Below are 144,179 nucleotides of genomic sequence, written 5' to 3'. Positions count from 1 at the left end.
ACTATTTAACATTCCCTGTGGTAGAATCCTCCATTGATATCTCTTAACTGGCTGAGAATTATTATATGTAGGCACCATGAAGGCAAATCTTTCTTGTAAGGGTATTGAGTAAAGACGGTCTTTTCAATCAATAACTATAAGAGGCCATCCTTTAGGTAACAGAGTAGGCAAAGGAATTCAAGATTGTAGAGTGCTCATTGGCTGAATTACATTGTTAATTGCTCTTAGATCTGTTACCATTCTCCACTTACCAGATTTCTTTTTAATAACAAATACAGGAGAATTCCAAGGGCTGGTTGATTCTTCAATATGCTGAGCACTTAACTGCTCTTGTACCAGCTGTTCTAAGGCCTGTAGTTTCTCTGTTAAAGACTATTGCTGAACCCATACAGGTTTGTCAGTTAACCATTTAAAAGGTAGAGCTTTTGGTGTCTTTGAAAGATCAGTGGCTGTTGTGCCCTGTTCTTGTACAATCTGGATCGTTGGTGACTGTTCTTTAATACCGTCTAATATTTTTTTTCTCAGAAACATATGTTAGTTTATGGTTTGTTTCTGAGATTCGAGGAATTTTAATCTGGGTATTCCATTGTTGTAATAAATCACTTCCCCATAAATTCATAGCTATATTAGCCACATATGGCTTTAATTTTCCTCTCCCCCAGGCAAGTGGCTATTTCATAAATTCATGCCACAAACTTTGGGTCGCCTGATGCAACATGAATTGTTAAACAGTCTTATTAATAAAAAACCTAGAGTCAGATATTGGGTGAAAGCTGAAAGATCAGAAGGATAGAACAAGTCCGCCACAAGTTCTTACCACTAGGAAATACTCAGCCCAAGTGAAATACTTCCTGTATACTCACGCTTATGTACCTTTCTGTGCCCTGCTGTCTTAATTCCTCTCTCTGCCCAGCTACATCACTTCCTGATTCTGCTCAGCTCTATCACTTCCTGTCTGTCTGTACAGACTACCAGACCTCTAAGGGTAACTAGTGCTTGGATTAAAGGCATGTGCCACCACGCCTGGCTCTGTTCCCAGTGTGGCTTTGAACTCACAAGGATCCAGACAAATTTCTGCCTCCTGAATGAATGCTGATTAACAGCGTGTGCTACCACCACGTGACCTGTATATTTAATATATCTGATTGGCTTTTTCCTCTAATGCCCAGGCAAGACTTATTTGTTAGAACACAAATAAAATATCACTGAATGGATTCCTGTCAATTGATGAAATCTTAATTTTCCTTTTAAAATCAAATCAGAAATCTTTTCCACATATGTCTTTGATATCTTATGCTGTTTATATGTTAGAAATATCCATTCCAATACAATATCTTCCCTGTGCAACAAAATCCCTGTAGGGAATTGCCTAGAGGGTAATATAAACAGAATGTAGTTAAACTCTGGATTCACATGATCCACATGCGCCTCTCATATTTTTTTTTCACTAGAGCCAATTACTTTTGAGCTGCAGCTGATAATTCTCTCAGATTAAGTTCTTGTCTCCTTCTAGGATATGGGGCACATTTATTAGTTTGTCAAGACTTATCCCAATAGTTTGCCATAAATTGAAATGTCTCATAGCAATCTTTGAAAGTCATTGAGTCCTCAATCAATCGATATCTCCTGTTTTATATCTTTTAGGGTCTAATTTTTTGTAGACCTATTTTATACCCTAAATAATTAATAGATCTCCTTTTTTATTTTTAGGAGTAATTTGTAATCCCCAGCAAGGCAGAACGTTCTTTACTTCTTCAAACATTTTTCCAAATTATCTATTTTGAATCAGCTAAGATATTGTCCATATAATGGTAAATTACAGATTGTGGAAACTGTACACAAATTATTTCCAATGGTTTTAGCTCAAAATACTGGCACAGGAAGGGGTTACTTAACATTACTTGTAGAAGAACCTTCCATTGATATCTCTTAACTGGCTGAGAATTATTTTAAGTAGAAACTGTGAAGGCAAATTTGTCCTTATCCTTTTCTTTTACAGGTATAATGAAGAAACAGTCTTTTAAGTCAATAACTATAATCAGCCATTCTTTAGGTAACAGAGAAGGCAAAGGCATCCCAGGCAATAAAAAGCCCATTGGTGAATTATTTTATTTATGGCTCTAAGATCTGTCAGCATTCTCCATTTTCCATATTTCAGTTTCATAACAAATACAGGACAATTCCAAAGGCTGGTTGAATCTTCAGTATATTGAGCATTTAGCTGCTCCTGAACCAGATGTTCTAAGGCCTATAGTTTCTCTAATGTCATAGGCCACTGCCCAACCCAGACAGTGTCAGTTAGCCATTTTAAGAATAGGGCCTTTGGTACCTCTGAGAGTTCAACAGCTGTGGTACCCTGTTTTTGTATAGCCTGAATGGTCAGTGACTATTTTTTATAATGTCTTAAAATATTATTCCCAGAAACATTAATTGACTTATGGTCTGCTTCTGATATTGGAGGAATATTAATCTAGGTATTCCATTGCTTTAACAGATCACAATCCACCAGATTCACTGCTACATTAGCCACATATGGCCTCAGTCTTCCTCTTTGTCCTTCTGGTTCTATGCATTCAACCAATCTTGTGCTTTATTTTGTCTGAGATAGAGTTCCAATCCCTAGAAACTGAACATCTACCCCCTGAAGAGGCCAATTCAGATGCCATGATTCTGGTATAATTATAATCACATCTGCTCCTATGTCCAGAAAGCTCTCAACTATCATGTTATTTGTACCCTTGGCTTTGGTTTCATTTATGGAAGTTTGCCAAAATATTTATTTTATGGTTTTTCCTGGAATTTTTTAATCCTCTTTCATAGCTTTTCTATCATCCAGTGCAGTATTATTTTGTACATTGGGCACTGGATCATCTAATTGTTCTGAGGAGGATTTTCTTCCACAGTGACTGGGAATGATTGGACCATGTTTGACTTGGGGGCATGTGAGAGGCCCCTCAAGGTGTTTCCCATTGGTAAAGGGTTGCCTTGTTTTTCTCCTATTGATTTGCATTCATTGGTCCAATGTTGGCCTTTACCACATCTTCTGCATAATCCAGAAAGTTGGGGCCTCTAGATGTAACCAACTGTCTTACTAAATAAGAAACACAGAGCCAATTCAGAGAAGAAAGCCAAGAGGTCAGAACTAAGAGCCTTACCCTTCCTGCTTCAGCCAAGAGAGTTCTCCGAAAAAGGGGCCTACTTCCTGTGTGTATGTTTTTAAATAGTCTTTCTGTTCTGCCTTCTCATTGGTTGTAAACCCAAACACGTGACTGCCTCATCACTGCCTGTATGTACAGCCCTCCAGGTCCTCTATGGTATTGAGATTAAAGGCGTATGTCTCCAATGTTGGCTGTATCCTTGAACACACAGAGATCTACCTAGTTCTGTCTACCAAGTGCTGGGATTAAAGGCGTGTGCCACCACCGCCATACTCTTGCTATGGCTCTAATAGCTCTGACCCCTGGGCAACTTTATTTATTACCATACAATTAAAATCACATTTCAGTACAAATAAAATACCACCATAGGGGCCTTCTGTTGGGGTCATTCCTAGAAAAAACAATTTTTCTAGGAGTACTCTATGTACAATTTCTTCTTATATGGCCTGGTTTACCACAATTAAAACATTTGACACGTTGATGTCTCTTTATGCCTTTGGAAATAGCCTCTCCTCTCCAAGCCTCATTACTATAGTTAAGAGATTCAATACTGATTATGTGTTGGATTCATTCTTCTCAGGGTGATGATCTGAACTTTAAAGTCCCAATGCAATTATCTTTTGCATTCTAAATTAGTATTTTCAAAAGCCAAAGATTGAATTAGTACTTGTCTAACTTCTTGATCTGATATCACTCTGTTTAGAACTCCAGTCAATCTTTGCAAAAAGTCAGTAAAGGGTTCTTTTAAGCCTTATATGACCTTAGTATATGGCTCAGATATCTTTCCTGGTTCTAAAATCTTACCCCAAGCATTTAAGGCTGTCGTATAGCATATGGACAAGGTATGCTCACCAAAGGTGGCTTATTTATTAACATCAGCAAAACAGCCCTCACCAAGAATCTGACCTTGAGAAATCTCAAAATCTCTAATCTTACCTTGCTATTCAAGGGCCATAGCTTCTTCTCTCTACCAACTTTTCCATTGTAATTGATGACTATATTCTAATACTGCCCAGATTGACTCCAGTCATTTGCAATTATTCTATTTCTTCACAACCACATATTTAACATCTGCCTCACATATGATGAATGCATACCATAGGTAGCTATTGCTTCCTTAATGACTTTCAAATCTCTCATGTAGCTAAAAGTTTTCCTCTAGTCCCACCTGGCCACAGAGTCTGCAGCTGCTTATAAAATAATCACTCAAAGGCTTATACTAATTAAAACTGCTCAGTCATTAGCTCAGGCTAGATACTGACTAGCTCTTACACTTAAACTCAGCCCATTTCTGTTAATCTATATGATGTTACCACGTGTTCTGTGGCTTTACCTGTGTGCCAGTACATGCTGCTCCCAGGACAATAGGCTGTCATCTCCTGACTTAGCCTTCCTTTTCCCAGAATTCTCCTTGTCTGTTTATCCCACCTATACTTCCTGCCTGGCTACTTGCCAATCAGATTTTTATTTATCAACCAATCAAAGCAATACACTCACAGCATACAAAATACCCCACAGCACTCTCATATGTATAGGCTACCATTTATAATCTGCATATCCTTCAGGATAATTAACATGTGCTTGCTTTTTTGAAAACAGTGACAGGATAAGTCATAGCAGGTGAAGTCACAACCCAAGGCAAGTCATCTCTAATGTTGTATCATAATGAAGAGGTTAATTCCCCTCTGTCTTCTTTTGTCTGTGCATTAATGCTCTTTTTATCAGTTTTTACAACTTCTTCTAAGGCTTGAAATCAATTTGACACTGCTTTTTGTAGGGTCTGAACCTCCTGAACAGTAAATGATTCATTTAAATATGATTTCATTAGATTAATCAGTTTTTTGTTTTCATCATTCACATATGATTATAAAGATTTCATTTTATCCATCAATGTTACTTTGTCATCCTTAGAGATTATCAGTATGGCATGCAAATTGCCTTCCAAAAGTGATGTTCATTACCAATTTTTCATTACCATATCCCACGGAATGGATTTTATCTGCCGTTTTATCAGTACCATTTTCAATGGAATGAATACTTTGGGCTAATTTCTCATTACCACTGTGCAAAGTCTGCATCATTTCAATAAGTTTTTCATTTTTGGCACTGTTATCTAACCATTTTTAAGGATATTATATGAATTGCCAGGCTAATAGCAACTATAGCTAAGAATGTATATATCCCAGGAAGGTCATATATCTCTTCTAAGAGTCCATCATAGCAGAAAGAAAAAGGCTTTTAAATTCCTGAATGGTGATATTTGCCATTGGCGTGGAAGAAATTTACTAATTGTAATATATCTATCTATCTTATTTATCAGTTTAAAGTATGAATTTATTAAGTAATTCACCTCAGACAGAAACCATGAGAGATTGTCCTAGATGTCCTAGGCTCTTAATTAACTAGGCAGGTAAGGGTGCTGACTGTAGTATGTACTGATGATGTTTGGCCAGCAGGTGTCGCAGGTATAGTGCCGAAACAGGTCTTAGAATACTGCTCTGACTTGGCACTCTGAATTGATGAATTCTGAGCAAAACTTAAATGATATACCAAACAGATTTGGCTAGAGAGAGAGAAAGAGACTGAGAGGGGAGAGAGAGAGCTAAAAGCTGGATGTGTGGGTCCCCTGGGGAGTATTGCCACATGCAGGAGATGGAAGCTCTAGCCAGGTAGATCTAAGACTACAGGCACCTGGCTGCCTTTCTCAGAACACAGTGCTCAACCTGCCAACTGCACATGTTTCTGGCAGCAGCTGTGGGCACTGGAGAACACGCCAAGTGAAAACACTTGGCACGGAGTGAACCCAACATCAGGCAGCCAGATGCAGCTTTCAAAACCCTGGGTTTAGGGCAGACAGGTAGAAAACTCTCGCTATGAGCAGGCTCACTGGAGTGGTGGGCTGGCTGCAGAGCACAGGCACACATGTGGCTGAAAGTTTGGGAGCTCAGAAGCCACCTGGGCCAGGATGCTTATAGGCAGCTCAGAGCAGAGTAGAACTGTGCTTCACCACTGGTGAAGTGCTGGCACAAGCAGGACTGACTGTGCACAAAATGGAGCGGTGGTGGCTGGGGCCAGGCAGAGTGGAGCTGCTTGGACCATGGCAGGATCCGCTGGGAGCAGGACCCGCAACTCAATGCACTGGGTGCTGGAGCCTCAGGGTCGAGTGTGAATGAGCCTGCTGCAGCTGATTGCTGCCTGCCAATTGGAGCGGAAAGAAATTCAGATGCTGTGGAACATGGGCACTGCAACCCACTATGAGTGGGGTGGAGAGAAGCTGAGATGGGCTCAGCTCAGGCAGACTGGCTAGACACAGGCCATTAGGTTCAGGTAACATTGAGTGTCACATGTACTGAAAGCCTCAATATTCTGTATATACACATTTATGTAGGAGTTCTAAGGGGAAAACAGACTCACGGATACAAAATGAAGCCAAAGCCATTGCCTCTTCGTCTCCCAGGGAAAGATGGGAAAAGCTCCAGACCAGGTCATCAAACCACGGGCCAGGAAGACTTCCACGTCCACGAGAGAGAAGGAGATCCTCCCCCTTCCCTTTTAAGGGCTCATGTAGGCAAGCAAGAAGCACCACCTCTATAGTGGCAGTTAGCCCAAGGTCATGGGTGGAGCGAATACCCATTACACCCTAAGCCTCTCCTTATCTCTTTCTGTCTTTCTCTACCTGACTTCCTCAGTCTGCCAGTATGTATATGGCTAATCCCAGTCAGCCAATTGCTGATTCCGCCCATTGATTCAAGCTATATCTTTATTGGCACAGTGGAGTGGTAGTGTGACTATTTCTTCTGCAACACTTCCCTAATTGTTTCTTCAGCTATATAGTAATAAAAAGACCATTTCACCCCTTTCCCATAGCAATAGTGAGTTTTACAGAAGCAAAAGCAGCTCTTAATACTTAACAGTCCATTATCCTATTCTTTTTTTATTAAGAAAATGTTTTTATTCATTTTACATACCAATCAACGATCTCCCTCTTCCCTCCTCCCACCCCTCCAGCCTCCCTATCCCAACCCACACCCCATTCCCTTCTTCAGGAAGGTAAGGCTCCCATGGGGAGGTACATTAAGTAGAGGCAGAACCAAGCCCCTTTCCCTGCCTCAAGGCTGTGCAAGGTGTCCTATCATAGGTAGTAGGCTCCAAAAAGCCTATTCATGCACCAGGGATGGATTCTGATCCTACTGCCAGGGGGCCCCTTAAGCAGATCAAGCTGCACAATTGTCTCACTATGCAGAGGGTCTAGTACAGTCCCATACATGCTCCATAGCTGTTGATCTTAATTTCATGAGTTCACACTAGTTTGGTTTGATTGTCTCTCTAGGTTTCCCCATCATGATCTTGATGCCCTTGGTCATAGAATCTCTCTTCTTTCTCTTAAACTGGACGCCTAAAGCTTGGCTTGGTGTTTGGCTGTGGAAGTCTGCATTTGCTTCCATCACTTACTGGAGAAAGGCTCTATGATGACAGGGTATTCACCCTCTGATTACTAGGGTAAGCCAATTCAGGCACCCTCTCCACTATTGCTGGTAGTCTAAGCTGGGGTCATCCTTGTGGATTCCTGGGAATTTCCCTAGAACCAACTTTCTCCCTATCCCCACGATGTCTTCCTCTATCATGGTATCTCTTCTTTGTTCTCCCACTCCACCCTTGTTCCAGCATGACCATCTCATTCCCTTATGATCTCATCCCCCATCCCCTACCTTCCATCGCACACCCCTCACCCCCAGTTTGCTCATGGAGATCTGATCTATTTCCCCTTCCCTGAGTGATTCATGCATCCCTCTTTGGGTCCTCCTTGTTAACTATCTTCTCTGGAGCTGTGGGTTGTAGTCTGGTTATCCTTCGCTTTACAACTAGTATCCACTTATGAGTGATTATATACCGTGTTTGTCCTTCTGAGTCTAGGTTACCTCACTCAGAATGCTATTTTCTAGTTCCATCCATTTGCCTAGAAATTTCATGATGTCATCGTTTTTCATTGCTGAGTAGGATTCCGTTGTGTATATGCACCACATTTTCTTAATCTATTCTTTGGTTGAGGGGCATCTAGGTTGTTTCTAGGTTCTGCTAGAATATAGATGAGCATATGTCCTTGTGATATGATTGAGCATTCCTTGGGTATATGCCCAGTGGTATAGTTGGGTCTTGAGGAAGACGTATTCCCAATTTTCTGAGAAACTGCCATACTGATTTCCAAAGTGGCTGTACCAGTTTGCACTCCCACCAACAGTGGAGGAGTGTTCCCCTTGCTCCACATCCTCTCCAATGTAAGCTGTCTTCAGAGTTTTTGATCTTAGCCATTCCGACAGATGTAAGATAGTATCTCAGAGTCATTTTGATTTGCATTTCTCTGATGACTAAGGATGTTGAGCAATGCCTTAAATGCCTTTCAGCCATTTGAGATTCTTCTGTTGAGAATTCTCTGTTTAGCTCTGTAGCCAAAATTTTAATTTTATTGTTTGGTATTTTGATGTCTAGTTTTATGAATTTTTTATATATTTTGGATATCAGCCCTCTGTCAGATGCGGGGTTGGTGAAGATCATTTCCCATTCTGTAGGCTGTCATTTTGTCCTATTTACTGTGTCCTTTGCCTTACAGAGGCTTCTCAATTTCAGTAGGTCCCATTTTTTAAATTGTTTCTTTCAGTGTCTGTGCTACTGATTTTATATTTAGTAAGTAGTCTCTTGTGCCAATGCATTCAAGACTACTTCCTACTTTTTCTTCTATCAGGTTCAGTGTAGCTGGTTTTATATTGAGGTCTTTGATCTACTTGGACTTGAGTTTTGTGCATGGTGATGGATATGGATCCATTGTCAATCTATAATATATTGAAATCCAGTTATGCCAGCACCATTTGTTGAAAATGCTTTCTTTTTTCCATTGTACAGATTAGGCTTCTTTGTCAAAAATCAGGTGTTCATAGGTGTGTGGGTTAATGTCAGGGTATTCAATTCAATTCCATTGATCTACATGTTGGTTTTTATGCTAATACCCAGCTAGTTTTTTTTACTATAGCTCTGTAGTAGAGCTTGAGGTCAGGGATGGTGATACCCCCAGAGGCAGATTTATTGTACAGGATTTTTTTTTTAGCTATTCTAGGATTTTTCATATGAAGATACGAAGTTGAGTATTGTTCTTTCCAGTTCTGTGAAGAATTGTGTTGGGATTTTGATGGGGATTGCACTGAATTTGCAAATTCCTTTTGCTATGATTGACTATTTGCCATTTTGACTATGTTAATCCTACCTATCCATGAGCATGGGAGATCTTTCCATTTTCTGATATCTTCCTCAATTTCTTTCTTTAGAGACTTAAAGTTCTTGTCATACAGGTCTTTCACTTGCTTAGTTAGAGTTACCCCAGTTATTTTGTATTATTTGTGGCTATTGTGAAGGGTGATATTTCTCTGATTTCTTTCTCAGCCCATTTATCATTTGTATATAGGAGGGCTACTGACTTTTTTGAGTTAATCTTGTATCCTGCCACATTACTGAAGGTGTTTATCAGCTGTAGGAGTTCCCTGGTAGAATTTTTGGGGTCACTTATCTATACTATCATATCATCTGCAAACAGTGAAAGTTTGACTTCTTCCTTTCCAATTTGGATTCCCTTGATCTCCTTTTGTCTTATTGCTCTAGCTAAAACTTCAAGTACTATATTGAATAAATATGGGGAGAGTGGACAGCCTTGTCTTGTTCCTGACTTTAGTGCAATTGCTTTGAGTTTCTCTCCATGTAATTTGATGTTGGCTGTCAACTTGCTGTAAATTATCTTTACTATGTTTAGATATGTTCTTTGTATTCTTGGTCTCTCCAAGACCTTTATCATGAAGGGGTGTTGGATTTTGTGAAAGGCTTTTTCAGCATCCAATGAGATGATCATATGATTTCTTTCTTTTAGTTTGTTTATATGGTGGAATACATTGACAGATTTTCATATGTTAAACCATCCTCGCATCTCCTGGAGGAAGCCTACTTGGTCATGTTGGATAATTTTCTGATGTGTTTTGTATTTGGTTTGCCAATATTCCATTATTCTATTCTTATCTCACCTGTAGGCTACTAAGATCACCCTGGCATTTCAGAGTAAAATGTCAATGACTCTTAAGGGACGTCTGGGTCCATATTAAGTTTCTTTAGTCATCACGGGGGACCTGTATAAATTGTTCCTCAGGTCTATACACTAATGAGTGAGTTAGAGCAGTTCTTTTGTGGGTACGCAAAAACACAGAGCCATCATGTTAGGGCTGGCTGTGACATCCCCATAAACTCCATTGTGTGAATGTACATTTTCTTTATCAATTCTTCTGATGATTGACACATCTAGGTTGTTTCCAGTTTCTGACTATTGCGAGTAGAGCAGCAATTAACATGATTGAGCAAGTGTCTCTGTGGTAGGATGAACTGTCCTTTGTTCAAATATTTTCTGTGCATTTGTCCTGGGATTCCTCTACTTCCTTTACTCCCATTAATTATAGATTTGGTCTTTACACAGTGCCCCAGACTTCCTGGATGTTTTGACCAAGGCTTCTATTTCTTCTACCTTGTCTTCAAAGCCTGAAATACTCTCTTCTTTCTCTTATAGTCTGTTGGTGAGATTTTCCTGTTTGGTTCCTTAATTTTTATTTCCAGATTTCCCTCAGTTTGGGTTTTCTTTATTGATTACATTTCTACTTTCATATTTTGAACAGTTTTCTTTAAATCGTTCCACAGTTTATTTGTGTAATCATAGGATTTATTAAAGAATTTATTCATATCTTTAAGGTGTTTGATTATATTCATACTATCTATTTTGGCATTCTTATCTTATGCTTCAGCTGTATTGCATTTCTATAGCCTATTGTTGTAGGGCTGTTGGATTCTAGTGGAGATATATTGTCCTAGTTGTTACTGGTTGTGTTTTATGCTGGATTCTAGGCATTTGTGTTTGAGATTATTGTAATTATACATTCTGATATCTGGCTCTGTGTTTATTGGGTGGGTGTACCATTCAATTTTTTTTTCAGTCCTCAATGGATCATAGGAGAGTGTGGTGTCTGTGGGTTACCTGGTAGGGAATTTTCTGTGCTCTTGCCATATGTGGTCATAGGAGGTACAGGGTAGAATGCAAGTTATGAGCTGTCTTTTTTTTTTAATTGCTGTGAAGAGACACCATGGCCACAACAACTTTTATAAATAAAAACATTTATTTATGGTGATTCACTCACAGTTTTAGAGGTTCAGTCCATTATCATCAGGGTGAGGAGCATGGTGGCATGCAAGAAGATGTGGTGCTAGAGCTGAGTGTGACTCAGAGGCAACAAGATGTTGACTGATAGACACTGAGGGAAGTCTGAGCAAAAGGGACCTCAAAGTCCACCCCCAAGTGACACACTTCCTCCAACAAGGCTACACCTCCTAATAGTGCCATTCCCTCCAGGGGCTATTTTCTTTCAAACCTCCACAGAGCTAACACTGTGGAATCGGTATAGACTTAAAAAAAAAGGCAGTCTGAGAGGGTCCACAGGAGGGAAGAATCTGGGTGTTCCACTAGGATTTGCACAGCCCTCTGAAAATGGGGAAAGAGAGGAAGGAGATGCAACAGAAGATGGTCTGCTACAAATGTAGGGGTAAGGCCAGAGGATTGGAATTGGAGGAGAGAAGGTATAGTGAGGATTGCCTACCTGATTCCCTGGCTGATGTGTCTGTTGAGTTTCCAGAGAGAGCCTGTGGGAGTTCACAGCTAGAACTAAGGGATGACATGGTGAGTAAGAGCTGTTGGAATATATGATCTGCTGAGTATGGGGGCAGAGAGAAAGAGAAAGCTACAGCAGATGGACTGCTACAAAACTGCGGATAAGACTTAGGCACTGCATTTGGACAGGAGGAGGGAAAGGGAAGATCTACCTGAATCCTGGGATGGCTTGGCCAGTGGCTTCCCAGGGAATGACTAGGAATGACAACAAAGTTTTAAAAAATCATAAACAGGTAGTCTTCTTTAATTAAAATTTAAGATACATGTTTTTAAAAAACTGATTGAAATGGCAGTTCATGATAAAAATGAACTTTTAAAAATACATGTGAGTTAAGTGTGATACTAAAGTAAAAATACTAAAAACTTTTTTTTTAGAAAGTTGATATGAAATCCAAGGGTAAATTTTAAGTGCCCTATTCATCTCTTTCTTTGAGCTTGCTTTTCTCTCTGAGTTATCTTACAGTATTCTTTGACGAGCTTTTTGCTTATAGTAAAGTGTGTATTATAAAAGCCAGTCCCAAATTTCTTTCAGTCTTAAAGCAAATAATCTCAATTTGGACTGAATTGAGACCCCCTATAGCTTAGGAAACTTACTGGACTGTTAAAGATAAACAAATGCAGCTATGTCTGTGTCCCAACAACATTCTTAGATTTTATGTTAGGACTCTCCTTCAAGCATCATGGTGAGTTTTCCTGTCTGTTATTTGACTGCATGATCCTGTTAAACATGGGTTCTGTGTTCCTTTACTTCTGTTTCTCTAACCAGGACCCACTAAATGTTTGAATGCTACTAACATCAAAAATAGATATTTTTTTAGACACATTCATATTCTGCTCCCTGAGTCATATGTAGTAACACATATGGCTTTTCTGGGGAACATCCTCATAAAAACTGATTGTTCCCCCTTCTGTAACCAGTCTTGCAAGGTGAAAGATATTGTAAAGAGATACATCTCTCAATCTGACTATTATAATGTTGAAAAAAATGGGCCCTAAAGATAAGGACATTTCCCCAAGAATCTCATGCTTTGAAAAGATGGGGCCAGAGAGGAAATTTGTCTCTCTGAAACACTTCAAACAACTCTAGAAACTTAGCAAACCATTTTTACAGAATAAAACCCTGCTAATGATGAGTCAACAGTGGCTGTGTGTTGATATCCTTGGTCTCTATTTAAACTTTTTCCTACTTTAGGACCCCAAAGGTAGATTTGATGCTTTTGTTGTATCTTTGTCCCTTCTTCTCAATATGATATTGAGTAAATCTATTTTCCCCCTGCTATCTACTTTCAATTTGTCTCTTTTTTGGCTGATTGTGGAAAGGAGGCCAGACATGACTTGGAATATGTTGTGACCTCTAAGTTCCCTGGTAGAAATCAGTCTGAGATATAATTAAAAGTGATTAAATAGATAAATTATTCATTTGTTTATTTATTTAATAAACTTCCCTCCCTCAGCTATTAACAGTGAAGAAGGGATAATCTTAAATCAATAGGCCAAAATTCACCTCTTGATAAAAAGCCTTTAATCCCAGCCAGTATATGGGAGGCAGAGGCAGGTGGATCTCAGTGAGTTCAAGGACAGCCAAGACTGTTACACAAAGAAACACTGCATTAAAAAATGAAAAAAAAAGAAAGAAAATTTCTTTTTTTTCTAAAGAAGGTGAACCTAATTTCATGTAATTGTGTCATATGTATGTGATAATTATTTTTTATATATCTTTGGTTGTTTCACATTTTGCTTCTATTAAAAATTTTAACATGTCATGGCCACTTCAGTCTTCTTTTAAATTTATTTTTGTTGTTTGCTAAATGTTTTTTGGCATACTCAATTAAAATGAATGTGTGAATTTCAATTTGAATATTGTAATCATATATTAAGACCTGATAAATGCATACTGTTTTATAATTTGGGTACTCTAAATATCTAAACCTATTAAAATGATATCTTTGATGTATTAAATGTTTCATATACCTTTAATTTTATATACATAGATTTTGATAATGATTTCCTTCTGAAACAAATTCTCATATATTTAATGGGTAACATAAAATTTGTAACAAGAATTGTTAAGCGGTCTTATTAATGAAAAACCCAGAGCCAGGTATTGGGGTGAAAGCTGAAAGATCAGAGGGATTAAACAAGTTCTTACCCCTAGGAAATTCTCAGCACAAGAGAGCTACTTTCTGTATATTCACGCCTATATACCTTTCTGTGCCCTGCCATCTTACTTCCTCTCTCTGCCCAGCTATATCACATCCACTTTCCAAACAGCTCTATTACTTCCTGTCTGTCTGTACAGACATCCAGATCTCTATGGTTAACTAATGCTGGGATTACAGGCATGTGCCACCATGTCTGGCTCTGTTCCCACTGTGACCTTGAAATCGCAGAGATCCAGTTGAATCTCTGCCTCTTGAATGCTAGGATTAAAGGCATGTGCTACCACTGCCTAACCTCTATCTTTAATGAAGTGGGTGCCTTGGTCCTTTGATCCCCAAGTAGGCTTTATTTGTAAGGGCACAAATAAAATATGATTTCTTAAAATTTTAAATAAAGAACTCTTAAATGAAAGGGTTTTTGTTATGGTTAGGCCATATATAAATTAATAGACAAATGTTTACTAAAAATATTTTTGCTAAGATTTCTTTTTATAATGAGGATTATAGAAAATAAAATCCCAACAAAATTGATGTTCAAAATCTTTCTTTATTAAAATATATATGATTGATTATGTATATAAAGCATCTGTCTATATGCTTTATTATTTTATTTTTATATAACGTACTTATTGCCAAATTGTCTAATAATAAAGTACTTATATAAACTAAAGTTTTTAATTCTGTCCAGCTTCATTTGGATTCATAGGAAAAACCAGAACTTAAAAAAAAAACCCAAATAATGATAAAAGGCAAAAAGTATACTTAAAAAATATGACCACAAATAGGTAAAACATATAAAAATAACAAATAGAGCCAGGTGGTGGTGGTGCAGGCCTTTGATTTCAGCACTTGGTAGGCAAAGGCAGGTGGTTCTCTTAATTTAAGGGCAGCCTGGTCTACAGCAGGAGTTCCAGGATACCCAGCGCTACACAGAGAAATCCTGTCTCAAAACACTAAAAATAAAATAATTTTTAAAGTGACTAATGTTCCTAAATCTTCTTTTGAAAAAAAACATGAGTTTTTAAATTAAAAATAGTTAAATCTACTTTTTTTTTTTTTTTTTTTTTTTTGGTTTTTCGAGACAGGGTTTCTCTGTGTAGCTTTGCGCCTTTCCTGGAACTCACTTGGTAGCCCAGGCTGGCCTCGAACTCACAGAGATCCGCCTGGCTCTGCCTCCCGAGTGCTGGGATTAAAGGCGTGCGCCACCACTGCCCGGCCTAGTTAAATCTACTTTTAAGGACAAGATATATACAATCATACAATTCTAGTTGAGATGTATCCTCTAGATCTTTGTTTAAATTCTGGTTCTATGACAAGGTGCCTATTGCTTGGGCATATGGATTCATTTTAAGAGATGATTACTCCTGTTGCAAGATATGTTTTCCTATCAGGCAGTTGCCCTCCTTTGAGATACTGAACTCTTTATTCAAAGATTAAGAGGATAACTTATGCTTGTGGTATTGTTTTATTCATATATGAGTTTATATATATACACACACACACATTTTAAGATTTTAAGGATAGTTTCATTTGTCACTGATTTTTAAAAACAGACAAACAATAAACAAACATGTTTTTCAAGATGTTTAGTTTAGGCAAGCCTGTGTAAGATAAAACCCTAATTGTTTTTAAGTTGTCATTTTGAAAACATACTTCAAGGTTTACACAGACATCTTAGAGTTTACAAGTCATTTTACTATGTTACAACATAATAATATATATTTTAAAGAGGGGGTCATCTCTATTTTTAGTTATAAAATAATATAGTCATATACGCCAAACTTTAATCTGCTCTGGATAACTTATCCAGCTTTTGATGCCTCATAAAAACTAATAAAAAAAGAATGCTTTTTCTAACAATAACATCAACAAAAACATCAAGGTACCCATTATAATAACTTAAACTTTTAACAAGTCATTAATTTAAAATTTTAAAACAAGAACTTTTAATGTGATTTACTTATTTTTCTTATTTGACAAAAGTGATAAAGAAAATTACTAGTTCCTATTTCTGCATCTGAAAGAAAACCCAAGTAAACCATTTGATACAATTGAAATTACTATGTTTGGAAGGAAGGTTTTGCTTAACTTAGTAATTAGATTTTGGAAGTATGGGTTTGTTTTTTTCTACCTGAGCGTAACCATGAAAGGTCTGTAGTATATCTAGAATAATTTGTAGCAAAGTTTAAAAGTAAATTATTGTCGTTTTAAAAATAGGTAGCCCAAGCCGGGCGATGGTGGTGCATGCCTTTAATCCCAGCACTCGGGAGGCAGAGCCAGGAGGATCTCTGTGAGTTCGAGGCCAGCCTGGGCTACCAAGTGAGTTCCAGGAAAGGCGCAAAGCTACACAGAGAAACCCTGTCTCGAAAAACCAAAAAAAAAAAAAAAAAAAAAATAGGTAGCCCAAGTAGCTTTTATGTTTATTAATTGATCTTTATAAGACTATGAATCAAAGATAGCTACAATTTCTTTGCTATTTAATTTCTGGGTGTTTGATATAAATCAAACAATTTTCAGTAAAATCTTTACAAATACTTTTGATTTTGAGCCTTAATTCCTTTACGAAAACTTTAGTTGAGAGTATGAAAAATCTAATACTGATTATCTAAATAATATATCTGATTTATATTCTGATTTCTGTAACAGGTGACCCTGACAAAAACAATGTAAGGTAAAAAGAGTTATTTTACAGGAACAAATAGTCTATTATGACAGGGAATGGCAGCAGTCAGAGTAGGTAGAATGCCAGGAACATGAGGCTGAATGGTTATATTGTATCTATATGAAGCAGAGCCAGAGGAGAAAGCCTCAAGGCTCACTCCCAGTCACACATTTTCTCCAGTGAATCTCCATCTACTAAAGGTTTCAGAAACTTGCCAATGAATACGACATGCTGGGGAAACAGTTCAAACCTGTGGGCCTGTCAAGTGACAGTTTGTATTAAAACAACAAAATATGAAATTAATATCTTTGTAAATACTTATTGTATTAAAATTAATATAATCACTAATAAAATTATAATATGTATAATCTATTTCTACCATAAAAATCCAAGTATCCAATTCCAAAACTATTTACCAGTGGGATGATGGTGTTTGCCATGGCCTCAGTCTGATTTTGTAGATCTAGTAAGACATTGGAGACATAGCTGAATTATTAGGATTGTGCACACAGCATTTGTTTCTCTTTAGGAATCATGAATCCTTTAATCTGCTTACTGTTGTGTACAAGAAAGTGTTCCATTATTCTTTACCTCAAGGATCCTTGTGAGTGCTGCATTAGCCAAGTGAAACCAAATGGTGTATGTCTCTTAGAAATAAAGTTATTTTTTAAAACCAGTTACCCTTATTTGACAGCAGTTGTTTTCAATCTTCCTAATGCTTGTGACCCTTTAAAAAAGCTTCTCATATTGTGGTTAACCCCCCAAACATAAATTATTTTATTGCTACTTCATAACTGTAATTTTACTACTGTTATGAATCGTAATGTAAATATCTGATATGCAACGACAAAATGCCAGGTTGAGAAGTTGATTTAAAGCCTTACAGCATTGTTTAGAATTTTTATCAAGTGAAAAAGATTGCCGAGGACCATTGGGGTACAGTGCTCAGCTGTGTGGCAGAACAAATGGTCCAAGGGAGTAGCAATGCCAAGAACCTTGAAGCTGTTTCAGCTCAATGGGGTGGAGGAAAGAAGAAAACAAACGCAGTGGGGAGAAGATTATGTGAACAAATGAATATTGGCAGAGCAGAGAAGACTGTGTATTGTCAGTGGCTTTGGGGACCCTGAGCAAACAAGCAGGTGGTACCATCTTCACTCTGTTTCTTGGCCCAACACACTCAGCAGCTGTCACCATCTGGCTTTTCTTCCTCCAAAGGATAAGGTTCCTCCAGAGGTAAAGTTATTGGTGGTTCGCCCCCAGTGAGTTTTCATGAATTGTTTCCTAGTTTAAAGGTAGACTACCCCAGCAGTTTCTAATTTTTTTTTTTACTATTGTATGTTATCAGTTTACTTTTATCTCCCATGGATATTTATAATTTTTAAATTGATTTAAATAAAGAGTTTATACTGTAATTATTGCTGTGGAATAATCCTTCTGTACACTGTGTTAACACATGTCACTATGATTTGTTTAATAAACAAAGTGACTGGCTAAGAGCTGAACAATATCAATAATTAGGCAGGAAAGCCAAACTGAAGATGATGGGATAAGGAAGGGTAGAGTCAAAGGAGTTGCCAACCAGATGAAAACAAGTTAGATACACAAAATGGGATAGAGGTAAAAGCCACAAGCCTGGGGCAGCACATAGATTACTAGAATTGGGTTAAGTTCTAGGAACTAGATAATAAGAAGCCTTAGTAATTGGCTGAGCATTTATAATTTATATTAAGTCTCCAACTCAGTTATTTAGGAAGTGGCTGTCATTTATTTAGGAGCAGGTATTCAAAAAAGGAAAACTCCATCTTCAAATGGTGTACAACGTGGGGCATAGATCCACATAAGAGTTTAAAAAAAACTTTAAAAAGGTTCTAAACACACAAAAATGGAGCCAAATGCATCTTCCTAGTCTCACAGTCTCATGCCAGACACAGTGCAGAGATTCATCTCCCCACAACTGCCTGCAATATAAAGCCAGTCACCCACCCCCATGAGCAAAGTCATGTGGCAGGTTCCTGCAGTCTCTCACATAGACTGCAATACAGAAAGGCTTCTCCTGTCTGCTGCCTACAGACTTAAGTGACCACTGCAAGCTCTGCCAGTACACTGACAGAAAAGGTTACAGACATGCAGGAAAAACAGATTCAGATGGAAAAAAAACTATAAACAGGTTACAATGTGTTTAAAAATATACATATACTTAAGGACAGAAAAGAAAAAGGGTAGAGAAATTCCTTCAAAAAGGAATAGAGTGATAAAAATTATAATAAGCCACATAAAAATGGGAAATACACAGAGAGTCTGGATCTTAGTCTTGTATGTTATTGTGTTGCCTTAAATATTTTGGCTGCTAAGAGACACTGGATTATAAATAATGCTAGATTTAACCAACCTATATATTTTAAAAATATCTTGAAATCAAAATCTAAGTCAAAATATATGTTTCCTTGGGGGAGACATTATACTTTTACTTCCACAGGAAATGAGAGGCCATGGATTCATTATAGGTCAAGAAAAATAAGGTTTGATCTAGGAAGACCCCCTGAAAAATCTGTCTACAAACATAAAGGAATATAAGTAGAAGTACTACAAGACTTGTGATGTATATTTTACCTGCTCAAACATAAAACACAATATCATCTTTGGCTGACTTGTATACAATGCAAAGTCTATACTTGTATTAATGCAGATATGTATGTTACCTTTAAAAGTTTATGTATTTTCAGAACAAGGGGACCACACACTAACAAAAATAGATAACCATTTTGTGATCTAGTATTTCAAAATGCCTCTGTTACAGTCTCCTCAGAATTCTCCATCCAGAACAGTTTCAAGGCTTCTGGATGAGATGATACAACCTCATATATTACAACCTCATATAATACTCCAGTCAGGGCTTGATCATAATCTTAAATTTTTTCAGGGTCCCCCAAAGACAACAGCACCCACAAAAACAGAAAGCAGGCTAGAGAACTATGTCCACATTCCAAAATGATGGGTTATGGATATTCATTATCATTTAAGGGAGGATTGGTTACAAGTTGTTATTGGTAATAGTCAGAAAAAAAGCTGAACAAAGGAGGTTAGATTCAGGGATTAAATTCTAAAAAGAAAAGGGGGAATATAGAAATGAAAGGATAAAAGGGTATATTATTGAATCTACTTTAATAAAAAAACAACTATTAATCTTAAATATTTTATGTTGGTATGAATTTTAATTTATTGATACAAATCTAAAGTTAATTTTTTAATACTGTATGTACATTTCTACTCTTTTTTAAGGTATTGTGGTTATGCAACTCAATTAAAAATGTAATGTATAATTAAGAAAAACAGATTAATTAGTCATTCAAAGTAAAGATATATTTAGATAGATAGATGGTCTTCAAACACTTCAAAGACCTACAGAATATGGCTTTTAGTATGTTTAATAACCTATGGCTTTTCATGACAGTTAGATATGTCTGGTCTTGGTAGCACCAATCTATTTTAGAAAAGATAATCAGCATCAAAGAAACTCTATATGGAGTTTCTTTTCTTTATGGCAAAAGCTAGCCACATGAGCAAAAAACCTGCCCTTGCCTCAATTGCTGACAATATACTGTCCAAACTTGACCATCAGGATGCAAGGAAAACAAGTGACAAACTTTGTAAATACAAGATAGGACAGTTCTTCAGAATTCCCTGCTTCACAGGAAAGTCATTCATATATGCTAGACCCATAAGCCAGAGTTGGATGCCTCAACCTTACAAAGTAACTTTGGGTTACTCTCCCAGCAGCCTGATGTTCTTGTCATTAGGTAACATTTCATCCTTCTGAGGTCTTTCATGGAGTTAAAAACTAAACTTATAATTTTCCTTAGTTATGATTGAAAGCAAATTAGGTATAAAACTTTAGACTCCCCATGATAAGATAGATAATAGGAAATTTTCTTTAAATTTGTTTAATATAAAGAGACTGGATAGTGTAACTGTGATTTTTACTTGATAACTGTTTTTGTTGTATATACTTTTACTATGTTAAAGTTAAACCTTTCTTTTTAATTAGACAAAATGGTGGGAATGCTGTAGAATAATCCTGTACACTGTGTGAATATATGTCACTATGATTGGTTTAATAAACAAGCTGACTGGCCAATAGCTGAACAGGATAAAGTTAGATGGGGAAGCCAAATTAAGAATGATGTGATGAGGAAGAGCAGATTCAGAGAGTCAACAGCCAGAGAGGCATAATGAGTCAGACATACAAAATGGGATAGAGGTTAAAGGTATGATCCTTGGGGCAGCACATAGATTAATAATAATGGGCTAAGTTGTAATAGCTACTTAGTAACAAGCCTGAGATATTGGCTGAGCATTTATAGTTTATATTTAGTCTCTGAGTCTATTATTTGGGAAGTGGCTTCTGGTTATTTGGGAGCTGGTAGGTGGGACAGGAAAACTTTGCCTACAAATTATAGCATTTCCTCCTTCCCTTTCTTCCCTCCCTACCCTCTCATATACCCCTCCTTACTTTCTTTCAAATTCATGGCCTCTTGATTGCTGTTACTACATCTGACTGCCAAAACAGGAACTGAGCAAGGAAGACAACAAGCAATAGACAAGGTACTGGAGAATCTTAGATAAAGCCAAGCTACTGGGGGCTTGAGATGTACCTTACCTGAGTTGCAGCTTTTTTTCCCCTTCAGAGAAACTTCTATTAGTTTTTGGGAGTAAAGCAACAGTACAAGCAAGCTGAAAATTCTGGCATCTACAAAGATGAGGGATATGTTAAAATAAAGCAAAACAAAATAAAACAAAACATCTTCAAACAAAGATAGTTCAAAGGACACTTGATCCTGGGTTATTGTGTCCCAAAACAGGGGACACAATATTAAAAAACAGTGAAAACTCATTATGAGAGGAAAAACACTGCAAGAACAGAAGTGAAGTGGGTTAGGGAGCTGAGGGAGAAACCCCCAATAGATCTGGTTGCAAGGTTTTATTAGGCCTTTACAATACTGAGTATACCCTTCCGCATGCTCTAGCCATTAAATTAAATCCAGGGAAAGAGGATTTCAGGCTTATTCTGAGTTGATTTCTCTCCTACTTTAATCATGATGATTTAGTTCAGTCCCCCTTCCCCTGTCACAGTAGTAGATACTGTTATGTAAAAGATTTAAAAGGTAAGTAATATATAAGTGAACTTCAAAAAATTAAGGCAAATATATGAGAACCTAAGGAAAATCTGACCATTACATTTACAATGAGAGAAGAAAGAAATTTCACAATTTTCCTACCATTTCTTACAGTGATAAGAAAAGAGAAATATTTCTAAAAAATAGACATAATAGATACTTTGAAATCTCAAGGATAGATGTAAAATCTTTTGAAAATAAAAAAAATGAAAGCATATCTTATGTGTAAAGCTGCATAATCAGTCTAATCTGGCCTTTAATCAGTGTGTCGATGAAAGAAACCATGATAACTGGGAATTTCCAGGAAGATTCTGGACTCATTGAAACACAAAAATAAGATAACCACATATTCCCAATACCAGAAGGGACCTGACTAAGATCATACATTTATCCAAGAAATAATAAAGAGTATAAATCTTTAAGAATAAAATCCACACTATTAAATTAAAAATAAGTCTCTTTCCATCCATTAATTTCAAAATAAGAAAGAAAGAAACTCCTGTCTTTCCAAAAACCACAGTTTTCATCTTAAACGAAATAAAAGATGGCTTATTCTGGAGACATTTTGAGTGACCATGGCCTGGGAACACAGCTTTTGATTACCCCAAATTCCATGTTCTAATGTGAAAGAAGTTTCATGAAGTTTTTATAGTTTTATACAACAAAGAAATCAATAAATCATGGCAAGTTTAAAATACATTGGTAGGTACATTGGAGAAATAGGTACAGAGAGATGGGGGAAGCTTTTCTGTAGGCTGAAGATGTTATTTGATGGCATTCTTAGCTTTTGGGTTGATGGAAGCTAGTGGTTTGTTAATAAATTCTAAAAGGTTTTTGTCTGTTAGTCACAAGACACTAATTCTGACACAGAGGTGGGCAAAGAATTAATACTCTGGAAGGCTAAAGCCAGCCAGAGATACAGTAATTAGCTTCTGGACATGTAACATTCCAATCTATCCACATTACTGAACCTCTAATCAGCAATCTGTCTGAGCAGCTTCTTTTCAGGAATTTTCCTTCTCACTCCCCACACAAAGGAAAACTTCCTTCACTAAATGATTATTACACATTTTTTTAAAACTTATGAATTCTAACAGTGCAATTCTAACACTATACAGAGGAAAGCTGTCTACTATATTTGTTGTTTTGTACATGAGAAATAAATAATGCATTAGATTAAAGTTAAAAAAATCAGATCTGAAGATGTAAGTCAAATATTTGTGCTATAAACACGGGAATTGTAGGAATAAATTAATATATAGACTAAATCTTTTGGAGTATTTCAAAATCAAGGAAAAAGTAATCTAGAGTCCCAAAAAGAAGAAAAACATAAATGTCTGGTTAATCTATGATAGCAATGGTCTTCTGTTCATGTGAATATGACTCACAATCTTAAATTTTGAGAGAGATTCTGACTTCACAATAAAAAAGTAGATGATGATAGCCACATGTTTCTGGACAGGACAGGCATAGACTAGGATATTATGCATTAGCAAAAGCATGAACTTGTATACACATTTAAAATCCATTCTGATGAGGACACAGGAAGATAACAGTGTGGAATATGCAATATCAGAATGAAAATCATCCAGAAGCGAGTACTAAAAAAAGAGGATTAAAGTTCCAGGGAAAGATCAAAGGACATTATTTCAGAAGACACAAATCAAATAACCATCTTACCATATAACCCATGGCCTAGACTGTTCTTTACAAAACCCACATGATAGTAGCTATGGCTTCAGAATTGCAAGGGAGTTCCTGACCTCTTATTGCAAAAGACAAATAGGATGGTCCCTTGTTCCCATTTCCAGGATAAGCCTAGACTATACAATCAACACTTAAAGAGGATGTTGATACATGCTTAAATCCAAAAGCAATCTGTCTTATTCACTGTTCTACTGCTGTGAAGAGACACCATGACCAAAGCAACTCTTTTTTTTTTTTCGAGACAGGGCTTCTCTGTGTAGTTTTGGTGCCTGTCCTGGAGCTCGCTCTGTAGACCAGGCTGGCCTCGAACTCACAGATATTCGCCTGCTTCTGCCTCCCGAATGCTGGGATTAAAGGTGTGCGCCACTACCATGGCCTCAAAGCAACTCTTATAAGAGAAAGCATTTAATTGGGGGCTTGTTTACACTTTCAGAGATTTAGTTTATTATCATCATGACAACATGTAAACGGGTGCTGGAGCAGTAGTTGAAAGATTGCATCCTGATCCATGGACAGAGAAAGAGAGAGAGAGAGAGAGAGAGAGAGAGAGAGAGAGAGAGAGAGAGAGAGAGAGAGAGAGAGAGAGAGAGAGAGAGAGGAAGGGAGGAAGAGGAAGAGGAGGGAGGAAGAGGGAGAGGAGGGAGAAAGAGGGAGAGGAGGGAGGAAGAGGGAGAGGAAGAGGGAGGGAGGAAGAGGGAGAGAGGGAGAGGGGGAGAGAGGGAGAGGGAGAGGGAGAGGGAGAGAGAAAAATCTGACCTTGACTTGGGTTTTTTAAACCTCATAACCAACCCCCAGTGACACATTTCCTCCAACAAGACCATACCTCTTAATCCTTCTTATCATTTCAAATAGTGTCACTCCTTTGTGACTACACATTAAAATACATAAGCCTGGGGGCCATTTTTATTCCAACCACCACATAAACCCAGTAAGAAAAAGACATTTAGTATTACTGTGTCATGCATATTGTGAGGAAACTCTTTTGAAATAGTTAATTTTAGGAGAAAATATGCTCTTACACATTGTAATAATTACTTATCTCTTTCCTCTGGTCAAATACAGAGAAACAATCTGAGGGAGTATGAATTTATTTCACTTCAGATTTCTCATTGTATTACCACTCATCATGAGAAAAGTATAATGGCTAGAGACTTGTCCATGGTTGTGAGGTATAGACAGCAGTTGCTGGTTATGTGGTACTAAATAAGGAGAGATGTAGATCCTAAGTTAGGTTGGCAAACAACCTTTACTGTGGACCCCTAAAGCTTCCTAAAAGGACTTCTAGCTGAGGCAACAATGTTCAAACACATGATTAGTCAAGGGATGTTTCAGATTGAATTATAATGTGCAGATAAGGGAGAGACTGCTGGAAAGTAGATAATTACAATTACCATGAAAAAAGGCAAGAAAAACTTCCAAGAGACATAAAATGAAACATTATGCTACTGCATATTGAAATAAAAATGAAGGAAAAAAAGTATCTGGTAATAATCTAATGAAACTTGCAAAAGTCTTCAACAAAACTAAAATCTTAGAGCATGTTGGAAACCTTTTACCTAAGAATGGTAAATTACCATACAAGGTCTGCATTGGCTTTTAAATTCTGTTTTTTAAGTTCTCCTATAAAACAAAAGATGGTAATAAGGATTGCACTCTCATAGTTAGTAAGCTACAGAATACGGGCATAGAGGACTTGTGTAAGGGCAGGCATACTCTAGGATACAGGAAGTTTCATATGTCTCATGGATATAAATTTAGTCAAAAGCAAGGAAAAAGTATTCTGATTACATAGCATAAACTATATTTAATTTAAAATATAAATAAATTGAGGTAGAAACAATTAACCAGGAGATATGGAACTGGTGAAAACTACACAATCCTATAGGTAATGAATAAAAGAAGTAAGAAATCACCCAAGAAGAAAGTGAAAACTTTCCTCTACCATATCTGTGAAAAAGACAAAAATACAAGATATGCCATAATTGTTATATCTATTAGAACTTTGCAAGTGTTGCTGAGTTTCTGGGAAAAACTGAAACTCTTATTCATTCCTTGTAGTGATAGTTTGAAATGGTGTTGTTGGTGTTGTCACTGGGAAAACTATTTTGGACTCCTCAAAAATATAAAAACCAGATTCACAGCATGATCCAGCCTTTCCATTCCAGTGACCATACCCCATATCCAAAACAAAGACTCATATAGCTTTACACAGTAATATTCTTTTTAATATTATATTAGAAAAATTATTCATCAGCCAAACTACCTATCAAAAAATGAATAGATAAACTAAACTTCTGTATACACAGGAGTCACTATTTCAAATGAAAAAAATAAAGATTTCTATATGCTGGTACATAGAAGAACTTTACAAATAATACATGCCTTCATTATAGAAAATAATCAAATTCAAAGAAAAAAGAGACCAAGTTTATCAGGGGATGTGTAGATGGGCTTATTAAAGAGTATATATGGCATAGAGTGTCTTTTTTGATATTGAAGTGTTTTGGAAAATACATAGTGATGACTATTACACAAGATTGTTGGTTTGTGGACTACCACAGGATTGCACTTTTGAAAATGGTCAAAATGAGCTGGGCATGCTGGCATACACCTGTAGTGCCAAATTCAGGATCCTGAGTCAGGAAGAAAGCTTGAGTCTAGGAGTTCAGGTACACCCAAAGCAACATATGTAAAGTCTGTTTTCCCTTAAGCCCCAAACCCCAAAAGTGAAAATAGTAGATTTGGTTATGTATATGTAGCATAGTATATTTTTAAATAATTCAGTAACTTAAACTGCTTTCATCATATTTGCTGAAATGATTGGGCCAGTTGATGAAAACATTATTTCCTTGGATTGGACCTTGGGATCCATTGGTTCATACTGAAAGCCAATGTCCTTCATTAAGTTTGTTGAAGTGATCGTGCAAGTTGATACAGAAATTTATTTCATTAGATTAGACATTGAGATCTGTGGATTCACAGTGAAAGCCAAGTGTTTCTCTTCTGACCACCCACACACTACACTTAATGTTCTCTCAACTGCTTATATTATATTTTCAATGGATTAGGCATCTAATGAATTCTTTGATGAGACTGATTGTGTTCTCCCATACAAACTGATAAACATACACCTATTTTATAAATACAATGAATTTATTTTCTGTTTAATGATAAAATCTCAGTTAACAAGCATAATGGTAGAATGAGGATTTAATTTTTAATTCAATTCAAACACTAAATGAATGTCACCAATAAAATTGAAGTTCTTTCACAAACTACACCTATATTGAGAAAATACAGCAAAAATATATATACTTTAATATAGCATCACAAAATAAATTGTTAAAACTGTCATCTTAAATTCTCATGGTTTTCAAATTTTATGACATTAATATTCCAAAAGACTCTGTAAAAAACATATTTCAAATAAAAATTTGAAGAAACCTTTAACTTTTCATAGTTCAGTTGTACTTAGTATTTTAAGTTGCCATATTCATTTAATAATGTTAGTGTGTTAGTGTTCTAATTACACTCTACAGAACCTTGCTAATAGAGCTTGAGCCTTGTGTGGCTATGTATTGGGAGATAATTCTGTAGAGGAATATGAAACAGTAAAGTCATTCTCTTCTACGTTTTACATTGTTGACATAGACAGAGTTGCTCTTTGGTGTCAAAATGCTTTGTGCTGAGCCATCATAAATGAAAATTGAACAATATATATAATATCTATCCATAAAATTAGTGTTGATATATCTTTAATGATACCGGCAATAAAACATGAAGCCATAGAATTGGTTTCATGAACTCATTTGTGCTCCTCGGTGGGTACATAATAAAGACCCACAAGACTGCTGCTAACTTTCTAGTGTATCTCCCTGACCACTTTCAAAGAGAAAGCCATTTAAGCAGTGAACTGGCCATGGGTTGGTGCTGTGTAATGGTACAATACTCTTCATTGGCTGTATCAAGATTCATCAAGCTTGCTTTCAACTACTCTGATGTCCTTAAGCTAAACATCACAGGCAGATATGGGGATGAGGCAGGAATGATTATCAATGCCATTACCTAAGGTCTTTCTTAGTTCTTTCTGCAAAGGGCCAACATTTTCTTTAAGTGTGGGATAAAGACTGGATTCAGATTGATTAGCACCACTGGCCACTGCATTGATGGTTGTTATTGTATCCATATTATCATATACAGACAACATAGATGTTTTAACACATTTGTTACTGGGATCAGCTTCATCACTGCTGTGTAGGGATGCATTACTGCAGGGTGAACTGTCATGGTTTCCTTCCCATCCACTACTATTTTCAATCTGTTGTTCTTCTTCTTGCTGGGTGTTTTTCTCCAGGCCCTTTTCAATACTGAGACTGAGTGAATGCTGAGTTTTGTACTTCCTCCTGACTAATGCACCCTCTTCTGAAGCTTCCTACTCATTACAACCAGGATACATTTTGCTGATGAGTGCATCAAATTGGGGGTCTGGATCTAGTGACCGTTTGGAAATTACTTTTCTCCTGCAGATAGGGCATTCCTTTTTGCCACGTCTAAGGGCTGTGATGATGCAATCTTTACAAAACCGATGGAAACAGGTCTTTGTAATCCTTGTGTTCTTCAATGTATCCAAACAAATTGGACACTTGAACTCATTCCACTCATTTCTCCTTGAAGCCACAATTTCCAAGTCAGTTGTATTTGCCTCTTGAGATGTTCCTTGTAATTCATGTAAACTTTGCTGTGACGTTTCACTTTCTGGTTGCATTTCATTTATATGAATTGCCTGAGACATGGTGGTTTCTGGTGTGGCCTAGGGCTTCCCTGGTTTCAGGTTGAGCTGGATTTGGGATTTTGTATCCTTGAATTTTGGTTGCTTTGTCCAATACTGAGCAGTTGCTTACTCAACTAAACTGGAACATTCAAAAGTATGTATGTAAAAGCCTACAAAAATTGAAAATAAAGAAAATATGTTAGCTACATAAGGTGAATAATCAGAGTGATGCAATCCAATGCTTCAACAGTGTATAGATGAAAGATCATGGTAAATTCATCTAAAAAAGCATATATTGCCAAACTAGAGTTACTCAAGAAAAAAATTAGAGAAACATTGCAACAATGAAGAAGAAAAAAATCATTATTTTAAGAAAGAAAATTCTAACTTGACTAATTTTAAAAAAAGAATCTTCAACACCAACCAGAAAAGCAAGGACATCAAGACATGCCAATGCATAAGGGAAAATCTTACAGGGTTCCATTCCCAGACAAAGAACTACAGGGAACTAATGACTGCTGAGACAGGGAAAATTAGCATCTACAATGGCTGTGCTCCCTTGCTTGGTTAGCCAATACAAAGTGGTAAGCCTTGAAATCATGTACAATAAAAAAGGTCATGTTTATATAATTATGTTTCTCTATGTAATGATAACACTCAAAATTTAAAAATACCATTAATTTGAGACAGAGTGGAAAGTTATGGGAGGAGTAAAGGGAGGAAACAGGAAGGAAGTGATGCAATTATATTTTATTTAAAATTTTAAGTAATAAAAGTAAACTACAAACTAAAAAATAACTTTTATACACTGCAAAGCCAACTAAGACATTTTAAATCTGTCATTGTAAAAGTATGCTACTCACTTTTTCTCATTTGTAGGTTCTATATTTTAGTGTAGAAACAGAACCAATTGTACATTGGTATGACATAAAATCCTAAGTTTGCTTGTCTGGGAGATGGAAATTGGAGGGAATAGGGGTAAAGGGTGGGATTAAGGAGAATAATATGGTCAGAGTACACAACATACTTGAAAATCTTTATTGAAGTCACTACTATGTACACATAATACAGATCAATAACAAAGAAAGGCTAAAACATACTTGGAGAAAGGCACAACCACTACACATTGCCATTAGGTGTGCATGAGAAAATGATCACTGTCACTAAGTACTAATTTTAGAAGAAAAGTTATGAAACTGAACTGATGCATTTTTGCAGTCGCTTTCAGACCATCCAGAAGAGACCTTTGTGAAGACTATTCTCATTAGTCATCCTTCGTTTAGCACACACCTAATCATTTATAAACTAGGCTGTGGCTCATGGGGAAAGGGATAGCATAGAAGGCATGATTCCATGAATTTTATCCTTAGCATAACTTATACACAGAAATGTCATTATGCTATAGGCCACATAAAGTCATAACATAGTATATCTATTCATTGAAAATTTTAAAAAATCATTATCATAAATTATTAATCACAAAAAAGTGAGAGAGGAAGGAAAGGGTGTACTAGAAGTGGTCACTTTTTTAAAAAGTTATATACCACAAATTATGAATATTTTCCTATTCTAAAAGGAATGCCTCTAAGTGTATTATCAAAAGTCTTACCAGTGAAAAGATACTTATATTCAAAATTGTGAAGTTTTTCCATGTTTCAGCCATTCTATAAAAGGTGATCAACATATCTCAAAGTATTTTGAGCAAACCAATAGAAAAAGACAGTGTCTGAAAAGATGTTTGGTATGTATTCAGCCTTATGATTTCTGTTAGTGTGGTTCATAGTATCTATTGAATGTTGAATTTCTGAAAGCACAAACTTATCTTACAGGGCATCAGAATGTCCTGAGATGACAACTTGATAGAACCAGATCACTTGCCATGCACAGCTGAAAATGATAATGTGAATCTCCCATTATTTTAAGCTGAGAATGATTTTGCAATTAAATGCAGTGTGCTTGCCATTCAAATGCACAATCTGAAATTTACTAAGATGTAGCTTACCTCTACGAGTTTACAGTCTATAAAGGGCTGATTTTCCAAGTGACTTTCCATTTGTATACTAAGACAGCCCCAATACGCTCAAAACAATTGAGATGTTTAAATCTTCAGAATTTGTATATATTCCCATGAGATAAAGTTACAAGGTGACATAAAATCTCAAGGAGAAAGTACTGTGTACTATTAGGGATGGTTCTAGGTGAAATCAGTTTACAGTTTAAATAACTTGAAGGGACAATGTATTTCCATATTCACATCACTTTAAAAGAATATTAACATTGGGCACTCAACTGTTAGAGGGCTCTAAAAGCACATGTTCCTTGCCCCCTGGTTCACTCTACAAAGTCAAAACAATTGTGACTTTTGAGCCCTGGCCTTTAAATATCTTTTCTTTGAGGGTGAAATCTGAATCAGAACCATGCAGTGTTCTGAATGTTGGAAGTCTGCTTTGAAACATACACTGGAGAGGATAGTGTAGGTGCAGGCCAGTTCAAAGGTTTGCACAAAGGCAAGCCTGATACCAGGTAGTCATATAGAAATACTTAAACAAGAAACTTGCATTAGTATCTTGATGGCTGTCTGCTGATAATACAAATGCCCATATATATTCGAGTTTGCAGATAACTTGTTCCTGTTATACTAGCAATTAAGGTGTCAGGGCATTTTCCAACTTGTGCATAATAACAACAAGATGGTCTAAAGTCTCAAAATGGCCCCAGACACATTATATCATATACAGTATGGTTTTGAGTGCCACCTTGTGGGCCTTTCTAGAGAATTACTGAAAGTACAAGCAGACAAATGACATTTAGTCCAACAAGATTTGGGAAGGAAAAGGAGTCATGTTATTTCATAAATACACCACTTAGCTCACAAATATTGACTAAGCCTTTAAAACCCACAGTGAAGGACACACTGTGCTGCTAATCACTCCTCCAGTCAGGCCATTACCTTATCCCTTTTTATTGAATGATTTGCTCTCCTTATTAAGCAAACTGTTTTAATTATCTCCTGACTGAGTACATCTTTTCAAGAAGTCAAGAACGAAGGAGAAACTTGCACCTGGTAACTTATTTTTGTGCCATGTTTGGGTGAATAGGTATGAGCAAATTGCAGATCTCTGAATCTCTACAAAAGGCAAATGACTTGTGCTTAAATCTAGAGTGTGTACCATCTACTGTAACTTGCCCTCACTTTCTTTTTCTATCAAATTTTCCAGACCTGAGCCTCTTCTGGGTGGAGAGCCTTAAGAGGAACTCCTTAGGTGACAGCCTGCAAAGTCAGTCACTGCCTTCCTGCTGCACTGGCTTCTTGATTGCTCACGTTTAATCTTTTGATTTGTGTTACTCTGGTTCTAACCCCTTTATTTCCTCAATAAGGACCCATATACTATTAATGAGTACTTCAAGTGCTATAGATAGAGAATCCATCAAAGACATTCACACCCTTTTCCTGGGTTTAATGGAGATATAAATGCTTTCCCAAAACGACTGTACCATAGAGCACTGCAGTCTCTTGCCACTGATAAAGTCAGAAGAGACACCACAGACCAGGTTAAGACAATGGAGTCTGGAGTCAAACTAGAGGAGTTAATCTCATTAATCAATATGTCTTTAGTTCTCAAATGCATTACAATGACCACTTTCTTTCCAAACACTACCTTGGAACCTCTGGAGGCAACTTCCACTCAGTCTATCCCTGCTCCTTTAATCTCCTTTAATCCCTCCTTAATCTCTACTGCCACCGGGTTTGTTTACTTCACTTCTTTCTTTGACTGTTGGTGCAAATGTGAGCATGGCTAGATGTCCAGCCATCATGTCAATACCTCTTTTAAAATTGGATGTTGTTTGCTGTGTGAGGAACCTAAGTCGGTAAAATAGAAGCCTTTCCTAGACAAAGTTCAGTATCACAAACAGTCAGACTTACCCATCTTCATGATTAATTCGAACGCTTGTGCACTGCCATGTTCTAACTATCATCTACATCAAGGGACACTTTACCCAAGAGACGTAGGAAGGAAGGAGCAGATGAGTGAACCACTGGGAAACAAATGAGGACTAGTTAGGACTTCTCAGTGTATCCTTCTGTTTCCATTTGACGACCTTGAGAGACAAGATACTGCTGAGCTTAATCAGAAGGACGATTGCCCAGTTGCCCGGGAAACTAAATGTGATACAATTCTCCCTCACTCTTTGATTCCTCTTTATGGTGACCAACAAATTATGCATCTATGATGGACCTTGGGGCTTATTCAGGACCCTGGAGTGTGTATCTATTACATCCCCTGGCCCCCCACCCCATGACATGAAAAGTCACTCCCGGCATCTCCCTTCATTTTCCTGGTATTTTTGGCAATTCTGGTGATTCTAGTCCCAGATGGAAAGAATTTTCTCAATTCCTTTCACCTTCTATAATGCAATGTTTGGTCATTTAGACATTCAAGGTATGTAAAGTCAATTCCCATAAATATTCCACCTGTCAGATTTAGCAAGATGCATTTTTTCTGAAAGTTTTACTCTTTAAGGTACAGGAATGATTCAGAAAAAGAGACAACAGATCACTGGTAGGAACTTGATCTGCAGCAATCCTTCTCATTGGACTGGAACACCCTAATGTCTAGGAAATGAATACACAATAGAGCACTTCTTAATTGTCTTCAGGGAAATCAGGGATGCCTGTTTCCCAGGGTATCCTTACCTGTCTTTCAGGGTAGAAAATCAAATGTCCTTCTCCATCACAGACCTTCATTGGGATATACTCTAAATAATAAGGGACAATTTGACCTTAAAATCCTTAATAGAAGAAATTAATTTACTTTTATAACATGGCTTTGCCAAAAAAAATCTTGAGATTGCCCCAGAAGTCTGATACATGTCACTTTCTTATCTTCAGATTAGTGACTCCTTATGTGCATTGTTCTTGGTAGCCTGCCCAGAGCAGTGAGAGTATGTTTTCAGCAGTCCTCTAAACTCTCACTTTCCCTTCTTATTCTGTCTTTCCAGTCTGTAGTGAGTCTCTTGGTTCTGAGATCTCTGTCAGTGATTTTGTATTCCATTAGTCAGTGAGTATTTTCCTCACAATATCATGACTAATCACCCAGATAATTTGACCTTGTACTGTTTCAGCATTATTCCAGTAGTCTTGCATGAAGAGCTCTTTTTACTAGGATGGATAGCCATCTAAAGGTTGAGGTCCCTTCATGACAAACAGAAGCTCAATTTGTATTGATAACTAATGATATCTACTGAATTGACATATTCATCAGTAGTTGGACCCATAATTGATCTGGCTCAGCCTTAGAGTTATAATCTCAGAAACTTGTTGAAAGATGGGGAGAATACTCAGTGGTTAAGGCACTTGACATTATAAATGTGAGGGAATGATTTCAGATCCCCAGAACTCACACAAATGCTATCTGGAAATAGTGACAAACCTATAATTGCAGCTTCTGAATTGGGAGACAGGGCCACCTCAGAACAAGCTGATTAGCAAGAGTAGCTACATCAGCAATCTCTGCATTTGATTAAGAGACCCTGCCTCAATGAATAAGACTGGAGAGTTATTGCAGGTGATTTTCAGCCTTGGGCCTCTATGTGCATGAGGACTCACACACACGCAAAATATGCATACATACTCACATGCCACAAATACATACAACCATGAATAAAATGTCAAAAGAAAGAGTTATAAAAAACTAGTTGAAAGTTGATTTTCAGACTCTCAACAAGAACAAAATACCCTTATGTTAATTTACAATGACACCTGTATATTGCAGGCACTTCTGGTCAAGGAATGGTAGCCTTTCTTCACATTTTCATCTATAAGAGCATTGTACAATTTGTTCTGTTCTTTTACCACCATCTTATGTGGTCAGAGGCTCCCCTTATATAGACATTTATGTTCCTATCTCAATACCCAAATCTATAAGAACTTAGCATTTATTTTGGGCATAATTAAGGTCCTCAGAAGTACAGGACATTCTGGGGAACTCTTCTTTGTCCCACCTGGCATTATTTATCTGTCAAAAGAGAAAGTGGGACTGCTAGAAGACAACAAACAATGGGAAAACACTATGCCTAGTGAGCCACTTCCTAGGACTGATACTGGGATCAAGAAAATGATCCTGATTTGCTCATACCATTTAGCTCTCTGGAAAGAAGAGCAGATTCTTTGGGTCTAGCTTGCCAGAATTGAACCACTGAGTTTCTTTCTCTCTTTTTCCCTCACTCCTCCTTTCCTCTGTCTGTCTGTGTTCTCTCTTGCCTTGTTCCTCTGAGAAAATGTGGACACTTGTGAGCTTTCCCTGTTCTTCATCATAACAAAAGCTCTTTGTATTCCAAAGTGAAATTACAGTGTTCACATAAGTACTTTGACATCCTAGTATCTTATCTTTTTGTTTTGCCTTTCAAGGTCATTACAAGCCTTCAAATCTTAGCCAGCTACCGAGGATGCAACATTCTACAATTTTAAGACTCATTTGAGACTAAAAGCAATGTAAAATGCCCTTTGAAAATTAAATAGCAATAAACTATTAGATGAGCAGCAAACAAGAAACTTAAGCTTTAAAAAGTGTGAACAGAGAATGCTAATTTGTTATAATTTGCAATAAGAACTTTTAATAAGTTGATACATTTGTTTTTCTTTATCTGTCACATATTATTAAAGAAAGAAATGAAGTAAAATGTAGTTGACAAGTAGAAGAAAGGAAATATAAAGATTAAAATTATATAATGAAGTTTAAAAAGAAAAAAGAATACATTTTGAATAAATAAGAATTTTTGCATGACACAATAAGTTATTTCTCTAAAATAGAGCAGTTTTTTGTCAAATAAAACAGAAATGACAGCAAAATCAGAAAGCATATAAAAATCCCAAACTGTCACAAAATTTTGAGAGAAATATAACATAAAGATAGTATATGTATGATAATTATGTTTTTTAAAATAAATAAAGACTAATTTCAATATGCAAGAAAAATTAGCTCAGTTGGAAGAGCATTGTAGCAGAACTCTTAGAGAGTCTTATTAATAAAACAAACCCAGAGCCAAGTATTGGGGTGAAGCTGGAAGATCAGAGAGACAAAAAAAGCCACAGCTAACCTCACCTGGCCAACTTCTCAGCTGATCTTGTTTCCTCAGTCTGGAAGCCTCTGTGTCCTCATATCCAAATGGCCCTCAGCTGAACTGTGCTGCTAGAAGCCTGAAAGCTTAACCAGTCAAATGCTTAACCAGCCAAATGCTTCTAGTTCCTGGTCCTCACACCTTATATACCTTTCTGCTTTCTGCCATCACTCCCTGGGATTAAAGGCTCGCTTTCTGGGATTAAAGGCGTGTCACCACGCCTGGCCGTTTCCAATGTGGCCTTGAACTCACAGAGATCCAGAGGGATTTCTACCTCTGGAGCACTAAGATTAAAGGTGTGAGTGCCACCATTTTCTAGCCTTTGTATCTAGTGGCTGTTCTGTCTCTGACCCCAGGTAAGTTTATTAGGGTGCACAATATTTTGGGGAACACAATACCACCACAGAGCATTTCCCTAGCATGCCTAGGATTGACTCTAACTGGAGCTTGTCCTGAAAAGAAGGCAGTCATTGGGAGAGATGTTCCCTTTATTTCTAAGGATCAGGAAGACCCTGGCCTATCCCTATAGATGTTACAACTGGTGAGAACACATTAGAGACAATGGGTTCCTCATAAGTCCCTAAGAGTAACCCTTACAGAGTGCCAGATAACTTTAACAACTAAGTGAGGGCATTAATTTTTGAGCTGTTCTCATGTTTTTAAATACCTGTCAGAGAAGTCTAACCCAAATAAAACAATTAACAATATTGGCTTGAGGAAGGTCAATACAGGCGAGGAAGGAAAGTAGGGTAACTAGCAGTAACTATTAAGCCTTAAAATATCATATTATTTTATATTTACATAAACTTACATATAACATACATTTTTTTTTGTTTCTGAGATAGAATATCTCTGTGTAATAGCCCTGGCTGTCCTAGAACTCACTTTGTCAACTAAGCTAGCCTCAAACTCACAGAGATCCACCTGCCTTTGCCTCCTAAATGGTAGAATTAAAGACATAAGTTACCATGCCTGGCCATAATACACATTCTTAGAGGAAAGTATGCTACTTGACCTGAGAATGCTACTTTCAAGGGTTCTATCTCCAGCACAAGAATTACGTTTTCAAATTGTTCATTTGGAGAATCTAAAAGACCCCCCCAAAACATTATAGGCTATTGTTATTGCTAGTTGGTGTCTCCCAAAGATTGAAGATAAGTCCATGTTCCTGGAGACACCATGTACTTTGGATATAGGACTTAGAGGACTGGAGCTGGATCTGACCTGAAAGCCTCCTCCTGGAGGACCAGCTTTCCTAGAATCTGAAGATGCTACATAAACTGCCAAAGTAGAAAAGTAATCAATAGTTCTATCCACTTGTAATACCTGTAAACCACAACAAGGACCAGCAAGATAAAATATTCCTAAAGGTTCAATAGTGGCACTCATATCTTGACAGTAACAAACAGCTCTATACTTGGACTTAATGTCAGCTCAACAGGAAGGAAATTATGCTTGGTACTCAAAACCTAGCCAACTATTTGAGACTAGTGCAGTCATGTATCTTAGAGGAAAACCTACTACCACTACTTTATTAGACTGGCATAACCCCTAACTACATTTTAAATATTTATTCTTAGAAACACAGATGAATGAAGCTCTCACTCCTAACAAAAGAAGCTTCTTTTGTAGTAGATGAAGAATATTACAGAAAATCACAACAGTTCAAAATGCAAAGAATAATTGATCACAGGGTCCCTAGTCCCAACAGATATATCTATAATACAACTAGTGTACCTAAAGTTCAGAGAACATTGCAGAAGAGAAAAAGATAAGACTTTAAGAGCCAGAGAACAAGGAGGTCTTCTGTGAGATATTTTTTTCTCCCTATAAATGACAAGGAAGCTGTACACATGATACCTCAACAATATGGCTGTCTAAATAAGATGTGAACAATTACAATACAAAGGGCATGCTAATGCGGAAGGGAAAAATCTCATAGGGTCTCACTCCTAGATGAAGAACTATGAACAGCTAATGAATGTCGTGAAAAGAAGACTTATTCTTCCCTAGGAGTGAGGCCCCAAATTGGCTATTCAACATTAAGTGGTCAGCCCTGAAATCATATGCATACAAACAACACTAAATGGACTCAGCACATTTTATTTATAAAGTTATGAACACACACATGCATACATACATACACATGCATATATATACATATTATAAAAGAAAAGGAAGCTTCAAATTTGAGGAGTAAGGGGGAGTATGGGGGTGAAGGTAAAGGAAGAGATGACCCAACAAAATCAAAATCTTCAGTAAATGGTACTGGGGAAAACAAGACAAGGATAATTTAAAGACTGGGCAATATTCTCATACTCATATGTTTCTGTCAGAGAACATGATTTTTTAAGAATCTACAAACACAACTGATCATGCAGATGTTCCTAAGTAAAATAAATAATACTATAAAAGTCCTACTAGTGCCTTATCATAATTTCATCTTTATGCCTAATTTTATAAAATAAACATAATTCTATGTATATACACAGATAACTTCAAGGCAAACTATTGGGTTGCTTTAATATCTCATCTTTACCAATAGACAGGTCTGAGGAACAAAAATTCCAATGGGAAAATGTCAGTGATGAAAGGCATCAAACTTCAGATGGATTTGACACACCTTTCTAGACTATTTCACTTAAAAACTGTGGAATATGGGCTGGAGACATGCCTTAGTGGTTTAGAAAATAAATATACTGCTCTTAGAGAAGACCTAAGCTCAGATCTCAGAACCCATGTAGAGCAGCTCACAATTACCTGTAATACCAGTGCCTGGAGATCCAACTCTTGTGGACTTTACAGGTACTTTCATTCACACATGCAACATACACACACACACACACACACACACACACACACACACACACACACACACACAATTAAAAATAAAATAAATCTTTCAGAAATACACAATATTCATTCTTCCTATCACCTCACAATACTTTCTCCAATGTAAATATAGCTTTTAAAAAATTAATTTTATGAATATTACTGCTTTGAATGCATATATGCATGTGTGCCATATGTATGTCTGACATCTGAGAAGGCCAAAAGAAGGCATCAGGTGTGTTGTATTTAAAGTCACTGATGTTTTTCTGCTAACCATGTGAAAGCTGGGAATTGAACCATGGTCTATGTAGACAAATTTCTAAATGGTCTTATTAAATAAGAAACACAGAGCCAAATATAGGAGTGAAAGCCTTAGAGATCAGGGAAATAGTGAGAGACACCAGCTAGCCTTAACTCACCATGCCACTGTAGTTTCCCAAGAGAGCTACTTCCTGTCTACCCAGGCTTTTATTGCCTTGCTGTTCTGCCTTTTCATTGGCTCTTAGCCGAGCTATCTCACTTCCTTGCTGCTGCCTGTTTGTACAGACCTCCAGGTCTCTAGGGTTGGTACTGGGATTAAAGGCACGTATCACCATGCTTGGCTCTGTTCCTTAGTATGGCCTTGAACACACAGAGACTCTGCCCACCATGTGATCAGATTAAGAGCATGTGCTACCACTGCCTGACTTTTGTGTTTACCTTCAAATGACTTGCTATTCCCTTTGATCTCCAGGGAAACTTTATTTATTTAACTTACAAATAAAATATCACCACATATCAGCACAAATAATATATCACCACATTTTCCCTTTTTGTCTAATAAAAATAAAAAGAATTAAAAAGTTATAACTAATATAAGAAAAACTATATACAATAAGTACAATAACTATATACAATATATATAAGCAATAAATGCATCAATAATGTCTAGTCCATTTGCATTTGACAAATTCAGAGAAAATATTCCATTATCTATCCTATTTTGGTGAGTCTAAAATGTACCTAATTTACTTTCTATCTTAACTTGTATTATCAACAAAAAACTATCCTATGATATCTTTCAAACTTATACACTTAACACCTCTTAATGAGTTTCTTTTCTGAAATTTCTTAACAAGGAAAACTGTAACTACAATGATCTAATCTTCAACTCCCTCAGAGACCCAAGAAGGAAATAATATTACCTAGTAAAACAGAAAGTGCAAACAAGCGACTTCCAAAAAAAAAAAAAAAAAACCTGTTAGTTGACAGAAACAGCCAGCTGCCTGGACAGTCATCTGAGGTTGCTCAGCAACATTGGGGCATCATCTTTGGCCCATAGGCCTATTCTTTCAGTCACTTTTCTCTGTTTCCTATAGAATGTCTGGCAGTCTCCTCTGTGAAGCAGGAACGTGAAGGACCATTTTGCCTTGCAAAGTTCAGTTGTCATCGTCTTATGGGTCCTGCATGTCTAGTCAATATAACATTTTGTCAAGCAGTCCAGGCAAGAACAGTTTCTTGCCCAAATGGCTATTTTTGCCAAGAAGAATATCAACTCCACATAGAGTGTCTTCAATGCCCATCTTTCTTTTTGAAATAAATCGGTGCTGCCAGGAGCAAACATGTCTTACTGTCCAGAAAGTCTAAGTTTTTAAAACATTTTAAATGCCATATTCTGTAGGTCTTTGAAGTGTTTGAAGATTATCTACCTAATTGAATTATATCTATGTATACGTAGAAAATGGAACATGACTATAAGTTTGACTATCATAGAAGACTATTAATCTGTATTTCTTAATTATCCATTACAATCTAAATGAGTTCCATAAAGTATCACCACATTTCAGCACAAATAAAATATCACCACAGGTCTAGTGGTGCAGCAGTAAAGATACTTAATTACTGAGCTAGCCCCTCTCTAAGAAAATGACAAACTCACAATCATAGATTTCTCAGATTGAACTCATTGGATCTCAAACAAAACAAAAGCATATGAATATGAAAAAATATACTTGTAGGGAAAGGAAGGAGTTGATAAGGAAAGGAAGGAAACATGGGTATAATAATCAAAGCACATTTTATATATGTATAAAAATGTCAAAGAACTATGGACAATTAAAGAATTCTGAGAGTGCGAGAACTAGTTTTACTCAGGATCCATCCTCTGAGTTGATTATCTATCAATAAGTGCTCATCCCAGAAATCATACATACAAGTAGCACAAGCAACACACATTTGTATAATTGGATAATATTTACACTTATACATTCACACACACAAACACACATATGCACACACGTAAAGGAAAGAGGCCATGGGTAGAGCAGAGAACAAGGGTGTGGTACTTTGAAGTGGGAGGAAGAGGAGAGGGAAGTGGGGTGCTGTGGAATAATCCTTCTGTACACTGTGGGAATATATGTCACTATGTTTAGTTTAATAAACAAGCTTACTGCCCAATAGTTGAACAGGATAAAGTTAGGTGAGGTAAAAGCCACAAGCCTGGAACAGCACATAGATTAATAGAAATGGGTTAAGTTATAAGAACTAGTTAGTAACAAGTCTGAGCTATTGACCAAGCACTTATAATTTATATTAAGTCTCCAAGTCAGTTATATAAGAAGCAGCTGCCGGTTACTTGGAAGCAGGTGGTTGGAACAGGAAAATTCCATCTACAAATGGGTGTAGGTCCACATAAGACCTAAAAAAAACTTTAAAAAGGTTCTAAACACACAAAAATGGAACCAAATGCAGCTTCCCCATCTCATAGTCTCACACTAGCCACAGTGCAGAGATTCATCTCCCCACAACTGCTTGTGAGATAAAGCCAGTCACCCACCCCCATGAGCAAAGTCATGTGGCAGGTTCCTGCAGTCTCTCACATAGGCTGCAATACAGACTTAAGTGACCACTGCAAGCTCTGCCAGTACACTGACAGAAAAGGTTACAGACATGCAGGAAAAACAGATTCAGATGAAAAAAAAACTATAAACAGGTTACAATGTGTTTAAATATATATATACACTTAAGGACAGAAAAGAAAAAGGGTAGAGAAATTCCTTCAAAAAGGAATAGAGTGATAAAAATTATAATAACCTGCTGTGGGATGTTCTGTATGGCAAATGTGTTGCTGATTGGTCAATAAATAAATCACTGATTGATCAGTGGCTAGGCAGGAAGTATAGGCGGGACAAGGAGGAGAATAAAGCTGAGAAGTGGAAGGCTGAGTCAGAGAGACACTGCCAGCCGCCATGATGACAAACAGCATGTGAAGATGCCGGTAAGCCACGAGCCATGTGGCAAGGTATAGATTAATGGAAATGGATTAATTTCAGCTGTAAGAACAGTTAGCAAGAAGCCTGCCACAGCCATACAGTTTGTAACCAATATAAGTCTCTGTGTTTACTTGGTTGGGTCTGAGAGACTGTGGGACTGGCAGGTGAGAGAGATTTGTCGTGACTGTGGGCCAGGCAGGAAAACTCTAGCTACAATAACCCACATAAAATAGGAAATATACAGAGAGTCTGGATTCTGTATGTTATTGTGTTGTCTTTAAATATTTTGTCTATTAAAAGACATTGGATTATAAAAACTGCTAGATGCAACCAACCTATATATTTTAAAAATACCTTGACATCAAAATCTAAGTCAAAATATATGTTTCCAGGTTAAGGAAAATCAGGTTTGATCTAGGAAGACCCCCTGAAAAGTCTGAGTATAAACATAAAGAAATAAACCTAGAAAAACTCTAAGACACATGATGGATATTTTTCCTACTCAAATATAAAACAAATCATCTTTGGTTGAATTATATACAGTGCACATTGTATACTTGTATTATTGCAGATATGATTGTTACCTTTAAAAGTTTATGTATTTTCAGAGCGAGGGGACCAAATGCCAATGAAAATGGATGCCACATATAATTCAGCATTTCAAAATCCTTCTGTTGCAGTCTCCCCAGAATTCTCTATCCAGAACATCCTCACATAATACTCTAGTCAGGACTTGATTATAATCTTAAATATTCTCAGGATCCCCCAATAATAACAGTACCCACAAACAACATGAAGCAGTCTAGAGAACTATACCACATTCCCAAAAGATGGGTTATGGATTTTTATTATCATTTAAGGGGGGTTGGGTTACAAGTTGCTATTGGTAATGGTCAGGAAAAAGCTAAACAAAGGAGATTAGGTTCAGAAATCTCATTCTATAAAGAAAAAAGAATATAGAAATCAGAGGATAAGATGGTAGATTATTGAATCTACTTTAATCCAAAAAGCAACTATTAATCTTAAATATTTTACATTGGCATGGATTTTGATTTATTGATACAAATTTAAAATTAATTTTGATACACTGTATGTGCATTTCTACTCTTGTTCCAGGTATCGTGTTAATGCAGCTCATTAAAATTGTAATGTATAATTAAGAAAAACAGATTAATAGTCATTCAAAACAGTCAAACTTATAGTCATGTTAGGTATGTTTTTGAGGTCATACAAATATATATTTGTATAGATAAATGGTCTTTGAACACTTCAAAGACCTACAGAATATGGCACTTGACATGTTTAATACCCCAAGGCTTTTCATGACAGTGAGACATGTCTAGTCCTGGCAATACCAATCTACTTCAGAAAAGATTGCCAACATTGAAGTAACTCTGAATGAAATTAGTTTTCTTCATGGCAAAAGCTAGCCATGTGGGGGAAGAAACTGCGCTTGCCTCAATTGTTGACAATAGAGTATCCAAACTTGACCAGTATGATGCAAGAAAGGCAACTGCCAAACTTTTCCAAAACAAGACAGGACAGGCATTCAAAATTCTCTGTTTCACATGAAAGTCTGTCAGATATATATTAGGCCCTAATAATAATAATAATAATGTTATAGAGGAACTTTCAGTGCTTGATATCCCCGTGTCTTTCTTGGGGTCCTGTTTTCCAGGTAGTCTCCCTGGTGATGTGAGTAGCAGTCCAGTCATCCTTGTTCCACATATAGTATCCTCCTATGAGTGAGTATATACCATGTTTGTCTTTCTGAGTCTGGGTTGCCTCACTCAGGATGATTTTTTCTAGATCCATCCATTTGCCTGCAAACCTCATGATGTCATTGTTTTTTCTCTGCTGAGTAGTATTCCATTGTGTATATGTACCACATTTTGTTTATCCATTCTTCAGTTGAAGGGCATCTAGGTAGTTTCCAGGTTCTGGCTATTACAAACAATGCTAATATGAACATAGAGGAGCAACACAGGGATCGCCCAATGACAGAGAAATGGATGAGATCTACATGAGCAAACTGGACGTGGGGGGGTATAATGGAGGGCAAGGGTCGAGGGAAAGAGAGCTTGGGGGAGTGGGAGATCCCAGCTGGATCAAGAACAGAGGGGGAGAACAAGGAATAAGAGACCATGATAAATGAAGACCACATAGGAATAGGAAGAAGCAAAGTGCTAGAGAGGCCCACAGAAATCCACAAAGATACCCCCACAATAGACTGCTGGCAATGGTCGAGAGACAGCCCAAACTGACGTACTCTGGTGATGGGATGGCCAAACACCCTAATTGTCGTGCTAGAAACCCCATCCAACGACTGAGGGATCTGGATGCAGAGATCCACGGCCAGGCCCTGGGTGGAGCTCCGGGAGTTCAACTGGCGAGAAAGAAGAGGGATTGTATGAGCAAGAATTGTTGAGACCAAGGTTGGATAAAGCACAGGGACAAATAGCCAAACGAATGGAAACACATGAACTATGAACCAATGGCTGAGGGGTCACCAACTGGATCAGGCCCTCTGAATAAGTGAGACAGTTGATTAACTTGAACTGTTTGGGAGGCATCCAGGCAGTGGGACTAGGACCTGTCCTTAGTGCATGAGCTGGCTGTTTGAAACCTGGGGCCTATGCAGGGACACTAGGCTCAGCCTGGGAGGAGGGGCCTGGACCTGCCTGTACTGAATCCACCAGGTTGAGCTGAATCCCTAGGGGAGTCTTTGCCCTGGAGGAGATGGGAATGGGGGGTTGGCAGGGGTGGGGAGTGGGGTGAGGGGTGAGGACAGGGGAATCTATGGCTGATATGTAAAATTAAATTAAATTATAAAAAATTTTTAAAAAAATTAAAAAAAAGAAAACAGTTTAGAAGATCATGTCTATTTCCACATGTCATGAAAGGTGATAAAATTGGTTGAATAACTGAAGCATGAATAGGAGCCAAGTTTGCACAGCTTTGAGGGAATGAATTTTCAAGAGAAGCAAGAATGAGTGCAAAGTTTCTGCAAGTAAGAAAGAGTGTGCAACATCCAAGAAACTACTTGAAGACAATGTGGGGAAAGCATTATAAAAAGGGATAGAATAAAACTGAAATAATTCAGATTCAAGATTACCTTGTCTTGTAGCAATGAAATGAATTTCAGTGTTGCTCTGTCTTCAGGTGAAAAAGAGTGCAAGCTTTTGATGTTATTTAAATTATCCTTTTAGAAAATGAGAGCTGGCTTCTTTTGGAAGAGCTGCAGAAGGATAAGTGCAGAATCCAGGAGAACAGGTGAGGACTAGATAGCATAGGGAGGCAACTAGAACCAGGGTAATGACATGAGTGAGAAGAGGAGAAATATGAAAACAACTTGGAAGAAGAATGACTGTATATGGGGAATCTCAATGGAGGGTTTGGGGTATATGCACAGTGTTATTTTAGATGGCACTATATTTATTGAGACAGAGATACATATCTTCAGTGAAAGGAACTCAGAGCTCAGATTTGAGCAGCTTCTACCTGAAGTTTTTGTGAGACAATCAAGTGAGCATGCATAAAAGCATGTAGCACAGAAGCCTGCTTGTTCTGGAGATCACAGCTTGGGAAGCCTTCAGTTAGGGCAGAGAGTTAGTTGTCAAGAATCTCAGGCAACCTTAAGAAGATGAGCGGATAGGAAATAGAATAAGGTCCCATGTTTGCAATTGAAGATACTAATGTGTAAGATGAGGAAAGACAAATGCCATGGACTCTGGAATTTCTTTTTCTTTTTCATTTGCATTTCCACCTGACTGCTTCTTTCACAAAAGGAGTAGCAGAGGAGAAGCACACTAGCCTGTCCACAGCGCTAGAGCAGAGCAGATGGATAGAGGGTAGAGGTTCCTCAAGCACTTTGGCAGGTGAAGGCTGCATCTTACATATGCTGCTCAGGACAAGAGCATTCCTCCTCACATTCTTCAGACCCATTCTAAACTGACCTCCTGAAGAAGGTGAGGTTCTGAAAAGAGACTGTCCACTCATACCACATCCCTGGCTGCCCCTTCACTGCTGCACCTCAGGCTTGCTGTGTAAGTATGTATTGGGTGTAGCTAGAGTTTTCCTGGTCCTGCCTGGCCCAAGGTCAGGACAAATCTCTCTCACTTGCCAGTCCCACAGCTGCTCAGGCCCAACCGAGTAAACACACAGAGACTTATATTGCTTACAAACTGTATGGCCGTGGTAGGCTTCTTGTTATCTAGTTCTTCTATCTTAAATTAACCCATTTCTATAAATCTATACCTTGCCACATGGCTCGTGGCTTACCAGTATCTTACATGTTGGTACTCATGGCGGCAGCTGGCAGCATCTCCCTGACTCAGCCTTCTACTTCCCAGCATTCTCCTCTCTGCTTGTCCTGCCTATACTTCCTGCCTGGCTACTGGCCAATCAGCATTTTATTTATACAGAGCGATATCCACAGCACTTGGGTGATATTAATCCCACTTCTTTATTCACAATAGCAACTGAGAAATGGACCTGCCTTATATCCATGCATTTATCTGAAATGGTTTAGATATCTTTTTTAACTTGAGAGTTTTATCTTTTTTGTTCCATGTTTCACTTAAACATTAGAAGTCTTATTCCATATATCTTGCCTCAAAACAAAGTTCTTCAGATATGGATGGCTTCTGTTCTTGACTTACAGTAGTATTCCTCTCCACAAATATATTTTGCATAGAAGATACTTCTACAGCCCATTTTCAGCCTCTTGACTGCTGGGATTATAGGAGTGAGCTATATGGCTGAGTCTTTTTTATTGAAATTTTCAGTGAGAAACTTGGAATATCTTAACTCTCAAATTTTTCTGACTATTTTTTTCCCTGTACAATAAAAAGAATGTTATATTTCTCTGGGGACACTGACATTCTTTATTTTTACATGTGGCTGAAGTATAGTCCAAAGCAGGCATGTCAAAGTTTCTATGGAATCAACTGATTAGACATCTTAGACTATGAAGATGCAATGCATGTAGGATGAGGCCTGAATTTCTTCACTTCCATAAAGTTCTGTGTGATGTCAGGCTGCTGACCTGTACTCTTATACTTTGAGAACAAATGACTGCAGTATCCTTGTAGTCTCTCTAGCCTCACCTGTTTTCACCTTATTGATGTATCCCAGCAATGCATTTAAAAGGTCCAATGCTATTGCTTACCACACATCTATAGCTGGAGAGTTTTCTCTCTGGGACCTGTCAAGCCCTGGCAGTCCGACAGCCCGCTTATAAAATAAACACACAGACACTTATATTATTTAAACCGTTTGGCCTAATGGCTCAGGCTTCTAGCTGTCTAGTTCTTACATCTTAAATTAATCCATTTCTATAAATCTATACCTTGCCACGTGGCTCGTGGCTTACCCGGCATCTTCACATGCTGCTTGTCATGGCGGCAGCTGGCAGTGTCTCCCTCTGCCTTCCTGTTCTCTCAATTCTCTTCTCTTTTAGTCCCGCCTATACTTTCTGACTGGCTACTGGCCAATCAATGTTTTATTGGCCAATCAGAGCAACACATTTGACATACAGACCATCCCACAGCACACATCTTTTGGACATGCCATTTTTTTTTCTGCCCAGAGCACTTCCTTTATCAGCCTGAGTGGTACTTAGTCCTGTAGTTGAGTAGAATTTTAGGTTTCACTTCTATCAGCTCTGTAAGCATGTTTGTGGCCTTGATAGATGCAACTGACATAATCATTTAGGCTACATGACAAAGGAAGGCAAAGGTGAGACAAATGCATATGAGGTACATAATACACAATAGAAAGGAAAAATTCTGTGCTCCTAGTAAAGATTATACAAAGAATGTTGCCTCACTTGTGAAACCTGTCAGTTTGGCAACTGAGTTTTTAAAGTTAGAACAGTGCTGACCAGAAAGTCTCTTGATAACACAAGCACTGTAACTGTATGCATTGTCAAGACAGCCAAATATGATGTTAGAGTGAACAAGATTATTTATAAGGTGATACATTTTCTTCAAAATGTTCTTTTCTTACATTTTCATGCTCTTTTCCCTTCTACCCTCCCTTTCTTCCTTGTATTTCAATTATTTTTTTGGTTCTGGTCAGGACACGCATCTCCTTACATGTTAGGCATGTGATACCAATGAATTAAAATTTTAATCCTAGAAAGTTCTTTTTCTATGTTGATAGAAGGGAGAGTTTTAAAAATCACTCTCTAAATGTCTTCCTCCAACCCTTCCTTTTCTCTCTATTTTTTCTATTTCTATTGATCTTTAATTTTCTTTCATCATTTCCCAAGAAAGGTGTTATAACTCCCTTAAGTGCATCCTTTAATTTTATCTTCATAGTTTATCTGCTCATATCAGTTTGTGTCATGATGGAATTTTTCTCAATCAGTTTACAAGTCTGCTATTCCTTGGCTAAGGTAAACTTTGGTGGTTTGGGAATAATCCTTTATATGTTATTGGCCCAGCCCCTCCTAGTCCATCAGGGAGCTGAGAATATAATTTGATATATGTGACCATGGACAGTCATTTGTGTTCCACAGGTTCTGCTCAGCCCAATTAACCATCCTGATACAGGATAGGGTCGGGGTCAGGTTAGAGAGATAGGGAGCAAATATAAAGCATGTGATGCATGAAAAATTCTAATGTCATTTTTTTGCTACAATGGAAAAACTTTCTCAGTCTTCTTAATTTAAAATGACTTTCCTTTAAAGAAACATTCCAAAGCAACTGAACTTCTGCCATGCCTGCTTCCCTACTGGGACATTTCCATTTCTTTTGTCATGTTGTGGTGGTTATAGATGTTAAACAATTGTTCTGTTTAAAATAGTCCACAATCTTCATTTACTAAGTTGCAAGTTAGTCACTTCTGCTCAACCAATATTTAGTAAGTTCTGTAAGCAGTAAAGGAGGAGAATTTGAGAAAAAAATCAGTTCAGGACAGAAAATGAGACTATTTTCTGTATAAGAAATTAACAGGATTGGAATTGATAAATCATGAAAGAATAGAACTGATTTAAAGGAAGGAAACTACCTCAAGAAAGTGAGTTATAGCATTTAGCTTTTAAAATACCGAAACAACTGTAGCTGGCAGTTTTACAGTGTCTGGAAAATGAACAGCTCAGTGCTCCAGCTGCTGTCACAAGACTTCAATGCCTTTCTCTTCCTGCCCCCTGGTGGACACAGTGCTGAACAGAAAATTCCACAAAGACACCCTAGAAAAAACTGAGGCAAAATCAGGAATGATACGCATTCTATGTATCTAGGAACCTCCATATGCTCTATTTATTATCTTCCTGATAATCCTGTAGACTACATACTGATGTTCTCACTTGAATTCCAGTGTGTGGAAGTAATATATACATCAGACCGCTCCACAGAGAACATGCATTTTCACAGAGAAATGTCCACTTCCAACTATCCAGTTAATCTCCAGCATCCAAAAAGGATTATGGGTCTTTAGTAACTGTTTGTTTATTTTACTTAAAAAAAATTTGTGTTGCACAGTTATTTATTTAGTGCAAGGTGTGTTACAGTGTACATTTGGAGGTTAAAGGATTGTGGGAGGTTGTTTTCCTCCTTCCACCATGTGGAGACTGAACTCAGGTCTTCAGTCTCTGTGGCAAGTCTTTATTCACTGATTCATCTCTTTGGGCCATTAGTTTAGTTTAGTTGTGTGGGAAAAAAAACAACAAATAAACAACAACAACAAAGAAAAAGTACAAAAAGCAAATATATATTCAGAAACAGGTACATACAAACAAACCCATAAAAACAAAAAATTAGAAACCATAATACATGAGCAACAGACCAGTAAGGTACAAAATGTCCAGACAAAGCATCATGAAACAAAAAAAAACCCTCCAAAAATCCATTGAGTTCATTTTGAGTTGGCTATATACTGTTGGGCATGGGGCCTTCCCTTCAATGTGGTTTTTATATCTAGTGAGACTCCATTGGAGAAAACAATGTTTTTCCTTTGTGATTGGAGATAGCTTCTTGGTTAGCATTGAGAGATCATGTCGATTTCTCCCTCTCAGTGCTGGGCCCCCACATAGTTTGGAACTGTACTGCCATTGTCTCAGTGAGTTGATATATGTATCTGTTCTAACATGTCTAGAAGACATTGTTTCCTTTGTGTCTTCCATCCCCCATGACTCTTACAATCTTTCTGCCCCCTCTTTCACAGGGTTCCCTGAACCTGAACCCTGAGAGAAGGGGTTTGGTGGAGAGATTGAGACATTCCATTTAGGACTGGATGTTTCAAGGTCTCTCTCTCTCTCTCTCTCTCTCTCTCTCTCTCTCTCTCTCTCTCTCTCTCTCTCTCTCTCTCCACATTGTCCAATTGTGGGTCTCTGTATTTGTTTGCATCAACTGCTGGTAGAAGCATCTCTGATGATGGCTAAGTATGACACTGAGCTGTGGGTATAGCAGAATATTGTTAGGAGTCAGTATATTTCTACATTTCTTTAGCAGAACAATAGTATTTGCTTTCCCCCAGGTCAATGGCTTTCTGGCCTCAGGTTCTTGGGCAACCAAACAGTGTCAGGCTTTGGTTCTATATGATGGAATGGACCTTAAATCCAATCAGACAGTGGTTGATTACTTTTTAAACTTTTATACTACTGTTGAATCAACGTATCATGTAGGCAGGTCACCATTGAAGATCAAAGAGTTTATAGCTGGTTTGGTGTTTACCTTTCTCCTTTGCTAGTGTGCAGAGTACATTTCAGTACTGTAAAAATTATTCAGTAGTAGTGAAAGCTCTGGTTAGGCACCAGCTCTACCTCTTCATATTCAATGAGATCTGCAGATGTTGTCTTTAGCAATAGGGCCTTACCATCCATTTGCAGAGATTAACCAATAGCCTTGAAAATATCCTGAGTTATTTGGTGGTTTCCATGGGACTCTTTGGCCAACAACTCTGTTGGATGTAACATATTCCTGACATTGGTTGTTTCATTTAGTGGTAAGAGATGTCTAGTTGTGGCTTTCTTTCCCCTTTATTTGGTGACCCCATTTAGATTTCTTTCACACACACACATACACAAACACACACACACACACATATACATATACACACACATACACACACATACATACACATATATAAACTTCTACTGTAGTAGATGTCCATATCACTCCTCAAATAGCCCCTAATGTTAGTTGTCCCTTCATGTGTTCTCTCCCTTCCCTCTCTTCTCTCTCCCTCTCCATTTACCCTCCTGTTCCAGTCTCCCCATCCCTACCCCATCTATCTATTACTATTCATTCTATTTCCCTTTCCTCTGGAAATCTTTCCTTCTTTCATAGTCCCTTATACTATACCTAACCTCTGTGGTTATATGGATTGTAGCGTGCCTATAAAAGGCTTAAAAACTAACACTAATATATAAGTGTATACATATAATATTTTTCTTTTGGGGTCTGTGCTACCTGTCAGGATGATTTTTTTTTCTAGTTCTATCCACTTTTCTGAAATTTTCATGTTTTTTAACACTGAGAAATATTTCATTATGTAATTGTATTACATTTTCTTTATTCATTTGTCTGTTGACAGACATTTAAGCTATTTCCAATTCCTGGCTATTATGAATAGACAAGCCATGAACATGGATGAGTAAGTGTCTCTATAGTAAGATGTAGAGTCCTTTGGGTATATGTTCAAGAGTGGTATAGATAGATATTGAGGTCCAGTCTGATTCCATCTTAAGATTAAGAGCCAGCTAGTTACAAGGTCAAAATAAGTTCATTTCTGTTTTCTGTAAAACTTGGATTTGACAAGGTCTTGACCTATTTTCTGGAATTTGACATGTTCCACACTCTATACTCTAACTTCCACCCTGATAAGATAAGATATTCTGCCAAATAATTTTGAATCATTGGGCCAAGTTCCTTCCTATGTAACATAAATTCCTCTGGAAATCTCTTAAGCCTTGAAAACCCCCTAGTTTTACAGTTTGGGGGCTATGTAAACATCACTGTCTCCTATGGTCACTGCTATTTTCTGAAAGCCTGCTTTAGAGAGATAGTCCTGTATGACAGAAAATAAAACTTGCATAATTTGGGTAATGGTCATTACTCTTGTTTGGTGGGATTAACAGTAGATATATTCCCAGCTTCCTGAGGAACTGCCACATTGATTTCCACATTGCTCTTGAAAGTTCATACTTGCCCTAGCAATAGATGAGTGTTCTACTTGCTTCACATCCTTGCCAGAATGAACTGTCACTTGTGCTGTTCCAATTTTCCATATTCCTATTAGCATCAGTGTTGCCTATGTGTGTTCAAGTCTGTGTTCACACACATATTCATTTTTAATGGGTGTGGTAGTTTAAATGAGAAATGGTCTCTAAAAGTCTCATATATTTTAACACATGGTCCTCAGTTGCTGGCACTGTTTAGGGAGGCTATAGAAATCTTAAGATGTAGAGCCTTCCTGGAGGAAGTAAGTCACTGAAGGTGGGCTTTGAGAGTTTATAGCCTCATTCTGCTTTCAATTCATTCTGTCATCTTTTTGTGCATGGTTGAAGATGTAATCTCTTTCTTTTCTGCTATAGCTTCTTGCTGCCATACCTATCCAAACATTATGGACTTCCCTCTCTGGAACCATAAGCCAAATTAAACTTTCTTCTATAACCTGCTTTTGGAACTAATACTTTACCACAGCAACAGAAATGTAATACAGAAAGTAGAAGATTATAATTTGGTTTTTTAATTTTTTAATTTTTTTCCTTTAAGATTGATATGGCTAAATATCTTAAGATGTGTCATGGTCATTATATTTTCTCAAAACATACCTATACAAACCTATGGATCACTTATTTCATTTTCTTGACAATTTCATATGTGTATATAATGTACTTTGAAAACATTCATTATTCCATTACCCCATTTTATGCTCTCCCATTCACTCTGAAGCCCTTTCCAACATTCCAACAAGCATCCCTCTTTCTTTCATGCTTTTAGCTCTCTCTTTTTTCAGTTTGTTGAGACAGGTTTTCTGTGTGTAACAGGCTTAGTTGTCCTGGAACTCACTTTGTAAACCAAGCTGACTTTGAACTCACAGAGATCTATCTACCTCTTCCTCCCAAGTACTGGGATTAAGTTAGGCATGGGCTACCATGCCTGGCCACCTTTCTCTTTTTAATGACCCATTGGGTTTGATTAGTTTGCTTGCATGGGCATCAGTGTGGGGTTACTTAGTAGAATAGGGCAACTCATCAGTGGCTATTAAACTGAAGAAAAGTTACTCTACTTCCTCAGTTAGCCCTAATTGCCAGTGGAGCAATTGGCAGGTACTGGTAAACTCTCTTGATTTCCTCCTCCATGCATGATAGAATGTGGATAAGCCCATCCTGCAGGCTCTATGCAGGTATATACCAGCTGCTGTGTGTTCAGGAGTACAATTATGTGTATCCAGAAGACAGCATTTCGCAACACTTACTTCAATCTTCATGTTATTACATTTTTTAAAGCTTTCTTTTCCAAAACATTCAGCCTTGGTGGTGCTTGATGTGTGGGTGTGATAAAGATGTTCCATTTAAGAATAGACATTCAGTATCTTGACCTCAGCACTTTGACCAATTATTCGTATTTCTTAGTCATTGCTCATTGCCAAATTAAACTTGTCTGACCAAGGTTGAGATCACCTAGTTTATGGGTGCAAACATAAATATTTAGAAAGCAATGTGACAACATGACCATTGAGCAAAGTAACAATAGCAGGTTCCACTTTGGGGCCTATGACCTCCATAGTTTGTCAATTTTTAATTAGGATTATATGATCAGGCTTGAAATCTATTAAGATGGTGGTCGGTTTTCCCCTCAGAATAGTCTTGCCATTATTATAGCAGATACATCTTGTATGAGAGATAGGTAGCAGATGAAGTCCATCTCTGGATATGACCATTGATGAGTTTTTTCACCTAGTGGCCTGAATAGCATCTTCTAGCACTATAAAAACTAGCTCATAGGGATAATGTTTCTATCCCAGTTCCAGTTTTAATATCTCTATGCCCTGCAAGCAACATTTATGATGTCTTCAGCAATAGGGTCTGGTGGGCACATAAGAGCAATGGGAGTAGCTTTTGTTATTTTGAGCACCTCTAGGACTTCCTCAACCAGAATCTCATAATTAAATGTCCCATACCCAGCACTTGAGTTTTCAAATAATAACCTATTGTTTCTAGGAGCAACATTCCATACATGCAGGGAATCTCCACTCTCACAATCATCAACTGCTTCTTGGTTTTAAGTATTTTTGTAAGTAGCTTGCAAAATTGTGTGTTTTAATGTGGCTTTGTCAGATGGATGCAGGAATGTTTAGAGAAATCTTCATTATTTCTTTAGTAGATGCTCAAAGATGGTAATTAAAAATATTAAACCAAAGTACCTGTTTGTATTGGATAGCCTTTGAAAAAAACATAATGAGCTCATAGTCAGCCTTTTCACAATTGGAAAATATTTCCTCCAGGACAGAATGTCTATTAAAGGAATTCACATACTTGGAATAGCCCTTTCCTCTCCCCTTCTGTAGTTCTATGAATGATAGTACCTAAAAGATTTTTCTCAACTATGTGGAAAAAAGGTACTTCTAAATAACTTAAACTGAATCTGAATCTAAATATCTTAAATCGAGAGAGAGAGAGAGAGAGAGAGAGAGAGAGAGAGAGAGAGAGAGAGAGTTGTGCTACCTTAAATAAACCTCAGGAAATTGTGCCTGCTGGCGGATGATCTAAGACTGATCTATACTTCCCCTAAGTACAAGTTTGAATTTAATACATGAAGGAAATAATATTGGCATGTACTTTTCTTGTATGCTTTGAGAAGATCTTCAAACATAGCCTAATAACTTTTATTGATTGCTATTTTTCTTAAAAAAGTTAATGAATGATAATGTTTTCTGGTACAATAAGAAGCACCTCATAAAGGCGGCCTTACTGTAAGTCACAATGACTTAAATATGAGTTTTAAAATGTTCCTTATTTATCTTCATAGAATGAAAAGTTTCTTTTAATTTTGCCTCAGGTGGGGTTAATCTTGGAAATCTATTTTCTCTAAAAGGAATTTTGATATTTCACTAATTTTGTTTTCATTTCTTTCTAGCTTCTTCATTTAGAATTTGAGATAGATTTTCGACTTTCTTTTTTAACTGCAGCATTTATAACTGTAAAATTCCTTTTCCATTTAATAACTACTTTACCTTCAATAAATTTTATCATTTTATGCTTTCATTCTATTAAATATATTTTATAATACTTAACTTTTTCTTTTATTCAACATTCATTTTGAATTTAATTAACAAATACCCATGTATTACTCTATTCCTGATTACCTTATCATTAATTTCTTGCTTATTTTACTATAAAATGTAGTCAAAATTCTAACCGGTCTTATTAAATAAAAAACACAGAGCCAAATATAGGGGTGAGAGCCACCAACCAACCTTACCTCACCAGCTCTGCACCTTCCAAAAAGCCACAACTTCCTTTCTACCCAGGCTTTTATTGCCTTGCTGTTCTGCCCTCACTTCCTTGTCACTGTCTGTCTGTACAGACCTCCAGGTTTCTATGGTTAGTACTAGGATTAAAGGCATGTATCACCACACTTGGCTCTGTTCCCTAGTATGGCCTTGAACACAGAGAGACCCTGGCTGCCAAGTGATCAGATTAAGGGCATGTGCTACCACTGCCTGACTTTTGTGTTTACTTAAAATGGCTTGCTATTTCCCGTAGAGAACTGCACTATTAGGAGATGTGTCCTTGTTGGAATATTTGTAGCCTTGTTGGAGGAAGTGTGTCACTGAAGGTAGGCTTTGAGGTTTCAAAAGCTTAAGCCAGACCTAGTAGCTCAAGGTCGCTTCCTGCCACCTGTGGATCTATATTTAGAACTCTCAGCTCCTCTCTGTCACCATATTTGCCCCATGCCACCATGGTTACCACCATGCTGATAATGGACGAAGCCTCTGAATGAAAGCCAGTCCCAGAGAAATGCTTTCCATTATTTTAGTTGCTGTTGTCCTGTTGTCTCTTCATAGCAATATAAATCCCTAACTAAGAAACTTGCTATTCAATAATTAGTTAAAATTATTAATGAACTGGAAAAATATATATATATATATATATATATATATATATAATCACACACATTATTTAGCTTTTTTTAATTTTATTTTTCATTATATGTCATTCATTGGTGGCCACAGAGTCTTGATGAGGTCTGAAGCTAGAGTTACAGGCAGGTATTTGTGAACCACCTGACATGAATGAAGGAACTTAACTTGGGTCATATAGAAGAATAGTGCATGCTTTTAACCACCAAGACAATTTTCTATCCTCTAGATTTTTTTTTCTAATGCTGATTCTTACATAGTAAATGAACAAAAATAATTTACTGAAGCTCCATGTAGACTTTCAGGATTTTAACCTATGTAAGACAGACTCACTGTTTTATATTCTGAGCATTTGCTCATGCTATCATTAGGATTGGGACATCTGATATCATTTTCATTTGTTATACTGTTGAAAGATCATGCATTTTAAACTACTTCGACATGAAGTTATCTACTAATTAATTTTGTATGGTAATTTAATTGTTTTCTAAAGTAACTCTTTAATATTACTTTCTTATGTTAAATAAATTTCAATTTAACTTTTTATTAAGTATATTTGGCTATATATGTATGTAAAATAATTTTTACTATTTTTTTATATTCCAGATATTTTATATATCAAATATCTTTTATTTTGGCTGTGCCATTAATAAAGTAAGTTTGGAATCATTACCCACTTCATACTTTTACATTGAGATTCATCTGTTAGATATGGTTGTACCCATTAAATAGATTTTATTTATGTCATATTTATTGTTTTTCAGTTGGAACCGCTGGCTCACCCCTGCATGTTCTGGGAAGCCCCATTCTTGTCTTTCTCTCTCTCCAAACACAACCTGCTCAGAGTCTCCAAACAAAGGGAAGGTACCAAAAAGCCCAGTTTTGCATTCTTGGTGGCTACTGCAGCTTCCCTGCTTGAAGTTACCAGTTGCCCAAGTCCTCACCTAAAGTGTTCAGCTTTTGACCATACTTGGGCATAAACCCAGCTTGTGGCAGATACATTATTACCCTCTTGCTTACATCCTATATAATCTACCTGCCTCAGTTTGAGTAGGCAGCTTCTCTATCCTTGATCTCTGGGACCGAAGAACTCATCTGAGAGTTCCTTTGCTCAAATAAACTTGCTATACTTTCAATTTCACTTAATGTGGCTTACTGCATTGGTGAAGTAACCTATCAATGAGGGGCAGAAAACCTATTATGTTTTCCTTTTCTTCATGATTTACAATGAATAAAATATAGTTCTTTTTAATTTATGGGACTGATAAATTACATTACAGTCAATTCTTTCTGTAAGCAACAATACCCATTATTTCTTCATATTTCCATTTAATTTCTCATCTTGCATGTAGAACTCATAAGTCTAAATATTCTTCTAAAATGCACATTAGTGCTGCAAAATAAGAAAGCTGCTATTGTGGATCTGTTCATAATGCAAAAACACATTAAACTGAATTAACAGTGTTTTCTCCATACTGGCATTTTCTCAATAAAATGAAATAGGAAAATTAAGCAAAAAAGATGTTTTTGAGCATGAGGTTGAGAATTTTAGAATATAACAATAAGTAGTAAAAGCTAAAATTTGGTACACCTAGAATTGTATTGAGAGGCTTCATGAAAGAATATAAGCCATTTCAATAGTTCTCATACTCATATTGTTACCTCATCTGTGATTGAAATAATATTCGAAACACTACTCATTATGTGTGGGAGCCCGTTCTCGGGTTCCTCGTGGCTTTACCCAGCAGGTCCGCATAGAGGATGATTGGACCACGGGCCTGAGTGCAGGTGTCTGAGATGGTCTGCACTTGGCTGTGCTGGGGGAGGAGGTCTTTTGCTCCACCCCTTGGCGTCTCTATAAAAACCCTGGGGCAGAGATAGTCAGGGCCCGTTGGAATAGGTTCCAGGCCCTCTCGAGGCTATCCTTTACTTTCTATCTGTTTATCTCCACGATATTCTCTGCAATAAATCCTTCTATCTAATATTTCCTGCTGCTCGAACTCAAGAAAACTCTGGGGAACTGTGGGGGTGGTTGGGTAAATGCCCCACAGAATGGCGCCATGAACAGGGACTAAAGAAAAAAGAAAAAAGGGACTAAAGAAAAAAAGGGGGGACTAAAGACAAATGAACAGGGACTAAAGACAAAGTAATAGGGACTAAAGATAAAGGAAAATAATAGTTTTATTACAGAGTTTTTGGTGAAAGTGCTGAGTTCAGCCCTGCCAGTGGATAAGGCATGCCGGTGTTATGAAAAATATATATTTTTTATATATATTGAGAGGCAGGGGTTTTATCCTTGAGAGAAAAGGAAAGCGGACTGGAAGGATGTCCGATGCTGCAGCGAAATTCTCTTCTGTCAAAATTTTCTATCTTCTATCCCTTTCTCAATTTCTATCTGTGAAAAATAAGTATAAGGTATAGCGTAGTAATATAGTTTAGGAAAAACTTAGAAATGTAAGATTGTGTAGGAAAAAATAAGTAAGGCAACTAGACAGAAAAACTCTACAATTTTCTAACTTTGGGGGCTATGAATGCAAACTGAGAAAAAATCTTGTTTGGGCTTTTTGGGTAGTAAAAAAGCTCTTGTTTGAGCTTATGGGGAAGAAAAAGTTTCCTATGGAAGCTTTTGACCTGGGGACAGCTGAAATGCTAAGTCCAAGCAGCAGGAGAAAGTGTTTTCTCCCTGAGGCAAAAAATGGGGGTGTAAAAAGCCAAAAAGTTTAAAGTTGGGAAGTTTTGGGAAAAGTTGGTCTTTCTCTCTTTGGGAAAAAACTTTCTCTTAATCTAAAAGCTTTTCTTGGAAAATTTGGGGAAAAAATCTCTCTAAAAAGCTTTAATCTTTCTCAAAAGCTCTCTTAAACTTAAAAACTAAAGCCTTTAACTTTCTCTCTCAGAAGGACAAAAATTAGAATCACCTGAAGATATTAGTATGGGAACCACCTGTGATTAGCTCTAAGGGAAAACAACAAACCTCTTAAGACAGCAAAACCTAAGTTCTGACTTTCAAGCTTTAAAAATCCTCCCTGCAATGCAGGAGCTCTGTCTCTTCAAGCTGGTCAGAGTATCCTGAGGGAAACGCTTGGGAGAGTGTGGGTGAAGAGCTACAGAGCCCAAAAGGGCGGGAAACTTTACCTGAGAAAAGCAAAAAAGCCAAGCTTTTCAGTTACAGCCAAGCTGAGGCATCAAGGGTTTTGTTTCTGAGTGAGCTTTTCAGAATGAAAAGGTGCTCCTAATTGTCCTAATGCAAAGATCCCCTGAAGCAATGCAAACTGTTAGCATCGCATCCTCACTTCTGATCAAAAACCCAGAGGCGACTGGCCAGCGTCTCTGAGTTGGGGTGCATTTCGGGGATACTAGGGTTCCTGCAGTTGCAAACTTCCTGGAGCACAGAGCTGAGGCAGGAAGGTGCAGGACCCAGGGGAAAACTGCTAATGAACAAAAACTAAAGCCGGTGGGAACAGCACAGTTGTCCACTTTCCTACAAGTCCCGGGGTTGATAGGTCCACAACTGCAAAAAGACATCTGAGAAAAGCTTTTCTATCAAAGTAAGGACCTTTCTGGGAAAACAGTAAAGCTGATCTGTGTCTGAAGCAGTTGTGCTGCTGAGTCAGAACGCTGTCTGGGAAAGAGCCCAAGCCAGGGCAGAACAGAAATAGTAAAGCTTTCTTTTCTGTCAGAGAAAGCATCTTTTTGAGAAAAGCTTTGTTTCAACTGACTCCCTGAGATGAGGGAGTGTAGCCCTGAAGGGTGATTGCCTCTGGCATAAGCTCTGTCCTTGAGCCATCCAGACAAGCAAATGCAACCCACTGGGGGACTGGGCCAGGTGAAGGCCTGATGAGGCAAAACACCTGTCCTAATGGGAGTTTAGAAATGGCAAAAACCTCCCTTGTTAGATTTTCAGTCTGTACGCAAACCACACAGACCCCGAAAACAGACAAAAAGCCCCTACCTTCAGGAGCAGGGAAAGCCGCCACTGTAGTGTTGGAAACTGTTTCTGGGGTAGAGGGGACAAACTGAGACCAAACTGGGAACTGTCTGGGAAAAAGACTCTGAAGAAACAGAAGGGACATAATCCTCCCCAGAAAATATGTGACCTGAAAAAGCTGCTAGAATTTGAGGCAGATTCGGGGGGAGGAAGAAAGCCCCTACCTCCAAAAGCAGCTAGCAGAGGAACAGAGCTGCAGACAGATACCTGAAGCTCTGCATCTGGGGAAGGAAGGAACAAGCAAAATGAGACAGATCAGTGGGAGAAAATCTCTCTGAAGGAGCTATGGAAAAGCTGTTGTAAATGATCTTGTTTTTCACTGACTGGCTAAAACACACAAGCCCCAAGGAAAGTTGCTATCAGAAATGCCAGCCTCAATGTCGGCTAACAAGGTAGGTGCAGTTCTGATTTGGGGGCCAGTGTCAAATGAAGGAGAGACACCTGTTGAAGCCAGCTGAGAGACCAGAAACCTCCCAATGTGCCATAGCTGAAAATGTAAAATGCTTGTCCAAATCTCCCGGGCAAGAATTAGTAAGCAAGTCTGGTAAAAGAGAATGAGTTGACTCTCAGACCCAAAAAGAACTATGGGAAATGACTGACATAAAGGAAATGATATAAGGGACTAATATAAGGGACTGATATTATGGACTGATATAAGGGAAATGCATTCTGGGAAAGGTAGTTTTTCCATTAAAGATGGCGACATTGCCCTGAAACACTTGTCAGCTTGAAAATACGTTCATGGTAAACTTAAAATACAGCTTTTAAAAGAATAAGGAGGAAAATCATCTAAGAGTTTAAGTGTCAGTTCCAATGAAAAATTGAAAGGATACGCAACTAGGTGCTTCGCGGTTTGGGGCTCCGTTGGTAAAATGCCTTATTTACCCTAATAGCTGTACAAAATTTTTACGGTAGTTGGACGACAAAAAGCTACCTATAAGAGCAAACAAGCCACTTTAAAATCCTTAAAACAAGGAAAAGCAGTTTATACACTGAACATTGTCTTAGATATGAAGAAACTTATGTTGAAATTAAAAGTTCTTTGCCTTTTGAACAAACAGCACGCAATTAGTGATTCCTTTGCAAATCTAATTAAGGGGATAAGAAACAGGCATTCAAAAAGAAATGACTACTTTATAGATGGGAAACAAACTTCAGAAAATCTAGCTGTCTTACAAAAGAGTTGCTTCACCTGAAAGTTCCTTATAAGAAATCAATGCTAAATATTACAGCTGCTAACAACATCAGGAGTTAAAGCTAATGAAGTGAAAATCCTAAATACAGTTCGGAGCTGTGCTGCTTTTGGCTTTACTAGCTCCTTTAGAAAAATACTTTATATCACCTAATAGCTGTGCAGTATTTGGCGAAGAGCTTTACAGCAGCTAAATATGGTAATTTCACCCTCAGAGTGAAGTGAAGTTTTTCGGTAGAACAAACCAAAAGTAGCTGTAATAGAAACATTTGTCTGAATTGAAGCACTTAGGGGAACTATTATGAATTTGGGTGAAGGGACAGCCTCTAGTTAAAAACATCTGGGGCCTATGCAGGATTGTTTGGCTCGGCCTGGGAGGAGGGGACTAGACCTACCTGGACTGAGTCTACCAGGTTGACCTCAGTCTGTGGGGAAGGCTTTGCCCTGGAGGAGATGGGAATGGGGGGGGGGGGGTTGGGGGGAAGGTGAGGGGGACGGGAGGGGGGAGAACAAGGGAATCCGTGGCTGATATGTAGAACTGAGTTGTATTGCAAAATAAATTAAAAAAAAAACATAAAAGAAATTTAAAAAAAAAAAAAGTTTACCGCTGACAGTGCATCTCTGCCAGGTCCAGAACGGCTGAGAGAACTGGCAACTTTGGAGTGTGGCTTCGTCCCGAAGATGTTACAGTCCCCTAGCAACAACTATCACAATTCTATAACACTCACTAAATCCCAGTGCTTTATAACAAAGCTGACTATAAACTCTAAACTTTAGCAATGATGTACGTACTTCCTGTCTAGTTGAGAGAATCTTTCTAATAGAGATAGTGATAATTAAGAGTAAGAAGTAGAAAAAGATGAAAATAAGATATGTTTGTAAAAATTCTCTTGTTAGATCTCTGTGTTAAATCTTTAGGTGTTTGCTAAGTTAAATATATGCTAATGGTAGCCCTATATAAGTTTGTAAAATAGATCTATAGAGTTCCTTTAAGAATATAAGCTTGCAAGAAGTATCTAATGTAGTCTTAAGACATATAGTAATAAGCTTGTAAGAAGTAAAGATGCTAGTTGCAAATGTAAGTTTAAATAAGAATAAGATGGAGTGCCTATAAGAAATATATAAGAAGTAATCAGAAATATATTTGCTAAAGTAGTTCTATAGTTTCCTTAAGGAGTATAAGTAGATGATAATATGTTATATGTGAGTTTGTAAAAACATGTAAATGTTGAATGTGAGTCTAAATGCTTTCCAAAAAATGTTATGTGTGAGTCTGTAAAAAAGTGTAAATGTTAAATATGAATCTATTCCTAATGTATATGGTGAAAGAACCGAGACACAGAAGGTTAGTGTCCCAGCAGACTGCAAAGTAGGCAGTCTGAATGGTTTCAAAAGTTCCAGAAGCCGCTAAGAATGGCGGACGCCAGAACCAGCACAAGGCATCCGCAGCTGAGATCTGTGGAAAATCAACGCAACACAGTAAAACCTGAGCTAACATCAAAAACAGTGCGGTTTAGAATACTACTGTACCTAAAAAGGTCTCTGGCTTGAGAATAAGTTCAGAGACGCTTGTTTGAACAAAAATTGTTAACTGCAAAAAGTTTTGGTTGAAAAACGTCTCTTCATATTTTGAAGTGAAAGCCTGATATCAGAATTTATTTCTTGTTTGAATTTTTTGAACTTAAAAATGAGATAAAACTACAGAAAGATTTTGGTTCTGGATTTCTTCATATTTGGAAGGCTAGTACCAGAATTTATCATTTGAATTCTAGGACTTAATGAACTGAACAATAGATTTCATTGCAATGGGACAATTTTGAGTTTACTTATAGTAATGACCTAGGAACTGTTTTCTGGAATTGGGTTAAAAATGGAACTGTTTAAATGAAGAAATTTATTTCTACCTAGAATCAAGATGCAGTTTTGTGTATGCATATATGCTTTATTAATTGGTGATTCATGAATTGTTTTGTGGAACTGTTTATGTAAAAATGAAATTACTTACAGAACTGGTTTTGTGTTACAAATGGAACTGTTTAAACGGAAAAGTTTGGGTTTTCTAACTAGGTTTGAGATTTTGTTTAAAAAATTATAAAGAAAAGGAGGAGTTATGAGGTTGAATTATGTTTGCAGAAATTATGTTTAACCTATTGATATTAATGCACCCTGGTTTTGCGGAGTTAAGGAAATATTTAAGTTTGATGTGAATACATCGAAGTTTTTCCTATGTTCTGTTAGCAAGGAAATTTAAATGATTAAGAGTTAAAGTTGTAAGACGGAGAAAATTGTTAACTATATATAGCATCATATATACTAATTCAAATGGTTCTGTTAAGAGTTTGCTTTGAGTTGTAAGATTGAGAGAATTGTGACTATGTATAGCAATATTTATGTTAACCTGTTAATGGTAATGATGAAGATAAGGGATTCTTTAAGTTTGTAGTCGCCTTAAGAGTTTTTGGCTTAGAAAGGGCTTGAGGCAGCTAAAACTGCTGTAGTCACCTTGGACCTAATTCAAAAGAGAAATGCCATCTTTATCATCCTCTACTCCCATACTGGGAGGTGTAACAGCTATGGAGATTGCTGTAAGCCATTAATAGTTATTTTTTTATATATTAAGAAAGGGGGACCTGTGGGAGCCCGTTCTCGGGTTCCTCGTGGCTTTACCCAGCAGGTCCGCATCAGGACCTGAGTGCAGGTGTCTGAGATGGTCTGCACTTGGCTGTGCTGGGGGAGGAGGTCTTTTGCTCCACCCCTTGGTGTCTCTATAAAAACCCTGGGGCAGAGACAGTCGGGGCCCGTTGGAATAGGTTCCAGGCCCTCTCGAGGCTATCCTTTACTTTATCTGTTTATCTCCGCGATATTCTCTGCAATAAATCCTTCTATCTAATATTTCCTGCTGCTCGCACTCAAGAAAACTCTGGGGAACTGTGGGGGTGGTGGGTAAATGCCCCACAATTATGTAAAGAAAAATGAATTTATTCATGAAAGTCATTCCATAGTGTTCCAAAGAAGTTATGCAGTTGTGTTGTGTTTTTGGGTTTTATCCAGCAGGAATTAATTTTTTGACGCCTTCAAGGGTAGAAATATTCCTTATAGCTTTATCATTGACTTATTTTCATTTACCTGTTTACTTTTTAATTCTCTGGCATTCATTATCTGCAGATTTGTTCTAGAAAAAGCAGCAAAAATGTCAGATGAATACATCTTACTCATTGATCAGACCATCATGCAAATATACCCAAAAGCTACATGAAAATCAGTATTTATGAACAGCAAAATGACATGAATTTCTGACATTGGTTTTGTTTGAATTTATGGCACAGAATTTAACACAGAAGTTGCAAAAAGTGATAACATTTAATGTGTTCTTTAGGCAAATGTGTATTCCAGAAGACCTGATTTCCCTGCTAGTGTTAAGCAGCTGACTGATTCCTCAGCATGCCCTATAATGATCACCACATGGCATTGTAGCAGGCACTCAGCAGGGAGAAATAAGGCATCTGGCATCAATTCAGAAACAAAAATCAAAAGGCACTTCAGGAACATTTTTATGGATTCTATGTGGAGCAGAGATTGCTCACCCCCTTGGAGGGACCTGCTACTTATAACAAAATTAAATAGATTAGATATGAATATATATGTACATATGTGTGTGTGAATTTGGTAGGCAAATTTCTAGAAAAAATGTAAAGCATGATCATATGCATGTATACACACACTCCCTTATCTTTCACAGGATTTAAAAGTCCCTTTGTCTTTAATACAAATATATTTTAACTATTTTCTTCAGGACTTGAATTCATTTTATACTACATCTCCTAATATATACATGGATGTTTCTTCACGTATCTAACTGAAATAACCTTCATTGATACTGCAAGATTCCTGTTTTAAAATGTAGACTTCTATTATTGTACTAACTTTTGTGAATAACTATATGAAATACAGTACTTCTTCAGAACCTGAATTTTATTGTATACATCTATATTTATTATGATCAAATACGTAGTTATTTTATAAGTTAAATTGCTGCTCTAATATCCAATGCCCCTACAAATTAAGTCTACTCTCTCACTGTAACTACAGAATAATATAATACAGAATATAAAGTTAGCCTAAATAATATTTTATGGGGCATTACCTGAATACTTACTGGTTATATTTAGTAAACCAAGAAAGACTCTGAGATAGAATAACATAACTGTTTTGATGCAGTTGATTATTACAGCCCCATTCCCTTCTCTTCTCATATAAAGGGTCCAATTAAGAATACATGTTTTCTCCTAGTGTTGTTCAGTGTGGTACAAGTTCATGCACAGAAGCACTCTAATCTGAAGATCCTTTAACAGAAAGTTTATCAGAAGGAGACAGAAACATTATTTTGTCCAATAGGGTCCTCCCTTGCTTTGGCCTTTCAAAAACACATCTCTGCTACAGACTTATACAGAATTTAATATGGTATTAAGCTCAGGCTTTCATTTAACTTGCACTCCTCATGCAATTGTACAGGACTTCTTAATCTAAAGGGTATATACCATGGCTCCAGTATGATCATCTAGGAGCTTTGGTTTTTAACGTAAAAAATATTGTTCCAAAGGAGAAAAATATTCAGAGGTCTCCAATGTTCAGAATAAAGGCTTCTCCCTCAAAGTAATACCAATATATAGATTAGCACAAGTAATGCATGACATCTGATTTACCATGTCATTGCCAAGATGAAAATTTAATTATTCATGTCTCATCTCCATTTTAAAGTCATTAAAATGTATATATTTATGAGATACCATGTTTTATATATATATACACATACATATGTGTATGGACATAAACACACACACATATATATATATATAACATATATATAGATATATATATTATATCTATATATATATCTATAAATGTTAAAATCAGGGTAATCATAACTACTTGCCCAAATATTTGGTATTCCTTTATGGTGAAAACACTAAAATTCACTCTTTGTAAAGTGTGTGGTATATTATCTGCAGTAACTAACAACATTGTGACATTGAATATGAGAATTTATTTCTAAATCTGTCACTTGATACTGATTTACAGCTGCTATGTTGCCAACAACTTTTGCCAATTCCTCCAATCTTTTCCACCAATTGGAAAGTAAGATTCATGTCTCCAATTTCTTAATCCCTTTCTACTCATTGTAGATAACACTGAGAAATGCTCCTTTTTTTCTGCCTTTACTATGTATTTCATGTCACTAGAAAATGTATTTCTTCCTTCTTCCTCCTACCTCCTTCACTGTCCCTGGAGTGCTTGGAAATGACAGAGAAGCCATGGGAATGATGTCTGTTCCAAATGCTTTGAAACTTACCATAATGCACATTAGTGCAATTGGTATTAAGGGTACACCCAAATCCTTGCCCCATTTTTCATGACTGGGCCACATTGTGTGCATATAGCTGTTACATAACACCTGAATTTAGCCTCAGAATGTAAGTCACAAGGAGAAGTTGTGGAGTTGCAACTATATATATGCCCCCTGAATGGCCCAGTGATAATTGGGCTTGGGCATATATATAGTTGCACACCACAACAAACTCCAGACAAAAATTTCAGCATACTGCAAAGTCTGTCTTTCAACTACAGTCACAGAATGACTTTACTGATGAAATATCACAGCAGCTACTCTAGAAACCAAGATGATGACACACATATGAGGGTGGTCATAATCATATTGATAATGATGGTGATATCCACATGATAGGCCCAGGTCCACAGCACATTCAGCAACTCGTTTCCTGAGCATCAACACATCAGTAGACTACTGTACTGCAGGCCCTCCTCTTGCCTTTTTCCACTTTTCTTTTCATTCTTTTATTTGTTCTTTTACCATCCCTGAGGTTTATCTTGATGGCAGGCTCAGGCATCAGAATGCCTATTTTGAAGAAGGTGGCAATTGTGGTAGCAGTTTATACCTATGCCCTCCTTGTACCATGGTGAAACATTAAGTTCCAAAGTTGTTGGTCCTAGGCTTGGTGCTGAGTGTGGGAATGTGGTTTCACATGAAGACTGACACAAAGGGGTCCCAATACCTTGTGATTTCATGTATTGCTCTATATGGATGATATCTGTCTTTCATGGCCAAACACTGGCAGAGACCAAGTTCAGAATCTGGTGCCCCATATTGGTGTGACAAGAAGTTAAAGAGTGAGACATTAGCAATGGTGCAGGCTGATGTGGTGGAGGTCCATGCTGAGCACTTTCTAGAAGCCAAATGTCCAGGCATGGTGCTTCATTACATGAGGTTTGGGTCAGGCCAGTGAAATGTGTTCTCACTTTTTTCATCATTCCAAAGTGACTTTGCACCACATGTCACCACATTTTAAAGTCATTACACATTGTTTACTTCTACTTTCTTTTTTCATAATTGCTCTCATATCCTCTGTTAACTTACAGTCAGCAGTCCTATACTTAAGGATATGTATTTAGTCCGTCAGATAATGAAACATTCTCTTAGGCATAAGGGCTAACGGTATTACACATACATCCCCAATTCAGGTATTTTGATACACAGAACAGCTCTGAGTGTTTAATATATTGAATTCTATTTTTCAAGTGTCAAAATCTTTTTTCTTGTCTTTCATTTTCTTGATTTTTATTCATACTTTTATTTATTATATTGACATGTACTGTAGTTTTCTTCCCATGAACACATATTATATATTTCCTTTCTGGACTAAACTTTGGAAGACAGGAAGGTTTGTAACAAGTGGAAGATGGATCAATGTAGAGGATGGTGGCCTTGTGAAATAAGAAGCTGTGTTAAGAAAAATCTAAAACAATAAAACTTATTGAAAATTAATCGGTATTTTATCAAGATACACTCTAAAATTGTAAAGAACAGAAATAAATTGCTCTTTCCCAAATAAAATATTTTATGTAAATTCAAAAGAATTTATTCAATTGATGCTGAGTTTTAGAAATATATGCTATCTAAAAATGAGAAAAGTTCCCGTTATAAGCCAATATTTACTCTCAAAATCTGATTGTTTTAAGAATGATAAGAAAACAGGGTTGGGAGACAAGCTTATGAAAATTCATTCATAGATTCATTCATAGATCCCTTCCCTGCCCACTCACAATCTGCATGTCTACAAGTCTAGCTACAGACATCTACGCCCAAATCTTTTTATTAGACCCCCCTTTGCTGAGTTTTTTTTCTTCCTATTATCACATCCCTCCTTTCTACTCCATACCCGATTCTGTGGCCACCTCTACAGGCCTAGTTCAATACTTGCAACCCCAAATCAAGTTTGTTTATGAGGTATCTTTGCCTGGTAAATCCTTTCTTCCCTTTCTCATTCTTCCCCTTACCTGCTGCCATCATCACATGCACAGGATTAGCTCTATATCCATGGCCTATGAATCTGCATTGTTTACTACACACCTTTTGCTGGTAAAATGTTCTTTTCCTCTCCCATCCTAACCTCTGCCCAATGCCATCTCCATACTCTTATGCCTAGCCCCAGATCTCCTGTTTGGAATCTATCTTTGCTTGATCCAATCAAATAACTCACCCAACAGCATTACCTGTCAAAGACCCAACCGGTCACAGAGTTCCTTCACTGTCTCTATCTAAGGCAGGCCAGATTCCCACACCAGAGACCCAAGCCAGAAAAAAGTCTACATGTCAGGTTCAAATCACATAAACAGAAACAACATGAATGGCCAAGACAGTATGCTTCAATCAAAACTGTTAGCTTTATAGAAGTTTTCTGTAGTAAGAGCTACCTTGATGAACCCCCAGACACAGGATTTAAAAAGAAGAATCAGGAATTTAAAAATAATTAAATACAGTAAAAGAAGATATGAGTAAACACTTCATTAAACTCCAAGAGGATAACAATAAATTCCTGAGTGATGTAGAAATGCAAATACATAGCTGAATGAAATGATAAAGATTGTTCAGGATTTGAAAATCTAATTCAATAGACATATAGAACCAGTGAAAAAAGCACAAGGTGAAAAAAAAGATGAACTGAAAAATTCAGTACCCAAATAAAAAAATCAGTAGGAAAAATATATAAATAAAATTAACAAAACAGAATATACAGTATCAGTATTCAAAGATAAAGTAGAGAATCCAGATCAAATAAGCAAAGAATATAAAAAAAGACTAAAGGCACAAGAAAGGAGCAGGCAAGAAATGTGGGAAATCATCAAAAGACCACATCTTTAAATTATAGGAATGAATGAAAGAGAGGAATCGTGGATCAACGGCATAGATGAGATCTTTAAGAATATCATAAAAGAAAACTTCACTAAATTAGGGAAGGACATACTCATACAAATACAGGAAGCATATAGAACCCCAAGTAGACAAGATCAAAAAAGAATCTTGTCATTGCATGTTAAAGTTACAACATTAAATATCCAAAGAAAAATATTGAAATCTGTAAGAGAAAAAACACAAGTCATACATAAAGGAGAACTCATTAGTATAACACCTGATTCCTCAGTGGAAACTCTGAAACCCAGAAGATCCTGAAGCAAACAGATCAAAACATGAATACCAACATAGACTATGTGTGACGGTATTGTGTTCCCCGAAATATTGTGCATGCTAATAAACTTATCTGGGGTCACAGAACAGAACAGCCACAATAGTAAACATAGAGGATAGGCAGTGGTAGCACACATCTTTAATCCTAGCATTCCAGAGGCAGAAATCCCTCTGGATCTCTGTGAGTTCAAGGCCACATTGGAAACAGCCAGGCATGGTGACTCACGCCTTTAATCCCAGGGAGTGATGGCAGAAAGCAGAAAGATATATAAGGTGTGAGGACCAGAAACTAGAAGCTTTTGACTGGTTAAACATTCAGGCTTTCGAGCAGCAGTTCAGCTGAGAGCCATTGGGATGAGGACACAGAAGCTTCCAGTCTGAGGAAACAGTATCAGCTGAGGAACTGGCGAGGTGAGCAGGCTGTGGCTTGTTCTGATTCTCTGATCTTTCAGCATTCACCCCAATAAGTGGCCTCAGGTTTGATTTTGGTAATAAGAACTTTTAAGATTCCTGCTACAACTAGGGTACCTAACGAAAGTATCTGCCATAGTCGAAAATTTTCCCATGATATAAACAGCCTACCTATTTATGGGCTAAAGTATTGCAAAGCAAACAGGGCCAGAAAGCACACATTGTTTGCCTTCCTAATATATGGGAAAATAGACTTCAAGCTAAAATAATCACAAGAGATAAAAAAAGGTTCTTCATTCTAATCTAGGGATCAACCAATCAGGAAAATACTGTAATATTAACATACATGCATCAAACCCTGGCACATCTAATTTTATAAAAAAGGATATTAATGTAAATAAAGACCATTTATCACAAGCCCAATAATAGCAGGAGAGTTCAGCACCAGATTTTCTCCAATAGAAAGATCATCTGAGCAAAAAAATAGAGAAATCTCAGAAATAAATGTTATCTTACATCAAATAGACCTAACAGATAACTACAGAATATTCTACCCAAACACTAAAGAATATACATTCTAATAAGCAGCACATGGAACCTTCTAATGGCTGGAAAAAAAAACAAACTGTAACAAATACAGTTTTGTTACAAAAATGAAATAGTTTGTTTGTGTCATATGCAACAATTATATAATAAAACTTAATGTTAACTGCAAAAACTTCAGTAATTGCATAAGCTCATGAAGATTAAACAATTTGTTATAGAATAATGAGTTGGTCAAAGAAGAAATCATTAATGAAATAAAAATATTGCCAGAAATAAATGAAAATGAAAACATAACAGCACAACAAAACATCTGGGATGCATGAAAAGTAGTCCTAAGAGTGAATTTTAGTTTAAAAATCTCATCATGGAAGTTACAGTGTGACACCGTGAGACTTGCTGTGTACCTCTTTGTCCATATATCTTCATTTGCAAGTGTTCACTTCAAAGAGTCATTGGTCTGCTTTGAGGTCTCTGGTTTCTACTACACTGTGGATGCTGGGAACTTTCCTGGATATCCTGTTGTTGCCCTGTGTTGGGGAGATTCTGCAGCTTTGGATCTGCAGGTCAGATCCATTCATGTGCTCTAGCAGATCATAGATGAGGTGGATGATGGGACAGGCTAAGTCATATTCTTTTAAATACCACAAAGAAACAAGCTGAGGAGGAGATCATGGACAAATTACTAATTATACTCACATACATATATGCATGCAGAGTGGACTCATACACCCCAACGGTAACAAAACAAAGGGCTTTGGATAAGGGACCATCAATGACCTTCTGGCCATATTGAAACTGGATCTCTAGATCAGGCTGACCTCAAAGTCAGAGATCTGCCAGCATCTGCATTCTGAGTAATGGGATGAAAGGTGTCTTAATTAGGGTTTTTATTGCTGTGAAGTGATATTGCTTGGCGGGACCTGGAGAGAAAAGCTCTAGCTACAATCTATCTCTTTGAACACAGGATTTAACTCTATTCTACTTCCTGGTGCCCCTTTTCTCAATCTGTACATAATGTATTTTTATTTGCTCAGCTTGCTCCTTTTCATTATAAATCTTCATAAATCTTCATTAGAGTTACCACTAATAACCACACTACAGAGTCTATAATAGGCTCTTGTGAAATTTCCTCTGCCAATGGAATTAATGGAATTAATCCAAAACTTTTCACTTTAGCCTCAGGTAGACTTTTTGGACAAAGGCAAAAAGCAGCCCCATTCTTCAGCAAAATATCACAAGAACAAGCTCCAGGCAACATATTATAATTACTCTCCTCTGAAATTTATTGAGCCAGCCCCCAACAGTTCAAATAACACTTAGCACCATTGTTTTCCATGCTCCTACTACTATGACCCATTAAGCAGTTCTTAAAGCATTCCTGTTTTTATAAGTGAAAGTACCAATGTCCAAGTTTCTCCAAGCAAAAACATAGTCAGATCTATCACAGTAATACCACAGGCCCTGGTACCAATTTCTGTTTTATTTAGTGTTTCTATTGATGTGAAGAGATATCATGACCATGGCAACTCTTAAATGAAAACATTTAATTGAGGTGGTGGCTTATATTTCAGAGGTTCAGTCCATTATCATCATGGCAAAGAGCATATAGGCATGCAGACAGACACGGTGCTTGCTATTCTTGATCAGAAGGCAACAGGAAGTGGACCTGAGCAAAGCTTGTGCAAAAAGACTTAAAAGCCCACCCTACAGTGACATACATACTCCAAGAAGGCTACCTACTTGAACAGGCCATACCTCCTAATAGTGTCACACCCTATAATCTTATGAGGACATTTAAACTACCACACAAACATATGTGCATCAAAATTTGAAGACAAAAGGGAATGAATTTACAAAAGAACCCTGTGGGGGTAGGTAAATGGGAATTTTCCTTTGGAAAGAGGAAAGGGAGCTAGGGAATCTTGCTCTTTTTCTGAAGGAAGATGGAGGGAGGATGGATCTGGGGAAGATGAAAGAGACTGGCAGGAGGGGAGGGAGGGTAAACTGCAGTGGGGATTTAATATATGACAGAATAAAAAAGAGAATCTCAAAAGCTAAAAAAATTATAATCTCAAAATAGTTGAAAAGTGCGTGAATGATAATATTTTGCTCTTTTGATTTTACCCGAGCAACAACTTAAAACTTGCTAGGATGAGGAATGATTTGAGTGTATGATAAATGTTTCACTAACATGATTCTGGTTTGTCCTGTGATATTCTATTCATCTGTGTTTCTTGTACCTCCCTTTGTTCTTGTTTTTCTCAGGGCTATATGCCTGAATCCATTTACATAAACTGGTTCTTAATTGTACAGTCTGGATAAAAGGTTACAGCCTATCATTTCGATCATGACAGGCTTTTCCTGAAATCTTGAAACATCTTATTAGGTAGGCAGCGTGGGGCTCCTATAAATGTATGGCTCCTACTATTTTGCCTTCAAAAATAACATCACTGGGAAAAATTAAAGTATGAATATTATTCATTTACTTTTATTTTTTACTTCCAGAATCACATCTTGGTTACAAGTATTGTTGGAAAAAATGTATACAATGTTTTCTAATATTTAAAAACAAAAATGATTTTTATCATTGAAGGACTGTTTTAAGAACATGTTAATGTTTTAAACTTCAGTGATCAAGCTTAATCTTCCTATTTACTTTGAGTTTGATAAGATTAAATTTTTGAAAACTTTAGCTGTCTTTGAAATCACATTAAAAAATATATGAACACTTAAATAGTCAGCTGCCATGTATTGTGATAATTTAGGAATACTTTCAAAAGCAGAACACTTTTTTTAAAAAAAAATTATTTCCTTACAATTGCCATAGTTTAATTATCCTGAAACAAGGGTCAATATTTTCCTTTTATAAATCTATGCTGTTTGAAATATAAACATCTTACACTTCTTCTATTTATTTAATTGTAATTGACTTGTCATGATGTTCCAAAACAAATTGAATATTTGCTTGCTTGCTTTTCTTTATGAATGAAAGTGATTTGCAACAAAACTTTTGAAAGCACTCAAGAAGAAAAATTTTACTGCAGATTATGAATAATGTGGTAAAGAGGTGGAAATAAAAAAATCTGTTGTCAAATACAGAAATAACCATATCATGAAATATTATGACACACAAAAGTCTTATATATAATATCACAAGTCAAACTTGTGTAGGACAATAAATTCAGCATTAAAATCAACTAACACTAATAAATCAAGTGGGTTGACTGATTGTTTATATAGATAAATTCTAAATGATTTTTCTTTCACATTATCTAGAAACAATTCTTAGAATACCCAATTATGAAGCAGCCAACTTAAAAGAACCATAGTACAAAATAGAGTTTCCTATACTTGATAGTATCCCCTTTACTTCTTTGGAGGATAGTTTACTTGGGGCACAGTCAGTTCTTATGGTACATTTTCTTGAGTGATGATTAATGGTAGTCTCACCCCTGGGTGAGTGCCTATAAATGGTATGAAAAAACAGGCAAATCACATTATTAGGAGCAAGCTAGTAAGCAGCACTCTTCTACCCCTCTGCATCAGCTCCTGACTCCAGATTACCACCCTGCTTGAGTTTCTACCTTGACTTCCCTTGGTGTTGGACTGTTACCTGGAAGTGCAAGATGAAATAAATCCTTTTGTCCTGCAGTTGTTTATGGTCGTTGATTTTTATCATAGCAATAGAAAACTAACTTACACATAAATTGGTACCAAGTTCATAGGGTCTTGTTGTGACAGACCTGATTATGTATTTTGGGGAGCATTACATTGACATTTGAACTTTTGCCTGGAAAGTATTAATACTTATGATTTCACAGGTACAAATGTTAGAAATGTTTGAAATGGGGAAATTTTTTTTTAATTTTTATTTTGCAATACAATTCAGTTCTACATATCAGCCACGGATTCCCTTGTTCTCCCCCCTTCCACCCCCCTCCCCTTCCCCCAGCCTACCTTCCATTCCCACCTCCTCCAGGGCAAAGCCTCCCCCAAGGACTGAGATCAACCTGGTAGACTCAGTCCAGGTAGGTCCAGTCCAATCCTCCCAGGCCGAGCCAAGCGATCCTGCATAGGCCCCAGGTTTCAAACAGCCAACTCATGCAATGAGCATAGGACCTGGTCCCACTGCCTGGATGCCTCCCAAACAGATCAAGCCAATCAATTGTCTCACCCATTCGGAGGGCCTGATCCAGTGGGGACCCCTCAGCCATTGGTTCATAGTTCATGTGTTTCCATTCATTTGGCTATTTGTCCCTGTGCTTTATCCAACCTTGGTCTCAACAATACTCGCTCATATAAACCCTCCTCATTCTTGTTAAATGGACTCCCAGAGCTCCACCCGGGGCCTAGCCATGGATCTCTGCATCCAGATCCCTCAGTAGTTGGATGGGGTTTCTAGCACAACAATTAGGGTGTTTGGCCATCCTATCACCAGAGTAGGTCAGTTCGGGCTGTCTCTTGACCATTGCCAGCAGTCTGTTGTGTGGGTATCTTTGTGAATTTCTGTGGGCCTCTTTAGCACTTTGCTTCTTCCTATTCTCATGTGGTCTTCATTTACCATGGTCTCCTATTCCTTGTTCTCCCTCTCTGTTGTTGATCCAGCTGGGATCTCCCACTCCCCCAAGCTCTCTTTCCCTCGACCCTTGCCCTTCACTACCCCCACTCATGTCGAGGCTGTTCATGTAGATCTCTTCCATTTCTCTGTCATTGGGCGATCCCCGTGTCTTTCTTGGGGTCCTGTTTTCCAGGTAGCCTCCCTGGTGATGTGAGTAGCAGTCCAGTCATCCTTGTTCCACATCTAGTATCCTCCTATGAGTGAGTACATACCATGTTTGTCTTTCTGAGTCTGGGTTACCTCACTCAGGATGATTTTTTCTAGATCCATCCATTTGTCTGCTAACCTCATGATGTCATTGTTTTTCTCTGCTGAGTAGTATCCCATTGTGTATATGTACCACATTTTGTTTATCCATTCTTCAGTTGAAGGGCATCTAGGTTGTTTCCATGTTCTGGCTATTACAAACAATGCTGATATGAACATAGCTGAACAAGTGCTCTTGTGGTGTAGTTGAGCATTCCTTGGGTATATGCCCAAGAGTGGTATAGCTGGATCTTGGGGAAGATGGATTCCTAGTTTTCTAAGAAAGCGCCATATTGATTTCCAAAGTGGTACAAGCTTGCATTCCCACCAGCAGTGGAGGAGAGTTCCCCTAGCTCCACATCCTCTCCAGCATAAGGTGTCTTCATTGTTTTTGATCTTAGCCATTCTGACAGGCGTAAGGTGGTATCTCAGAGTTGTTTTAATTTGCATTTCCCTGATGATTAGGGAAGTTGAGCAATTCCTTAAATGTCTTTCAGCCATTTGAGTTTCCTCTGTTGAGAATTCTCTGTTTAGTTCTATGGCCCATTTCTTTTTTTTTTTTGAATTTATTTTAATTTATTTTGCAATACAATTCAGTTCTACATATCGGTCACGGATTCCCTTGTTCTCCCCCCTCCCGTCCCCCTCACCTTCCCCCCAATGCCCCCCCCCCATTCCCATCTCCTCCAGGGCAAAGCCTTCCCCACAGACTGAGGTCAACCTGGTAGACTCAGTCCAGGTAGGTCTAGTCCCCTCCTCCCAGGCCGAGCCAAACAATCCTGCATAGGCCCCAGGTTTCAAACAGCCAACTCATGCAATGAGCACAAGATCTGGTCCCACTGCCTGGATGCCTCCCAAACAGATCAAGCTAATCAACTGTCTCACCCATTCGGAGGGCCTGATCCAGTGTGGACCCCTCAGCCATTGGTTCATAGTTCATGTGTTTCCATTCATTTGGCTATTTGTCCCTGTGCTTTATCCAACCTTGGTCTCAACAATTCTCGCTCATATAAACCCTCCTCATTCTTGCTAATTGGACTCCCAGAGATCCATCCAGGGCCTAGTCATGGATCTCTGCATCCAGATCCCTCAGTAGTTGGATGAGGTTTCTAGCACAACAATTAGGGTGTTTGGCCATCCCATCACCAGAGTAGGTCAGTTCGGGCTGTCTCTCGACCATTGCCGGCAGTCTGTTGTGTGGGACGAGGCAAGGCTGTCCACTCTCCCCATACTTATTCAATATAGTACTTGAAGTTCTAGCCAGAGCAATAAGACAACATAAGGAGATTAAGGGGATACAAATTGGAAAGGAAGAAGTCAAGCTTTCCCTATTTGCAGATGACATGATAGTATACTTGAGCGACCCCAAAGATTCCACCAAGGAACTGATACAGCTTATAAACACCTTCAGCAACATAGCAGGATACAAGATCAACTCAAAAAAATCAGTAGCCCTCCTATATACAATGGACAAAGAAGCGGAGAAGGAAATCAGAGATACATCACCCTTTACTATAGCCACAAATGACATAAAATACCTTGGGGTAACACTAACCAAGCAAGTGAAGGACCTATATGACAAGAACTTTAAGTCCCTGAAAAAAGAAATTGAAGAAGATGTCAGAAAATGGAAAGATCTCCCATGCTCATGGATAGGCAGGACTAACATAGTAAAAATGGCAATCTTACCAAAAGCAATCTACAGATTCAATGCAATCCCCATCAAAATACCAACACAATTCTTCACAGATCTGGAAAGAATAATACTCAAATTCATATGGAAAAACAAAAAACCCAGGATAGCCAAAGGAATCCTGTACAATAACACAACTTCTGGAGGCATCACGATCCCTGACTTCAAGCTCTACTATAGAGCTACAGTAATAAAAACAGCTTGGTACTGGCATAGAAACCGACATGTGGACCAATGGAATCGAATTGAAGACCCTGACATTAATCCGCACACCTATGAACATATAATTTTTGACAAAGAAGCCAAAAGTCCACAATGGAAAGAAGAAAGCATCTTCAACAAATGGTGCTGGCAAAACTGGATATCAACATGTAGAAGGCTGCAAATAGATCCATATCTATCACCGTGCACAAAACTTAAGTCCAAGTGGATCAAGGACCTCAACATAAATCCAGCTACTCTGAACTTGCTAGAAGAGAAAGTAGGAAGTAGTCTTGAACGCATTGGCATTGGAGACTACTTCCTAAATAGAACACCAGTAGCACAGACTCTGAGAGAAACAATCAATCAATGGGACCTTTTGAAACTGAGAAGCTTTTGTAGAGCAAAGGATACGGCCCATTTCTTAATTGGACTGTTGGGCATTTTGATGTCTAATTTCTTGAGTTCCTTATATATTCTGGATATCAGTCCTCTGTCAGATGTGGGGTTGGTGAAGATCTTTTCCCATTCTGTAGGCTGTTGCTTTGCCATGTTGACCATATCCTTTGCTCTACAAAAGCTTCTCAGTTTCAAGAGGTCCCATTGATTGATTGTTTCTCTCAGTGTCTGTGCTACTGGTGTTATATTTAGGAAGTGATCTCCTATGCAAATGCGTTCAAGACTACTTCATACTTTCTCTTCTAGCAGGTTCAGAGTAGCTGGATTTATGTTGAGGTCCTTGATCCACTTGGACTTAAGTTTTGTGCACAGTGATAGATACGGATCTATTTGCAGCCTTCTACATATTGATATCCAGTTATGCCAGCACCATTTGTTGAAGATGCTTTCTTTTTTGGCTTCTTTGTCAAAAATTATATGTTCATAGGTGAGACCAAGGTTGGATAAAGCACAGGGACAAATAGCCAAACGAATGGAAACACATGAACTATGAACCAATGGCTGAGGGGTCACCAACTGGATCAGGCCCTCTGAATGGGTGAGACAGTTGATTGTCTTGATCTGTTTGGGAGGCATCCAGGCAGTGGGACCAGGTCCTGTGCTCATTGCATGAGTAGGCTGTTTGAAACCTGGGGCCTATGCAGGGTTGCTTGGCTCGGCCTGGGAGGATTGGACTGGACCTACCTGGACTGAGTCTACCAGGTTGATCTCAGTCCTTGGGGGAGGCTTTGCCCTGGAGGAGGTGGGAATGGGGGGTGGGATAGGGGGAAGGTGAGGGGGGCCGTAGGGGGGAGAACAAGGGTATCTGTGGCTGATATGTAGAACTGAATTGTATTGCAAAATAAAAATACAAATTAAAAAGAAACTCCAGTAAGTTGTAGGTGAGTGGGAAGCCAGCTAGACAGTAAACAGATAATAAGTTATCTTGAGGGGCCTCAGTGGGAACACTCTTAGAAAGTGGGCAAAGTCCCCATTCCAATGCTGTAGGGAGCCAAACTTCAGGGACTGGAAGAGAGAAAAGGAAGAGATGAGCTAACAGTTTCATAAGCTGCATCAGTGAAGTCAAAGCAGGTCAGAGGCTCACAGTCCAAGGATGAGCATAGGAGTATCTAGTCTTTGGTGTGACAGGACATCCATGAGCCTTAGGAACCATGTGAGGAAGAGGTTTCTTGTAGCAGAGATAGGGAGGGGCTTTGTGACCCTTCCAGGGTTGAAAGCTAGGACAAGTTCAGTTCTGCTAATGGCCAATATAACTTGCTTGCTTGCACATCTATCTATCGTCTATCTGTCTGTCTATCTATCTATCTATCTATCTATCTATCTATCTATCATCTATCTATCTATCTATCTATCTATCTATCTATCTATCTATCTATCTATAGTGTGTGTGTATATGTGGTGTGAATATGTGTATGTGTTCACATATGTGTGGGCATACATATATACCCATGTGTGCGTACACATACATGTGTATGTGTGTAGAGGTCCTTAGTTTATGCCAGGTGTCTTCCTTGATTGTTCTCCATCTTATACATTGAGACAGTCTCTTGCTGAACCTGGAATTTGCCTATTCCAGCTTGTCTACTTGGCCAGCTTGCTCAGAGGCTCCATGTCTCTGTCTCCTGGGATTATAAGCAGACCATACTGCTCAGCTTTTATGTGAGTTCTGGGGATCTACACTCTGCCTTCAAGATTTCCCAGCAAGTACTTTATCCACTGATCAAACTCTCTAGTTCCCCAAATGGTTTTTAACCAGGATGAAATTCACTTAGTATACAGACTTTAAATTTTATCTGGTTCTGAGCCATAACTCTGCTGAGTTTCAACTTAGTTCCCAGGATATATCTGTCACCCTGGTATGTGACACCTTCTTGCCCAGAGTACTTCCCCTCCATGAATAGGGTCTCTGTGCTCTGATGAGACAATACTTATGGCATCCAGAGAAGATACCATGTCTCTCCTGACAGACAAAAGTGCAAGGATTTCTATCTTTATGTTCTTAGTATCTAATGATTTGAGACTACATGTGTAGATGTGATATTTCTTCCTCAACTAAATAGTTGTAAATGTATATATTAAAGAATCCCCTCAAGTAATGTTTTTTTAAACTTTAAAAAATCATTTATTTCTGTATTGATAAGTGTTGTTCATTTCCAATACTATGTTTTACTAAAAAGTATTCCTGCTTAAAAATTAATTAATTTTACATCCCAGCCACAGCTTCCCATCCTTCTTCTTCTCCTATTTCCATTCCCCACCCCACCCCTCTGTTCCCATCCCTCAATCCACTCCTCCTCCTTTTCTGTTCAGGAAAGGGCAGGTCTCCCATGGATATCACAAAACATGGCATATCATGTTGCAGTAAGACTAAGCACCTCTCCATGTATTAAGGCTGGGCAAGGTGATCCAGTATGAGGAGTAGAGTCTCAAAAGCCAATAAATAAGTCAGAAACAGCCCCTGATCCTACTGTTAGGAGTCCCACAAGAAGACCATGCTACACAAGTATCACACATATGGAGAGTGCCTTGGTCAATCCCTTTCAGGCTCCCTGGTTGTTGGTTCAGTCTCTGTGAGTCCCTATAAGTCCAGTTTAGTTGATTCTGTGAGTTTTCTTGTGATGCCCTTGACCCCCTGGCTCCTACAAAATAGTGTTTCAATAAACATGTATCTTTAGTTACTAGTTACTAGCTCCCTTAGTTTTATGAAATACAGTCTTTAAAAAAAGAGATACAGTCTTGAAAATTAGATTCCTTGGTTTAGAAGTATAGACATTAAAATTCTCATTGTTATTGCCAACTTATCCCACTAAAAGTATTTTTTAATTATTAAGAAATTTTCTATTCCTTTAACATACCAACCACAGATACCTTCCTCTTCCCTCTTCCCTCCCCCAAGCCTTCCCCCAACCCACCACCCATTCCCACCTCCTCCAAGTCAAGGTCTCCCATGGGGAGTCAGCAGAGCCTGGTACATTCAGTTGAGGCAGATCCAATCCCCTTCTCCCGGCACCAAGGCTGAATAAGGTGTCATACCTTAGGCACTGGGCTCCAAAAAGCCCACTTATGTATCAGAAAAGGATCCTGATCCCCTGCCTGGGGCCCCCAAGCAATTCAAGCTAAACAACTGTTTCACATCTCCAGAGGGCCTAGTCCAGTCCCATGGGGACTCCGCAACTCTTGGTCCACAGTTCATGGGTTTCCACTAGTATGGCTGGTCATCTCTGTACATTTTCCCATCATGATCTCAATGCCCCTTGCTTATAGAATCCCTCTTCTCTCTTGTGGATTGAATTCCTGGAGCTCAGCCTAGCACCCCACCATAGATCTCTGCAACTGCTTCCATCAGTAACTGGATGAAGGCCTTATGATGATAGTGAGGGTATTCACTAATGTGGTTACTGGAGTAGATCAGTTCAGGCACCCTCTCAACTACTGCTAGTAGTCTAAGATGGGGTCATCCTTGTGGATTCCTGGGAACTTCCTTAGCACCCTGTTTTTTCCTATTCCCATGATATCTTCATTTATCATGGTATCTTTTTCCTTGCTCCTCCCATTCTATACCTGTTACAGCTCAAACCTCTTATTTCCTTATGTTCTCATCCCCCATTCTTTGCACACACCATTAACCACCCCCTCACTCCCAGTTTGCTCATGTAGATCTCATCTATTTCTCCTTTGCTGGGCTATCTATGTGTCCCTCTTAGGGTCCTCCTTGTTAGCTAGCTTCTCTGGAGCTGTGGGTTGTAGTCTGGTTATCCTTTGCTTCACATCTAGTATCCACTTATGAGTGAGTACATACCATGTTTGTCCTTCTGAGTCTGGGTTACCTCACTCAGGATGGTATTATCTAGTTCCATCCATTTGCCTGAAAATTTCATGATATCATTGTTTTTACTGCTGAGTAGTACTCCATTGTGTATATGTGCCATATTTTCTTTAACTACACTTCAGTTGAGGGGCATCTAGGTTGTTTCCAGCCTCTGGATATTAAGAATAATGCTGCAATGAACATAGTTGAGCATGTGTCCTTGTGGTAATATGCCCAAGAGTGGTATAGCTAGGTCTTGAGGTAGATTGATTCCCAATTTTCTGAAAAACGGCCATACTGTTTTGCAAAGTGGCTGTACAGGTTTGCATTCCCACCAACAGTGGAGAAGTGTTCCACTTGCTCCACATCCTTTCCAACATAAGTTGTCTTCAGTGTTTTTGATCATAGCCATTCTGACAGTTATAAGATAGTATCTCAGAGTCAATTTGATTTGCCTTTCCCTAATGACTAAGGATGTTGAGCAATTCCTTAAATGTCTTTCAGCTATTTGAGATTCTTCTGTTGAAAATTCTCATTTTAGCTCTGTAGCCCATTTTTAAATTGGATTATTTGTTATTTTGATGTCTAGCTTCTTGAATTCTTTATGTATTTTAGAGATCTTTGACCAATGAATCTATTTCTTCTATTGTGCCTTCAAGAGATAAGATTCTTTATTCTATCTACTTTATTCTGTAGGTGATGCTTGCATCTGTAGTTCCTTTTCACTTACTCAGGTTTTCCATTTTCAGAATTTCCTCAGTTTGTGTTTTTTATTGCTTCTATTTCAATTTTATGCTCTTGAACACTTTCGTTTCCATCAACAGTTTGTTTGTTTTTTTTTTCTTATTTTCTTGATATTCTTTAAGAGATTTATTGATTTCCTCCAATTTTTTGGTTGTCTTTTCCTCCATTTTTAAGGCATTTTTTTTTTCATTTCCTCTTTAAGGAAGCCTACCATTTCCATAAAGCTATTTTAAAGTATTTTTCTTGTGCTTCAGCTGCATTGGAGTGTTCAGGTCTTTCTGATGGTGATATATTGCCTTTTATGTTATTGTGTTCTTACACTGGCATTTAGGCATGTGAATTTGGGGTGATTATCAGTCTAGGTGATGATCTCTGTGTTTTTCTTTGTTGGATGGGTGTTTGGTTCCTTGGTTTCTGTTTCCTCTCTGGTCTTCTGGCATAAGTATCCAAGGGCTCTAGAGACTAATTAGTCTTCAGGTCCAATAGGCTGGCTCTGCTGTGCTTTGGGGGGGCTTGTGTCCCTAGATCTGGTCTGATCACTGCTAAAGATGAAGTTTCTTGGGTTTCTAGATCCAGCCTGGCCTCCAGTAAAGCTTGTGTCTTCTTCTGGGGTACCCAGGGACAAGCCTGGCCTTGGTAGAGCTGCCAGGGTTGTTGTTTTGAATGGTATGGACTGTATGTAGGCCTATGGCACCTGTTCTTTCAACTGCTGCGAACTGTGTCTAGGCCTTTGGAGTCTGCTGGAGTTCTGGAGAGGGCTGTTTGTCCACTGCTGAGGACCATTTGTTGACTGGTGAGGATAGTTGTGGCTGGTGTGGATTATACCTCAGTGGTAGAAGTTCACTGGCATTGAGGGTGGGGGCCCAGTAGTAGCATGACGAGGGATGAGGTGGAATGGCACTGACTTGAGGAAGAGTGCAGGGAATGATATGGTTCTGTTACTAGGTAGGTCAGTCCCTCATTCTGGCTTCTGTGGCCTGGGCCTGCTTGTGGGAAGTATTCAGGGGTAGGAGGTTCCACCCAAGGCTGCAAATTAGCTAGGAAGGCATAGGCTTGGGAAATGATCACTGAGGGAAGAAACAAGGTAGGGGTGAAGTTCTGCTGGCAAGAATGTCACTCAGCCATTCTGGTTGATATGTTTTGTTCCTAAGTTGTAGAATTCCTCTGGGATTGGAGGTAAGGGCTCAGCTGTTGCAGGGCCAGGGACAAGCTGGGATGGCATTGGCCCAGGGAAGGGTCATGGTGGACAGAATGGGGGAGGTGTACAGTTTTACTGCTAAGCAGGTCACTCTCTTGTTCTGGCTAGTGTGTTCTGTACCTCAGTGGTGGAAGTCCACTGGGATAGGCAATGGGGGTCCAAGCAGCAGCAGAACCAGGAATGAGCTGGGATGAGTTTGGACTGAGAATGGTCTATCTATTACTATCTTAATAGAGACAATTTGCACAGACCAGTATATGGTTTAGACTAGTCCCCCAGATGTCATATACATGTAAGTGTAAAATGATTATTTTCGTATTTGAGATACCAGTTTGAGCAGACCCAATAAAGAGGGAGTCGGGTTATAAAACCTCAAAATCTGTCTCTAATGATCTACTTTATTCAGCAAAGCTCCGTTTCTTAAGGGTTCTACTACAAGCTTGTAGAACAGAATTACTAGTTAAAGATAAAGTTTTAAAAATATATAGCATTTACTCCCTGGCATCTTTAAGTACATGGCCATTTTACAATGAAAAATGCACTGGTTCTCACTTCAAAAGTCCCCATAATATTTAACAGTACCAACAATGATGGATAGTTTAAAAATTCTCTTAACTTGGAGGTTTTTTTTAATGATAAAAACAAAATGTTACATGCCTCCAAAATATAGTGGCACTGAATAAATATCACTAATCCTCAATGTCAGAAAAGAGGCATGACAAGGATAGATAGAAGAAAACCATGTCTGATACCCAGCAGAACAAACATCAAAGCCTGAAGCTCCATATAAGGCATCCAAAACTCTTGATGCCATCATCTGGGTGTCAACTCCTTGGACAGACCAGCCACTTCTAACTCTGATGTCTGTATAATGTGTGATATCATGTTTGCTTGGCCACAACCTATACCTGCACATTTCTTTAATGGGTTTCCCATAGTTAAGACTTTCCCAGCATTCGAGATTCTCTATTGCAACAAAGATTTGAGCTTTCCACTTTTAAACCATGGCCTTTCAGGGATTCCTTACAGATAATCCAACTATGTCATATACTTCCTGACTTTAGTAGTTTTAGAGAACCTTGGCAAGGTGTCCATGACCCCTCAATTTTGTATTTTGTATACTTTTAAAATCAGAATCATACTGACCATACTGCTAAATTCTGTTATAAGCTTTGACTATTTTTAGTGGCTTGTATATGTATCAGTGGATGACTGAATCTGAGACAATCATTTTTTAGGTAATTTGGAGCAAGATACTTCTTCAGCATCATTTCGTTCCAAGGTTTCTCCTTTCAAGTAAATTTACACTTTCACTGCTTGGAGACTTTGATAGTGAGGTGTCATCTTTAGAGTACCTTTCCAATGGTCTCTGTAACTGTGCTACCTCTGACAATTATAGCTAGAGCTTTCAACTCACTGTTTTCCTTACAAAACTGCAAATATTTCATATCTCTTTATTCTACACTATCTCATTTGTTCACTTTGTACCTCAATAAGAATGCTGAGGTGTAATTATGATACAGCTTGAATGGTATTTTGTCTTGAAACTTACTCTACCAAACAGATTAGTCCACCATTTTTCACATCAGCCTCATGCAAATTCTCAGGACATTATCACAATACAGACAGATTCTTTGCCAGAAATTAACATGAATGGTTTCTAGTCCAAGTTCCCAACAGTGTCTTTGTTCCCACTGAAACCTCATGAGCCAGTCCTCTACATTTGTATTTATTTTGGTGTTATGATCTGCAAAATTAATGGCATTAAGCTTGGCTTAAAGTGTTTCTCTTGCCTGCACCTTCAACTCCCCTCACATTCCTACAAACAAGTTCCAAATACTTGTGAATTCAGTCATCAATTTAATCAGAGAAACAGTCCAACTGCTCTATTCCAAGTTTATTTATTAACTAAAAGTAACTACTTTTCTTATTGCTTTGACCACATATCTGACAAGAAAGAACTTAAAGAAAGAAGTGTTTATTTTGAAAGGACATAATCTACATAGACGGGACTGAATGGTAGAATGCAGCAGCATCATGACAGAAGTGTGCAGCTATGACTCCTCAGGTCACATCTTGATTGAACAGAAAGTATTGTGCCAACAGAAAAATGGGGCTGCTATGTGAAACCCCAAGGCCTGTCCACAGTGAACCACATCTTCTTTTAGGCTTCACTTCGTAGTGTGTATATTCTTCTAAAACAGTGCTATTATCTAGGGACCAAGTACTTAAATATGTTATCTTATGAGAGAAGCATTTTCAATTAATTCATGGCAGTGCAGTACAAACATCACAACTCTATTTCAAGGTAATTTTTGAAGTAACAGAGGATGGATTAAGAGATCCTCTTTGTGAGAATTATACTGTATCATTTACAAAAGCAATACTTATTTGAGGCAATAAAAATGTAATGGCAGAGTAGAGATCATTTTTTTCTTTTACTTTAATACTATAAGCCTGTTCATAGCTGTTTTAAGTTTTCACTCTATCTGATTAACAAGGTCCTTCAGAATCTATCAGCTTACCTGAACTTGTGAGAGAATAAAGTAACATGCTTCACTTACATATTTTTCATGAATCATTTATTCACTAATTTTAGAGTTCTTCACTAAGAAACAATTATGACTAGTTACTGAGCTATATGGTAGGATTTTAAATAGTAGTGCATTTATCCTCATCTTATGAGGGAGTACACATACTAATGGTGAAGGCAGATATAAGTCAATGATTACAACTATTATTTATGTGAATAACTACTATACAAGAGGAAGAAGAGACTAATTTGCTCTTTTTTACTCATTAAGAATCAAAAGTAACTTATTTTTGTTCAGTAAATATCAACAGTTAACAAGTGACTGTTACATGCTAAATTTACAATAAACACTGAGTGAATACACAAGTGAATACAATTTTGAAAAGTAAAAGTTTCACATAAAAAGTGAGTAAAGGCTTAGGAAAATGTTTTTGTTAAGAAAGAATAACATGAGCAAGATTTATTCTACACAGATAAAATGAACGATGTTTGTGAGGAACTACTACTTGCCAGCAGTAGGTAAATAGTACCATGCATCACGTGTGAACAGTTAATTTTTGAAAGGCTCTTTAGGTTGAGATTTTGAATGACAAATGATGACAGTCTAGGTAAGTCACACATTATTTTGGAAGTAATAAAAAAATGAATGATTTTCAAGCTACAGGATGAGTGCTTGTCTGGGTACTTTGAAGTGGAGGAACAAAATACAGAATGATTACTTTTCAAAATTTTATAAATAGCTTTTTAACATTGTAGCAATAAAGATTTTTTCTTTATACTGTAAAGCAAAATTTTCTAGAGATAGATGATTTTCTTTACACATAAGTAATTATTACCTTGAAAAATTGTTGTTTCATACCTGGGACAAGCTGCCTTGTAACCAAATATGCTTTATGCCTTTGTAATTTTTTTCCACATGAATTTTTGACAATTTAAAACTTTGTATATGAGTCTAAGGTTGTGTGGGTATTCCCTAACATTCTCTTGAATAGTTAGTGTGGATGACACTAATGTTCAATTATGTAGAAATAAGAAATACTTTTTAATTGTTTTATTTAAAAATTGCTGTCCTGAATTTCAAACCCAGGACTCCCACATACTAGGCAGGTATTGTATTCACTATGCTATAACTCCAGCAGGGGTTTTCTCTAATAGGATACAAATGCTCTGGGTTTAAATATTAATTCCTAAGTAATGTGTAAGGACTTCTGGCCCAGAATGGTTGCCATCAACTTACCATAAGAATGTCCTTAGAATATATTACCTGTTGCTTATTATATACTTTCTGATTTTACTTGTCTATCCTACAACATTTTAAGAACTAGTTCCTCATGTGATGACTCTTTAGGCACAATATCTGTAGTATCAGGTCATTTATTTCCTTGAGCATAAAAGTTGTCTTTAAAATATGGATTCTGAAAACTTTCAAATAAATGGTATTTGGTGTAAAAACAAAACTGAAGACATAGAAAATGAGATTAAAGCTAACAAACATAATTTTGTTTTCATAGTAGGACAAACATTCATAAGTTAGCTGAGGATACACTTATGATTTTAAAATGGCGTTTCATGACCGATATTTCACTACATGTTTTTTCTAGAGGACTACAAAAGAGCATGCCCTTATAAATGTTATGACTACCCATCACATCTATTATACTCTAAAAGGTGGTTGTATATTTCTACAGTAAAATAGTTGTCATGTTAATTTTATGCAAAATTAAGAATGCATTTTCTCTTTTTTATTGAAAACTGTGGTGGTATTGTGTTCCCCAAAATATTGTGCACCCTAATAAACTTATCTGGGGTCAGAGACAGAACAGCAACTAGATACAAAGGCTAGAAAATGGTGGCACTCATACCTTTAATCCTAGCATTCCAGAGGCAGAAATCCCCCTGGATCTCTGTGAGTTCAAGGCCACAAGGAAACAGCCAGGCATGGTGACTCACACTTTTAATCCCAAGAAGTGAGCCTTTAATCCCAGGGAGTGATGGCAGAAATCAAAAAGATATATAAGGCGTGAAGACCAGAAACTAGAAGCATTTGACTGGTTAAGCTTTCAGGCTTTTGAGCAGCAGTTCAGCTGAGATTCATTTTGGATGAGGACTCAGAGGCTTCCAGTCTGAGGAAACAGGACCAGCTGAGGAACTGGCGAGGTGAGGTAGCTGTGGCTTGTTCTGCTTTTCTGATCTTGCAGCATTCACCCCAATACCTGACTCCAGATTTGATTTTATTAATTAGACCTTTTAAGATTCCTGCTACAGAAAACGGATTCTTCTCTTAAACAATACGTCACAAGACAAGTTTATCCTCCTTCCTCTTTTCCTAGCTCCCTCCACGCACTTCCTGTCTGCACCAGATTCCTCTTCATTCTTTCATTTTCTCTTCAGAAAAGAGCAGGCCTCAAGAAAGGACAGTCGAATAGCACAAAATAAGATAAAGTAGGACAAGGCAAAAGCCCTTCATACTGAGGCTAGACAAGGTAACCCATTAAGAGGAAGAGCTCCAAGCATAGGCAAAAGAGTCAGAGACACCCCCACTCCCACTGTCAGGATTCCCACAAAAACACCAGAGGGTCTGTGCTTGTCATTTTAGTCTCTGTGAGCCCATATGAGAACTGCTTAGTTGATTTGGTGAGCCATGTTATTCTGGTGTCTTCCATCCCCTTTAACTCCTACAGTCTTTCATTCCTGTATTTTGTGGGGTTCCTCAACCTGTGAGGGGAGGGACTGAATGGTGCCCTCAAATTTATACTCTCTTTACATAATGTCTGGCCGTGGGTCACTGCACCTGCACTCATCTGCTGCCGGAGGAAGCCTCTCTGATGATGGATGACTGGACAAGGCCTCCATCTCTATAGTCTATCCAGTCTCCAGTTCCCCGTCATTCAGGCAGTGTAGGACAAGGCTCCCTCTAGTGGTGGGAGCCTCATGTTAAAGCAAACATTTGTTGGCCACTCCCAGATGTTCTGAGTCACCATTTGTCCCAGCATATCTTGCAGACAGAACACACTGTAGGTGGAGGATTTTGTGGTTGGGTTGATGTCCAGGTTTCTCTTTCCATAGCATGCAGAGTACCTGTTGAATTTTTGGTGGAGGAGTTCCCATGGAGATCCCTAAACAACCCAGGCTGATGCTAGGACAGAATGTTGCTCTGTGAAATCTAACAACGGGCCCCACTGCTGAGAATAACTTCCACACAGCTCATTGAACATAGAGAGCTTGAACTGGTGTGGGCTTGGAGCCTTCACCCCATATGCTTTAGTCTTTTTGGCACAAGAAGTATTTAGTCTTAATAGATGAGTTGAATAGTTAACAAAATGTGCTTATTTGGGCTTTGACTTATTTGCTTCCTGAGTTTATGTTCATCACTTATTTAATTTTCCAAAGCTTTATGATAGAAGATATAAGGTTTAAAAGCACTATTTTGGCTCACAATAATCATATAAATATGTAAATAATGCAAGGAGCTATATTTTAGTCACAGATACAATTATTTATAAGTAACCTGTTGGAAATTTTTATCATGGTGTTGACATTTTTCTTCTAAGCAAAGGGCACATTTTACAGCTTTCTGAACATGTCTTGTCTACTGAAATACTTTAAAAAATTAAGAAGTGGTGACATTTAGTTTTATTCTAGTTCATTACCATTACCCTCCCATTGCTGACTTTTAGATACTTGTACTTAACATTACATCAATAGAGAAACAATGAAGAATCATATCTTACATTACTGAGTTTTATTGAAGTATTAAATTAACAATAAATTAATTGGAGAATTTAATGATTTCTCTTAGGGATCTGGTAAAATTCTGAAAGATCCACCATAAATACTCAAACAATAAAGACATAGATATTTGAGAAAGTTTCCATGAAACTGTGGTCTTTGTGAAAAATCTCATTGCTCTCACAGCTGTCACTGGCTTTGAGTGTCAATTGCTTCCCAGTTTCATTTCCACATCCTCAAAATTTCACAAACTATAGAAAGAACACAAAACAGAGAATAATTCTGATTTGAACATCTTCTAGATGTTGTGATTTCATCCAGAATGTAGTTCATTCCCCACTACAGCAGTACATTTACTGCACTCATTGCCTGGCTTACAGCCTATGGATCAATGCAGCTGTAAAATTAACAAAGCATGGATGCTTTCTATAAGCATGCATCCAACTATGCACATGATGTCCTTTTCTCTGCAATGAATTCAATGGAGTTAGACATAAAATTTAGTGCATTTCACAGGCTGTTTGACATGGATGAGAAGTCACAGTTCAGAATGAGTCTTTCATTATACTTAATTGAATGCTTGGATTCTGTCAGAAATAATGAGAGATGGGCAGATATTTGACAAATGTAACATATAATTCCTTCTTCCCCTTTTCTTTACTCTAGTGGTCCATCCTTGAATGTTTTATTGAATTGATGAATTATTTCCAGGCAAAAACATTACAAACGTGGCAGACACTATAGCACAAAAATGAGAAAAACAGATCAAAGTTAGAATATCCTAGATAGCCTTATTTACATACTCAAATTCCATCAACTGAAGAACAATACACTACACAGAAAATGATTTTCATTTTGAGGTCTTCCTAATATTGTGAATCTATTCAGAATTCAGTTCTATTCCCATTACACTAGTCCATTTAGTAAACTCACTTCATAGCCTTGCTTTCATCTATATCCATGCTAAACTAATGTTTTAAATTTTGCTACTGTCATATTTCTCTTTTAAAACTACTTGAATAAATTTTAACTTCCACTCTTAAAGTGAAATTATCATTCTTATACTGAGGAAAAAAATTGGCTATTTTTCATTTGGGTTTCTTTTGCTTGACATAACAATATCATTTATCCATTTCCATTTTAAAACATGAGATACATAACTTAAATGAAACATATATGAAAATAATGAACTTTTGCTTAAAATTGTAATATTTAAAGTGTATGAACAGTAATTTTATTATAAATATCTTTAAGGTTTCATATGCTTTTTTTTTTTTTTTTGGTATTTTCAAGACAGGGTTTCTCTGTGTAGTTTTGGCGCCTGTCCTGAATCTTGCTTTGTAGACCAGGCTGGCCTCGAATTCACAGAGATCCACCTGGCTCTGCCTCCTGAGTGCTGGGATTAAAGACATGTGCCACCACCACCTGGCTTCCATATGCAAATTTTATACTTGCAGAAATACAATTATGTTAAACTTGTAACGTAAAATTACTTTACTTTTTTCTATTGTTTCATTTGATAGATAATTTCTATATTGAAAGCACTTAACTTTGTTTTCCTTCACAATTAGGGACTTTAAAATTTTGATATTCAGTATTAAATCTTATTAAAGAAAAATGGTATTTTCTGAATCTGAAAGTAAATTCCAGTTCATTTCAATTGCTTACCTAATAAAATAAAATTTTTGAACTCTTTTTAAATATCCGTTCTTTATCTATCTTCCAATGACCTTTATTTGGCCTAATTCTCAAAAATCATTCAACATGCAAACATTTTTACATTTCTATTAGAGTAATAAAGGTTATTTGTAATGTTGTACACCAAGAGAGCCCTGCAATTTCTCTGATGTGTGTGTATGTGTGTTGCAAATGCTAATATTCTTATCTGATATATATCTTTCTATTTCAATGAGCTTAATGTAACCCCATGTCTGTCTTACATACATAATCTTGTATTTATGATACAAGTGATCTTTTGTGTGAAATATGTTTTATATTCTGGAGGTTGCTACAAAAGTCATATATTGGTACACTGTTGTGTTAGAAAGACTGATATAAACATACATGAATAAAATATTATGATCAAGGTCAGTGGTATTTTCTGATTCAGAAAGGAAATTCCAGTTCTCTTCAATCCAATTGTTTGTAATCGGTATTGTCTTGTACAAAATATGTGAGTAGAGTGAAGGACAATGAACTGTTTGTCCATGACCAAACATAAAATTTATGGAAAAGAGGAGGCTGTGTTTTTGAACTGCAGTTAAGCATAAATAATGCTTTCTCCATATTTGCTAGTAAGTTAGTTGATTTTTATCCCTATGTGAGAATTAAATTTATTAAGCAATAGTTCTAAATACAAAACCCAATTCTTTACTTTAGAGATCAGACAGCATTCAGAACAACACAATTAATGTATTTAAGACATTGATCTTCCAACTTTCTTTATGGGAATTCTAAGGTACCCATTTCTCTGTATCTTTTAGACATGTTTTGCAAACCTCAAGAATCCAACATATATTTGTATGGTTAATTCATTATGGTAAAAGGTTCTACTTAAATCTCATGTAATTGGACAATGAAAATGTTTCTTACTGAAAGAAAGAAAGCCCTATATACTATAAGAAACTATAAGAATTAGATGTTTTTCATGGTAACTATAATTACTAGTGTCATAATATATAAATGAAATCTATACCCATGGAATGTTGCTTTAAAATCCAAGATCATAATGGTCTGGGGCATCTGTTTACTCAGGAAAAAAAAATGTTGAAATTCTGAGCTATTTAGTGTATGTTAAAAGCTACCTGTATTCATTACCTACTCTACTATAACATAACTCATCGTTTGTATGTGAACCTTGTTATAATGAAATCAATCAACATAAAATATAGAAAAAATCCTGATAATTTCAAGCAGATGGGCAATTTTGTGAGTGATATTTTACACAGATACTGTAGTAGATGAAAATCCAAATAAAAGCAATAAAACAGCCAATGTTTTAATAGAAGCAGGAAGCCAGTAATAATTCTCCAGTCTAGAGAAAGGTAAGTTGCTATAGGATAGTGCTTACTGCCACAACCAAAAAAGTGTTACTTGTCCTTGAGTCTAATTTCTCACTATTCATTTTTGTTAGACTTGATGCCTACTTTCCCAATTTGCTGATATCAAGTATCACATGCTATTTTATCCTCAGTCCTATATAAACAATGTCTCTGTAGAACAAATGTGTCCTTGGTAGAAAACTGAAATATTCTACATATGTCCAACACTTTTGAAATAATTGAAATGAGAATAAATATCAAGCAAATATTCAAAATATGACATTCTAGACAGCAACTGTTATTCCAAAATTACTGATTTCTATTTTGATTTTCATAATTACCAAAATTAGTAATAACTTCAATATTTATTTCTATAGCGATCTATCCAGCAAATAAAATTTTAGTTCCAGCAATAGAAAGAATGAATAATCAGTAGACTGTATGATTCAAGGGTTTTTTTTTTGAAAAAATTGTTTGGAAGCTCTGATGGTCAGATGTTTCAATCTACCGTGGCCTTGAAACTTTCTCCAACGTCAGCAGCATGAAGGACTCCCTTCCCAGCTAGGCTTTCTGCTTTCTACATGCCCTTATTTGCATCGTGTCTTTAGGCCCAGATGCCTGATTTATCTCAAGGATGACTCTTGACATAGTGCCTTGCAAACACTCTTTCCCTGCTGACCACATGGTAATTAAGTAATATTCCCTAGTTATTTCCATAGGGTCATGCTGCCACTAACACACCTTTATGATAGGAGTGTGCAATTAATGCAAATTAGGATTTGTCCCCAGGCTTCTCAATCCTATATATTCCCTATACTCTGGAATAAAGTTGAGTTGTCTCACAGAAGTCATCTCCCAGAGGCCTATTTCCATCGTATCCACAGCTGTTTAAACCCTGTTGCCCACTTGTGCTCCCTTCACCCTTGTGGACCAGTGGACAATGTTCCCAAGGAAGAAGGAGACCCACAGAAAATGTTGGTTTTTTAATTTTTTTGAACAATTGGTTGATTAATAAAATAAAAATTTTGAACTCTTTCTACATATCCATTCTTTATCTAACTTCCAATGACCCATTGTTTTGCCTAATCCCAGCACTAGGGAGGCAGAGCCAGGTAGATCTCTGTGAGTTCGAGGCCAGCCTGGTCTACAGAGTGAAAAAATGATTTTTAAAAATGATTTATTTAAGTGGGAGGTGTTCTGTAACATGAAATTTTTTTCCTGTTTAAAACTATAACAAGTCAATATGCAACAGTGTTATTTAATATTTAAACTGTATTGCTATTCATAAGGTATGTTTTTAGAAAAGAAATCTAATGATAAATTCTAGCAAACATGCCAGAAGAAATGGAATAACATGTCACTGTGGTGACAATACAAATTAGTATAGTCATTAAGAAAATCATTATGGAGTTTCCTTAGAAAATTAAAGATAGAGGTACTATATTATTCAGATATGCTATTCCTGGGCACATACTCAAAGTACTCCATATCATGCCACTGAGATATCCATTCATGGCTACTATTGCTCCACTAATGGGAGTTATGGGGTGGAATCAGCCTCAATGTCCACCAGAAGATGAATGAATAATGAAAATGCGGTACTGTAACTGAAGTTTTCTCCAGTCTTGCCCAGCCCCATCGACCCCTCAGCCACTTTTAAAATAATCACTCAGAAGCTTATATTAATTAAAACTGATTGGCCATTAGTTCAGGCTAACTACTGACTAGATCTTACAATTAAACTCAGCCCATTTCTGTTAATGTATACGTCATCACATTTTCCATGGCTTTACCTGTGTGTCATTACATACTGCTCCCTGGACTGTGGGCTGGTGTCTTCTGACTCTGCCTTCCTGTTCCCAGAATTCTCCTTGTCTGTTTACCCTGCCTATGCTTCCTGCCTGGCTACTGGCCAATCAGTTTTTTATTTATCAACCAATCAGAACAACACATTCACAGCATACAGAACATCTCACAGCATGGTACATACAGAGATCACATTTTTTTTCAGTTACTAGAAAATGGAAATTATGAAATATTCAAGAAAATGGATGGATATAAGTGTTATATTAGGAAATGTGACCCATATATAAGAAGACTATTTCTATGTGTTCTCTCTCATATGTGGACTCTAACTTGTAAAAGTCTAGTTGTATATATTCAAGTGAGAGTAAATGTGAATAAATACTAAAAAAAATATAAATAAAAGAAGTAAGAGATGATAAAAATAGCAGCAGGGAAGAACTATGGTGAGCAAAAAGACACACAGGTCATAAAAGAAGAAAAGGGACTGTATGAGGTTGATTACAAGGGGACATCAGGAAGGGTAGAGGTGAGGGTCAAAAAGATATCTACTAAATCACCTTTTTATACGTTATACAAATGTAATCAGTATCTTGTATTATGATGAAAAAACCAACACCATCAACAACACAGAGTCCTATAAACAGCTTAGCCAGATGTGGTGGAGCTTGCCTGTAGTCCTAACACTTAACAGGCTTAAGGAGGGAGATCCTAAGTTCATGGCAACAGACTGAGTTTCATGGCAGCCTGAGCTGAGCTGTGTACTGAGATCCTATCTCAAACAAACAAACAAGCAACCATTTAGGTCATCTAGACAGAAGGGCATCATTGTGTGAAGGCAGAGTTCAACAGAGGAAGGGCTGTGTCTATTGGTATAAACACCAATAGGGCATAGGTAGGGGTACCATGTATCATAAGGACAAGGTCTACTTGTTGCAAAAATTTGTACGTATTTAATAATAAATACAAAAAAATTATAAAAATATTATAATAAAATTTTACATGCATATATCTTTAGTTTATAGTTTACTTTCATATAATGATTTTCTGATATTAGCTAGTAGTCTACAGAATACTGCAAGGTAGACATACATTATAGATATAAAAGATGGCTAGTATTGATCCTATCTTGCAACTGAGGTCCAAAAATGCAGCAAGCTTTATAAAACCAAAGCGTCAAAAATGAAAATTTTATTTTAAAATAAATTCTTTACTTTTTTTAGAATTGCAGTTCCATATTCATAATGTAATGCTATATTCCTTATTAAATGAAAGTAATTTAAATGATAAATCAGTATAATTGAGAAATTGCATTTAAAATATACTCATTTTTGTATTTATTTTATTTTACTTTTTATTTATTTACATTCTTACTGCAGTTTCCCCTCCCTTCTTTCCCCTCCAATTTTTGTCAACTCCTCCTCTGGTTCTTTTCAGAAAAGGGCAGGCCTCCTGTGGTTGTCAACAAAACATGGTGTATCATAATTATAAAATAATTGAGTATATTTTATTTCCCAAAGGCAGGTATATTTATCATCATGAAAACCCTAAAAGTAACTTAATAAGACTACTTTCTGTGTGAAATACAGATTCTTAAATTGTACACTGAATTGGCAAATGCATATTAAAATACTGGAGCTTATTTTTTAATATGTAACTCATATATTGACTCATGAGAAATATTGTAACATTTTAAATAATACATGCTCTAAATTGTCTATATGAAATTCTGATTTAGATTCAAACCTATTAATTATACATCCAATGTATTAGATGCTATCACATGCTGCATCCATTAAGTTTTGGTGACAACCCGTGATGGAAAGCATGACATATACTTATTACAGCTAAAAAATTAAACCTTTGAAAGACAGACTACTTTGATGAAACATTTTTCACATAAAAGACAATATTAAATCCTAGCAATTTTAGTTCAATCCTTGTAATATTTTAAAATAACTACCTACTTAAAATTATTGATTACATACCACTATTAGTCAATTTCCTTAAAGGTATTTTTCTTGTTGTATAAAATGTCAGAAGTTTGGCACTAATATTACTTTATTTCACTGAATTATATAGGGTTAATGCTAAATCTAGTAGTACATACAGATACATAATTTTATTAACTTGATATTTCACAGTTGTATATGTAGTTTCACCATACTGTTTCTTTTTCTTAAATATATGTACAGAAAATTTCTCAGGAATATTTGCCAGTGTACCTTCTATTGTGAAATGTCCATATTCATACTCTAGTTTCTCATAGACTAGTTTCAGTTTCATTATAGAAACACACACAAGGCCTTGTGAATTTCCATGAAAATCTTTATCATATTTTAATCGAATAATTAATAAAGAAAACCACTAATGAACTTTAAATGTTCTAGACAATAGGTATTTTAGGTTTTATAGACCATACAATTTCTGTTGCAAACATTCTATTCTACTTTCCTAACACAAAAGCCCTTAGAAGTAAGGAATCTTTGTTGCTTTTTAATAAAATATTAGTTTTTAAAGGAACATGCCATTCATCTAGCTTTGGCATAGAGCAGTTAACTGTCAACTCTTACAATAGAGTCAGGGAGAGTCTGTCTATACAGGGCTCAGGACAAACTATGTAAAATTTTTGTGCTTATCCAAACTGACTAGATGTTCTATATAAGCCATTTGAATACAAATAATATAAATTTTCATTTAGTGTTCTCAAAATGGTTCACATTTAGCAAGCCATATCATATTAAGCAAAATATTTCAAAAGATGTTGCTTTCGATATCTTCCTTAGTTTTTCCCCCAGTTCTTATATTCATACAATCTTTTTTGTTCTGACAGTTCAGTCATAGCTCCAAGGCCAGATACATCTTCCCCACTGAATTCTCTCTTGAGTAAATTTCACAGCTGGAAGTGAGAAATGTTCACCTTTGATAATGTCCTGAATTCTGTATTCTTAGATCTATTTTTAAAAGTCACTTATTTTAATGAAAAAAACATTAGAGAAGTTGAGAACAAATAAAGCAACTAGCAGTCCATTGACACAGAAATACATAAAGCTAAATGATGCTAGCATGAAGGCTTATAGTATATTTAACAATTTTTTTTTGATAAGACTGCCGTTTTTCCCCTAAGGTCTGTCTTAATTGACCTAAAAGTTCTTCATGTGAGTGGAAAAATGGCTCAGCATGTAAGAGCACTGGATGCACTTGCAGAGGACTACAACAAACTTCAGTCAGATCACAACCACTGTAACTCCAGTTCTGGGTTTCAGATACTGCCTTCTGACCTCCTCCAGCATCTGTACACATGTGGTACACATATACACACTCAGACACATATACATACACAATAACTAACAAATAGATAGATAGACTCTATCTTTTAAAAGTTATCTAGTATGTTGGTTTGAATAATAATGGCCCCCATAAGCTCATAGGCTCATGCTTAGTTCCCAATTGATGAACTGCTCAGAAATGATTAGGGGGTATGGCCTTGATGGAGGAGGTGTGGCCTTGTGGGAAGAGGTGTGTCACTTAGGGTGGGCTCTGAGGTTTCAAATGCCCATACCAGGTCATGTGCATCTCTCTCTGCTTGCTGCCTTATGATCTGGATGTAAAGCTCTCAGCTCCAGTACCAGGCATATCTGCTAGCATGATGATAATGGACTAACCCTCTTAAAGTGTTATGCAAGCCACAATTAAACGCTTTCATTTTATAAGAGTTGCCTTGGTCATGGTATCTCTTCACAGCAATATAACCATAACTGTGGCATCTTATAACATATTCATAACCATATTTTCTTACCTAGTTCTATAGATTTTATTTGAAAGTCAGCAGACCAGAGCTCCTTTCAGACTATTGACTATTTTATTTTATATGCTTCCAACTCCAGCATCCATTTAAATATAACATCTTTCCATATAAATGTTATTGAATGAGCCTTCCATAACTTTAGAATATTGCTTTAATAATATGAGGTAATGATCATTGTTCAAATCAATATATTTTGTTTCAAGTTATGTTTTCTTTTCTTTTTTTTAAAGATTTATTTATTTTTTAAGCATACAGTATCTTGCCAACGTGTATCCCTGATCTCATTACAGGTGGTTGTGAGTCACCATGTGTTTGCTGGGAATTGACCTCTGGAAGAACAGCCAATACTCTTAACCACTGAGTCAAGTTATGTTTTCTAAGTATGCTTGTTAGCATGAGATGCAAATCTTTGATCAAACATTTTCCTTCTGTGTGACAATAGATTTGCTAGTTGGGGGAGCACTTCTCTTTTAAAGGTCACATCACTTTAAAAACAGGTCAGAGTTGTACAGATCATCTCATTCTGATAGATTCCACACTTACCTGCATACATTTGTTCTGCTTTGACAAACAACTCTCATTTCACATGTAGTTGATGTGGAGAATTAGAGTGGGAAATGAAAAATGGAAAAGAGCAATAAGTATACATGATTATTTTATTAAAAATGTGAAATAATTTACACCTTGTATTTGTGGTGCTATAAATGCACTTTTAAAATACACACTTTTCCTAGCAGTTAACCTTTTAAGTGGTCACACTATTTCAAGTGAATAACTTCTTTATTGGATTATGTGACATTGAAATAAGAAAAGGATGGATTTGGATGAGAGATAAGTTTTTTTTAAATCCAAGTGTATGCAAATATTTATTTAATAAAATTGATAAGAAAATGATTGAAAACACAGGGAAAATCACCAAACAAATTTCTAGACATTTCCCATTATTTTCTATGCCAATTAAAAATGTGTGGTTAGGCCGGGCGGTGGTGGTGCACGCCTTTAATCCCAGCACTCGGGAGGCAGAGGCAGGTGGATCTCTGTGAGTTCGAGGCCAGCCTGGTCTCCAAAACGAGTACCAGGAAAGGCGAAAAGCTACACAGAGAAACCCTGTCTTGAAAAAAGCAAAAAAAAATAAAAAAATAAAAAAAATTTAAAAAAATGTGTGGTTAAATTAAAAAATATTTATGCTCATGGCTACAGTTAGAATAAAAATGTTCTCTTCAAATAGGATGAAATAAAATCACTTCCTTCATTATTGGTTATAAGTTTTGGGATATAAATTCTAATAGTAGATACTGTGGTTCACTGAATATATTTTATGTCAATAGAATTTATCATTATACTAGTTGTGGTGTAAGCTAATAAGAATTCTCCACATTTTATAGAGCATTAAAAGTACAAACATTTTGGTTGCTTTATTTAATCCTTGAAACAGTCCTGTAAGGCAAACAGACTTCATCATCATGTTCATCATCATTAGTTTTTGTTTTCTGAGATAATAATATAGTTATATTGTTTGTACCCTTTCATTCTTCCCTCCAAACCCCCCTGCATACAAACCTTGCTCTCTTTTAAAATGCATGGCCTCTTTTTCTTTAATTAGTATGTGTGTGTGTGTGTGTGTGTGTGTGTGTGTGTGTGTGTGTGTGTGTGTGTTAATAAATATATAAATACAACTTTCTCAGTTTGTTTCTTGTATGTATCTGCTTTCAAGGCTGACCATTTGGTATTTGATAACCCCTTTGTGTGTTCGTATCTGTAGAAGATTATTTCTCCCACTCTAACCTTTAGGGGTTTTTTTTGTAGTACTTTGTCTAGGATTGAGGCTTTGTTATTTATTTCCATCTTCCATATTAGTGTATCTATTGATACCATTCATATTAAGGTCATGTTTAGGCAGTCATTTTGGTGAGACTTCATGGGTGTAGCTTCTCTGACATTTCTGAGAGAAGTCTACAGGTAACTCCTTAACCTCTGGCCCTTACAACATATTTCCCTCCTCTTCCTCAATGATCCCTTAGCCTGAGTTACAAGAGTTGTGTTGTAGATGTATCAGTTGAGTATAGGCTTCACAGCTGTGAATGTTGATCAGTTATGCTTTTCTGTAATGGTCTCCATCTGTTGTGAAGAAAGGCTTCCTTAATGAGGCATAAGGATTAGACTTATCTGTTGATATAAGGATAAATATTTATAATGTTAGTAATTATGCTGATTAAGTAAAGTAGTGGTTTTAGATTCTCCTTCACAATCCCTGACTTCACTAGCCTGAGATAGTTGGCTAGATTTCTAGTACTAGGCCTGGTTTAACTGTTGCAGATTCAGTTTTAAATCCAATTTGGAGAACTATTGGTTTCTGTCAAAGTAAATCTACCATTAATACACCCTTAGCTTAATGTGCCATGCTGGCAATTATTGTGGTTCATTGGCATCATAGCTGGCTAGGACTCTTTACCAGAAGGAACCATGCAAACTTCCAAATAAGGGAAGAACTCAATTTTTTTAATTACACAGAAAGTATTTTGATATTTGCAAATATTATCAAATCAGCTTGTACTAGGGGTGCCTATAGCCCATTTGACCTAAAACTAACTGAAAGTACTTTAAAATACAGTATATAATTTACTTCAAATTAATAAACCAAATATAAAGCAGTTTGGCATTTCATCAGTATACAATGAATGCTTACTTTTTCCTCAAAGGCTTGATACAATTGCCTCAAGTTAAAAGTATCAGAGACTTTTAAAGTTCTAGTTGCACTTTTCCATTGTCATGAGCAAAATGGCATAGTTAAGAGGAGTCAGTGTGAGTTCTGAGTTTTCCAGCATACCCTTTGATTCTTACCTGTTTTTCTTGTTTAAATTATTACACGCCCTTCATTTTCTCTGATAGATGTTTCACTTTGGATGAAACATGTAAGATTACCCTGCTAACAACTGAAACTATCACTGCTTTAAACATAATCTCAATGGCTTCCCTTCAGTAGCTAGCAGTTATAAAGTAGTAACTAGATATTTATGTTTTGATACAGCTCTGACATTTTCCTTTATGTCTTTTCACACTCATTTAACAATTCCACTGTTCCTTCTAGAATCTTGTCATTTTGAGTGTATTGATCATGATTGTCTTTTTTATAATTTTATTTTATTTTATTTAACAATATAATTTAATTCTACATATCAACCACAGATTCCCTTGTTCTTCCCCCTCCTCCCTCCCTTTCCCCCCCAGCCCACCTGCCATTCCCACCTCCTCCAGGGCAAAGACTCCCCTGGAGATTCAGCTCAACCTGCTAGATTCACTCCAGGCAGGTCCAGTCCCCTCATCCTAAGTGTCCCTGCATAAGCCCCAGGTTCCAAACAGCCAGCTCATGCACTAAGGACAGGTCCCTGTCCCACTGCCTGGGTGCCTCCCAAACAGATCAAGTCAATCAACTGTCTCACCTATTCAGAGGGTCTGATCCAGATGGGGGCCCTTCAGCCATTGGTTCATAGTTCATGTGTTTCCATTCGTTTGGCTATTTGTCCCTGTGCTTTATCCAACCTTGGTCTCAACAATTCTCGCTCATATAAACCCTCTTCTTTCTCACCAATTGGACTCCCAGAGCTCCACCCGGGGCCTGACCGTGGATCTCTTCATCCAGTTCCCTCAGTCATTGGATGGGGTTTCTAGCACGACAATTAGGGTGTTTGGCCATCTTATCACCAGAGTAGGTCAGTTGGGGCTGTCTCTTGACCATTGCCAGCAGTCTATTGTGGGGGCATCTTTTTGGATTTCTGTGGGCCTCTCTAGCACTTTGCTTCTTCCTATTCTCATGTGGTCTTCATTTACCATGATCTCCTATTCCTTGTTCTCCCTCTCTGTTGTTGATCCAGCTGGGATCTCCTGTTCCCCCAAGCTCTCTTTCCCTTGACCCTCGCCCTTCATTACCCCCACTCATGTCCAGGCTGTTCATGTAGATCTCATCTATTTCTCTGTCTTGAAGTATACACACACACACACACACACACACACACACACACACACACACACACACACACACACACACACATTTAAATATTAGTATCGTGAAAATATGTCTTATTCAGTCATCATCAGATTGGAAATAATTCACGAATCCACAGGTAGATATACAAAGAGAGACCTAGGAATACACAACTCTAATTGGGATGTATCCATCAAATCACTCCCCTCAAAGCTCAAGAAACTTCATGAAAGAAGAGGCAGAAAGAGTGTGAGAGCCAGAAGAGATGGAGGGCACCAGGAGGAAAAGGCCCTATAAACCAACTCAGCAAAGCTGATATGAGCTCATAGAGACTGGAGTAGCAAGCACGGGCCCTACCTGGTCAGCACCATACAGCTATGCATATATATTCTAGCTTTTGGTTAAGTATTTTTATGGGAACACCATTTTCTTCAATTCCAAGCATATCTGTGCATAATCTAAGAAAAGATAAATAAATGAGAATACACTCAGTTCATAATTTCAGAAAGCTCATGCAGAAAGAACATGCATTAGAGATTTTGCAAAGGGAATCTATCTGGAACAGACCTCAGATGGAAAATCATTTAAGAGAAGCAGATGTTTCAAGATTCCCTTGGTGATACATATTTATGCTCTCTTCCTATTTAGACTTTTATAGGCATTAGGGATACAAATAACTTCAGACTTAGACTAATAAACATTATATAAAGATATTTTTTAAGAACTGAGAGAAAACTAAATAGGTCCCACCTGAGTTGCTGTATGAGCAATAAAAGTAGTAAATGAATTTGGAAATGTAGATTTCACCTGGTTCCAAGGAAATGGGTGACATTCAAATGATCTATTGCTTTTGAAAAATGAAGTTTGAAGATACTGGCTGGACCAAGCCTGAGATAAATTTAGCAGTTATAGTTTCCTCAATGACAGGAATTGGGGTGTTTACTAGTTCATATTCAGTCGTGATAACACAGTACCAGTAAACATTAATAACAGACTATAGCAATGTTTATGATTTTTCATTTGCTTGATAGTACATTAAATTATTTGGGGTATTCTCAATAAATATATTTAATCTCAGAGAGAAAGAAAAAATAGGTCATGCTACTCCAAAAAGCTTAACTGATATGTATTCAAAAACACATAAGAAAGCTAAAAGAAAGGATTTAGATTGCTTTGACCAGAAAGAATGACAAATATCTGAAGAAGTATATATGCCTGATATGATTAAAGGATTTATGCATCAGTTGATGTACAATATCATAACTGTTTTAGAAAATATATTAAATATTTTTGTATTATTGTCTAACAATAGCTTATTCTTATTATTGAAATAATAGATAAAAATGATTAATGAAGCTGGTTAGTGGTGGTGCATGCCTTTAATTCTAACACTTTGGAGGCAAAGGCAGGCAGACCTCTGAGTTAGAGGCCAGCCTGGTCTACAGAGTGAGCTCCAAAGCTATACAGAGAAAACCTGTGTCAAAAAAAAGAAAGAAAGAAATGATTAATGAACAAAGTAAGAATTGCAATATATCTTGAAATTTAATTTCTCTTTAGTTAGAAAGTCTGCTATATGCCTCTATGATGATTCTGGACACTTTTGTTGTTGCTGTTGTTGTTCTCAAAGGAGATAAAATGATTTACTTAAATCAGATTTAGAGGTTTGGAACTATTGCTGAACTTAGTGTTCATATCCCCACTGAATGTCCAAAACAAGGCTTCAAATGATGTATACACTTGCTAAAATTGTACATAAAATCTTACACCCATAGATCTTTCTGAGCTCTTATGTGAATTTATTTTAATGTAAAGTATCTCTCTTGAAATATTTATCATCTAGAAAATATGCAATATCAATCTGTTATTTATTATATAAGAAATAACTTTAGATATAACTTTATCAAATTATTTGTTATCAAATATGATATATATTATATGATGTTTCCTCATTCCTGCTATAAAATGCATTGTAGATATGATAGAGGAAATAGATTCATCAGCTAAAGAAGACACCAAAGCCAAAAAAGTCACAACACAAAATGTCCTGGATATCCGGGATACCATGAAAAGGCCAAACCTAATAATAATAGGGATAGAAGAAGGAGAAGAATACCAACTCAAAGGTACAGAAAATATATTCAACAAAATCATGGAAGAAAACTTTCCCAACTTAAAGAAGGAAATACCTATGAAGATAAAAGAAGCTTATAGAAGACCATATAGACTAGACTCCCCCCCCAAAAAAAAGGCCCCTCACCATATAATAATTAAACCACTAGACATACAGAATAAAGAAAGAATATTAAGAGCAGCAAGGGTAAAAGGCCAGGTAACTTATACAGGCAGACCCATCAGAATAACACCTAACTTCTAAATAGATATTCTGAGAGCCAGGATGTCCTGGACAAACATAATGCAGAGACACAAAGAGACCACGGATGCCAGCCTAGACTAATATATCCAGCAAAACTTTCAATCACCATAGAGAGAGTGAACAAGACATTCCAAGACAAGCCAGATTTAAACAATACTTATCCACAAACCCAGCCCTACAGAAAGCACTAGAAGGAAAACTCCAACCTAAGGAAGTCAGATACACTCATAAAAACACAGGCAATAGATAACCAAATAGCAGTAAATCTCAAAGAAACACACACAAACTATCACCAAAAGATAACAGGAATTAACAATCAGTGTATCCCTTAATATCAATGGACTCAATTCACCTAGAAAAAGACACGAGCTAACAGAATGGATACGAAATCAGGATCCATCCTTGTGCTGCATACAAGAAACACACTTCAACTTCAAAGACAGACAGTACCTCAGAATAAAAGGCTGGGAAAAGAATTTCTGATAAAATGGACTTAAGAAGCAAGCTAGTGTAGCTATCCTAATATCGAAGTAAATAGACTTCAAACTAAAATCAATCAAAAGAGATCAGGAAGGACATTACATATTCATTATAGGAAAGATCCACCAAGATGAAGTCTCAATTCTGAAAATTTATGCCCCAAATACAAGGGCACCTACATATGTAAAAGAAACACTACTAAAGCTTAAATCACACAGCAAACCCCACACATTAATAGTGGGAGATTTCAACACCCCACCCTTACCAATGGACAGATCTCCCAGACTGAAACATAACAGAGAAATAAGGGACCTAACAAATGTTGTGGCTCAAATGCATTTGATAGATATCTATGGAATAGTCTACCCTAACAAAAAAGAATATACCTTCTTCAAGCACTCCATGGAACCTTCTCTAAAATTGATCACATACTCGGTCACAAAGTAAATTTCAACATATACAAAAATTTGGAATAACCTCATGTATCTAATGGGACTACCATGGCTTAGAGTTAGATTTCAACAACAACAAAAATTACAGAAAGCCTACAATCACATGGAAACTCAATAATGCTCACTGAATCACCAATGAGTCAAGGAAGAAATAAAGAAAGAAATTAAAGACTTCCTAGAATTCAATGAAAACGAATGTACTACATACCCAAACTTATGGGACACTATGAAGCAGTGCTAAGAGGAAAATTCATAGCACTAAATGCCCACATAAAGAAATTGGAGAAATTTCACACTAGCAACTTAACAGCACACCTAAAAGCTCCAGAACAACAACAACAAAAAAGCAAGCTCTCCCAGGAGGAATACATGACAGTAAGTATTCAAACTCAGGGCTGAAATCAATAAAATTGTACTAAAGAGAACAATACAATGAATCAATGAAACAAAGAGTTGGTTCTTTGAGAAAATCAACAAGATAGACAAACCCTTATCCAAACTAAACAAAAGGCAGAGAGAGAGAGCATTCATATTAACAAAATCAGAAATCAAAAGGGAGACATAACAACAGACAATGAAGAAGTCCAGAGAATCATCAGATGTTACTTCAAAATCTTGTACTCCACAAAATTGGAAAATCTAAAGGAAATGGACAATTTTCTGGATATGTATTGCATACCAAAGTTAAATAAAGACCATATAAGCAATTTAAATAGACCAATAACCCCTAAGGAAATAGAAACAGTCGTTGAAAGTCTCCCAATCAAAAAAAAAAAACCAAACAAACAAACAAAAAAACCCAACAACCCAGGATCAGATGGTTTCAGAACAGAATTCTACCAGATTTTCAAAGAAGAGCTAATACCAATATTCGTCAAATTGATCCACACAATAGAAACAATAGAAACATTACCAAACTCCAGTTTTCAGCTGGTAATACAAGTTAGGATAGAAAGTGAATTAGGTACAACACTTTGGACTCACCAAAATAGGATAAATAATGAAGTATTTTCTCTGAATTTGTCAAATGTTTGTGGACTGGACATTGTTAATGTAATTCTTGACTGTATATATTGTATATAGTTATTATACTTACTGTATATAGTTTTTCTTATATTAGCTATGACCTTTTTATTTTATATCAAAAAGGGGAAATGTGGTGATTTATTTTTTGTAATCTAGGAAATAAATATTGCCTGAAGATCAGAGGACAGAGCTAGCCACAGAGTTAGCCATAGAGGTCAGGCAGTGGTGGCACACACCTTTAATCCTAGTACTTGGGAAGCAGAGGCAGAGATTGGTCTGGATTTTTCTGAGTTCAAGAGTACATTGGGCTACATGAGATTAATCCAGTCTAAAAGAGAAACAGAGCTAGGCAGTGGTAGCACACACCTTTAATCCCAGCACTAGGAAGGTTGAGACAGGAAATGATATGACTGGGCAGAGAAAGGAATAGAAGGCCGGAAGAGACAGGAACTCTCACTCTTTCCGGCTAAGGAGTTGGTGAGGGAAGAGGTGGTGGCTGTGACTTGCTCTGTTTCTCTGATCTTTCAGCTTTCACACTGATGTCTGGTTCCTGGTTTTTATTATAAGACAAAATTAGGATTCATGCAACTCTCTAGGTAACAAATCTGTTTTTTTCACAAATGTGCAAGCCAACTATCTGTTAATCTGCAAGGATGTTTGACTTTCATCTTCCTATTTCTATATGCTAATACTTTATCAACCAAGAATTACAGAGACATTAGTCATATCAATGAATAGAGTAAAATGCATTTAAGTATTTTCATTGATGAGAATGTGAATTATAATCTTCATAATAAACAAGCCTCTTGGTTATAATATGAGCAAAGAAGACTAAAAATAACAAAATTATCCTGCACTCTCTATCAAAGCTTTAAAGTGGCACACAATACATGAGAGTGATAAGATGCATTCAAATATCTATAGACTAAAGTTCAATATTGAAGTAATCATCTTAATGGCTAACACCCTGCTCATGTTAGTGCAGATGCTGTAAGGAACTATTGTTCCAAATTTGAGAAGGTTTATTATTCTTGATTTTTATAAATTCTTTTGCAGATATATGGAATCAGATAATAGATAGTGATCTCACACTTATTGGAAAATGGAACAACCATGAACTCACTATGAAGGAGCATAGTCATCATTCATGCCTGAAGTTCTAGAAAAGTTTTTCTGCATTTTAAATCTAAATCCAGATTACAGTAAAAATTTTAATTGGTCCCATCATGCTTATATCAACTTATGGAAACCTAAACAGGATCTAGGTTTTACATTATTTCAGGTAGGCATTGTTTTCTGATAGGTCTGTTCTTCTTGGAAGACAGTCTAGTTTGTATACAGTTTAAAACTATACTATAATGAAGAAGAACATAGCGTGTTTTGTTATATGTGATGTCTTGAGCATAAATTACACACTGATAACATGTGACACCACACTCCCTTAACCATTATCCATGAGACTGCAAGAAGGCTTTAATTCCATGTTCAGCTGATGTTTTTGCCAGGTAAGCAATAGCATGTGAGTTCTTCACTGGACATACTTCTCTATAAGTACCAGTGTAGATGTAATTCTAAATGGTCTTATTAAATAAGAAGCACAGAGACAAATAAAGAGTTGAAAGTCCAGAGATCAGATCAGTAGCCAAGAGCTAAGACCACCTTGTATTACCACTCGCTGCTGTCCTTCCCCTGAGAGAGAGACCTTCTTCCTGTGTCCTGTCTTTTTATTGCCTTTCTGTTCTGCCTTCACATTGGCTCTACACCTAAAAACATGACTTCCTCATCACTGCCTGTCTATACAGACCTCCAGGTATCTATGTTTGGTACTGGGATTAAGGGTGTGTGTCACCATGGTGGCTCTGTCCTTGAACACACAGAGACTCTGCCTGCCATGTGATTGGATTAAGGGCATGTGCCAGACTTCTGCTTAATGGCTATGACCTCTGATCTCCAGGCAACTTTATTTATTAACATACAAATAAAATCACATTTCAGCACAAATAAAATATCACCACATACCAGGGAGACTATCTGAAATAAATTGATAAATTTACTTGAATTAAGGTTCGTGGAGTAAAAAAAAGACAGCAAGATTAAAATACACATGCACACATACACAGACACACACACACACACACACACACACACACGCATACAACTGAATAGAACTGGAAAACATAATATTGTCTAAATAAGCTACTAAAGGAAATGCATGCGTGGTACGATATCCCTTAAAAGTGGAATATAAAGAATTAATTTCATGGAATATGCACACAGAATAGTACTTATGAATATATTTATGAAGAAATAATGTACAACAAGGAGAGTTTATAATTGGGTATAATATGAATGTTTGAGATGATGTATATGTTATATACTTTGATATGATCATATATAATGAATTAATATATACAAAGTTCTTTATAAACCTTATAAATATGTATAGTCATATCAGAATTAAAAAAGTTCCAAATTTGTCTTTTATTCAATACCCTCTTTCAAAAATATGTCATTCAACCAAGAAGAAAATGAAGTTAAGATACTTGAGAAAAGAAAACCTCCTAATACAAGTATGCCTATTAAGCCAGAAGAATCGTGTACAATAAAACAACCTCTGGAAGCATCATGATCCCTGACTTCAAGCTCTACTATAGAGCTACAGTAATAAAAACAACTTGGTACTGGCATAAAAACCAACATGTGGACCAATGGAATCAAACTGAAGACCCTGACATTGATCCGCACATGTGTGAACACTTAATTTTTGACAAAGATGCCAAAACTGTACAATGGAAAAAAGAAAGCATCTTTAACAAATGGTGCTGGCATAACTGGATGTCAACACATAGAATATTGCAAATAGATCCGTATCTGTCACCGTGAACACAGCTTAAATCCAAGTGGATCAAAGACCTCAACATAAATCCAGTTACTCTGAACCTGATAGAGGAGAAAGTAGGAAGTAGTATTGAACACATTGGCACTGGAGATCACTTCCTAAATATAAGACCAGAAGCACAGACACTGAGAGAAACAATTAATAAATGGGACCTCTTGAAACTGAGCTTTTGTAGAGCAAAGGACATGGTCAACAAGACAAAATGACAGCACACAGAATAGGAAAAGATCTTCACCAACCCCACATCTGACAGAGAGCTGATATCCAGAATATATAAAGAATTCAAGAAACTAGATATCAAAATACTTAACAGTCCATTTAAAAATGAGGTATAGAGCTAAACAGTATTCTCAACAGAAGAAGCTCAAATGGCTGAAAGACATTTAAGGAATTGCTCAACATCCTTAGTCATCAGGGAAATGCAAATCAAAATGACTCTGAGATACCATCTTACACCTGTCAGAATGGCTAAGATCAAAAACATTGAAGACAGCTTATGTTGGAGAGGATGTGGAGCAAGCAGGAACACTCCTACACTCTTGATGGTAATGTAAACTTGTAAAGCCACTTTGGAAATCAATATGGCAGTTTCTCAGAAAATTGGGAATGAATCTACCTCAAGACACAGCTATACCACTCCTGGGCATATACTCAGGGAATGCTTAATCATACAACAAGGACACATGTTCAACTATGTTCATAGCAGCATTATTTGTAATAGCTAGAACCTGGAAACAATCTAGATGCCCCTCAACTGAAGAATGGATAAAGAAAATGTGGTACATATACAATAGAGTATGACTCAGCAGAGAAAAACAATGACATCATAAGGTTTGTAGGCAAATGGATGGAACTAGAAAACATCATCCTGAGTGAGGTACCTCAGACTCAAAAAGACAAACATGGTATGTACTCACTCATAAGTGGATACTAGATGTAAAGCAAAGGATAACCACACTACAACTCACAGCTCCAGGGAAACTAGCTAGTAAAGAGGACCCTAAGAAAGACACAGGGATCACCCAGCGATGGAGAAATGGATGAGATCTACATGAGAAAACTGGACATGGGAGGAGGGGTAATGGAAGGCAAGGGTGGGGGAAAGAGAGCTTAGGGGAGCGGGAGGTCCTAGCTGGATCAGGAACAGAGTGGGAGAACAAGGAAAGTGATGCCGTGATAAATGAAGACACCATGAGAGTAGGAAGAAGCAGAGTACTAGAGAGGTCCCCAGGAATCCACAAAGATGACTACACTATAGACTACTGGCAATGGTCGAGAGGGTGCCTGAGCTGACCTACTCTGGTGAATGGATGGCTGAACACCCTAACTGTGTCATGATAGAACTCTCATCCAGTTACTGATGGAAGCAGATGCAAAGATCCATGGCCAAGCCCCAGGCGGAGCTCCAGGAGTGCAATCAAAGAAAGAGAGGAGGGATTATATGAGCAAGAGATATTGAGACCATGATTGGAAAAAATACAGAGACAACTACCCAAAATAGTGAAAACACATAAACTGTGAACCAATAGCTGAGGAGTCTCCATGGTACTGGACTAGGCTCTCTGGATAAGTGAGACAGTTGTTTAGCTTGAACTGTTTAGGGGGGCTCTAGTCAGTGAGACTGGGACCTGTCCTAAGTGCATGAGCCAGCTTTTTGGAACCTAGTGCCTATGCTGAGACACTTTGCTCAGCCGTGGTTCAGGGAGGAGGGGCTTGGACCTGCCTCAACTGAATGTACCAGACTCTGCTGACTCTCCCAGAGGAGACCTTGCCTTGGAGGAGGTGGGAATGGGAGGTGGGTTAGGGGGTGGGAGGAGGGAGGAAAGGGGAATCCATGGTTGATATGTAAAATGAATAGAAAATATCTTAATAAAAAATATGCCTATTAAATTTCATTCAAAGGTGATATGGAGAAGCATATATATTTAATGAAAATATGGTATATTTTAACATTGGCAATTATAAAACTCTGTACCAAAAATGTACTGTAAATTATGCAATTTAAAGGGCTAAATTTGGCATGAATTATACCTCAATAAGGATGTTAAAAAATGAAAGAAACAATATATGTAAGAATTCTTAGAAGAAAAATGATAATAGACAAGAAATTTGGTGCCACATAGAGGAAACAAGACATACAAAAATGGACAAATATGGATTACTTTTCATAGTTTATTTAAAACATACTTGCATATGGCAGTAGTGATAAAAGTGTAATGCTTGCAATCAATTGATACTTGCAATAAATGTCAATAGAATGTGTGCAATTTAGAAATGCTATTTTCCTTAAATCCTAGTGTCAAATAAAAGAGAATAGTGTTACTTGGCGGTAGTATAATCTCTGAAAATATTTCATACAGACCTCTAAGAAAACAATAGGAGATTCTGAGGAATGAAATCAAAATAACATAAAAACAACTGGGTAGTCGTGGTGTATGCCTTTAATCCCAGCTCTCTGAAGGCAGAGGCAGGTAGATATCTGTGAGTTTGAGACCAGTCTGTTCAACAAAGTGAGTTCCTGGACATCTAGGACTATTACACAGAGAAGCCATGTCTCAAAAAACCAAAATACAAATGAACAAATAACAAAAACATAAAAATAGATTATAAGCTGGGAAGTCAGGTCAGGGTGGTGAATTTGTTTAGTGAGTGGGTGGGTTTTTTCCATTTTCTCTTTCCTCCTCCTTCTACACCTCCTCCTCCTTTTTTAAAATACAAAGCCTAAAATTTATTCTCATGAGACTGAAAAACTAGTTCTCTCTCTCTCTCTCTCTCTCTCTCTCTCTCTCTCTCTCTCTCTCTCTCTCTCTCTCTCTCTCTCTCTTCCCACTCTCTCTCTCTTCTCTCTCTGTTTCTATTTTGGAAGATGAATTTAGACACTGTTCAGCCCCATATCATACCTTATGTCAGATTGTCAGGCATTCCCATCACCAAAGTAGCTGCTTAGAACAATTTAGAGCAATCTTCTTGCAGTATCTTTGAAAAGGCTAGGCCCATCTTCATGGCAGCCAGCAGGGTACTTCATTCAGGGGTCGCTCCAGCCAGTCATCCTTTATATCTGAATGTATTTTAATGCCTACGAAACAATCAGCTTTATATATTGAATGCCAGCCCTATTAAGATTTACAGTAGATCACTAAAGGAACATCTTATGGAATTGTAATCTAGTTGGAGATGAAAAACTAAATTAAGTGACATGAATATCTCCAGCACAAAATGTGACAATTCCTTATTTTCCAACTTTAACTCTACATGACACAGACTGTGAGATCATTTTCCTTCTGCCATCTCCCTGTTAGTGGCACTGTATCTGGTAAGTAGTGCCATAAGTATTTTTAACAAATTCATGGATATATAAAGATCTATGTTCACTGAATATTTCTGATCAATCAGAATCTATTATATAAATGAAATTTCTATGATGTTATTATTTTAACTGTTATCTATTTGATTCATTTTAAGAAGGAATTTTTGTTCTAATGCTATGGGGATAACCAAACATGGGACCAGCAACTGAGCAGATGTGACTGATGATTGACGGTAGTCTTCATGTTATATTAATTCACATGCAAAGCAAGGGAGTCACCACATGCCATGTATGTCTTCCCAGGAATTGCACATGAGAATAAAGCAGAACAAGAAAACTTATAAGAGGACAGGAGGCAGCAGCTTTTGTAGTATCAAAAATACAGTTGTTTTTTTAGTTTCGCAGTTGAACACATGATTTTTTTTTCTGAAAACTTCTATGATCTGACAAGAAATTGCAATGTATTGCTTAGCTCAGAAAGACGTGCTCCTTATACATTTGATAAGAAGTATTTGTCTAAGGGAATTAAACTATTCAGCAAAATAAGGAGAAATTTGCACTTATTTCATTCATTCACATCTGTCCCAATTGCCTACAATGTTGTGGTAGGTTAAAGTTAGACTTATTACATGTTCATTTTCTCACTTCAGATGGAAGACTGCTGCTGTGTGTATCTCCAAACTAAGAAAGAACTATTCTCTAATGCTTTCTAACTTAATGAAAACACAGAGGTTATTGGCATATTTTCAGTTTTGATATTTAGTTCTGCAACAAGCAAGTTGATATTCACTTTATTCCATTTATTTCCTACATTACTTTTTGGGTATCATTAGAGGATTAAGTACATAGACTAGAAACTTGAAGACTTCTCGCTCCCATAATGTGCAAATTTTCCTTACAAAGATTTCTATCACAAAGGTTAATCATAATGTGGCCCCCTCTCCAAATGAAGCTAAGAGATGACATTTACTTTTCTACCACAGGACTGGTTTCTTTTAATTTATCAAACTTTAGTAAACTGTATAAGAATGTTAGCCTCACTGGGCAGCGGTGGCACATGCCTTTAATCCCAGTACTTGGGAGGCAGACTCAGGGGGATCTCTGTAAGTTTGAGGCCAGCCTAGTCTACAGAGTGAGATCCAGGACAGGCACCAAAACTACAAAGAGAAATCCTTTCTAGAAAAACAAACAAGCAAAAAAAACCCAGAAGAAATAGAATAATACTTCATGGACCCATTTTGAAAATTAACTTAAGTGGAAAATTTTATCTAGGTCCAGCCATAATAGAAAACTGCTCATTAAAAGTTAATTTTTACAAATTCTAAAATTATTTTCTCTATTTTTTTATTCTATAACTGTAGACTTTCCAGATATTGATATAACATGCATTACTAAACCCTCTCTCATAAGATAAGGGAATGAACATTTGTTTAAAATTTACTAAAAGTAAAGTTATATTTAGATGTTTTATGACCCATGTGCTCTTATTTCCATTCTATTCCACTTTATCAAATTTAAATTAAGGCTTATTTATTATGGCAATACCTACCTGTTCTCTTACTTTGCAGATGCTAAAGAAGGAACATCAAATTTTATTTAAGATAAAATTATCCCTGAGTCAGGCAGATTTTTTCAGTCTGTTTGAATGCATAATAACAAACACATAGTCAACCAGTAATGAATCAATGTCTTATTAAGGAAAGAAATCAAAGCTCCTTTTCTTGGTGTCATTCAACTAAGAGAAAACTCATATTTTAATTATCTGTTTTACTCTCTCCATGTCTTCTGTTCATTCTGTCTGTTGCATGGATACAAATCTATACCTGTTTGAATGCTATCTTGAAAATTTGTCCTCATGTCTGTGTTTGTATGTCTGAGTAGATTTGTCTGTAACAAAGGACTTTGTGTAGTCTTTTATTGAAAAATACAGAAAGTATCACATGGGGATGGAATGAGGGATCTTTTACAGAAATATTTAGCAGAGTTTTCTGAGGGATTAAGTCACTAATTCCAACTGATCCTAACAGACCAATATAACATACAATCCCACAAACGTTATTGTCTATCAAGCAATATTTGTATTCTGGCTATTTTCAATATTCATAATTAATATTCATTTTATGAGGTTGCTTTCAACCTATGTTTGCTGTTAACAGCAAGTGAACACCATAATTCATGTACAAACAAACATGCATTATACTTGGATTGGGGCAGGTATATAAATTAAGATTACAAAGCCGGGCGGTGGTGGCGCACGCCTTTAATCCCAGCACTCGGGAGGCAGAGCCAGGCGGATCTCTGTGAGTTCGAGGCCAGCCTGGTCTCCAAAGCGAGTTCCAAGAAAGGCACAAAGCTACACAGAGAAACCCTGTCTCGAAAAACCAAAAAAAAAAAAAAAAAAAAAAAAAAAGATTACAGCTATGAAAAAGCTTAGGTTATAAAAGTTGATTACATGGGAAATTCAAGGCAATTAAAATTTGTTGTTATATTTTTCTCTTAAAGGCAAGTTAAAAAAAAACATTTGAGTACACTGTAGACTAGCAGTCTTAACTGATCTTGAATGTATTATTAATTCTGGCTGTGAGGTTCAGCAACAGTTCTAGTCTCTTGGAATGCCAGAGACATTTTTATCATGTTGCTACCACAGATTTTAATAATCCCATAATAGCAATTATACAGTATACAAAAATATGTTCATGAACAAACCTTACTTTATTAGAAAGAAGGAATGAGACCAGTATATTCACTCATTGTCAATATGCATCTTTTAGGGAAAGACGTTCATGTAAAGGAGTACAGTTGAGTAAGTTAATTATAAAATATTTAATATGACATATTTCACAATCCCATATGAATAACAATGCTCCATGAAGTAACGTATAATTTCAAATTTAAATATGAATAAATTTAAGAGCTCTCTTGTACATGGTTTTAATACTTAATAGCAATATATCATTGTATTTTAGAAAGATGCCAAGAGATAAAATTTTAAATTGTTCTCAGTAAGACAAAAACAGAGAAATAAATTCATGTTGGTTTATAATATAGAGACTTTAAAAAACAAAAACAAGGTTAATATGTAAAATTTTACTTGTAAATTTAGAATTTTTTTAAATATCAGTGATCTACATAGGATATATATAATGCTAAACCTTATCTTCATTATAGTTATCCTATATTACTTATGAACAATTACTATTGCATTATGTATTAATAGTCCAAAGCATTATTATAACTTTGTGATACTGTAGCAATCTCCATTTTTTCATACTACTGATGCATAATTGTACTGTGTATATCCAGAATTCACTGCTTGTATTTGTTGGTTTTGCAGAAAACATCTCATTAAAATTATATTTTATCTGCATGTATTAATTATAAAGAATAATCGAGTTATATCATTTCTATGTTACATCGCTAATATTATAAAAACTTATAAAAAAATCTCTTCTCTCATATCTATCATTTACCTTGCTAAAGTTATCACATGCTCAAATTCTTCCACTTCCCTGTTAAGATTTATAGAAACATTAAAATCTATCATTCAAATTCCTGTAAACTATATTTTATGAATTGTCATAAAATTGAAACCATTCTTAAAAGATGCATTCATTTTAGTTAAAATAAAATATGGCTTCCCAGAAATGGATATTAATGATTTCCAGTTTTATTGTCTCATAGTAAATTATAGTAATAAAACTTACAGAGGCAATAATATATTTCTTAGTTTAAAAGTAGATATTCAGGGATGACTCTTAATGCTTTATCATGTCAGGCCTCACTGGCTAAGTGTATTTCTCCATTTGCATTTCATGAGATTTTCTTTCAAAGAACCTGACAAATATTTCATTTCACTGTCATTTGTAATTTATGTAATATCAACATAAGCACATGTAATATTTTTTCTTTGATCATAGGGCAGTGATATATAGTTTTGATTATAATACAGTAGGCATTGTAAATGTTACATAGTCTCTATCAAATTACAGATAAATATTAAGAAAATGAAATGTCATCAAAATGAAAATAACCCCCAAATCCAAAAGAAAAAGTAAAGGAAGATTTATATTAATATGTTAAACATATAATAAATTATATATATATATATATATATATATATATATATATATATATATATCCAGAATTTTTATATTTATTTATAGGTTTACACTGAACAATTCAGTCTTTTAAACCTTTTTTAGTTTTTGGAGTATCACTTTAAATTTTTATTTGTTTTATCAGCATGAGGTTTGCCTGCATGTATGAATGTGCACCTCTTGAACACCTGTTACACGTGGGGGCTAAAATCCTCTGTAACTGGAGGTACAATGGCTGTGAGTCACCACCCGAAATGTGTATTTGGAACAATACCCTGGTTCTTTGCAAGAGCAGGAAGTGTTCTTAACCACTGACCAGTCCCACAAACCCTTTAATATCTTAAATATTGAACCATCTTTCCAGCTACGTATCATCTTAGAAAATCTCAATGTGGTAATTTCTACCTTCCTTTCTATGACTACATTTTTCCATTAAATGGACAGTATGAGTTCTTTACATATTCCAGCACTGCTAGATCCAATCTCCTTATCACTTCTATGGCTGCCACGGAATTGCATAAATTAAATCTGTGTTGTGCCAGTTCTAACACATTTTCTGTTTTGATATAATCTAGAAATCTGTTTTGTTCATGTTTTAATAAGAGAGTGTCTCATTTTTCAGTCATGAATCTATTCTTATCCTCCCAATGACAGCATTTATTTATAAAAGCTGTCTTTCTTATGTAAACAATCAAATTTAAAATGCTTCGGTGAAAGACAAACTTTAACATTTTTACGTATTTTTTTGTTTCATAGTCTGTACTATATTTGAACATGATCATTGCTGATTCAGGTACATACATACAGATGACTATTATAAAATCTTATATAAAATTATAAGTCCATCAGCATTTTATTAGAATAATTATTTTTCTGAAAAGTTAAGCACTTTTATTCTATTAAGATTTTATCTTTAAGAAAATGTTATATATTTTTATATTAAGTTTTTTAACGAGAAAATATTAGTTTTAAAGTATGGTTCTTTCTTGTCCTCTTTTATGACTTTTTAACCAATTATTTGTTTGGCTTTTTCTTTGGGTTTTCAGGTGTTTTAAGCCTACATTTAGGGTTGTGCTACAAATATATGTCAACAATTTCTCCACGTTACATTGTACATTATTATGTAGAATGCCCCATTACACTGTAGAACGAATCTTAACGGCTCTTACTAAATAAACTCAAACCTGAAGCCAGGTATTGGGGTGAATTCTGGAAAATGAGAGAAGCAGAACAAGCCACAGCTTCCTCACCTCACCAATTCCTCAGCTGATTCTGTTTCCTCAGACTGGAAGCCTCTGAGTTCTCATCCAAATGGATCTCAGCTGAACTGCTGCTAAAAGCCTAAAAGCTTAACCAGGCTCTAGTTCCTCATCCTCATGCCTTAAATACCTTTCTGATTCCTGCCATCATTTCCTGGGATTAAAGGCTCTTGTTACCTTAATCATGGATTAGGTGGAAGAAAACTTAATATACACAAAAGAAGAGAGTTTTCTCATTATCTTACAACATAGTGAAAGATTAAATTCAAGGCCACAATGGAAATTGCTCTTAATTAGAGGAGGTGATAGTTCATCAACTAGCATGAACATCCAATTTAAACTAACTTATACCAGTAACACATGCCCTTACATTTAATCAGATAATAACTTGCCAAAAAGGAACATCCCCAAAAAACCTTGGGGAAAGGTTTTTGTTTTTGTCTTTTAGGAGAATGAAGGTTAAGGAATCTGAAGAACACTGGACAAATGAGACAAATGAAGAAAAGGGACAAATCATCTATCCCAGGAAACAGAGTGAAATGGCGTATGGGTATATTATCTAAAAAATTTTATGTCTTCCTAAATGTTTGCTTCTGCTTTTCTCTAAAGATTTAACACTATTGGTCTTCTAATAGTCCCAGTTTAATTAAAATTTAAAGCTGACTTTGGAGTTGGAGAATGGCTCTCTCCTTTTTTAAACTCAAGCATGTTGTTAAAAGGAAAATGCAAACTCCCTATATCATGCCAGAAGAAAAGAGCCATCTTCTGCTATGGGACAGAAGAAAAGCCAAATTAATTAAGGGACTATTCTATTACTAATCTCAACTCTTTGAGTCTATTCCGATTCTTTAAACTTTTCTTAAAGTATGAATTTTATATCAAAATTTATAAGATTTATATAGATATATATGCATTTTAAACTTTGTTAAGATATGAATGGTCATATAGAGTACTAACTAATTCTAGAAAGAAAAAAGGCTTCAATTAGCTGCATATATGTCTTTGTGTTCGAGTCTCTTATCAGTTTTCTGCAGGAATTCACAGCCAGGCCTAACATCAACTGAAGTCTCCAGGAAGAAGATGGGCCCCACAACAACAACAATTCCATGTGGACAATAATAACATCACTAAGCTGACAAACATCATCTACAGATCAGCTTTGAACTACAAAGTGCTCAGAGCAATTTTGAGAGGGCTAGCTGAGATGATCCAGTCTCAAAGACTACTTGAATAAGGATTTGAGATAAACCTTGAACTTTGGCATTATACACAGACTGGATAATGAAGGATATAGTTACCCTTCCTAGAATTTGACAATTAACCTAAAATTTTTCTTTTCAGGATAAAGATACCTTCGCCCATACCCAGCAGGAAGCAATTTTAAGAATACGATGCCCACATTCCCAAAGAGGTGGTGTGGGGTGGGTGGTTTTTTTTTTTTCGTCTTTTAATGGGTTTTGGGTCTGGGATAATTTTCATTGCTTAGGGGGGTTGGTTACAAGTTGTTGTCAAGGGTTAGGAAAAGGGCTAAGCAAAGGAGATTAGATTAAAGGTTCTTGTTTTAAAAAAAAGAAAGAAAAGAAAAGAAAAATGTAAATACTTTACATTGGATTGGATTGTTTTATATTGTATAGAAATTATATATATTGAAATTGATATTGTTAGAAAATGCTATATATATACTTCTAATTGTACTTATACAGTTCATTTAACAATGTAATGCAATTTTCTGATCCTTGAATGTTATTATTACCAACTATTAGGATATAAAAAATGAAAGTTGGTAGTTAGACATTATAATAGAACTTGTAGTCATATTAGGTATGTTTTTAAGATTGAGCAGATATATTTTAGATAGACAGGTCATCTTCAAACCCTTCAGAGATCTACAGAATATGGCATTTAAAATGTTTTAATAACTTAGAAAATTTTTCTTTTTTGTTACGACTATGAGACATGTTGGCTCCTGGCAGTACCAATCTACTTCAGAGAAAATATGGGCATTGAAAAAAACTGCAATTGGAGTTAACTTTCATTGTGGCAAAAGTTAGCCACTGGACAGCAAAGTATCCTCAAATCAACTGCTGACAAACAGGACAGACAGGACACGAAACAAAGGACTACTGATTCTTGCCAAAACAAGTGTGGTTATGACTTTATCAAAAGGCATCTTCTGAGGCCAGGACAATATGGCACCATCCCTGAAGTGGCCTTCGGAATCCAAAAAAGGTACAGTGCCCTTTTCTTCAAAGGCAGCTGAATAGGCAGTGGGCCGATGGCTTCTGATGTGCAATGGAACAGCAGCTGAAACAGTTATTCTTGAAGAGTAACTAAGCTCACGCCTCTCAATAGCAAAATGGCATTTATAGAGGGATGTGGAGAAGAACGGGATGCTGAGATGAAGCCACATACACATATAACCAAGAAGAATGGACAGCTGAATTAAAAAAAAAAAAACATCAACAATTTCCAGAATTTAAAATCCTGAATCATGACATGACACTAGTGGAATTCAGGTGTTTCTGGTACATGGACTGCTCTCACCCAATGTGAGGTTGAACTGTTGACCTTGTGTACATCCTACTTCACAAATGAGTCTATCAGATATGCTAAGATAGGCTGAAGATGATGCCCCAACACTGCGGAGAAACCTCAGATGACTGTCCAGGCAGCTGGCTGTTTCTGTCAACTCACAATTTTTTGGAAGTTGCTTGCATGTACTTCCTGTTTTTATTTTTTGTTAGCTAATATTATTTCCTTCTTGGGTCTCTGAGGGAGTTGAAGATTAGTTAGTTACAGTTGAAGATTAATTAGGATAGAAAGTGAATTAGATACATTTTGGACTTACCAAATAGGATAGATAATGGAATTATTTTCTCTGAATTTGTCAAATACAAATGGAGAAGACATTGTTTAGGTATTTATTACTTGTATATATTGTATATAGTTATTGTACTTTTGTATATAGTTTTTCTTATATTAGTTATAAGCTTTTTCCTTTTTTCTTTTTATTAATACAGAAAAGGGGAAATATGGTGATATTTTATTTTGTATGAAAATGTTATTTGTACGTTAATAAATAAAGTTGCCTGGGGGTCAGAGCTATTAGCAAGCCATAGGAAAGCCAGGCGGTGGTGGTGAACACCTTTAATCCCAGCACTTGGTGGGCAGAGCTAGGTAGATCTCTGTGTGTTGAGGGATACAGCCAGCATTGGAGACATACACCTTTAATCTCAATATCAACCATAGAAGACCTGGAGGTCTGTATAGACAGGCAGTGACGAGGCAGTCATGTGATTGGGTTTACAACCAATGAGAAGGCAGAACCGAAAGTCTTTATAAAGACTTTAACACAGGAAGTAACTCTCTTTCGGAGAGGTAGGACCACCGCAGGAGGAAGGGTAAGGTTTTAGCTCTTAGTTCTGACCTCTTGGCTTTCTTCTTTGCATTGGTTCTGTGTTTCTTATTTAATAAGATGGTTGGTTACATCTACAGAGAATGGTAACAGACTTTAGAGCAATTAACAAAGTAAGTCAGCCAATGGGCTCTCTATAATCTGGAATTCCTTTGCCTACTCTGTTACCTAAAGGATAGCCTCTTATAGTTATTGATTTAAAAGATTGTTTGTTTTCAATACCCTTACAAGAAAATGACAGAGAAAGATTGCCTTCACAGTGCCTACTTATAATAATTATCAACTGGTTAAGAGATATCAATGGAGGGTTCTCCCACAGGGAATGTTGAATAGCCCAACCCTGTGCCAATATTTTGTACAACAGCCATTGGAAGTGACATGTAAAAAATTTCCTAAATCTATAATTTATCATTATATGGATGATATTTTACTAGCTGACTCAATTGCAGATACTTTAGAAAGAATGTTTTAAGAAGCAAAGATAATTTTGCCTTGTTGGGGAATACAAATTGCTCCTGAAAAGATACAAAGAGGAGATTCCATTAATTATTTAGGATATAAAATAGGTCTACAAAAAATTAGACCCCAAAAGGTGCAAATTAAGAGAGATTGATTATGGACTATTAATAACTTTCACAGAGTATTTGGAGACATTTCCCATCTATGAACTATTGCTGGGGTAAAAAATGATGAACTGAATAATTTGTTCAACACTGTAGAAAGTGACAAGAACTTACATAGTCCAAGAGAATTATCACCTGAAGCTGAGAAAGTATTGTCCTTGGTAGAAAAGAAAGTACAGGAAAGACACGAGGATCATGTCAATCCAAAGCTGGATTGCATTTTAGTTATTTTATACTCTAGGCACTCTCCTACAGAAATTTTAATACAGAGGGAAGATATTATATTGGAATGTGTATTTCTACCAAATAAACAGAGTAAAAAATTAAAAACTTATGTGAAAAAGATCTCTGACTTGATTTTAAAAGGAAAATTGAGACTTCGTCAATTAGTAGGAATAGACCCAGCAGGAATTGTCATGCCTTTAACTAAGGATGACAATGAAAAATTATGGGCAGAAATTGAACCTTGGCAAAGACCTTGCAGTAATTTTTTGGGAGAGATTAACATTAAATATCCCAAAAGCGATAGAATTAAACTTCTAAACAATGCTGATTGGATTTTGCCTCACATTGTATAGGAAACACCCATATCTGGAGCTCTTACATTTTATACAGATGCAAACAAATAAGGAAAGGCAGGTTACAAATCAGAAAATTTAAGTAAAGTGGCTCAAAGTTCTTATAATTCAGTTCAAAAATCAGAATTGTATGCTATTCTGTTGGTATTAATGAATTTTTCAGAACCTCTCAACATAGTTACTGACTCTCAGTATGCTGAAAAAGTGGTATTACATATTCAGACTGCAGAATTTATCCCTGATGAGTCAAAATTAACTTCACTATTTATTCAGTTATAAGATATAATCAAGAATAAGAATCATCCCTTATATATAACTCACATCTGATTCCATATGGGTCTGCCAGGCTCTTTAGCACAAGGTAATGATGAGATTGATAAGTTATTGATAAAAAATGTGCTGGAGGCCTCAGAATTTCATAAAAAATCATGTCAATAGTAAAGTACCAAAGAGTACTCAGAGGAATGAAATCTGGCAGATGGACATGCTTCACTTTGCAGAATTTGGAAAATTGAAATATGTACACCATACCATTGATACTTATTCAGGATTTCAATGGGCAAATGCTTTACTTCTGAAAAGGGTGATTTTGTAATCACTCATTTGCTAGAAGTTATGGCCATCATGGGTATACCTGCACAAATTAAAACTGACAATGCTCCAGCATATGTCTCTGTTAAAATGAAACAGTTTTTTGCTTATTACAATATAAAGCATTTTACAGGTATACCACATAATCCTACAGGCCAAGCAGTTATAGAAAGATCAAACAGAACTCTAAAGGATATGCTAAATAAACAGAAAGGGGTAACACAAAAAACCAGAAATAGACTGCAAAATGCTATATTAACTTTGAATTTTCTCAGTGCTAATGAGAAAGGAACAACAGCTGCAGAGAGACATTGGATAATAGAAAACAACTACAGAATCAAATCAGTCTATATACTTTAAGGATGTTTTGACCTCAGAATGGAAAACAGGATATGTGTTATGTTGGGGACGAGCTTCTGCTTTTGTTTCTACAAGAGAAGATAAGCTGTGGATACCATCAAAATTGATAAAGGTTCGATTTGAACAAGAGAGACCTCTTAATTAGAAGAGGTGTTAGTTCATCAATCAGCATGACCACCAACTTAAACTAACATTCCATTAACACATGCCTTTTTAAAAATCAAATATAACTTGCCAGAAGGGAACCTCCCCAAAGTTGGTCTTGGGAAAAGGTTTTTGTTTTTGTCTTTTAGGAGCATGAAGGCTAAAGAATCTGAAAAACACTGAACAAATGAGACATCTGTAGAAAATGACAAATCATCTAAAAAAAGTCCCAGAAAAAAGAGCAAATTGGTCTATTAATATATCTTCAATAAAATTGCATAAGTCTTCCTAAATGTCTGTTTCTGTTCTTCTCTAGAGACACTTAACACAAATGGTCTTCTTGTAGTCCCAGTTTAATTAAAAATTAAAACTGGCTTTGGGGTTGGAGAATGGCTTTCTCCTTCTTTAAACCCATGCATGTTGTTAGAAGGAAAATGCAAACTCTCTGTATCATGCCAGAAAAAGGAGCCATCTTCTGATGTGGGACATGAGAAAAAATTTAAGGGACTATTCTATTGCTACTAATCTCAGTTCTTTGATTCTGTTCCGATTCTTTAAACCTTTCTTAAAGTATGAATCTTATATCAAAATTTATAAGATTAATATATATGTATATATATTTTAAACTTTTGTTAAGATATTAATGGTCGTATAGAGTACTAACTAATTCTACAAAAAAGGCTTCAATTAGCTGCTTATACATGTTTTTGTGTTTGAGTCTCTATCAGTTTTCTCAAGGCAGTCATGACCAGGTTTAACATCAAATTTGAAATCTCCAGAAAGATGATGGGGCCCCACAACAACAATTCCACATGGACAATAATAATACCACTAAGCTGAAAAATATCACCTACAGATCAGCTTTGTACTACGAACTGCTCAGAGCAATTTTGAGATGGCTACCTGAGATGATCCAGTTTCACCAACTACTTGAACAAGAGCTTGAGATAAGCCCTGAACTTCGGCATTATGAAAAGACTGGACAACAAATGATATAGCTACCTTTCCTATAATTTGACAATTAGCCCAAAATTTTTCTTTTCAGGATAAAAATGCCTTTGCCCAGAACCAGCAGAAACCAATTTTAAGAAAACAACGCCCACATTCCCAAAGAGGTGGTGTGCGGTGGGTGGTCTTTAGTCTTTTAATGGGTTTTGAGTTTGGGATAATTTTCATTGTTTAGGAGGATGGTTACAAGTTGTTGTTGTTAATCATTAAGAAAAGGGCTAAGCAAAGGAGATTAAATTTAAGGTTTTTGTTTGAAAAAAAAAGAAAGAAAAGAGATATATAGAAATGATATAATAGAGGGTAGATTATTGAATTTACTCTGAAAAATTTAAGAGAAATATAGATAGGATATAGATAAAAATATAGATTATTGAATCTACTTTTAAAAGACAATTACTAGATTTAAATACTTTACATTGGATTGGATTTTGTATATTGTATACAAATTATATATATTGAGATTGAGATTGTTAGAAAATGTGGTATGTATATTTCTAATCTTGTTCAGGATATTGTACTTAAGACAGTTCGATTAACAATGTAATGCAAATTGCTAATCCTTGAATGTTATTATTACCAACGATTAGGGTATAAAGACATGAAAGTTAGTAGTTAGACATTACAATCACACTTGTAGTCATATTAGGTATGTTTTCAAGGTTGAGCAGATATATTTTAGATAGACAGGTCACCTTCAAAACCTTCAGAGATCTACAGAATATGGCATTTAAAATGTTTTAACAACTTAGAATTTTTTTTATGACTATGAGACATGTTGGCTCCTGGCAACACCAATCTACTTAAGAGAAGATATGGGAATTGAAGAAATTGCATATGGAGTTAACTTTCATCATGGCAAAATTTAGCCACTTGACAACAAAGTGTCCTTGAGTCAACTGCTGACAAACAGGACAAAATGAACAGACAGGACACAAAACAAAGTACTATCGATTCTAGCCAAGACAAATGTGGTTGTGGCTTTAGCAACAGTCATCCTCTGAGGCTAAGACAATATGGCACCATAGCTGAAGTGACCTTTACAATCTGGAAAAGGTACATTGCCCCTTTCTTCAAAGGTAGCTGAACAGGCAGTGCACTGATGGTTCTGATATGCATTGGAACAGTAGCTGAAACAGTTATTGTTGAAAGAGTAACTAGGCTGACAGAGTCTAACCTCTCAACAGTAGACTGGCATTTAATAAAAGAGATGAAGCCACCCACAAGCTGAGAAGAATGGACAGCTGAATTCCAAAAACACCAACAATTTCCTTAATTTAAAATTCTAAATCATGACAGGACACTGGTGGAATTCAGGTGTTTTTGGTAAGGGGACTACTCTCACCGAATGTGAGTTCGAACTGTAGGTCTTGTTTATATGCTACTTCTCAAATGAGTCTGTCAGATATGCTAAGCCTATAGGCTAAAGATGATGCCCCAATGTTGTGAAGAAACCTTGGGTCCAGGCAGCTGGCTGTTTCTGTCAACTCACATGTTTTTGGAAGTTGCTTGTTTGCACTTCCTATTTTATTAGTTATTGACTCTAGGACCATTTATGTACCAAAATACAGCTGCCTGATTTACACTTCAGGTGTAACTGTGTCACAAAACAACTTCTTGGTGCTGAAAATATAATAGCATTAAATAGCTCTGTCTTTTTAATTTATGATACTACTCAATAAGATTTATTTTTCATGGAGGAGAGATATGAGACAGTTTTCATATATTTATTATTCCTGATCATCATCCAAAGTGCTAGAATTTACAAACATAAACCACTACACCTAGTTTTTCATAGACTGTTTTTCCTAAGCTATATTAAATGTGAATTTCAGAATTTATTTTCTAACTCTGTCCAGCTTTATATACAAGCCCCACAAGAATAAAAATTTATATTTTAATTTTCTATCTCTTACAATACCAGAATATATGATCTCTTCTGCCACCTCTGTCTGTCTCTCCAAATCTCTCTCTCTCTCTCTCTCTCTCTCTCTCGCTCTCTCTCTCTCTCTCTCTCTCTCTCTCTCTCTCTCTCTCTCTCTCACTCACTCACTCACTTTTTCTCTACTAAATCTGAGGACAAAAAACATAATATATAATAGACAAAAATACTCCACACAATAATATTGCTTCCAATACTCCCAGTTCTCCAGCTTGTATATTGCATGTCTCAGAGGTATTTTATGTTACACAAATAGAGTCATTTGAACACATCATTAATGTCCCTGGCTCTATTAGTACTATTTATTTGTAGAAAAATGATTGCACTTAAATGCTACTTTTATTTTTAACAAAAAGTTATATTACAGAAACACTTTTCAATATCTTCAATTTCTACAACCAGATAAAGGATTTTAAATGGATTGAGTAACAATTTATGTTTTCTAATGTGTTTACTTTACTAAGCATAACCATCTGATCCATTTGACTTGCTAGGACTCCACTGACTGAATGTGGAATGGATATCAATTCTTGGTCGTGCCATAGAAAATGTGATGTTTGATGCCTATCAATTCCAGCCAGTTGAAGACTTGGATTCTAGTACATAATAAGCTTTTAGGTGTTCAAATAATTATTTCCATTTAAAAATTTAAAGAGCTATAAAACTGTAATAGTATATTAGTTGATTGATACTTTCATACCAATAAATTAGGTTATTTGTATTATAAAAATGAACTTAATATCAGTGTGGCATTGCCACACATTTCCACTAAAATGTAAAAGCTTTACCACACTCAGTAACTTTTTGATATGAGAGTCAATTTCACCAATTAAAAGGGAGGAAGTACAGAAAGCATTTATTTAATAAAAATAAAGAATATAAAGTTTCTATTCTAGCCTATAGTTTTACATGATTTGATGTGACATTTTTATTTTGGTAGGAAATTTTAGGTTCTTAAAAGTTATCAAAATCTATATTGAAAACCATACAGTTAGAGAGTAATAGTAACTACACATAAATATTTTGTATGGAAAAAGAGATCAAGCATATTATGTTACGTACTAACCCTTACATTCATTCTTTTTTAGGGTGATAATGATGAAATACTTTATGATTTACTTATTTGCCAAAAATAGTTTTCATGCAAATTGAATGGTTATATGGGGAATTAGAAGGAGTTCAAAATAACATGATGATACTCAAAAATAACTCAATACTGAGGCTGGAGAGATGGCTCAATATTTAAGTGTACAAATAACCCAGATTTCAATTTTTAGCATCCACATCAGGAGTGCAACTCCAGATGATCTGATGCCTCTGGCCTCTGCAGGCACCCACACTCACACCTGTGTTTATATAGAGACATAAAATGAAATGTAAACATAAATGTTAAAATAATTCCCAGTATCAAAATTTATCATCACAAGTAGAGTTTAACTGATTAATTTTTTTGGCTATTGTTATTGTTCTTGTTTATACCAAAGCAAGTTCAGTCTGCATCAAAAATCTACAGCCTTAAGAAGTATGAACAGAACACATGTCCAGCTGTTTTTAAAATGGTATCCCTATGATGATTCATGTGGAATCACATAACTGATTAAAGAGCAGAGAATAAGTTACTGTGAAGTCTTCAGCCACAAATGGGATATCTACATCATGCCCTTCCCCAAGCTCAGGGACCCCTTCCATTATATTACAATGGAAAAGAGAACAGAAATATTATAGGAACTAGGAGTCTGGGAGGACGAGTAAAATTTTGTCTTCTAGACCTGATAGGATTGCTGCCCTCATGAAGTCAAAGTAGCTATGGTCACCTTACAAAATCATTTGGCATTCTAACAGTGTAGAAAGGATTTCATGAGTTGCCTCCCCATTCTAAGGATCCATTAAAAAGTTGAAAGCTTCTGGGGTAAGGAAAGTCAGTGTTCTTTAAGAGTGTGGCTCCTGATAGGTTCATCATGTTCCAGTTGAAAGCCACAGAACAAAGAATACATAGATAGCATAAATTTGAGTTGATGACTTATTAACTAAAAACAGAAGACACAAAATTGAAGTGTGTGGGGGAGGGTATGGAGGTAGAAGTGGATTTGAGAGGGCTTACAGGGAAAGCAGGGGTGAATTTGATAAAAATACATTGTGTGAGATTTGCAAAGCATTAGAAAGAACATTTGAAATCAGTAAGAGAAACAAAACACACACACACACACACACACACACACACACACACACACACACACACACACACAAAACCCCAAAAACAAAAACCAAATAACATCACTAATAGTATTCCTGGAAACAAACACTGAATCAATATACACATATTTAGCAGTAGTGACCAACCCAATCTCAGATTAGCAACTCTTATACAGTGTCTATATGTCTTTGTGTTTCAGTTATTTCTTAGCTTTGTAATTTACAGTGACTCAAGCTTATGTCTGATAGCTAATTAATTAAAATTAACTAAACATGTGTGTTCTTATAATTTATTTGATGTAAAATATATTAAGGTTACATTGGTAGTTACTTCAATGTTATCAATATTTATAAAACAAAAGGAACCATGGCAATGTAATGAAATCTGATTTTTAAAAGTGAAGATCATGTTCTATACTGAAATCAAGATTGAGCAATGGAAGTATAAAAATAATAAAATGGTTACCTCTTTAGATATTACCTTGTATATGACTTTAATTATTGTTTTTATGAACATTAATTATTCAGTATATGGGGATCAGGTTTTAACAACTGTTTTCCATTGTCTCCAAGAGTATGTCAAGGGAATCTGGCTTCTATAAAGAGTCCAATAAAACCAACTAAGTATACATTTATTTGTGCTTTTGAAAGAAGAATCTGCTAATTGTGATTTATTTAATTACTTGTGATGCATTTTGTTGAAGATTTATCTGACTTTATGTGTGGTCACAGGAGTAGTTCAACATAAGAAAAGAAGAAAAATGATTCCCCACATACTCAAAAATGAGTATTCCAAATATATAAACAAATTCTCATAAAAGAGGAATGCAGTTGTAACTAAGGGTTTAGGAATTTGGTTAATATGTACAAGGTCATTAGCTTAATACCTTGTATGACAGAACAGATTATTATCCAACAATTTTGTCTTAGGCTTTTTCTACATGTATCATATGTTTTATTCTGTTATTCATTAAGAAAGAATATCAGGATACATTTATTTTTCATAATATTAATGACATTTTATGATGTAGTTTTCAAAATTTGTTGTTTATTGAAACAATACTAATTTACAACAGTTGATTTTGTGTCCTGACATTTTATTTGATTTACTATTTTCATGTGTTACAGAACATTTAGAGGATTATATAGATGTACCATTATATAATCTTCAAAAATAGTAGTACTTCCTCCTTTCCAAGTTCAATGTTTCTTTAAATATTTTGTGTCATGTGTAATTATCTTCACTAAATCTTCTAATGCTATGTTCAAAAGGTGACAAGTCACTCTTGCCTTTTAGAAACTTTATGCATTTTGTCACTGCATACAATGTTAGCTAATTTTATTATGTGAAAGTACATTTTTCTATATAAAATTTATCACTGTACATTGTTTTGTTGTTGTATTGGTTTAATAGTAAGATGAAATAATGAAGACTATGATTCATAATTTTCACTGATGTCATAGCCTACACTTATGTTATAATCTTGGTTAAATAGGTATCCAAGTACTGTTTCCACTGATCCATGATATTATCTTAATCAATTATTTGATACTTGAGATCTTCATTATTAATACTGCATTAATTACAATAAATTAAATTGTCTATTGCATTTTATATTCCATATGCTACATATGTCAAAATTTTATGAATACCTAGTATATCATGTAACTTTCCTTTACAACAATAAACATTGTGTTTTTCTTTCCTTCTAGATTATAAACCTTATAATAGCAGACTTCATCATTTGTCATATTTGACTGTCCCAGTCATGAGATGTTAAATATATCTTGAATGATGGAATAAAATTCATGTTTCTTACAGAAAAAAAGCTAAGCCAAAACTCCTGATTAATGATGCTGCTTTGCATTGAAACATGTTAAGCAAATGAATAAGCCCTTAGGTACACCTGCATCTCTTTTTATATTTGATTATCTATTTATTTGGAAATATTCATTGTTGATTATATGGGAACACTTATTTGTTCCTCTAATGTTATTTCCTCCTGTGGACAACCATAATGGTGTATAGATGTATTAAAATTGTCATCAAAATCTCAAAGGCACTTTTCATAATAACAATTCTAAAATTAATGTAAACTCAAAATACACACACTTTGAGGAAATTGTACCAAGTTGTTTTTATCTTACTGCCTCATTAGAAAACATATCATGGAGTTATAGCAATTAACATATTTCTTACACAAAGAATCCTAGACCAGAGGGGTATAATAGACAAACCAGAAATAAATTCACACTTTTAGAATTGATTTTTCACAAAAATATGAAAATAAAACCACAATGTGAAAGGTCAGCCTTGTCAATGATTAGTACTTTGATAACTGAGTATCCACATACTGAAGATTCAAATTGCTTGCCATTTACCAAAGCTACTTCAAGATAGACCAAAGATTTAAACACAGCATGACAAAATGTAAAACTGACAGACAGAAACAGGACAACACTTCTTCAGAGGTCTGGGAAAATGCATTAAATTAAAATGCTTTGATACAGCAAATCCATTACTCCAGAGTGAAGAGAGAACTTACAAAATGCAAGCAAATATTTACAAATCGTACATTTGATATAGAATTATTAAAAACTTACAATAAATTCAAGCTCAACATCAGAAATAATCACAAAATTAATTAAATTTAAAAGTGCATAATAGACTTATAGGAATTTTTAGATAAGACATATAAATGACCAAAAGGCATATAAATGCAAAATCCTTGATATCATTTATCAATAAGATATGAATCAAAATACAATGATGAATCACTTCAACTCTATTGGAATGGAGGCTATCAAAGTGACCAAAAATAAATTCTGTTGAAGAGGTGCAAGAAAAAGGAACATCCATCGATTGTTAGTGGAAATACAAAATACTACAGGTATTATGAAAAAATGTAGATGGTCTTCAATAATATATAAGTACCAGATGATCCAGTAAACCTAATTATACACACACACACACACACACACACACACACACACACACACACACACATATATATATAATGAAAATATTTCAAAATATATCTGCACTGTCATTCATATTGTGACACTATTCATAACAGTTGAATTATGTAATTAAACCAAACTCTCCATCAATAATGAATATATAAATTCAGTCTTCTATAGCTTATCAGGTTGACACAAGACATATTATTTTTTCAATAGATTAACAGTCTACATATGGATATGATTTTCACAGATCCAAATTAATTTATAGCTAAATTTTCTAACAGTATAACGTTAATTCCTATATAATTTTAAAAGTTTAGTATATAAACATACCAAGTCTTAGCTAGCTTCAATAATGGCATATAATTCCATATCCATGTTCATTAATGTTAGTCTCATATTTTTCTCTTTTTCATTCTACAGCAAATAGTCATTTTATCTAGGATAAAATTATTATGTTTTTATTTATAACAAAGACATCACAGTATCTCAAAATGGAAAAGCTGAACATGCATTTACTGGACTCAAATTTATATAGACTCTCTGTTCAATGTGTGAAATATCTTATAATCTCTCTTTCTCATATATATATATTATACACATAAACTACATTTAGTAATTAATGTTTTGATGACATATCACAGAAATTATATTACTATTAACATAAATATCCATGTTTGATTAATTTAGTAGTAAGATTTTTAAATTACTTAAATTTAATAATCATACTCATGTGTCAACATGGCTGTAGTGTTATCCTTGATTATTATATTATACATTGATTTAGGTATTGCTTTAATGCTATTTTGTGACAAATGAATAAAATACATAATTTAGAATCTGAAGGTTGTAATGAATAATCTATTTGGGCCTGATATTTCAATGAAGTAAAGGTCTTAATAACAGAATTGTGACTTCCCTTAGGTTAGGGCAATTCTGTCTATGAATAACACTTCACATTATGTCTCAGATTTCCAGATTGCCCTTATGAAAAATTGTTGTACATTTTAAGGTATGTAAGATTATCAAACCATCCATAAAGAAATTCCCCTAATTGAAGGAGGGGCTCTTGGAGACCCATTTCTAACATTGGAGCTACTCAGAGTTCAGAGATATTGGAAATCTCTAACATGTTTCATTATTATTATTATTATTATTATTATTATTATTATTATTATTATTATTATTTTGTTTTTTTCTAGACAGGGTTTCTCTGTGTAGCTTTGCGCCTTCCCTGGAACTCACTCTGTAGACTAGGCTGGCCTCAAACTCACAGAGGTCCACCTGCTTATGCTGGGATTAAAGGCGTGCGCCACGACCGCCTGGCTCATTATTGTTTTTTATCTTCTTGAATTCTAAGGGATATATTGGAGGCATGAGAAATTATTTTCAAGATCTCATGCCAAAAAGCAATACTTGCTATATGGATGTTTGGAATAACAGTTTAATTAGCTTTATCACAAATTGCAGTTTTCATCATCTGAAACACTCATGTGATACTATCTTACTTGTTTAGTAAACCTAAGTATATTTTTTCATTATTAAGAAATTTTTTATTCATTTTACATACCAACCACAGATCCCCCTTCCTTCCATCCTCCTGCTCCCCACCTATACACTCCCCAACCCACCTCCCATTCCCTCCTCAAAAAGATAAGGCCTCCTATGGGAGTCAGCAAAGCCCGGCACACTCAGTTGAAGTAGGTTCAAGCCCCTCACCCTGCTTCAAGTCTGTGCAAGGTGTCCCACCATAGATAATGGGCTCCAGAAAGCCAGCTCAGGCACCAGGGATATATCCTGATACTAATGCCATTTGGGCTCCTTAAGCAGACCAAGCTACACAACTGTTTCACTTATGCAGAGGGCCTGGTCAAATCCCATGGAGGCTCCAAAGCTGTGTGTGTGTGTGTGTGTGTGTGTGTGTGTGTGTGTGTGTGTGTGTGTGTGTGTGTGTGTGTGTGTGTTTTAGGCCACAGCTGTTGGTCTAAAGTTTATGAGTTCCCACTATCTTGTTTTGTTTGTCTCTGTAGGTTTCCCCATCATGATCTTGATGCCCCTTGCTCACAGAATCTCACTTCCCTCTCTGCAGCTGGACTCCTGGAGCTCCACCTGGTGCTTGGCTGTGGATCTCTGTGTCTGCTTCCTTCAGTTACTCAATAAAGGCTCTATGATGACAGAGTATTCAAAAACCTGATTACCAGAGTAGGCCAGTTCAGGCACCTTCTCCACTGTTGCTAATAGTCTAAGGAGGGATCATCTTTTGTGGATTCCTGGGATTTTCCCTAGAACCCTGCTTCTCTCTATCCCCACAACGTCTCCCTCTATTGTGGTATCTTTTCTTGCTCTCCCACTCAGTCCTGTTTCAACTCGACCATCCCATTCCTTTATGTTCTCATCCTCCATCCCCTACCCTCTATTGCTGCCCTCACTCCCAGTTTACTCAGGAGATCTCACATCCATTTCTCCTTCCCAGGGCGACCCATGCATCTCTATTAGTGACTCCCTGTTAGCCAGCTTCTCTGGAGTTGTGAGTTGCAGTCTGTTTATCCTTTGCTTTACATCTAGTATCCACTTATGAGTGAGTACATACCATGTTTGTCTTTCTGAGTCTGTGTTACTTCACTCAGGTTGATATTTTTATAGATCCATCCATTTGCCTACAAATTTCATGATGTCATTGTTTTTACTGCTGAATAGTACTAATAATACAATCTTTGCAGAGAATAAAAGCAATGGTTATAGATGTTAGTAGTTTGGACATGCTAGTGAGGTGACTAGCAGTACTGAGTTGATGTGTCGCTTCCTTAATCTACACATGACAGACTGCAAAAAATATAATGGACAGTCTGATTTTTTCAAAAATAATAAAAGTAATAAAATTAGATGAAGTTTTAACATATGACAAATGAGGACTTAATTGTTCAAAGAAATCCTTAAATGTAGGGAATATCTCATTTTCAGACATTAAGTGTGTATACAGATAATGTATCTGTGACCCTCACTGAAAACAAAATAAGCTGATAGTCTTTATATCTTTACAAGGGGTGAAACTTACTCATTAGTTTGCTGCTATTGTATTAGCCAGATAATTTATTGTCAAGCACTGGTCAGTAGGAAAATAAAATCTCCCTTTCATAGGCATTCTCAATGGTACTGACATTTACTCAGAGAAAATCTAACATGGATTGGCTTAGTGCAGCTCAGGCTGACAGACATGACATTTACTGTTGCCATACTTTAACCAATACTGTGATAAGGTCTGAGATGTCCCATGGAACTGGTGGGATGTAATAAGAAACCTAATGGGTAGTCTATTTACCTCTTTGCTAATTTCTAAGGAATTAAACACTCCTCTATTGGTGTTCACTGGTACAGACAACCCGATGAATTAAAATATATGTTCTTACAATTACCCGAGATATTCTATTTTAGTGTATTTATACTTCTGATCATGTCTATGAATTTGTTAGACTCAAAAAAACTCTTTCTCACTGTTATTTATGCTTCAAATGAATGGAAGGACCTACTTTTTATGCTCAAAGAGAGTCAAATCCTCTCTCAATGTTTCTTTGCTATTCTGCCTCATGTTCCCCCTCCATGAACATGCATTTTCTTTATATGGTAAATACTTTAAAGAAACATGCTTTGAAATGAATCTTTTATTCATGGTATTTCTTTTGTAGATATTGCATCTTATTTAACAAACAATCATACTCACTTTGCTTCATTAGCACACACCACAGAACATTTAATAATTAAGTTGTATTTTCCAAAGTATGTCATGCTGGGGCATGATTTGGGAAAGAGTAAATATTGATCAAAATTAATAAACTTCCATTTAGACTGGATGTATAATGTTTAATATTCTGTAGTATTGTATTGTGATCATGGTTAAAAGTTTGTGTGTTTTATACTTAAAATATCAGAAAGTATAATGTTCTGTGGTAAGAATATTAAAATAATGATAAATTGGTTGGGGTTGTCATATTATTATTAGCTTAATTTGATGTTTTTACTACATATTCCTATATAAAACATTACATTGTAATCTTTGCATATAGAAAAATACTTTCACTTAGCAATGAAAATCTCTATTTTCATACAATTAATGTATGATAAAACCTGATATTCTGTGTCATGAATTAAAAGATGAGTACAGAAGGATACTAAGAATAAAAGAGGAAAGGAACAAGGAAAAGATATGTGTGTTTATATGAGATAGTTTTTATTATATAATTTTCAATTTCTATATTATTATTGCTGTTAATACATTACCTTTCCTAGTTCACAAATTAAACTCTAGCATATGTACATGTACATAAGTAGTAGTATAGCATATTTAAGGTTTAGCAGTATTTATTATTTAAAATCTTCACTGAAACAAATGCCTGTCAGACAAAGCAGTATTTCTATTTTTGCCTAGATTGCTAGGTAGGCTCTCTGTGGAAGTTGCAATGTGTGAGAGTGTTTGTAGCAATGTAATATTCTCAAAATATCCCTTACATTCTAAGAGACTGGAACTTTTTCTGGACCTCACAGGCAAAGTCAATAGTATAATTTGAAGTCACTTAAGACTTAAACTGCTAGACTACTGTGTACTCAATCTGTTTAACTAGCCTTCAAGAGAACAATGTAACAATTAACCTTACTTCCCTTGGATTTCCCATGTAATCAACTTTACAGCATAAGTTGATGCATAGTTGAAATCTTAAATTGTGTGTGCTTCCATGCCCCTGACCCAGAGTAATGCACGTGTATCAGTTTCTGAATGCAGAACTTATAGAAGTTGAAAGTAACTTCCTAAAATCTACCATAAAAATTGAAAACAACCATTGATGAATATTGGTTGATAAAGAATAATGTTTCTTACTTACATAGTTCAGTTGGGATCAGTTGTAGCCTGTGATTTAATCCCTTGTAAAACTCTGTTCTAAATTTCAGTAAAGTGTCATATTCCTTCCCTATATGATACTTTGTATGCTGTTCAATAAATACAGAGCAAAACCCTATGTTCGGGAAAGATAGTCACACCATTCCTATACACAGACCGACACCACTTACCCACAGCTCAAACAACAGACACACTTAGGGATAGGTTCACACAGAAATAGCAGCAAAGAGATTCATTATATAGCCTCAGACAGTCACAGATTCAGACTCATGCAACAAACAGAGGAATGGAAGATACAAGGAACATGAAGCAGAGAATCCAAACCTGGATTTGGTTAAACGATTCCAAAGAGAAGTGCTTTTATTTGTTTCCTTAATTTGGCACGATGCATTATTAGCAGCTCAGCCTTGATGACTGATACATTATAATCCACACAAGTGTTCAATGGATTTTATGTTCATAGATCCACTTCTATGCCTCTTCAACTGTATACACAGAAAATATGTCTATCATTTTTATTATTTTTCTCTAATCTTTTCTAGGATAGAAGAGGCTCAATACAGTTAACTTGTGACCAAATTGTTGGACTTTTTCAAAATTATTTATATATGGAGAAGTCGTATTTGCACTCTGTTGCTAGTAGGTGGTACATGCAAAGGCAGAGGTAACTAAGTCACCTCTGAAATTGAGAGTAGATGTTGGAACTATTCAAATCTGTCACCATTGCTTCCATGGTTACTCTGTTTCTATTCTCATTTTTTTTTGCTCTAAGATAACCAAACATAAAAGATAGTGAATGGCAATTTGTCAATAGTTTTATTTTTATTTTTCACTATCTATTCCATGTTATGTATGTATAATATATTTCTTCACACTGTGTACAAAACTCTGTTGTCTATTTGCTTTCCCCGTCTCACATCTCCTCTCTAATTTTCCAGTTCTTTCCTTTTTAATGTTATAGCCACATAGCCAGTTGCCAGTTTTTACTTCAATTATATTTAATGCTAATTTGTACAAACTAAATATTTCTTTCTCAAACTTTTCTAGTAGAAGAGACCTATAATACATATTTCTAAAAATATTAGTTTGCTTTGAAGTAATTTTCATTTTCTATGAGTATTAGATTCAGTTTTATAAGTACATGACAAAAAATATTCATATAGTGATCATCTATAAAATCCTATTTGGTTCTAGCCTTGTCTTTGTGTGTGTGTGTGTGTGTGTGTGTGTGTGTGTGTGTGTGTGTGTGTGTGTATGTGTGTGCCCATGTGAATGTACCTATGTGTGTGTGCATACATCAGTGTGTATCTGTATGTCCTTCCATGTATGTTCATGAGGGGGTTCATCTGTCTGTGTGTGTGTCAGTGGGGATCCTTCTCTGTGTGTGTCTCCATAGGGGTCCTTCTGTGTGTGGTGAGGGGCTTACATCTGTGTGTCAGTGTGTGTGTGTGTCTATGTGTCTGTGCATGCACCTGTGTGTCTGTGCATGCATCTGTTTTTTGTGCCTCAGTCAGTGTGTGCATTTGTCTGTGCATCTATCTGTGTGTCTCAGTGTGTGTGTGCGTCCATGTGGTATATTCATGTTTCTCAGTCTATGTGTGTGTACATGTGTCAAGGATGTGTGTGCATATGTCTGTGTGTGTGTCTGTGTCTGTGTGTATGTCCATGTCTATGTGTGTGTGTGTGTGTCCCTGTCATGTGTGTGTGTGTGTGTGTGTCCCTGACTTCATGTGTGTGTGTGTGTGTGTTGGTGTGACGGTCATTCTGTGTGTTTGTTTTTGTCTGTGTCTGTGTGCTTGTCTGTCTGTGTTTGTGTGTTTCTCTGTGTGTATGCCCACCTGTGTTTGTGTGTTTCCATTTGTGTGCCTCTGTTGCATGTATGTATGTCTTTTTGTGTGTGTGTGTCTGTGTGTATGTCCATCTGTGTTTTTGTGTTTCTCCATGTGTATGTGCATCTTTGTTAGTGTGTTTGCATGTGTGTGTGTGTGTGTGTGTGTCTATGTGTGGGTCCATCTGTGTGTCCATGTGGGTGTGAGTATGTCTGTGGGTGTGTCTCTTGGCCTGTGTGTATCCATATCTCCATATGTATATGTCTGTCTGTCTCTGTCTTTGTGTCTGTGTGTCCATCTGTTCATGTGTGTCTGTCTTTCCATCTGTGTGTCTCTCATTTGTGAGTGTGTCTGTTTCTGTGTCCCTGTGTTTTTCTTGCTGTTTGTTTGTCCATGTGTGTGTCCATCTCTCTGTCTGTGTATCTGTCTATGTGTGTCTGTATGTCTATCTGTATGGGTATGCATGTATATGTCTGTGTGTAAATCTATGTCCAATCATGTTTGGGTCTGTTTGAGAATCCATCTGTCTATATGTGCTTCTGTGTGTGTGACTGTGTATGTCTGTGTGAGTGTGTCCATTTGTCTGTGTCCATGTCTGTATGTCTGTGTGTCTGTGTGTGTGTATGTCTCTGTGTGAGTGTCCATGTGAGTGTGTGACTGTGTGTCTCTGTGAGTGTGTTTGTGTGGGTGTGTCTATATGTCCATGTATCAGTGTGTATCTGTGTGTTTGTCTCTGTGTATGTATCCATGGGTCTGTCTCTGTGTATGGGGGTGTGCATATTTGTTTGTGTGTGTGTGTATGTGTGTGTGTGTCTATGTTTCCATCTCTGTATGTGTGTTGGTGTGTCAGTCTCTGTTTGTGTGGGAGTGTGTCCATCTGTGGGTCAGTGGGTGGGTGTGTCTGTCTACATGTGTATATGTCTTTTGGTGTGTGGATGTGTCTCTCTGTGTGTTCTTCTGTCTGTATATGTCCCTTTGTCAGTGTGTATGGCCATCTGTCTTTGTATGTTTCCATCAATCTCTGTGTATGTGTGTCCATCTCTGTGTATATATGTTCATGTGTGGGTCCTTCTGTCTGTTTAGCTGTCTTTGGGTCTGTCTGTGGATGAATGTGTGTAGGTCTGCTGGTATGTGTGTGTGTGTGTGTGTGTGTAGGTTCATCTGTGTATGTTTGTAGGTCCATCCGTATGTGTGTGGGTCAATCTGTGTGTGTGGAGGGAGGATCTGTCAGTGTATGTCTGTCTGTGTGTGTAGCTCTATTTGTGTGTGTGTGTGAGAGAGAGAGAGACAGAGAGACAGAGAGAGACAGAAAGACAGAGAGGGAGGGTCTGTCAGTGTATGTGTATATATAGGTTCATGTATGTGTAGTTCTGTCTTGTATGAATGTGTGTGAGAGAGGGTCTGTCTCTGTGTGTGTTTACATACATCTGGTTTATGTGTGTATGTGTGTGTAGGTCCATCTGTGTGTGTGTATGTGTAGTCTTGTCTGTGTGTGTGTGTGTGTGTATAGGTCCATGCGTGTGTGTGTGTGTGTGTGTGTGTGTGTGTGTGTGTGCATGTGCGTGTGTGTAGGTCTGTCGGTGTGGGTGTTTGTGTGTAGCTCCAACTTTGCGTGTATGTGTATGTATGTATGTCCATCTGAGTGTATTTAGGTATGTGTGTGTAAGTCTGTCTTTGTGGGGTGGGTCAGTGTCTGTGTGTGTGAGTGTGTGTGTGTGGGTCCATGCTGGGATGACTGTGTGTATGTGGTGGGGGTTCATGCCTGTCTGTCTATGTGGGTAGGTGTCTCTCTGCTATGTGTCTGTGTCTGTGTGGCGGTCTGTCTGTGTGTGGGTGTGTCTGTCTCTGTCTGATCATCTGTGTATGCATGTCTGTCTGTCTGTGTCTGTTCATCTGTGTGTGACTGAGTGTCTGTCTATCTGTGTCTCTGCATCTGACTGTCCTGCCTATACTTCCTGCCTGGCTACTGGCCAATCAGCACTTTATTTATTAACCAATCAGAGCAACACATTCACAGCATAGAGAACATCCCACAGCATGTCCCCTTTTCTTTTTTTTTCAAAAAGGAAGGTTTTAACTTTCACATAGTAAAATTACATATAACAAAACAGTTATCAAGCAAGAATTACAGTTATAATATCTACTCTATTTGTATTTGGCAAAATTAAAGAAGATATCCTATCTATCTTATATTTGTGAGTCTAAGGTTTCATACCTGACTTATCTTTTATTGTAACTAAGGAAAATTATAACTATCTAGTCTTCAACTACATCAAAGATCTCAGAAGGATATAATTTTACCTGAGAAACAGGAGAAGGACACAAGCAACTTTCAGGAGTCTTGCAAGGGTAGACAGAGACAGCTGGCAGCCTGGACATTCACCTAATGTTCCTCTGTAAAGTTGGGGCATCTGTCTTTAGCCCACAGGCCTAGAGTCTCTCAGTCACTTCTCTCTGTGTCCTGTAGAATGTCTGGCATTTTCCTCTGCAAAGCAAGAACCTGAAGGACCATTTCACCAAGCAAAGTTCAGTGGTCACCTTCCTATGGGTCCTGCATGTCCAGTAAATCAAGCAGTCCAGGCAAGAACAGTTTCTTGCCCAAATGATTATTTTTGTCAAGAAGAATATAAACTCCACATAGAGGGTCTTTGATGCCCATCTTCCTCTGTGAAGTAAATTGGTGCTGCCAGGAGCAGACATGTCTCACTGTCCAGAAAGTCTAAATTTTTAAAACATTTTAAATGCCATATTCTGTAGGTCTTTGAAGTGTTTGAAGATTACCTAACTAATTGAATTATATCAATGTGTACCTAGAAAATGTAACATGACTATAAGTTTGACTATCATAGAAGACTAATTATTAATCTGTACTTCTTAATTATCCATTACAATTTAAATGAATTGCATAAACATAGTACCTGAAACAAGAGTAAAAAAGTATATATAGTATAACAAAATCAACTCTAAATTTGTATCAATAAACTAAAATCCATAGCAATGTAAAACATTTTTAAACAAATTGTTACTATTTATCCTATCATATCTACATCACCTTTTCTCCTTTAGAAAGAGATTGCATTTATAATCAACCTGCTTTAAATAAAAATATTAGTTTTTCTCTGTCCCATGCCAGAGGGCTCTTCCAATATGGGAAAAAAAGAATCTCTCAACCTTTTCTTTTAGGAATATGCTTGGGTTTAGAGAAGGAGTGAGCCAATTCCATCTCCAAAGCCAGCTTGGTATATTTGGGAATTTGGGCATAGTTTCTCTTACTACTTCCTGCTGGATGAGGGCACTGTATTCTTGTGGCTATGTATCTTTCTGTCAGTGTCTTGTGTGGGTATCTATGAGTATATCTCTCCCTGTGAGTAGGTATGTGTCTATTTATCTGTTCCTGTCTGTGTGTGAGTGTGTGTCTGTCTGTTTCTGTCCATATGTGTGTGAGTGTAGATGTGTCTGTGTGTGGGAGGGTGTCTACCTGTCTCTCTGTGTGTCTATCTGTCCGTTTGCATTTCTGTGTAGGTGTTTGTCTGTTTCTCTGTGTCTGTATAAGGATGTAACTGTGTGTCTGTCTGTGTATGTGTATCTGTGTGTGTGTGTGTGTGTGTGTGTGTGTGTGTGTGTGTGTGTGTGTGTGTGTATGTGTGTGTCTATGCATGTGTATATGTCTGTATTGGTCCATCTGTCTCTGTGTGTGTGAGTGAAGGGTGGGTCCATGTCTGTCTGTGTCTGTCCATCTGTGTGAAGCTGAGTGTCGGCCTGTCTGTCTGTGTGTGCCCATCTTTCTGTGTGTGTGGGGGTAATCTGTCTATTCATGCCTATCTGTCTGTGACTGAGTCAGGCTATTCATGCTTGTCCATCTGTGTGAGAGTGTGTGTCTGTCTTTATATATGTGGGAATGGATCTGTAGTTGAAAGTTTTCCTGTGTACCACCTGACTCTCATGGCCCTGTAGTCCCACAGCTGCTCAGACCCAAATAACACACAGAGGTTATTTATAACTGCTTGGCCTTTAGCTCAGGCTTATTACTGATTAGCTCTTACACTTAAATTAATCCATAATTTTTATCTATGTTTAGCCATGTGGCTTGATACCTTTTCTCAGTTCTGCCTTGTCATCTTGCTTCCTCTGTGTTTAGCTGACTAGATATAACTATAATTCTTGCTTGATAACTGTTTTGTTATATGTAATTGTACTATGTTGAAGTTAAAACCTTCCTTTCAAATACAAAGGAAAGGGGAAATGATGATGTTGTTCTGTATGCTGTGAATATGTGTTGCTCTGATTGGTTGTTAAATAAAGCTGTTTGGCCAATGGTGAGGCAGAAAAAGGTTAGGCGGGACATTCTAACTAGAGAGAGAAGGAGAAAGACAGAGCAAAGGACACACTGCTAGCCACCATCAGGAGAGGCAAGATGTAAAGGTACCAGTAAGCCTCAAGCCACATGGCAAAGTATAGATTTATAGAAATGGGTTAATTTAAGACCGTGTGTGAGTGTGTATTTATGTTTGTGTGTGTGTGTTGCCATCTGTGTGTGTGGAGGGGTGTCTTTATTCCTGTGAATGTCTGTCTGTGTGTATGTCTGTGTCTGTCTGTATATGTCTGTGTCTGTGTGTGTCTGTCTTTCTGTGTGTCTCTTTGTGGGTCTTTGTCTGTCTGACTGTGAGTGAGTATGTGTCCATCTGTCTGTGCCAGTCCATCTGTATTTGGGTGTCTTGTTGTGTCTGTCCTTTAGTGTGTGGGTATGTGTCTGTTTTTCTGTCTGTCTGTGTGGGTGGGAGTCAGTCTGTGTGTGGAGGGCATGTCTGTCTGTGTGGTTGGGTATCTGTTAGTGTATGTGGGTATTTTCTTTACCTGTGGTTGTGTGAGTATGTTTGTGTCTCTCTGTGTGGGTATGTGTCTGTCTGTGCCTGTCCATTTGTGTGTGGGTGTGTGTGTTCATGCCTATTTGTATCTGTGTGTATATGTGTCTGTCTGTCTGTCTGTCTGTGTCTTTGTGTAAGTGTGTCTGTCTCTCTGTGTCTGTGTGAGGATATGTTTGTCTATGTGTGTCTGTATGTGTGTATATATGTCTGTGTATGTGTGTGTGTGTTTGTGTATGTCCATCTGTCTGTGTGTGTGAGTTGGCGAGTCCCTGTCTTTATTCTGTGCCTGTCCATCTGTCTGTAGGGTATCTGTCTGTGTCTGTCCATCTGTGTGTGGGTGCATGTCTGTATGTCCATCTGTGTGTCTGTCTGTGCCTGTCTGTGTATGTCTGTGTGTGTATGTGTGTGTGTGTGTGTGTGTGTGTGTGTGTGTGTGTGTGTCTGTGTCTGTGTCTGTGTCTGTTTTTCTGTGTAGGTCCGTTTGTCTTTGGGTGGATGGGAGGTCCTTGTCTGTAAGTCTGTAGGGGGGAAACCATGTCTGTCTGTCTCTGTTGGGGGTCAATGTCTATGGATCTGTGTGGATGGGTGTCTGTTTATTTGGGTGAGTAATTGTCTCTCTGTGTGGATAGGTGTTCTGTCTGTGTGTGTGTGTGGTGGGGTGTTCTGTGTTGTGTGT

At 36.7% G+C, this 144,179-nt stretch overlaps 1 pseudogene; it reads right to left on the bottom strand.

Moving 5' to 3' along the window:
* Nucleotides 1-27,612: 27,612 nt before the first annotated feature.
* On the bottom strand, nucleotides 27,613-28,395 carry LOC128117023 (E3 ubiquitin-protein ligase RING2-like; annotated as a pseudogene).
* Between the last annotated feature and the right edge of the window lie 115,784 nt (nucleotides 28,396-144,179).

This window comes from Peromyscus californicus, unplaced genomic scaffold, assembly GCF_007827085.1.
Source record: "Peromyscus californicus insignis strain IS unplaced genomic scaffold, ASM782708v3 Scaffold_10__1_contigs__length_136768540, whole genome shotgun sequence".
NCBI lineage: Eukaryota > Metazoa > Chordata > Mammalia > Rodentia > Cricetidae > Peromyscus > Peromyscus californicus.
Note: the sequence above shows the minus strand (reverse complement) of the source record. Positions and strands in the feature narration are given on the sequence as shown.